The 123,406-nt window shown below is 37.2% G+C and overlaps 2 protein-coding genes across 12 annotated transcripts; one reads left to right on the top strand and one right to left on the bottom strand.

Moving 5' to 3' along the window:
• The first annotated feature begins 5,774 nt into the window (after positions 1-5,774).
• Positions 5,775-30,643, top strand: NCAPG (non-SMC condensin I complex subunit G). The gene is made up of 21 exons (XM_066317187.1): positions 5,775-5,907; positions 6,480-6,689; positions 7,556-7,784; positions 9,055-9,200; positions 10,129-10,213; positions 13,422-13,614; positions 15,120-15,269; positions 17,332-17,472; positions 18,450-18,573; positions 19,198-19,287; positions 19,439-19,618; positions 20,099-20,209; positions 20,748-20,867; positions 22,409-22,645; positions 22,972-23,153; positions 25,813-25,987; positions 26,421-26,582; positions 27,360-27,531; positions 28,620-28,706; positions 29,136-29,211; positions 30,047-30,643. The coding sequence occupies exons 1-21, from the start codon at positions 5,800-5,802 to the stop codon at positions 30,171-30,173; spliced, it is 3,105 nt and encodes a 1,034-aa protein (XP_066173284.1). The 5' UTR covers positions 5,775-5,799; the 3' UTR covers positions 30,174-30,643.
• A 3,222-nt stretch (positions 30,644-33,865) lies between these two features.
• LCORL (ligand dependent nuclear receptor corepressor like) lies at positions 33,866-112,815 on the bottom strand. 11 transcript variants are annotated; one of them, XM_066317177.1, is made up of 8 exons: positions 112,609-112,815; positions 87,844-87,909; positions 81,048-81,127; positions 80,688-80,817; positions 71,416-71,670; positions 64,085-64,175; positions 50,196-55,060; positions 33,866-34,398 (listed from the first exon to the last, which is right to left on the bottom strand). In XM_066317177.1, exons 1-8 carry the CDS (start codon positions 112,754-112,756, stop codon positions 34,358-34,360), a joined length of 5,676 nt encoding a protein of 1,891 aa, XP_066173274.1. In that variant the 5' UTR covers positions 112,757-112,815; the 3' UTR covers positions 33,866-34,357. The 11 variants fall into 11 exon arrangements, 8 of the variants coding, with proteins under 8 accessions (XP_066173274.1, XP_066173281.1, XP_066173276.1 ...); XM_066317184.1 differs by lacking the exon at positions 50,196-55,060 and adding an exon at positions 34,823-34,962; XM_066317179.1 differs by having other exon boundaries at positions 112,613-112,688.
• Positions 112,816-123,406: the final 10,591 nt, after the last annotated feature.

Genomic DNA, 123,406 nt, shown 5'->3' with positions numbered 1-123,406 from the left:
AATATTAATAAGAAAAGGCAAAAAACAGATCCTGCAGAAAGGAATGACAAAGCACAGTTTCTTTATTCACTGGCACTAGTGTCCAAGATGCTGCTGGAACTTTTTCTGTGACAAGGACATAGGGATATGCCACTGCTAATTGTCTGATACCTGCTAAGACACATACTCACACATAAGTTTACATCAGTTAATATTTTATAATACCTTCCCTATCTGGTCATCAATTTGAGAAAAAGCCTACGAATTTAATGATATGTAAGATTTTGATTAAATTGACAACCTTATGAGGACAATCAAGAGAAGAACAAGGGCTGGAGCAAAGTCCTAACACATTTGTTTCCTCAGAAAAAAACAGAACAAACTAAATTAAAATAGAAAACAAATAAAAGAAAAATGCAAAAGCTTTTACAAGTACTTACAGGAAGTTACCTGTATTATCACACAAGTGGACAGTAACATTTATGGTTGTTCTATTAAATACTGGATCTGGATGCAGGGGTGGATAGAGACTTGAGACACCTTTATGGGCAGAGCAGAGCAGCACAGATCTTCAGATACATTGGAAGAGGAATAAACTACTGAGATATCTTTAGGAAGGCTGTTGATGAACTTTGAGGCGTTAGAGGGAAAGAACTTGAGACTTTAGTACAAGATGATGTTTTAGCAGAATGAAATTTGTCACTGGTGAAGTGTTCTCAGTCCAGACAAGACTTTTCAGGCAATACTTCAAACCCTGGAAAAGTTTCAATCAGATCTCATGCAGCAGAAAATGCAACAACAGAACATAAAGTTACAGGTGACTCAAGTTCATTAGTTTCATTACTCAAAAAACCTCAACTTAGTTTCAATAACAGAATTTCAGCAGATAATGCCAGAAAGTTTCAATGAGCATTTAGCTGCCAATTTTTTTTTTTTTTTTTTTTTTGTAACTGATCTAGGAATCACCTATAAATATGACAAAACAAGGATGTCACAAAGCATAATCTAAATGTGTACTATAAAAATATAGGTTTTGTGAGAATCATGTGGAAGACAAGTAGTCTGTCTGAACTTGAGGCAGTAGATGGCAAAAGTTTAAAATAAAAATCTAATCAGAAAATGCCTACACTTCTGCTTCAATTATTATTGCCTGCATTAGTTCTTGGTAAATTGTGAGAGAAGGTGGTCATGGTACTACGATTTTTATAAGCTTTTGATTAACTGTACACAGGTTTGTAGCTTTCCTGTTCAGATATTAACTAATTTCCTTTCCAGTAAAAAAAAAACAAACAAACGAAAAAAAACCAAAAACAAAAACAAACAAACAAACAAAAACCAAAAACCACAAAACAAAAAAAAAAAAACCACAAAAACAAAACCAAAAAACCCACACAAGAAACAAACAAAAAAACCCTCAAAATTTTTGATACCTCCTGCTTGTTGAACATGCAGACTATATAACTTCTGCATTCTCCTGACTAGCTACTAGTAACTATTATAAGAGCCATACTCTCAAATTCCAAGACGTAAAAAAAATATTCCCATTGCAAATGTTTAATATGTAAATTTTCACCTTTGTTTAACATACTGCGAACAGTTTTCCTAAAACACAATTAATACAGCCAAATTCTTTCACTCTTTGTCTGAATACCAGTGCTGAGTTTTTTGTTTTTTTTTTTTTTTTAATATACAACAACAATGTTAAACTGATTCTCTGGATTACATTCTACTGCCATTTTTCAGTCCGACAAAGTTTGCCTTTAAAAATGGTAGAACAACACTTGGTCACTAACTGTCACATTATGTCAGAACTGATGGCATGGGGCCCTGGGCACCCTGAGCTTCTGGGTGGCATCCCTGCTCACATTGGCACTGGGGTGGCAGTAGGAATTAGATGATCTTCAAGGTCTCTGCCAACCCAGACCTTCCTGTGATTCTGTGTTTCAAATTAAAAAGCTGTGCTACTAAAACTGACTTAAAATTTCTCAAGTTAGTGTGTCAATAAAGAAAGATACACCTCTAAGTGCAATTCTAATTTAATTCCTAAATGACTACCCTCATTTTTGATCTCCACTTATATTCACTTTGGTTCTAGAGTAGCTTTTTGGCCCCAGAACAGAGAATCTGGGAACCATTTTCTCTTTTTGTGACAAGGAAAAAAGAAAAGGGAAATAAGAATAAAAATAACAGTCAGAAGACTCATAAAAATTATGCTGCTCACCTAATTCACAATTTCTAATAAAACTTGTTTTGGGATTGAGTGGAAGAAAAATGACAAATATAAAGTGTTGCCACTGATACACCTTGGGCAATTACCCACAATATACATAATTACATATAATAGTATTATATATAACTACTTTCTATTATTAATTTCTTCCTACCTCATAAAACAGATAGGACTCCAAAAAACAGTGGAAGGGCTAAAGATTCCCCCACTGACTGAAAACAGCAACTATTCAAAAATGTATATACAATTTTATAGCTGACTTACATATATAGAAGTTTTGGAGGAATGTGGTGAACATAAGCTCAGACTCTATTGCTTAATGATGGCTTGATTATGGATGAAACATTACTATGTTCATGTTTTAAATATGGAAATTGGAACCAACCAGACACATCAGATATAAAAGCCCTTGAACGCCCAACAGGATAGCATCAACTTCCATTATTTGCTACTTCCATTTTTTATCCAGTGACCTACATCTAATATTACCACAAAGTAACTGGCGTGCAGTAAGTTTGGCTCAGCCTGCGGCACTGTATTTGCTCACGTAACAGGACCAACAAAGGAAAGAGAAAGGATCTAGAACAGTATGTCTGAAGTAGATCATGGCAGATAAGGTCACTACTTCAAAGGACAAGGAAAAAAGCTGAAATTAATAGAGTGCATTACCCTCCAGGGCACAGAGCATCATCCAAAGTTCAGAGTTTCATCATTCTTTTCAAGATAGAACAGTGAAATCCCACTGGCTATAACCTCTGGGCCTTCATTACATCCTTGCCCTCCTAGTCAGTCATTATATCCATCCCGCAGGAAGCAGCTGGTCCTCACTGAGCTCCGAGTGCTAGCTCAGCAAGGAACTGAAGGGGCAGCGCAGACCTGGAATGGATTCCTGAGCCCACAGGCAAAGGCTGTGGCTCCAGGCCTGAGATGAATCAGGTCAGGGCTCATTAAAACTGATTAGTGCAGTCAAGGCCTGAAAAAGAAGCTGTAAAAACTATGATAGCAACACTTCTGTCAGTTGAACAAGGTGTGTGGTAACACAGAAACATGGACAGCATTTGCAATCCTCCTTCAGCATGTTATTTACCTACACATGAACTATCAGTTGTACTGAGAATTTTATATTTCTACCTGTAAACACAAAGCCTAGCAGAAATATTTAAAGCAGTCTGGGAGAAATAAATCTCACATCCTAGATTAAATCCACGGTAAGGGACTATAAGGTATTCTCCATGGAAAGCCTTCTTCTGTAGACCTGAGATGCAGGTAGGCACAACTGGGATGCTAAACATGTGAATCAAAAAGCATTCAGTTTGCATTATGATTTCACTTAAAATAAATGTCCTGTGTTTTTAATGCCACAAGAATCACATAGGTTTATCTGCTCATCTTCCTGTTTGCATCTTCTTGTCCACAGTTCTATTGCAGGAAAAAAATCTATATGAAGGCAATTATCCAGTAAAAATACTTTAAGTAGAAAGATTGTTACACATTGTATTTCCCCACAAAATTTAACCATTAAAAAAGTTCAACTCTTTGAGAATTTTTAGTTGATTATAGTGTTTTTGTAGAATGACTATTTCTCCAAGATAAAATGAAAGCTTTTAGAAAAATGTTAACATGTAGGATTCTATTTTACTATTGTAATTGTGTGTATAGAATCAATTTCCTACTCTCTCAGAGCAGAAGGTGATTAGGCCTGATCCATATATTTTAGAAGTTAATAAAAAACATAAAAGTCACCTTTAAAATGGAGTTATCTTTTTTAAATATACACAAATGCATGGTAGTATAATATGTCAGGGGGAAAAAAAAGCCCTCTGCCACATATTTAAATTATTTTAAAATTTATATTTATCTATGAAAGAAAATACTTTGTTTCCAGCTACTGCCCTCCATTCTTCACATACAGCTCATATATATCCCATAATCCTCTTGTAATGAGAAAATAATTCCAATTATTTGGTTGATTAAAATCTGTTTCTTAAATAAAAGACTAGGAAGAGTCAGATCTAGAACAAGACTGACCCCTAGTGGTTTTCTTTTTCTTCTTTTTTTTTTTTTTTTTTTTTTTTTTTCCCTTAGACAGAAATTGCCCTTCTTCAAGATAGGTCCTGCCTATTTGCCCTATTGTCATTTGATGGTTTGTCACCTGTCCTTACTAAATAGCTGTCAACCCTTGAGATCCATCAGGCACTTTTTTTCCTTAAAGGCCAAACACATATGGACATCAAAGACCTTAAATTCCTGCTATCTACGGCTCGTGTTTACATCTTTGAATGCTGTCTGTAACTCTGTAATTGGTATGTGCTCAGAATGCTTTCCCTCAGCTAATCCCCCTCCTTGTTTCTCCTCAACTGTGTCATTAAATATTCGCCGTACGTTCCATAACAGTAACGCAGCCCTGGGGCTTGAGCTTCATTATCTTTCCTGTTTTTAATGAGATAATGGGGTTTATTACTTTTCTCAAGTCAAATGATTTCTGGGAAAGCCTTAGGTTCACAACAAACGCTTGAAAACTTGGGGGAAATGTCCACTAATAAGGGATTGAGTCTGGAAGGAGCACAAATGGGCACAACATCCACACTGTCCCCCTCGCAGCAGATACAGAAGAGTGGGAGTTTCAATGAGCTTTTATTATTTAGACTGCGGCTGAGCTTTCTCAGGCTGCTGCCGCACTTCCTTCGGTTTACGAAACCTGTCCGTCCTTTCCCTGGTGCTCCTGCCCGGGGGGACTTTGGGAGAGCGGCTCCGGGCGGGTTTGTCAGGCGCATTTAACTCTTTTGGCAACACAATTGTGGAAAGCCTCGCCCGCGCCGCCCGCCCTCAGCCGCAGCCGGGCTGCCACCGGGCACGGAGTTCAGCCGCAGGGCAATGGCAGCCGCGACAGCCCCGGCCCATCCAGCCCCTTCCCGCCCAGCTGGCCCCAAGCGTCTGGAGCACAAATCCCATGAGGAGCAGCTGAGGGAGTTGGGGTTGTAAAGGCTGGCGGAGGTTCAGGGGGACCTTATCACCCAACTACCCGAAGGGAGAGGCCATAGCTAGATGGGAGTCGGTATCTGCTCACAGGCAGCCAAGTATAGGACCAGGGAACATAGTCTTAAAACGCGCCACCGTAAGGTTGGACATTAGGAAGAATTTCTTCACAGAAAGGATGATTAGACGGAGTGAGTCTTCACAGAAAGGGTGAGTGGCCTGTCCAGAGAGATGGTAAAGTCACCATCCCTGGAAGCGTTCAAGAAATGACTGGACGTGGCACTGAATACCCTGGTCTAGCTGACATGGCGGCATTCGGTCACAACTTGAATTTAAACATCCCACACCTCTTCTCCACCCCGATTCATTCTCTGATTGTGTAAAAATGGCGACGCTCCGCGCGCGTCCCCGGCCAACTGCCGCCATTGGCCGCCCGGCCCGGCCCCGGCCCCGCCTCCAGCGCGCGGGCACGAGCGCGCGCCCGCCCGGGTTTCTCGCGAGATCGGGAGCGGCTCCCGCGCTCGGTTTGAAGCTGCGCGCGCGTTGGACGCTGTGGCCGTTGCTGGCGCGCGCGCGGGGCCGAGAGGGGCCGATCCCGCAGGCGCCGCTCCGCCATGGGAGCCAAGAAGCTGTTGCAGGTCGAGGAAGCCTTTCGGCTGGCCCAGAAACCTCACCAGAACCACGCGAAGCTCGTGGTGGCTCTGAAGAGCACTTATGCTCAGGTACGGCTGCTCTCGGGCAGCCCGGCGCGGGGGGAGCTTAGGGCCTCAGCGGCTGCTCCGCTGGTCCCCCGGGGGGCAGGGGCCGCCTCCGCAGCATTCCCTAAAACGAACACCAGTGTGCCTAAGGAGAGCCCGCGAATTAAAAACAAACAAAGAACCCCCAACCCTCCCAAAAAACCCCCACTCAAATGCCGCAAAACCACGCCGCTGAAGTATTCTGCGCAGTTGTCTCCTGCGAACGCGGCTGTGAGCGCTGCCCGCAGGGCTCGGTGATGCCGCGGGAAGGTGTTACGTGCATACCCGAGATGTGGGTGTGACACAGGATGTAATGGACGGGGTGTTTGACTGTCGTCCTGAAATCTGTCAGCCCGGTGGTAATATGCCTGCTGTGGAGTTAGAGCAAAATACTCACTGAGGAGGGCACACAGCGGGTGTGCCCCGATTGCTGGCTGTAGCCCTTTAAAAATTTAACTTCAATTGGAAGCTGTCAATTGTACCAAAAGTGGTGCAGCTTTGACAGGTGAACCGGATAGTTATCTTTTGTTGTGGTTTGATTTTTTTTTTTTCCCCAGTGTGATGATAAAGAAGGCTTTAAGGAAAAATTCATTCACTTCCTCAAGTACGCTATGATAATCTACAGGCGGGAACCAGCAGTGGAACGAGTGATCGATTTTGCGGCTAGATTGGTTACTTCATTCTATCAGACTGAGCAAGAAGATGGTAGTGAGGAGGGAGAAGAAAATTATTTATTTATGAATTATGTGTTTAAATTTCTGCTTGAGGTACAGTTAACATTTATTTTTAAATATCTAACATAGAAAATGGAAACGTTTTGCAGTGGGGAAAACTTGCTGGTACTTGACAGTACTTACAATTTAGAACTTAAAAGTGAAAGCAAAACAGAGCTAGTGCTTGACAAGTAACAGCATCTGCATTCCCCCAACACAGGAAGATCCACTACATCCCACACAATAATCCAACAGCTGGATTTCAGAATTTGGGCCTTTGAGAAAAAGTGAATATTCTCCTATATGGCTGTCAGATGTGTCACTGTAGGATTTGATATAGGTATATTTCTAAGCGTGGAAGTGTGGTGGAAATTAATTTATACTCTTCCTTTCATAAGAAAATTATTAAAAGATCCTCTATACAACTGTGGTTGGCATATGCATTGTTCCTTTCTGCTTACTCCAGGTGTTGCATAGAAAGATAAACAGTTCCAATAGCATGAACACACAAATAAAATTACATTTTCCTAAACCACTGATTTGCCATGGAAAGATTATGGATCAGGCCTAGGATAAGTAATCATAATTGCTAATGTCTTTTTTTTCTTCTAATGTTTTATGGAGGCAGAGCAGTGAGTTGGCTGGTTCACTGCAGGCAGTGGTCAGCATGCTGCTTCCTTTGTGAAGGCACTGCTGATTTTCTAGAGTCTCTGATCCAGGCAATGGGCTGTAATTGCTTTTCAGTTCTGTGACTTTTTAATCTTAAAAATAAAATTAAATTGGAAAAGCTTTTGAAACGTAGGAGTGCGTATTTCATTTATTCTGTAGAACATTGACCACTTAGATGTGCATATTAATAGCCTTTTGCTGTAAATGAGAAAAGTGGGATGATAAAAATACCTGTTTTTTCTTTCCCTCAGTCTCACAATGCCAACAGCCATGCGGTTAGGTTTCGAAGCTGTCAGCTTATTAATAAGATTCTAGGAAATTTGCCAGAGAATGCTGAGATTGATGATGACTTATTTGATAAAATTAACGAAACTATGCTGAGTAGACTTAAAGATAAATTTCCAAGTGTGAGAATTCAGGCTGTCTTGGCCCTGACAAGACTTCAAGATCCTAAGGATGAAAACTGCCCTGTTGTTAATGGTAAGTAGTATTGGTCTTTCTCATTTGGCTAAGGACACTGATTAATTTACATTACATTAAAACATTTTAAAGTTTGGGGAGTTTTTTTTAGCATTGAGTAAATGGATGTTAGAGACTATTCCTGTAATAATTCGGAAACTGTGGAACTCTTTGCTAGAGGAGATGCAAGTGTTATGTGTGTTCAAGGGGAAAAGACAGAAGTGTTAGGAGGGATCTGCTAGACATACTGGGCTCAGGCTGCTCTGTGAACTGAATGTGGAAGTGGGCTTGTGAAAATGTGTTGTAAACTAGTGGAGGTATAATACATGTTTGTTCAGTTCTTGCCCTCTAAGGACCCTTTGGTACTATTAATTGAATTAGTACAAAACTCTTAGAAAAGTAGAGATGATAGAGAAAAACTACTGTCTCAAATTATGATCACTTTTCCAGAAGAGATCAGCATCTCTGCAACACAGGTATCTTGATGATGTTTGTGAGTTTCTTTGTGCATTGTATGATTCTTGAGTAAGCTTCTACTTCCTTTGCCTCAAGGTAGACAAAGTGTAGGTTTGTACCTGGTATGTAAATTGTGCCCTGATTAATCTTTATATATTGCCTTTTGTGAAGAATTAGTTGGGGTTTTCTGTTCTTGAGGTAGCTTCTTTGAAATTTTATTTCCTGAGTATTGTTTATAGGTTTATTGTATATTTAGGAGCACACAAAATTCATAGTAAGTAATTTTTTCACAGAGCAAGATGAATTAATGTATACTCTAATTAAACTAATTTTATAGTTGCTTTGAATTTTGGATAAGGTTCAAGAATATAATAAAAAAGCATGAGGGATTTACTGTAAGAGTTTTGGTAGGCTTAATGGAGATTGCAATTTTCCCTTTATAGGAAGATTTGAGGCTCTACTTCAAAGATAATGTAGGGGAGGTACAGCTAGTGAATAGAGGTCTTAAAAGAGCCAATATTTGGAAATGGGTTTTTTTCCACTAGTAAATGACAAAGTGGTTATTTATGGGTGGGATCTAGAGTAGCAATTTTTGCAGTTATTAACTAAAGATCTTACTTATGATTGTGAACATTATTTCTTTGGACATCATATCTCAGCCTGTAGTTACCATAAAATCTTGGGGTTGTCACCCTGAACTGTTTTCTAAATCATCAGCTCTGCAGGGGCAAGAGAGGGGTTTTGGTAACAGCTGCTGAATGTTTTTTAAAGTATTTTCTGTTTTTCTATGTTTCAAACTCCTATGAAAGCATTATTATGGCTATTTTATTTTCAGTTTACAGCAATTTGCTTGAAAATGATTCAAACTCAGATGTGAGACGTGTTGTGCTGTCAAGTATTGCTCCATCAGAAAGGACTTTGCCAATAATCGTAGGCCGCACTATGGATGTAAAGGAGGCTGTCAGAAAGCTGGCATATGAGGTAAATTGGACCACTTGCAATGAATTTCAAAGGCTGACTTAGGAAAATGGCTTTAAATCATTTATTGTATTACACTTAACATTAAGATCAGTTAAATAATTTATTTTCGTTTACCAAAATCTGGAGGGAGAGTGGTTTAATACAAGTTTTCTGGTTAAAACTGCTGAACTTGATTGTAGAACTTGCTTGATAGAAATTACTTGTGTGGTAAAATTTGTCTGTTGAAGATCAGGTAGTAACAGTATAAATTATCCATGCAGTCTGTTGTTTTTTATTTATGCATTTTGTGATGCTATTGAAGCAAATTTGCTTCTCTGTTATTACATAGTGGATGTTAAGAGCACCGCAGTAGTAAAAAATTGCATGGTTTTGGTATTGCAGTTTTCAGAAGTATCAACCATTAATCATGTTTGTATGCAGAGGTAAGTAAGTACGCTAACATGTCTGTTTCTTATGCAGTCATCTTAGGTGAGGTCTTGAAACAAAATGTTCAATTTTTTCACACAATACCATCTTCTGCTTTTTTAATCTTAGCTTAGAGTGGTTTTTTGAATGGAATCTCTGTATTAGTAAGCTTTTTAAGGAAAGTACTAACTTCTGTAACCTGTTGCAGATATTCATTACCCTGGGCACTTTAAAGAGAAAGGATAGTTTCCATGTCCAGGTGCTGCATACAAACAGAGCTGATGACCTTCTAAGCCATGTGTTAACTTTATTGTTTATTTTACTTTACATTTTCTTCTATGCACGAGGATCTGTCTGCTTGTTAATGTGTTGGTACAGTGCTGTTGGTATAGGTATTACAGGTTTCTACTGATTTAGGATTTCTGTGTGTAGTTAAAACTCATAGTTTAAAACCATAGGCAGGTAATGTGTTAATTTGTTATCACATGTGGAAATGTATTTTAATGTCTTGATTATTTTTAAGGTTTTGGCAGAAAAAGTTCACATGAGAGCTCTGACAATAGCACAGAGAGTTAAATTGTTGCAACAAGGACTTAATGACAGATCTGGTAAGAGATCATAGGTTTCTTAACATCTTAATACTGATGTTCAGGAGAGAATACTTTCTAATATGTTGGGGTGATGTATGCAGAAGCTGTAATGGCAATAATAAGGAGCTCGAAGGGAGTAATGAGGTACCAGGAAGTGTTTAGACACATGAAATCTGATTGCTGCTTTGTTTTTCCAGCCCCTTGTAGTGAACTAACCAGAAAAGAATTGCACTTTCAAAAAACCTGAAAACCAGTTAGCTTTAAAATATCTCTAAATGCTATTAAAATTAAAAAAACAATAATGTAGTTAAACACAGAAGCAGAAAATTGTAATTAATTTGGTGTATTTGGAAGTGTTTTATTACAGATGTTTTTATAACTAATAAATGTATTTAATAATTTAAATGTGAACATTAATACCATTTTGAAAATATTTCCTATGTGCTTTCAGAGAGAAGTCTTGTCAGCTGGTAATTTTTTTGTTTAGCTTGAATTGTATTTAATGAATCTTTGACCCTTCCGCGTTTCCCCACGGGGCAGCTTTATTCCTTTCCATGTCTTTTGTCCGGTGTCACTCTGTGGAAGAGCCATTCCAAACATGCCCACAGCTGTGGGGGGTGTGTTGCCGAAAGGTGGAAACATCACCAGCGTCTGAAACATCACCAGCGTTTGGCCTGCCTATGCAGGGCTCCCGATAGCAGCAGGAATGGGCAGGAATTTCACAGTAGAAGCTACCAGTTTTACTGAGTGCTGCTGTGTAATCCCCCTACTTTGTTTGGAAAGCCTGCAATAAGTTGAATTTTACTCTGAAAATTTCCCTTGCTGAATGATGTGCTGCCTGGGAATTGTGAGAATTATGATTAGTGTGGATATTCACTTAGAAAACAAGACTAAAGTACTGTGCTCATTGGGAACTAGAGCTCTTTAGGGTGTTAAGCATGCATGTGTTATTGATCTACTATTTTTGGCTAGCTGGAGATTGTATTCTCTTAACAGGAAAGGAGACAATCAGCTGAGTCCTTTTATGCTGTATAGAACTATACTTAGAAGACCACCTCTTTCTATATAAGAAGTTTTAGTCACTTTGCCTCAACTTTCATGAACTGGTCTGTAGTAGCCTACAGAAGTTTGCCCTGTTCTGTTTCTGAAGTACAGCACTGAAAAACCTGTGTTCTCAATTACTGTTTTGTATTGATACACTGGTTTGCTGTTTTATCTAGCTTTGCTGCTTGTCTACTGGCTGCCACCATCCCCCAGTAATGCTTGGGGATTATTGAGAGATAATAATGAGAGATATTTCTTGGGGTGAATGCGTTTCTCTTCATAATCTTTCCACACTGGGGAGGAAACCACTTTCCCTAATTTTTCATGTGATTCTTCCCTTGTCAGGAATAAGCTTTTGTTGTATTCCTTTAGAATACAGCCTTTCTACGTGGCCTGTTTTACAGTGACATTGATGTGTTCAACATAAAGAAGTGCATTCTTTTATGATCCAGGACAGATACTTTCTTAGTGTCTGTCTCTTCCTTAGGATGATTTTATACACCACTTGTTACAGTTTACATCTGCCCGGGTCTGTAGTTTGATTGATATCATATGTTCTTTACCAGGTATGATAGGTTTGTATTCCAAATTGGCTATTCTATATTGCAAATCATGTAACCCTGAATATATATATATATATATATATATATATATATATATATATATTTATTGAATTTGCTTATCTGGGTAACTTCTGAGCTAATAAGCAAGGAACCTGCTTATTTAAGGTATCTACATCGAAATTTTGGATGTTTTTCCATACTGGCTTCAGAACAAGGGCTTATAATTATATACAGTCTAGAATACATAATCCACGTTCTGCCTAGTTCTGCTTTTCAGGGTGAGTTCAGCTCTCATTCTACTATATTCTACTAGTTAATGCTTTTCACCTTCTTGGAGATGTTTTTATTCTTAGAACCGTAATTTAGTTTTTTCGAGGCCTTTTTACAGTACTTTTTTAGCTCTTACCCATGTTTAAGTGCTACATTTAGTATCATGAGTTGCGTGTAAGAGGAAAGATGAATGTTGTCAGTGTGTGTAAACATTGTTTCCCTTACTCTGGATGTTGTTTCTGAAAGAGCCTAAGAGCATAATCGTTTTGCTCCCTAGTTATTATGTTTTTACCTCCACCAGACTCCTAGCCTTTCAACTTCCCTGCTTAAGTCTGCGTGAATGCATTAAGGATGTATACATTCTAGATGTTCCCATAAATACTTTTTTCATTGATTAAATGGTATTCTGTTGATCCAGGAACTGTTTCTTGTGGCGGTGGTGAGTAGGGAGTTAGAGTATTATATGTAAACTTCATAATCCATTCACATAATAGAAACAGCATGAGAATTCTGTATGTCAATTCACATGTAGTATCCTGCCTCTGAAAGTGGCTGATTCCCAAACAGAGCAAGTATATCATAATGCTTACCCAGAATATTTGGGACTGGAGCATCTCTGTTACAAAGACAGGCTGAGAGAGCTGGGCCTGGAGAAGAGAAGACTGAGAGGGGAGCTCATCAATGTCTGTCAGTATCTGAAGGGAGGGTGACAGGAGGATGGAACCAGGCTTTGCTCAGTGCTGCCAGGCAATAGGAAAAGAGGCAATGGGCAGAGACTGATGCACAGAATGTTCTGCCTGAATATGAGGAAGAACTTCTGTACTGTGCAGTTAACCAAACACTGGAACACTTGCCCAGAGAGGTTGTGGAGTCTCCTTCACTGGAGAGATTCAAGAAGTGTCTGGATGCTATCCTGTGCCATGTGGTCTGGGATGGCTCTGCTTGTGTGAGGAAGTTGGACCAGATGACCCACTGTCCCACTGTTGTCCCACCCAGTCTTACCTATTCTGTGATTCTGATTTTGAATATTTCTTTGTTCTACAGGAGTTTGTGGTTTGTAGGTTTTTTGGGTTGAGCTGATGTCTTTAGACATATATTTTTTTTTTGGATAAAGGTTTTTGTTTTTTTTTATTCCCTGCAAGGGGAAAAATTACATTGCCTCAAAAAAAGGGTGTGCCCTAGATAGTTCTTGCGCAACTGGGTTTTTCTTTATTTAAAATAATGTTAAATTTAACTGCATAACTTTCTTTGCAAGAAGACTTATATGGAAAAATGTTTTATGAAAGTATGTTTAAAATTTGATATTTTTCAAACTTTGTTTTAAACTGTTTGAATTCCTGTTTTATTAGATGCTGTTAAGGAGGTAATGAAGAAGAAGCTACTTCAAGCCTGGTTACAATTAACTGAAGGGGATGTTTTAGAATTGCTTCATAGACTGGATGTAGAAAACTGCCCAGAAGTGGCCATCCCAGTATTAAATGCTATATTTTCATTATCTCCACTTCATGACATTGTTCAGAATTGTAAAAACCTTGATAGCAGGTATGCAGAGCATTCTTCATTTCCAAAGGATGAATATTTTGTATGAGAATATAAAATTCTTTGTATGAGAATATAAAATTCCTTTTAACTTCTTAAGATACTGGCACATTTCCAGAGGCTGTAAGAAAGTTATTTCACTATATTGATGCTTTTTAAAGCCAGACAGGCCCACATCTATGGCTTTGGAGTGCAATGCATGTAGCATCTACTGATTTCAAAACATCTGTCATGCTACTAACCAGAATGCAAGGCACTTGATATGATATTGTGCGTTTCCTCCCATAATACAGAGGAAGGTTTTGTTATTCCTTTTAAATCAGTGACAAATTGTCATTTAATTTTATCGTCTGAGATTAGATTCCTACCACAGTTCAAAATCATTCCATTCTGATTGGTCTGACTTTGATCCTGAGCAAAATGAAGCTTCCATTCTGAAACACTGGGCTATCTGACAATTTTTTATGTTGCAGGTCTGTTAGAGGGTTAATAACATTTTGAAACATAAGTTAAATTACTCAGTTTATAATGAAGCTTACATTAATTTAATTTATGGAAAACACTTGGGGTTGTTTTTGTATGAAGTTTTTGAGTACAGCTTGAATGAATGGAGTATCAGAATGATAAATGGCTAGATTTTTGAAGTCTGTGATTTCTGTTTGTTAAATTTACATTTAAATAAAGACTTGTCAGGGTAAGGAGAAGCTGTCAAATGATCAGTTTTCATCTACATGTTTTCTCAGGTGGTTTTGGTTGGGTTTTTTGTTTGTTTTGTATGTGAGCAATCTAAAGCAAAATAAAAATTGTTGATAATTTACAAGTAAAATGGGATTCAAGGGAGTAAAAGCTACCACCACAGTGATACTACTTTTTCTGTTTTGAGATAGAATTAATGAACAACTAAATGCTCTGCTTCTGAAAACAAAGATTAATTGCCACGGTTGGCATGAAAAAGACTATGAATCTAAAAAGAAGTGGGGGGGTCTCATGATGGATGATCTACCTATCATGGCAGATGGATGATGAGTCTACAGAGTTGCTAAGAAGTATTTTGTATTGACGTACTATGATTGCTACTCCACTGTTGTGTCAAGATCTTGTATTAAGAATGGAAGGAACAATCCACAGAAGCCGAAAAATATTTTCATGCAGTTTTGCATTTCTGTGGATTTATGGTGTTCATTTTCCAGACTCGTCAGTGGTAACAATGTTTCATAAAGTACCTGGGTGGTTGCTGTAGAAGGTGGGAAGGTTGGGCAGAATGTTTCTGCAAATTGGTGTGAACAGCATTGAGGTAAAATACTGAGAAGGGCAATGTCACAAATGGCCTGTGGAGCTCTGTGTCCTTGAGAGAGGAAGTTATTTTTCTCAATCTGTAACTATACCTTTGACGCGGTTTTATTTGCATTTTAGCAACTAATATTTTTTTCTTATTTTCTAATACTTCCGTGTATTTATTATTTTAGACTCTTTAATTAATCTCTTTATATTGCTTTATTTTTGTTTAGAAAGCTGATTCCAGTGGAGGATTTAACACCTGAGAATGTGTTATATTGGAGATGTCTTTGTGAATATCTAAAATCAAAAGCTGAAGAAGGTGAAGTTGTACTAGAACAGGTGTTGCCAGAACCAGCTATATATGCAGATTATTTATTGAGGTACGTTGCATTTAAAAATCTCCTACCACTAAAGTAAAAATTTTTTATTAGATTAGAGAATAGTTCTTTTATTCAAGTGCTCAAGTATCCTCCAAACCCCAAATTGTACCTGAACAGTGATTTTAGCTTTTACTGACTTTTTAAAAAAGATTTTTGAGAGATGTTTTTAGAACTTGCAGGAACCGACACTTCTTCTATTGTTGTCTTTTGTGAAAATAAATTAAAATTTTGCTGCTGTCTCTAAGAGAAGCAGTTTTGAATTGAAACTTCCCTTCTCTTTTGCCTGCTCAGGGAGGCATGCTTCCTAAAAACTTGTATACGAAGGCAGTGACAGAGATGCAAAATGAGCCAGTTACAGCACAGTTCTTTAACTGGAGGGCACAGGAGGTGGAAATGAATGTTTTGTTAAGGCAGTGTTTTCACCCAAGAGTGGTGATTTTTTTTTATTTTTTTTTTTTTTGGTGGATGTTTTGTTTTGGCCTCAAGGGATTCTTTAGTCTTAACATAAACTTTGAACAGAATTTGCTTCTTAGCATTGATAATTCTGGGAAATCTTAACTGAGGTGTTATACCTGTAAAACAATGACTTCCTGGAATGATAATAAATCAGATCTGCTGAAAAATGCATTGTATTGATGGATATTCCCAATTAAAAATATGCATATCCTTTTCTCACTTTACTGGATGTGGTATACTGGTAGTAATTACAGAAGTCATTGCTACTTTACAGTGTGGAATGTTTTAACATGTTTCATAAACATTTAATATATGGAGCATCTGTGCTTCCGTAGTTGTGAAATGTATATCTGGTCTGGTGGGTATACATTTATTCATTCATTATTCATTTAACAATTTATGAAACATTTCTTTTCCAAAAGATCTGTTTTTCAAAAGAACATTTGTTCTCTTTGCATCCAGTCTTACTCAAAGTACTTTTAGTTACATTGCCCTTCAGGGTGAGGCTAAAATTAATCAGATTTGCTAGTAATTGTTTGTGATATCAGCTGTTAAACTCTGCATTGTTGAGCTGTTGTTTCAGGTAAGATTTGCAGTTCTCAATTCTCTGGTGTACAGTTGTGCAATGCACTCACTGTGAGGGTGTTGGTTAAGAGGAGCAAGAACATACAAATCATTGGTACTTCAGAAAAAAGCGGGATTGTGAGCTGCATTTTCAGATGTTCTTAAATAGTAGCTACATGCAAAATTTTATTTTGTCCTAGATTAGAAGAAATTGTAAAAATTTGGCAGAAATAACAAGCTGTTACTGAAAAGTATCTATGAAGCTGGGGTAGAAAAAAGCATCTTTTTCACAGCTCATGTCAATATTTGAATTACATTTTGTGATATTGAATTTTGTACGTGATGTTTCACTTCAGATTTTGTGAACGTGCATAGCTTTCACTGATAGATGAAATTTTGATTAAAAAAAAATTGAGTCTAGAAGAATTAAGAAATGGAATGAAGTGATTGCACTTTTCCATGCTGTATGGCTGAATATATTTTATAACAGAGTATTATTCTGTCATGACATACTGAATCAGATTAAGAAGTTACCATATACTCTCATGATTTTCTTGTATTTTGACTTGTAGGCAGTATAACAATTCTGAACTTGTAAAAAATACATTGTACCTAAATATGCCGAAAATAGTAAGAAAAAGGATACATCTATACATCTATTCCTAAGATGTTACCTTTATGCATTTTTACAGAACTGAAATCACATGTAGCATTACTTTACATTTTATGTTTCTTATTGTATTGCATTCACAAAAGGGACTTTTTAAAATGAAGTGCATTATTTTAAAACGGTACATTATTTGGTAAAAATAACTTCCTGAAAAATAATCTATGAAAACAACAGAATCATTATTTTTAAGGTTTGTACCTAATGTAACCCCTTGTTTATACAGAACAAGAAAGTGGTGGAGTTTTTTTATTGGGGATGTGGCAGGAGTGGATATTTGGATTTGTTTGGAGTGTATTTATTTATTTACTTACTTATTTATTACTGTCCAACAGTGAATCTGAATGTAATTATATCTGTTCTGTTTGGATTCAGTTATCTTCAAAATATGCCAATTCTTAGTGAAGAACAAAAAGAAGACTTCAATTGTTTGGAAAAACTGATGACAAAAGAATTTATAGGCCAGCAACTGATACTAATCATAGGCTGCATGGATACCATGGAAGAGGGAGGAAGGTAAACTTAAATCAAATTTGTGTTACTAAGCATAAGAGAATAGAGGTTCTAGGGCATAGAACCTCTACTTGGAAAAGAGCCTGATAAAACAGACAAAATACAGTTCTAATGTTAGCTGGAATAGAACACAGTCTCCTTAATGGAATTGGTCCCAAAATTGTGCCAAATATTGTCTGCTTAGTTTTATGGAAAAGTAAGTTCTAATGCAGATTCCACATTGTTAGGGGAAACAAATTCAGTTGTTTTCGTAAAGTATTATTGAGATTATGAAATTACAAAACTGCTTATTTGGAGCACAGTATGTAAAAAATAAAGGGAGAAAAACTGATTGCTTCACAGCAGATGGCTTGTAGCAAGTAGCCTGTTTGTTTCTCGTGTTTTTAAGCTATAGTTTGCTAAGGCCTAAAAGGCTACAAAATATCTTAGATGCCAGGCTAAATTGGACTGTGTTAACTGAGTCATTCTTACAATTTGAATAGCCTTTTGGTGTGAAGTAAGAAGAGCTTAAGAATTTGGAAATTCATACCATCTCAGGCATTTTGTGAAAACTTGTAGTTATGGTAGTATAAACACAGCAGTAATTTCAAACTCTGTGGAATGTGTAAATGTGTGCCAGACTGGCAGGAGAGTTTAAGTTGCAATTTTTTAGTTTTCAGTCAGATAATTTCCATGAAAGCATTCTGCAATATTGATCCTGACTGTTTCTGCTGGTATGACTTTTCTTTGGACAGTAGGGAAATCTCATGAAAAAATTCATCATTTTCTAATCAAGAAAAAGCGATTAAAACCAGTAAAAGACAAACATTGCATAAATAAGAAGATACATTTGGCAGTTAATGTGGCTGTGGAGAAAAGTTTCTCTCATCCTGTGTTATAAATTTTTCACACTATCTCCATGTTGGTAGGATAGTAACTCTTATGTCTTCCATTTTCTTAAATAAGCAAAAATTGTTTGTTTGTTTTTCCCTCTAATCCAGAAAGCATCTGCTAGCTATTTTACAAAAGATTCTCATTTTACCTTCAACTTCAGCAGCACTTATACCTCTCCTTGTTGAAAGATTGCTCAGTATTGTTGAAGATGAGGACAGAAGGATTCAAATTGTAAGTATTTGTAAAAGCTTAGTCTCTGTCTTCCCTTTAAATCAAACAGCCTTTATGAAGCATTGTAAAAGAAATATCAGTATTTAAAAAAAATGTCTCCTTCTCCCTTTGGTTTTTTTTTTTTTTGGGGGGGGTGTGAAGATTTTGTTTATTATTTTGGTTTCTAGCATAGCTCCATTTTGTGGTTTTCTAGAGATCTTTATGTTTAGAGATGTGACTGGTGTTGTAAATGCAGTCCTCAAACTAGGAAAGTGTTACACTTCAGTAGCCTGTTTAGAATACTTATCTTGTTAGATGTAAAGTGTCTTGTTGAAAAGATTCAAAGTGAGGATGGTGCAAATTTTCAGGTTTTATATTTTTCTTCCCTCCTGTTAGCTCAGATAGGTGATTAAGGTATTTTTTTTCCTTGCTTATGCAGCTGAATGGGAAAAATGGGATTCAAATGTGCTCATGGTCACATTGTGTTGTTAAATTGAGGGTTATTCACAAGGAACGAGCTGCTAAGAGAAGCTGCACAGATATGCAGTACTTTTTCAGAACGATTATTTAATTTTGGAAAAGTTAAATGTTTAGTATATATCTGAACTGCAGTTAATGGCACTAATAGACTGTTTGCAACAACAGATTGCAGAAATTATGTCTGAAGTTCGTGAGCCAACTGTTGTAGTTGACCAGCCTGTTGATGCTGCTGAAATAAGGAAGCGGAAGCTAAAGGTGAGCAGATTTTAGTTAGTAAGAAAAATAATTTTCTAAGCTTAATCATCCAGAGTTTTATATGGTACGTTAATATTGGTGTCAAATAGTGTATCACTAGCAAAAGCCACAGAAGTTTATTTGTTAATTTTCTTTTTACTTTGTATTTCAGCTGGCTGAAGTAAAAGTGAAACTTTTTGAAGCAAAACAAGCTCTGGAAGAATGCATTACTCTTCAGGATTTTAATAAAGCATCAGTATTAAAAGAAGAAATAACTGAGTTGGAACACAAAAAGAATGATCTGATAAAAGCAGCAGAGCAAGCTGAAATTAAAGAAATACGTGTGGAGAAGGTCTCTTCCCTTCTTCTATTCCTAAGTGCTGGTTATGTTTTAAAATTTATTCTTTGTTTTAAAAGAAAGCATAGCTCTGATTTGTCTCAAATATATTTTTAAAATTGAAACCAAACATTTATGGTACTAGTATTCTTCTGCAAGTATAGAAGCTGATAGTATGCTCTAGCAAAACATAAATTGTATAGAAGCTGATCGTATGCTCTAGAAAAAATGAATCGCAATTTAACTGTTCTTTTTTCTTTGAATAACTTAAGAATTCTAAATGGGTCTTATTCTTACTCTTCTTACTCTTAACTAATTGAAAACATAAAAATTAATTTATTTTGACCATAGCTTATAGACTTGCACAGCAAATGTGTAGTGGACAGGGAATGTTTATTTGGGTAGGGACAAATTATGATTAATGGTCCCATTCTTCTTATCATAGCCACTGTTTGTATTGATAACGCTTTTCTCTTTTCCCTGACCAACTTGAAGAATGATCCTGAAACATTGTTGAAGTGTCTGACCATGTGCCATGAGGTTCTGAAGATCATGTCACTTTCTAAAGGAATCAGTCCAACCATTAATGAAATCATTCAATCTATGGTATGTAGGAATACAAAATAACTTAACCTCCTTAGTAAATGTAAAAATATTAAATTATGCCATTGCATTGTTCAAACTGTATCTGGTCTGTTTTTTCTTTTGTGTGGAATTTTATAATTGTCTTCTCAAAACTGTTTCAAGTACATCAAAGTGGCATCTGTATTTTGCAGCTTGGAATTGGATATTGTTTCTCTGCAAGAATGTTAATGTCTGTCATGAAGAAATGTGTAGGCTTGTTGTTGTGTGTTGGTTTTTTCATTTCCCAGAGTGATCAGCTCCATTTTATTTGAAAACAAATATTTATTAAAAACAAACACAACAAAGCACTCACGTGGCTTTTGCCATTTTTTTGTTGCTGATTTCAAACACCATATTCAATCTGCTTCTATTCATACCTAGATAAACAGAGTATTTGGGAGTTGCCATTTTCCAATCCTGTATCACAATAAGTTGTCTTTAATTTAGCATCTTTTAGTAGTCAGAATTTTATTTTCAATTTATATATTTAGTCTATAAAGGTCAATATTATTGTTTTCAGATACTTCCAGGTGTAACTAATGTCCACCCAGCTGTGAGAAATATGGCAGTTCTGTGTTTGGGTTGCTGTACGCTTCAGAACAAAGAATTTGCCCAACAACAGCTTCCACTGCTGTTACAGGTAAAATACGTGATGAGAAATGAAATTATGTTCTTTGTGACTTAGTAAATAAATCTAGCCTTGTCTCTATAACAAGCTATCGTATAGTAATGTTCTTTGAGAACCAGTAATTCCTGATTTTCTGAAGATCTGGAGAGTGTGGTTTCCTGTAGGTTTTTCAGATGTCTGATAAGATTCAGTTTATCTTATAGTAGCATGTTTTTCCTTTGTAAGGTCACCTGTTGTCTTAAAATTTTCAAGGAATTCCCTGTCTTTAAGGTCTCACTTTGTCTTCCAAATCCGTCATGTATTTGTTACTCAATACAGAAAAGAGAAGCTATTGGATTCTCTAAGTATATTCTAAGTATATTCTCTGTGTTGGATTCCCCTTCCTTGGGATACCAAATTAAAAATGTGTCTGATGGTTTTCACATTTCTTTTGCATACTTACCTGCAATATTGTGTGTCCAATTTAAATTCGGAACAATTGATATGTTTATGTTGAGCATTAAGGAAAAGTTGTTGACTAGAGGATAAAGCAATATTCAAACTAACAATCAATAGCATGGCCAAACATCTGTGAATATGGAGCATGTTGAATGCTGTAATATCCACAATTCCCATCCTTGTGGTGAATGTTCTGATACCAAACTAATGATACCAAATATGATATTTGTTAACCTTGGGTTTTGATACTGGCTTTGAGGGAAGTGTGGGTGACCATTGTGCTTAAAAAGTGTGTACAGGCAGACACTGGAGAAATGACAGCAGAAGTTTAGCTGATGTGCTTGGCTCAGACAAGATAGTAGAGTTGTCAGTCATAGTAGGAGACCTTTGGGTTCCTAAAAAAAAAGTAACATTTACTGTTGTTTTTAATTTGCCTTTGAGAATGTCACATTAAAAAAAAGTTTGTTTGGAGAGGATTTCAGTTACTTTAGTAACTCAAATTTTTGAGTTAAGTAATCTTTCTGCAGGTACTAAACCCCACAATGTCTGTGTAGGCTTTTATCAGAAGCAGAGTGTTGGGCTAAACAGATGTAGAATCTCTGGGCTAAGCCATGATGCATGGTTTTACTTGCATGTAATTTGAACTATATTACATATAGTGACCTTTATAAATTTGACTTTTATTGCTACCTTGGTCCCTGTTGTCTTTTTACATACTGTTGATTTTAATTAAGCTGTATTTTTATTTAGTTATATTTCTGTAATGCCTAACAGTCTGGGGCTACCACAGGCAAACAGACTTTGTTCAGGGTCTGTTTATGGGTTGAACAATAAAATTACATCTCACACATGGATGCTCACTCCATGAGTGAAATTAATTTGATTTTATGTAGTGCAAGTTGCATAGATGACTTGATAAATTACTTCCCAGATGGTTTTATAAACTCAGGTTTAAATTTGTATCACACCTTCCTAAAGTTTGAAAATTGGTTCAAGTATTATAAAAACTTTCCCAAAATAATCAATTTTACTGAAGAATAAATCTTACTCTGCTTAATTTCAAGATTGGAGGTCTGCCAAGAAGGTGATATATTTATTTTCCTTATTGCACCTAGATTTTACAAATAGATAACATAAAGATAAAGCTCAGTGCTTTAAACGCAATCTTCGATCAACTAATGCTGTTTGGAATTGGGCCTTTTAAAACCAGAAGAGGCAGTGACTCTCAAAGTGAAAGTGCAGACATTAGAACTGAAAATGGTGATGACAAAAGTGAAACAATGGAGGAGGAAGAGGAGACTGCCACAGTTCACAACCTTCTGAAGCTTCTTTCTGGTTTCTTAGACAGTGAGGTAAGGAATATTATAACATTTGCCTTAGTTTTGTTTTCAAATTATTTTTGTAGATGGCTCATCATCCCATCAGGTTGCCTGGGAATATTAGGTGATGTGAATTGGAATTGATGGTCTAATATTAAAATACCTGTCCTAGAAAATGACTACAAGTTTGTCACTGGTACAGGCTGACGTTCCTCTTGAGCTGCTTTGCATTCTGTGCAGGTGGACATATGTGAATGTAGAGAAGTGATAGGCTATCTTACCAATGTCCTATTACAGTAAAGTATTAGTGAAAAATATTATGGTTGATGTATTCTGTATATGATGAGATTTTTCTTCAGTATTCAGAACTCAGGACAAAAGCTGCAGAAGGCATTGCCAAACTGATGTTCTCTGGGAGGCTGATCAGTGCCAAGCTCCTTTCTCGTCTGGTCTTGCTGTGGTACAATCCCATGACTGAGGAGGACACTAGGCTCCGACACTGCCTGGGAGTTTTCTTCCCTTTATTTGCGTATCAAAATAGGTAATGCTCTTTGTAATTTGTTATGTGACAGTATACATTGATCTAGCAGCTTTAGAAACCTTTCTTTGGTCGTGCACCAATAGAAATTGCACAAATGCAAATTAGATTTAGATATCTAATTCAACCTCCTATTCCTATTGCTTTTTGAAATACATAATCTCGACCTATTCTGAAGAATTTCTATTAATTCCCTGTTACCCCTGTGGCTTTTCATGGTGGGTTTTTTTTTTTCCTAAGCCTACAATTGAAACTGTTTTCAAAGATATTGAATAAAATTAATTTTAAAAGATGTGCTTTACTTATTTATGCTGTTGAGCACTACAGGTAGGCTTTGAAGTGTCAGTAAAAAGTACCTAGCAGGAATGCTTCAAAAGAAAATAATCAGTGCCCACCAGTTATCAGAGCAGCAGGCTACTGGGTTGTGGTTTGGGATTTGTTTTTGTTTTGTTTTTGAACCAAGGAATACTCCAATTTAAATTCACAGCAAATTAAAATCTCCTGTTTATTTTGATGGTGGACAAAAGAGGTAGAGAACTTAAGTAAGGGAGTAAGAGCTTAAATAGCAATTCTTATCTCCTTTTACCTGGTGCTGAAAGCTTACTTTTCAGCAGCTGCTAGTGGTTTTATTGAGTTAGAACAAACAAAGTATATCTCTGCTTTTTTATAGTTAAGTTTTAATTTAAGTGTATTATGTTACCTTATCTATTTTTCAGGCCAAATTGAATTAATTTTTTGTGGCCTATATGATGCCACATTAAGAGGAGTTGTCTTGAAGAGGCAGAAAACCCCTAAGTAATGTTTTTTTACTGTTGTCAGAAAAAAGCCAAAGAAAATTACCCAGTTTCTTATAGAATGAAATTTACCTACTTAAATTCTTATGAAAGTAACAGAAAAATTGATTTCATATGTTTCCAGTATCTCTGATAATAAGTAACGAATTTAAGCTTTTAATATTGATAATATTTTACTTGTGCATTGCCATCTTCTGATACTGTGAATTTCATTCTCTTTTTTTATAAGTTCTAGTGATTGCCCACCTGAGTAATCCCATGTGTTTCCAAGTCATTTGAAAATGAGGCAATTTCTTGTGGCACCTCATAGAGGATCTTTTTCTTGAAAAAATAACATGGTGTACATGTTAAGCAAAAATCAGAAAAATCTTTGGAGAAAAAAATCCTATGTCTTAATCTGGCTTATTGATTGAGAATCTTTGTTTAGTTAGGAAATCTCATTTATTTTCTGTCTGAAAACACTATCTGCATCCTGGATCACAAATGGTCATTTTGTCATTATGGTCATTAAGTTGAGTAATTTACTTTCTTCAGTGATGGATACTCTATTATTAGAAGTGAATTATTAAATACTGTGTGTAATTCAGAACTTGGCTGCAAAGTTGCCATTCAGTAAAAGAGAATTGGGGAACAAATGAGATTTGGCAGAGGCTTATACCTAAATTGATACTGATCTCTCACTGAATTTTAAAATTCCATTTGTTTTCTGGGTGCTGCTTTGGTTAATCTTTCCATCTGGTCACAGTAAGCCAAGAGGCTTACTTCTTGAAATGAAATATTTGAACTCTGGGGAAAAAAATGCTGATCCTGACTTTTTAAATTGTTTGTCATGTCAGAAGGGTGGTATGAGATGCTAAAATAGGGACAAGGTCCTATGCAGTGAACAGTTATTATTCATGGAATGTCTTCTATAGTGTATTAAACTCTCAGACAGCGTAAGAGAAGCTTCTGCTTTTTTTTTTCATTTACAGAGAATAATCTGAATAACACTTCAGTAATGCTTGAGCTGATGTTAAACCTTAAAGCTGCTGAAAGAGAGTTCTTGCTTTGGTTCTTTTGTAGCCAGCTGTAGTGCTGCTCAAAAGGGTTTTTTGTCAGCTGGTTTGGCTCCGTAATCCAGCAGCAAATAACCTGCATTTTTAAAAAATTACTTGCTTTCTTAGTTTTCTCTTGTAGTTATTTGGGTTCAAATAGAAAGTTAATAGAAATATCAAGAGTAAAGGCTTCGCTTCAACTGTACCTTGTACTTTTTGACATCTTACTTGTTAACTTGTTTTGACAAGTCTTGTGGAAGCACACTTTTAGACAACTTGCTGCAGAACCAAGTGAAACATGATTTTTAGGCTTGCTTGGCAGGTGTTATGAGCTCTTCTGAGAAAAAAATCACAAGTATTTCTTCCAAAAATCTTGTTAACCACTGCATACTTTTTTTTGCCAGCTTTCCTTGCTTTTTTATGCAATGAGAAGTACCCCCAAAGAAAAATGCTAACAGAAGGGAGGAATGAGCAGAAAACAAGATTAATCTATAAAAAAGGAATTAGAGAAATGTATTTATGGAACTGTTTCTTCTTGTCCTTCAAAAGAGAACATGTTTGTATGTATCAGTTGGGTTTTCAGTAGTAAGGATGAATGTTCAAATTCTTCAGAGGAAGGAAGTATTACTTTAAACTTGCTTGAAATACCATGTGCTAAAATTTCAAATGGTGCTGTGAAACAGTTTTGGTATCTTGATCTTGCTGGCTGTTGCTACCAAGTTTGGCTGCTTCCACTTTGCTTTGATTGATGTACCACGTCAGTGAATTTCATCATGGAAAAGAAAACTTAATTTTGTCTTGTTATGCTACTAATATTCGACTTCACTCAAACAGGTCCAACCAGGAGTGCTTTGAAGAAGCTTATCTTCCAACTTTGCAAACACTGTTAAATGCTCCTGCCACATCACCTTTGGCTGAAGTAGATATCAGTAGTGTTTCTGAACTGTTAGTGGACCTTACCAGACCGAGTGGACTGAGAAGTCAGTCCAAGTCGTCTCAGGACTATCAGGTACAATATGTTAAAGTGTAGGATAATAGTGCTTGTCTCCAATTAAGAGCTACTTCACCTTTGTATACTGCTGCCTGTCTGGGCCTGTCTGGGATTCCCAGTGCCAGCAGTTGGGTTAAATGAGCGGCCTGTTCAGGTAGTGAAGTCTTCTGGCTTGACACTTTCCTCCCCTCTTTCTGCCCCCACCCCCACTCTATCCCAAATTTCCCCTCCCTCTTACAATTAAAAAATGCTGGTAGGAACTTGCACATGGCTTAATGTTTATATTGTGGAAGATATTTATAAAAATCAATGAATTGGTGAATGTACTGAAAAGAGTGCATTTTAGGAAAATGTTTGCTGTGTAAAATTAGCCAGCTGTTTAAATCAGATTGTTGTCTGTTGTAAATAGTTCCCAACAAAATTACTTATACCTAATTTCTTTCCTTTGCAGGAGTTAACAGTGCATGATACTTTATCCATGAAAATTTGCAATGAAATCCTGGTGGACCCAACTGCACCAGGTGTCCGTGTTTATGCAAAAGCTTTAAATTTACTAGAACTCAGTAGTTCTTCTACAGAGAATCTTCTGGTGTTGCTCAGGGAGATTCAAGAGGTAGTACATAAATAGCATGGTTCTTACTTTTTAAATCATTAGTAGTCTAATATTCTGATATGCTTAAAAATGAAGGGCCATTTGTTTACTATGACAATATGACTGGAATTTGTCTTACTGTTCTTACTGCATAAACCATAGACAGGATAACCAGCTTGAAGACAGTGTGCCCAACTTCATACATTGCAGTGCAGTAAGTTCGTTTGGTAACTGTGGTGTAGTTATTTGTTTTTTAAATCAAAATAAAATTCAGTGTGGAGTCTTGCAGTTTTGCAGCTTATTTTTAGCTAATTATTAACAGCTGAAATTTAACACCTAAACTTATGGTATAATGGGAAGATCATTAGGCAACATGAAAAGGATGCTTGATTTAAGATGAAGTGGGAAGGGATTACAAGAGTTTTACCTTGGTGCTTTTATTAATGTGGAAAAAAATTGAAATCTTGAAGTGCGGCACATGAACACAATGGTATATAGAAATGTTGGTAAGAATGCTGAATCCACTATGGACGTATCATCCAGAGGCAGCTGTACTCTGAGTCCAGTTGCTTTAATTTTTTTGAGGTTTTCTTTTAAAAAATTTGGAAAAAAATTGGGATTTTAGTGCCTAGTATGAAGGAGAAAGTGTTTCTCCCTTAAGATTGACTCCTCACTTTCATGTCACACATTGTATCCTTTGTGCAGTAATCTCAACAAATCCTAATCTAGGCCAATATAATAGATAAAGAAATAGTTGTAAATCTTGGTAACATTTAACATTATATGTCTGTTCTCCAGAAAGTGGAAGATAAACCATGTCAAAGAGCTATTGAGAAGATCCAAATGAAATTGAGCAAGCATCCTAATGTGGGCAAAAACCTCTCTGAAAGAACTGAGGAAACAGATCTGTCTGAAAGACCACAGGAAAGAGACACCACATTGTCTGAAAATACTGTTCACAATGAAGAAGGTAACTCAGAAGGGCTGTAGTACAGTACAGTACTGTACAGGCTGTGGCAGGTGTACAATTCAATAACTTGTTTAGATGTTGTGAAAATAAGAAGTAATAGGACTTGGGAGACAACCTCAGCTTCTTCAGCTACTCCCCATATCACTTGTGCTCCACACCCTTCCCCAGCTCCATTGCCCTTCTCCAGATCCACTCCAGCCCCTCAATGTCTCTTGCAGTGAGGGGCCCAAAACTGACCATGGGATTTAGGTGTGACCTCATCAATGCTCATACAGGGGAATAATGGTCACTGCCCTGCTCCTGCTGGCCATGAAGCCTCTGGTACAAGCCAAGATGCCACTGCTGGCTCATGCTCAACCTACAGACATTCAGCTGTTAGAGCTGGTCCCTTACAATCACTGTCCTCAAATGGAAAATCACTGTTCCCATGCTCCTGGTCATCTGACTCAGGGGACTGGACAGCCTGAGGTCCATCAAGAAAGAATCAAGCAAATAAAGCACTGAATGGCTCTGCTTTTTCTCTAGTCCTGTTAGTGAGGTGACTGACCATCTTCAGCAAGTGTTAGTCCAGTGTTTTGTTTGGACCTTTTTTTTTTTTTGCTTTCACTGTACTTTCAAAAGCCCTTCTTTACCTTCTCACAAAACACTGACCGGGTTCAACTGTGATTGAACTTTGGCCTTTGTACCTTCTCCCCACATGTATGAACCACAGCTCTGTCTTCTTCCTGCAAAGCCTGACCTTGACAGAGATCTTGCAGTTCCTTTTTCCTCTTAAGCTCCAGAAGGAGATCCCAGTTCGGACAAGCTGATCTTCTGTCCTGCTTGCTCAGCTTCCAACAGAGTGGAAGGGGCTAAACAGTTGTCAGGAATAGTTTATGTATGATTGACCTTTGCTGGGGTGGAGTTACAGCTCCAGTGGAGTGACATTTTAAACTTCCTGTTGGCCTTATTGGCTAGTTTCTGCTTTAAAGAAAAAGAGGTGTTCAACTGGGTGGCTTTTTAATGTAACAGCCAAAATTTAAAATCCTGATATTTAAGATAATCAGCTTTTAATTTATGACTCCTGCATGTGTTATTCTATTTAACAGAAAAGGATAAAGATACTCTTAATACTCCAGTTAATGAATTTAAGGAAACTGCAAAATTAAGATCTACAAGAAGCAAAACTGGCAAAGGTACAGTGGCTACAATATTAGTTGTTTTTAATAAAATAATTTGATACATTTTGTGAATGTATAGAGGGGAAAGCCCTTCACACTCTGTTGTAGTTTTTACAAATGTATTTGTTAAAAGATTAAAGTAGCTTTTTCTGTGGAAATTTTTATGCTGTTAGCCTGTCCCAGAACGCGGACTTCAAACAAGGAAACAGGACTGAGGCTTGCAGATAACCCAGCATGGCTGCTGAGAGTAACACACAGGTGTTTCTGAGAGAAGGCGAAAATTGTGGGGCTTTTGTTGGTTTTTTATGACCACATTCTGTCAATGCTGACTGCATATTTCTGTGTTTCAATGCAATATTAAACGCTGAAGAAAGATAGATACAAAACTAGTTTAAGAAAATAAATTATATCAAGATACGAAAAAAGACTTTTGTTTATACTTAGGACAGCGGAAAGCAGCAGAAGTGAGGTCTGTGAGCAGAAGAAAAACTGGTGCAAGTGTAAAACATGGTCTTGAAAGGTAAATCCTTGTCTCCCCACCATCGAAACCATCATGTCTGTTCTAGCAAGGCAATTTAATTCAAGTGTTTTCCTTCCCCAAATCTGTATGCTTTGATATCCTTTGTTTCTAAAACACTGATAAATATTTAAGGAAAAAAATTCTTTGAAATTTTGGTACTTTTGAAACAGTGACAGGTTCTGCCAAGGAGTCTGTAATATATAACATACCTGTTATGTGTTGAGTATATTCTGTATATTCTGGGTGAAAAAAGACAGATTTTTGGTTAATATTATTGGTGCTCTTCCAATTAGTTTTTTCTGCCTTTTATTATCTGTTTTGTGGAAGTATCAATTTTTTAAAATTTAAATTCTTTTTCCCCTTCACAATTTTGTTGCTTGTTGTCCAACATGTAGTTAACAAGAAATCTAGAAATGACTGAGAAGTGAATATAGACAATGGATTTCATCCCTTATGGTCTTGCAGGATATAAGCATTAAAACAACATTATAGTTGTAGTATTCAGCTGTGCTCAACTGTTTACTGAGCAATTAATCCATTTTTTGTAGACTTTATTGTGACTAGGGTCAGTCTCTGCCATTTGCCTATTTGGTGTGTATGCTTTGATTCCATCTAATTTGGGGGGAATTTTGCTTATTTTGCAACTGCTTATCAGTTGGTTATCTTTACTATCTATCACTTGGGAAACACCAGTTACTATTCTCAAAAAACCAAAAGATTATAGTCGTTAAGAAGTATTTTTGGTCTGTAAGACCAAGTTTCAAGTTTCTTCCTATAAAAGCTCTTCAGTTTTCTTAGTCTTTTTTACCTGATTTTTAAATAATCTGTGTTTCAGTTGTGATCAAATTCCAGAAATGGTCCCAGTATCAAGTTCAAGGCCTCAGAGAAGAGCAAAAACTTTGGCACTGGAGAAAACCCGAATGAATCTTTCAAGACTGTTGAGTGAGGAAACAGATGAGTGAAGACAAAAGGAGAAAGTGCCTTTGTCAACACTGATAGTTAACATCAGACTTGAAAATAAGATTTTTTTTCTTGCTGGTCATTTTTACTCCTTTTATATAAATAATTTATAATCCTGCATTTCTATATTTGTTTGTTTTGTTTTTTAAATAGATGCTTGTTTTTAGTGTATTTTCTGAAATACAGTCCCTTCTTCATGTAATAAAAATGGATTAAAATTTTGCCTGAAAAAAACTTGGATTTTTTTCTTTTACTTATATAGGGAAGGATGCCTCTGACCAGCAAATAAAAATGGCTGTTGGTAGTAAGTATTCCATAGTTAAAGCTGTTTTGATATTTAACAGGAGCAAAGAGTAGTTGCTTGCAATGGCAGCAATTTTGAATGTACCTACTTTTATGGCACTCGCTTTCTTCATTGTTATAAGGTTTTATAACAGTAAAACCTGGTCAGCAGATGTGTGTATTTACTGTTCCTGTTAATGTCAAATGGAGTCGCTCTTAATTGGGAGTTCTGCTTCCTGCAGGTGTGTGTTCACTTTATTGAACAATGTCAAAGGGGTAAAACTGAGTATCTCATTTTACAAACAATACTGGAAGTCTACTCATGCTGACCTTGTTATATAGAATCAGTTATGTGCTTCTAGAGAAGCATAAAAATATTTGTGGTACAAAATAAGATCTGCTAAGGAAAGGAGTGTTTAAGTACAGAAGGGGCAAGAAGTGAAATGCTCTAAGGTCAGTGTTGTGTCTTTCTATAGTATCCGATAGTTATGTCTCTGTAGCTCTGAAGTTCCAAACACAGAGGAATGGTCAGGAGTTTCAGAGACGGCAGACAAACCTGTGATCACACAGGAGTCGCTGGTGGCTGAGCAGGTTCACTCCAGTCAGAAACACCAGGGCAGTTGTGTCTGTCGCAGGGGGGGCATTTCGGAGCCGTTGGAACAAACTCACTCCATTCCTCCACATGCACATCTCAGCTGTGCATGCCAAAAGCACTTTTCTAAGGAATTTGCATTTTAAATCAGTAAATGTGCTATAAATGATCTTTGGTAATTCTCAGAAATGACTTAAGGATACAAGTGAAATTTAGTATTCCTAAAATGTAAAGCCCCAACTATTATTCTGTTTCCAAGCTTGCATATAGGAGATTGTGTTGCTCTTCATCCTTTGCAGGTTTTGTTGTAAACTTGTCAAACTGCAAAATGCCATGACGCACTTTTCCACTGGTGCTTGCTCTATTCAGAAGCCTCTTGTAACTGGTGATGAGTTTTGTAATTTTAAACACCATTTTCAGATCCTGACCTCCCTCTTTTTTCAAATCCCCAAACTGTTGTAGTATGAGTTTGTGTACATGCACCCACTTCAGATCAGAGATGCTCTCTGTCCCCTTGAACACTGCCTGAACATAGCTGAAATGGGCAAAGTATATAGTTGTTTTTCTCAGTTGTAAGAGCTGTGTTGGAACTTAGTGTTGGGGGTTTTCTTTAATTTCTTTCTCATCCTCCCTCTCTTGAGTGGTTTGTTCCTTAAGCACTACAGTCTGAACAACTGCTGCTAGTCGACTCTTATTTTTTCTTTAAATGAATTTTGAGGCAAAGCAGGAGCAATAAAAATCTATAAAAGCCTCTGGGCATGCCTTCCCGAGTAAGACTTTAGTTTTGCCTTGCTGTTCTGTTGTGCCTTGCCACATATACAGGTTCTGTCTCTGGCATCTCTTGGGAATGCTGGACTGCAAAGATGAGGTTTCCTTCAGGTCACCTCCCAGTGTGTGGATGCCTCTGCTGTGGATGTGGCTTCACTGGTGTGTGTTAATAGAAAATAGACTTTGTCTAACTGGAGGCCCTGGGGCTGGTGTGGGGCTCGAGTTCCTGCCCTGTGGGAAAGGCCAAGGAAGCTGGGCCTGTTGAGCCTGTGAATGTTGGGAGGACGCCCAGTTAAGAGCAAAGCGTCCAGTAAAAGGATAAAATGGAGCTCTTCGTTGTGTATGATGAGAGGACAAAACCCCCAATGGTTATAAACTGAAACTCAGACCAGATGAAAAAGGCAGTGGAACAGGTTCCCTGTGCACGTTCTGTCCTAGGAGTTTTTGAGACAGGACTAGGTGTGAACTACTCACAGCAGGCTGCCTTTGAGCAGGGACCTTCCTGACCCCTTTTATGCTGGACTTACCCTGTGATCCTTTCAGGCCACAAACCTGAGCAGCAACTGGCACTGAATTTCCAGCCCCTCTGGACACCTTGCCTGCTCGACTCCCTGTAAAGGGAAGGGTTTTCTGCGTAATACAGAATTTGATGTGTTCTTGTAAGATTACCTTTCCAGGAGGTGGCTGCGTAATTGCAGAGTGGGACAATCAGATGTGAGCTGTCTCTCAAAGTTCACTATTACTGGTAATCAAGGCTTCAATGGATACAGCTGACTTCCTGAGAAAGTCACACGGTAGCAAGAATACATCCAAAGGTGACAAGGAGCCAAGCCTGGATTTATCATGCCTGCAGTGAAAAAAATCTTTGCTTGATATGCATTAGTCTTTCTAGCTAAAATAATGCTGTTTTTTACTTTAATTCTTTGTGTTGAAAGTACCTAACATCCTGACTGCTTAAATAAGGAATAAAATTTTAATCCCTAAAATATGTTATTTGCAAACAGCCTCTTTGTTGCTCTGCACCAATTACTGTGTGTCCTTCCTTCCTCTTTTTACTGGCTAAACACCAGTGTCAAAGATGAACTAGACCTAGACTTGATTGCCTGTTAAATAATGGTAAAATAGCAGTGGTCACTCATCAAACTTAGAGAGCCCATGTTCATTTCCACACTAGTTTTTGTTTCTTAAAACCAATGTTGTGATTCTTGTTTGTGTATTCAGTCTCTTCAGCCTATGCACTGAAACAGCTTCTCTTGAGAACAGGCCTTTGGCCAGTTTCTCTCCAGGCTGAAGGACAGCAGGGGCTGGTGAACTTGGGTTATGCCTGAAAACTCTCAAGTCAGCAGCCAACTAAAACTACAAAGGAATAATAATAAATAAACAAATAAATAAATAAGTTAGTTGTTAACAAAAAGCAGGCTTCTGGTTGGTGCTAAGGGCGACATGTCTACACCAGCGAGGTTCTGGTATTTACTGGGAATTTGAAATCAGAATATCCATGTGGCATCTCCTCCCACAAACAATTCCAGCTGCATTGGTTCCAGTGCTCCTATGTCCTGCCTGACTTCTGGTGCTTTGGTGGGGCTTCACTGAAGTTAACTTCAGTTCCTCTCCCCTGGGAAGTTTAATTCTCCTCTTGGCTTTCTTTCCCCACAGAATCCACATGCAGTAACAGTTGAGATACATAAAGACCTTCTAAATAGCTCAAACCATGACGAATGTTTATTGTTTTAATCACATTCTGCACTTTTAATATTAAATGTCCAATGTGCCAGTGACTCAATACCCTCTTGGGATCTTGTGACACCAGAATTCATAACAATCTCTATTTCAGGTACTGGATTGCACCTGCAAACCAACAAACCCCTGTAAAGAGGAAGTGCATCTTCAGTTTTGTAAGGCGAATCCTTAAAACCTTTGTTTTATAAAATACAGTGTCTTCCAAGGAAAGTTCCTTCTGGAAAATTAATTCTTGTCAAGTAAAGGACAGACAACTCATCATGAATTAAGAAACCTCTACTCTAGCTACTGAATGACTCCAGAAAAGAGAAGTATATTATATGGTTTTATTCTAACACTTTTGTTATAGCTCTATTAATAATAAAGTTTTGATGAATGAAATACATGAACCTTGCTAAGATCATTAAAGCATGGAATGTCTACAATGTAGTCAGCTACAACCATTTACTACTTCTTTGAGTAGAGATAAAATTTTGATTTTACATTGAATTTCCAAAGTACACGGAAAAAAATGAGGAAGAGCATTTACATCCATTTTAATTGGTGGCAGGCATGAATTCATAAAACAAATGGGGAGGAAAGACCATTTAGCAGAAACCTCAAAAAAGTGCAGATACAGATTTGTTGAATGACAATCTTTCACGAGATTCTCCAGCAGGCTTGGTCTTTCTTTTAGACATTAAGGTCATTAAACACTGTCACACAGAAGTCCTCAAGGTAAGTGAAGATGAAAGCATAGTGCAGAAACAAATTCGTGCTTCCACACATTTCAATCCGTTGGTGACGGAGATCTCCTCAGATAATTTAACTTTGTACTGCTTTGCTTCGAGGTAGTCGGTCTCCACCTGTTACAGATTGGTTTGAATAATTACCATAAATCTTTACATGGTGACCTATGCCACAAATTACAGAATATATTAACTTTCGTGCACAAAAATAAAATTGGGAAACCATAGTTAAATTTAAAGAACATAGAAAAGTCACAATACTATTAAAGGGGAACATCTGATTCTGATATAAATTTGTACTGCAAGAATTTCATGATGGTCAGATGTGAAACTTCATATTTAGAAAAGAAAAAGTACATCAAACTGAATAATGCTAATAGTATATAAAGCCAAATCACACAAGATCATTTCAAGATCAATGTAATAAATGCTTATTATTTAGCAGAAAAAAAAATCAGGAACAATGTACAAAATAATAGTGCAAGAACAGCTGCAATCTATTTGTTCTCATCAGTTTTGAGATTTTGGTTAAAAACTTTACAGCTGGCGAGAGATGCTGCTGAAAAACTCAGATTCCACTCAGTGGGCTGATTAAGGCACATCTTTATGGACTTCAAATGTTCATTTTCTGTGTTCATGTCTATTGAATTCTGCGGCTCCGAGACTTTCACTTGTAGCGTGCTGTGAGAAAAGAAGTGGGGGGTAGGAGAGGGAAAGAAATGAGAAAAAGTTTAGTACACTTTCCTCCTGCCCTGCAAACAAGTTGATAAGAGGCAAGATGAGGTGGTGGCAGATCCTGTATTCTGTTGGGGATTTTTGTTGTTGTTTTAGTGCACTGTGTTCCAGAAACACTGAGATTAGAAGCTGACTGTGCTGTGCTGTGAAGTGGACTGGGCTTGTCTCTGGGGATGCCTGAGGCCTGTCCATGGGCAGCGCCCGCCCCAGGTCAGTCTCCTGCTCCTGCTGATCCTTTGCAGGAGGTGCAGTAGCAGCCTGGCCTTGCTTAAATCATCTCCAGCTGACTACTGTAAAGCCACAGGGCAGGAACTGGGCAAGAGCTGGGGGCTTTTTTTATTGCTGACAACATTCATTTAGTGCAGCCATGGAAGGACTTGCCTATAGACCATATTTTGTTTTATATCTAGGGAAAAAATTATACAAGAAGTCCTTTGGGGGAGTCACTAAACAGACTAGGACAGATGTGTGGATTGCATAATCAAATAGTTCAAGTTGGAAGACACCTTTAAAGGTTATCTACTCCAATCCCCTGCAATAAGCAGGGACACCTTCAACTAGATCAGGTTGCTCAGAGCCCCATCCATCCCTATCCTAAATGTTTCCAGGGATAGGACACCCAGCATCTGTCTGGACAACCTCCTTCTGTGTTTCACCATCCTCATCATCAAAAATATCCTTCTTAATATATAAAGCACTCAGAAGTGCTTTAAGATACAAAACACACTCAGAAGACAATTTCAATCCTCATTTCAAACGTCTTCATCCCTTTTATTTTACTGTCTACCTCCAGCAGTGATTTTCCCTGGGTGTGATACATCGTTTCTCACCATCCATTTCAGTTTTGAAGTGAGAATTTTAAGAATGATACAAAGTTGAAAATATTTCTGATGTACTAAAAATACTGTACTAAGTACTGTAATAGAGGGTAGGAGGTAATCACCACGATAGAACCAATCTAAACAGTTTCCTATCAAAGGGGTTTTTAAGCAGCAAAAATGGCTTTTACTTGCTGCATTTGAGAAGAACAGGTTCATCATCACAGAACTCAGGTGCACGCACATTCTGAAGGACTGGATGTGCTGTAGTGAAGTGCTCACATGGGTGAGTGGAGTAGCTGAGGACAGTCAGCCAGTGTAGGACTAGATCCTAAAACATTGGCTTGTGTTACTCAAATACGAATGACTGACTTTGATGAAAACATTTCCTATGTCACAGCAAAAGGGAAAGACCTGAGGCAACAGCTAAAATGACAATTCACTGTTGTCTGTCACAGATATCAGAAACAGTTTTAATTCTTTCACATTTTAATATAAGCTCCCCTTAAGGCTGTGTGCCTTTGTGCCATGGCAGTGAAAAGAAACTTCTCATTCACTATTTCCTAGCTCTCCAAACTGGTGCACTGCTCCCATGCCCTGCATTTCCTTGTGTCATTGTTCAGCCTCTATCTTTTGCCTTGTTTTGCCTTGTACCCTTTCTCTCTGGTTGCTCTGATCTTTTCCTTGCTGCAGGAAAAGCAGTGCAGGTGTAGATGATGGACAGGACTTCAGTCAGTAAGGTTACTTCCTTGAGTTTACAGCCTCTTTGCCCTCAGAAAGTCCAAAGCCTCATGACCATGGGATTAAGTGATGGTGTTAATGGTGACTTCTGCAGTTAGCAGCTTTCCTCATCCCTACCGATTTTGTGCTTTTCAGGCATGGCCAGGTAGCAAAACATAACTTGTAACAAATACCGAACAGCTAAATGAAGGATAGGGCAGGAATGTTTGGGTTTTTTTAAGGCTTTGTTTTTTGGTTTTCTTTGGTGGTGGTAGTTGCTGTCTGAAAGGAACATAAATGCCTTGGGAATCAAGAAACTGCAAACTATGAAGTAGTATATATCTGCAAAGTGCTTTAAAATAGTATATTTAAATATTTTTAAATCAGAGAATGTAATTAAAGGGATAAAGTTATACAGAAGCACTTGAATTTTGTCAGTCAAATCCATCAATAGATTCTGCTCTGAATTTTATTCTACTCTACTTGCACAAGTTCCACAGCATTTCTAGCTAAAGATGTTACACAGAGTTCTGATTACAGCTGGATGGGCCCAGAAGGCATGAAGCCTGTTTCAAGAGAGCCTGGAAGAGTATCCCCACTTTACAGACCCCTGGAGCTCTGAACTACCAACACACACCAGTAAGAAGATGGAGTTGCCTTCAATTTCCTAGACAACAGGCATATACTGACCTTACATAATGGTCCTAAAAGGTTAACATTTCCAATTCTGATGCCATGTGTCTGCCATTCCAGCAATTACCATCTGTTTTGTTTTTATTCACTTGAGACTGACTCACTTAATCAACTTCTGTGCATGTGATCTGTGGAAGTCAGCTACAGGTGCTTCTGTGACATGGAACATAAACTCGCCCTGGCATATCCAATACCTCTGTTTTCACTAGGGAATTTGAAGACAGGACAACAGTGCTAAAATTACAGAGAAAAAGATGAAAATCATCTTTTTTTTTCATAATCTGTATGACAAATTAGTGAGATTTCTTGAAAATTCATTATTTTTTCTTAATCTTTCATTGCCCTACCCTCTCCTAGCCCTTTTCTCTTGGTCTTGAAGTGCTGGTAATGTATTTACTGCTTAATTTTAAAAAAAATTCTATTTTGCCATGTATGTATTTCACCATTTCACTGACCCATATAATTGTTGTTTCTTCTCAGAAAGTAAAGACCAAAAAAAGGGATATGGAAACGTGACTGTACTTTTTGATCTGAAACAAGAGCAATATGAAAAAATGCCTCAGGGAGCCAAATTTAGCAGGCCCTGAGCAGGTGCTCTGCCACAGCTCTGTGCAAGGGGCCTGTCCAGTCTCACAGAGGTTAGACTCTTCCCCAGAGCCATGTGGAGCACAGAGGGGTGGCACTGAGGACATGGGCACAGCTCGCTGTGCACAGTGCCTGGACACACTGCTGGGTCAGTGCAAGCTGGGAATGCTGTCATGTGCTCTGAGCTTTCCTTGGAAGTTGCTGCACGCCAAACCAGCGGCTCTGGAACAGTCAGTGAGGACATCAGGATGGTTTTGTGTGTGTTGTAACTCCCAGTTCCCCTATCACCATCACTGAACCACTCTGAATTTACCATCTTTCAACAGCGCTGCAGAAAGGAGGGATTGCCTGTGGTTTTCTAACAAATCACCCCAGCGTTATTCAAACTCATCTTAGCAGTCAAATCAGAGTAACATCGATGGACTCTCAGGTCCTCTCTGGTCTCCTTGGCTAAGCAGAGAACCCTGTGTGTAGTTAAATTTTCAGACCTGCTGGGGCCTGAAAGGATCATCTCTCCCCCCAAAATCTTCCTCTTATCATTAAATAAAAATGAATAAAAAGAAAGGTTTGAATTCTTACTTCTACTAAAGTAAGCAATGAGTGGCCTCCCAATGCTCCTAAGTGCTAAAAGAACACCTTGTCCTTTTCCACACTTCCTATTAAAACTGCCTGAATATATAACTTTTTTTTTTTTTTTTTTTTTTTTTTTTTACATTCACATCTCTTTCTTTTATTTTACCCAAATCATCATTATACTATTTGAAATACTGATTTTTTAATAGCAGGATGGGAGAGCGACACCAGAAAAGCTGAGGCTGCCAAGCACAAAAGGAAAATATTCTTTGAGCTGCTTCTTTCTCTGCAGTTTGGAGCCACATTCTTCTGGAAAAACAGGATATTTGACACCTGTTGTTGTTGTATGAAAATAATATAGTTTAAAAAATCTGGCTAGCTCAAGTCCATATATTTGCTGAGTTAATCTGTCACAACATGTTGAAAAAAGTAGGAAAAAGAGAAAGTTGGAATGGGTAAAAATGTCTCTCAGCTGTTGGGTCAGTCTTCAGCATTTCCCATCAGAGACTGCCATCAGCACTGTGTGTTTGTGTGCTGTAAAACAGCTATGAATGTATCACTGCAGGGCTACGTTTCTCTAAGTCTTCTGCAACACCTACAGGTAAAAACATCTCCTTCCCCAGTATTTGGAAACTGGCTCTTACCCTCCTGACAGAAATTCTGCAAACTGCACTTGCTAAACACTGCCAGCACTGATTGCAGACTGGTAGCCTGGAAAGCATAAGATCATCTGTGACACACAGCACCGACTCAAGGCTTTTACATAAAGGTTTCAAAAACACTGAGTAGAAATGGTAAAACTTGAGCAGAATTAAAAAAAAATGTTCTCTGTACAAATTCTACTCCAACAATTTCTCAAAAAAGGAACTAGTAGAATACACTACGTTAAAATCTACAATTACAGTAGCCTCAGTATGATTTCCAACAGAGACTGATTTGTTAATGTAATATATATTGAAAAGACAGTAAACCAAGCATGCACAGTCTGACTGATTGTCTCTAAAATTTAAACTCATTTTTTCCACAATGACAAAACTCAGCAGCAAAGAAATCTACAAAGAAAAATTTTAATGTCTCATTTCCATTTACCAACTGGATTCTCATTGTAATATGAAATAACATATTTCAGCGGTGTGGATGGAATCTCATTTGGGAATCAGAGAGAGAAAGAAATGCCCTGGAAATCAATCAAAACAAGATGAGGAGATAAGTGATATTCAGGGTGTCTTAAAAATTAGATGTAAGAGTCAAGTTTAACACAGCTGGAGTGCTAAGACAAATAAAACAGTACAGAATACCAAGACAGGAGGTGAACTGAATGGAGACAAAAAGACAGGGTGAGAAGCCAGAACCAGCCATAATCTCAGACTGAAATTATGGTGAAAAGTTTATATTGCTCTTCAGACCAACTCAGAGCTGTTTTCTCAGTCTGAGAGGGAAAAAAAAAAATGAAATACACAAAAAAGGTATGAGAAAGATAACCAGAGGAGGCAACCAGGGATTTGTGAGTGCTCTTGGCCTGTCAGTGAAAGAGCATTACTTACTGGTAGCTTTTTTCTGAATCTACATATTGAGATACTCACATACTGTTCAAGCTTTAAGCTTAAGTTGCACAGAGACAAAATTATGTAGCAGTACTAATTATAAGTACTTCATCTTCAAAGGCCACAGCACAACAGCAACACCGAACAGCAGGTGGTTACATTTTCAGGTAAACATTTGGCAAGTGGAATGGATGGCAACAGATTCAGAGTGAGCTTAGAAAAATAATGTAACTTTCTCCCCAAAACCAGTCAGCCTCAGAAAATTGCACACAACAGATCACAGGCAATATAAAAGGTTTAAATTGCAGTTTCATTGAAGAATTCAGGAACTAAAACTCTTTTAAAATATAAATTAATCAGGCTTGCACAGCCATGGAAGTACAGAGCTCCATTCTAATGGCTCCTCAAAATACGGGGCAGACTTGAATATATGTCGACAAGTTTAAATAGCAACAACATTCCTTCCCCCTTTAAAGTTTTAATTATTTAAAGCAGCCTGACAGAAAGTTATGTAGAATAGTGATCTTTTTGACAAAAATCACCATGTTTTGTGGTATTACAGATTCTTTAGCAGTCCACAGAAGGGACAGGGTTTTACAAGAATGAAGAAGCAGAATATTAATATAAGATGTCACTGAAGTGGGCATGAAGCAGTCATAAAATTTTAGGGTGTAATTTACTAGTGATAACAGTACATAACCTGTTAAAGGAAAACAAAAAAAAATCCTATGATCTCAAATTCTTTATAGCATACTGTCTTAAAAGATCTTGGGAACAAAAAGCAGCTAAGACTGTAACAGTTGAAAGGCAGCATCATTAATGTGATGATGAACATAATGAATTCTTGGCTTCTAGGCACCACCAAGAAACAAGCCTTCCTCTGATCACCAGTTCCCTGAAAGAAAACTAATTTCTAGTTATTACTAGAAGTTAGCAGCATGCAAATAAATAAAACCCCTAAACGCCTGTTGTGCAGATGAGCACTGTTGTATTTGACTGACAAATATGCTATAATAGAAGGAAAGCTTTTGCTTTTTCTACCTTATCATAATTAAAAATGATTTTGAATGAGGCACAATAGGGTTGGAGGTTCAGAACAATGTGTGCTGCTGGTTCAGGCTGTTCTGAGGAAGCACAATGCCTCCATCTCAGTGCTGTGATGAATGCAGCTATGGAAGTCCTGTCATTTGAGCTCAAATCTTTAATCCATAATAGTTTTTTGACATTATAAATGCAATTATGTTACAGAGAGAGATCATCTCAAAAATATGATGAGACAGTCCCTGGGTGGTTTAAAACCCACCAGGCTTCTGAATTAAGGAAGGTCAAACAGCAATTTGCAAATAAGTAATTTCCTTTTCTGAGATTTCTACTACTTAAATGTAATTTAAAACCAGCTGTAAGTAGTAAACTGATAAATAGGAAATGTCAGCAACAAATATGATACAGAAGAGAATTTATTCAAACATACATCTCAAGAACTCTAAACTAGAAAGACAGGTAACAACAACAACCACCAAATTTTAGGAATTGATAATTTAAGTATAGCTCTTAAGTATTTACTTGCACTGTAAATAAGTTTCTTAAATTTCAAAAATAAACTATTGTTATTGAATGTTTTGAAAATAATGCTACGTGCCCCAATAAAAACACTGAAGCCTAAATTTAAGTAGTTTTTTCCCCCCCGTTAAAATATACCCTGCATTCAAAATTAAAGACTTTACACATAGGCAAGAGAGCACAGTTCAAGTGAGAATAAGAATTTATTTTTAAAGAAAAATATTTTAAATCATTCTTACACCTGCTAGACAAGATTTTTTCAGCTAGGTTTCCATTTCATGTACAGGGAAATAATCCATTGTTTGGAACAAGACTTCAATAGTTTGAAATAAGACAGTTTTGAGTGCAGTTTTGAGTGTACTACATCAAGTATAATATCTGAGTGTTTCTGAAATCCACACCTTAGGTAACAAGAACCTGTGACAAGATCCATCTGAAAAGACTGACTTCCCTGAACATCTTAATTTTCATGTATGCATATATTTTAACATGAAATGTGAAAGCCTCATAATTCAAATACCTAGCAGAATCGTAATTTAGAGATATTCTACCCTGAGATACAAAATGAAAACAAAGAGTAAGAATACCGAAGTAAGACCTGCTTGGAAAAACTTGATTGTAGTCACATTACTCACTGATGGCTTGACAACAGATATAAAACATCCCAAACCAAGCAGAAATTCAGACTGATGCTTCTGAAAGTATTTTAAGTCCTAAGTTAATTTTAAAGCCATTTCTACTAGTATGCATAAAGTAAGAAAAGTAGGTAGAAAGCTGATCTTAAGTGAAGAAAGAGCTGAAGTCAAGTTAAGATTCCTGCCCCACTTACAGATCAACCATGATAAAAGACAGAAGCAGATTCCTCTTATGGATGCCCAGAAGTGGAGACAGAAAGGAGGCTGTGGCAGTAAGTGGAGGATGGAGAGTAGGTGAGTGGCACAGCCACTGAAAGAAAGTGTGAAACTCCTGCCTAAATTTAATTTGTGGTAAGGAACCAATAAAGCTGAAAACAGACGTAAGTCAGGTGAGTTTCTGCTGCTGAAAAAAACAAATCAAATAGTAAAATCCAGTCAGATTGATGAAATCAAAGAAAAGAATACAGAAAAGGGCACATTGCCTCCACAGATCATGAAATTTCTCACTAAAGGTTTACATTCTCTTGACACAGCAAGAGGTACCATTATTTGTACTTCAAAGAAATTGAAGAATAATCTTTACTGATGTCTTTACTGATGTCTGAAACATGAGAAGAATCAGCATCAGAAAATGGTTCCCTTCCAATTATGAAAAAATGCATTGAAATGAAACTTGTTTAACCTGTCCCACAAGAACAGAATGTGCAATTTGCCATGAATATGGCAGTAGAAACTGTAACTTGTCCAGAGTTATAAAGCATCCAGAGCTGTTGGCCCAAAACCATGGAGATAGGAAGATGAAATCTGTTTAAATATCTTGACCTTGCAAAAGACATACCTTTACATTGTAGGAAAAAAAATAATCTGGTCTTCAAAACAAAACAAACAAAAAAAAAGAATTAAAAATCTAAAAATGGCTTTTTAAAAAAGACTTTCCATACCTGGGTTTGAAGAAATCTGTGACTAAAGCTGATTGACATTTTGTTCATGGTATTAAAAATCTCTTGGCAGGTGTATGGACCAGATAGAATGCACCAGTCAAAGTACATAATGAGAAACATGCAGTAAAAAAATCAAAACGGGAATAAAACTGGGCTGCACTCGTCTTCTGCAGAATATCCTTTGGCAGTCACAAACATATAGATTGGGATAAAAGGAAAGCTGGTGCATGATCTGAGAATCAGTTAGAGTTTGGTATATCACAGGAGAGCAAAGCATGAAGGCAGGATGCAGAGAAATGTGGAATAACCTGAGTGTAATGGCTTGGCTGGTCTGAACTGTGGCTCAGACATGGGTCTGAATAAACAAAATGAGTAACAGCAATGTTGTGGAACGAACAACAGCTCAGCAGGACCCCAGTGCTGCACCAGTGCAGGACAGGCACCTCTGGGACAAAGGCACAGGCAGCTATTGTGGAGCACAGATGAAGCACAAGTTGATGCTGCACTGGTGCAACACTACAAATAAGTGTCATGAGACACAAAAAGCAGCAGGACAGCCAAGAGAGAAAGAGATGGCAAAGGTGAAATTGTCACTACAGGAGCAGAGCTGATGTGCAATGACTTGACATCCCAATTGGGCTCATCACCCTACTTGAAAAAGTGTAACACACCCTTCTACAGTAAGGTGTAACACTGCAGGGCAAACATAGATCTTCTGATTAAATGTCTCATTAACAAACAAAAAAAAATCATGAAAAATTACAAACTGAGAATGAAATATAAAGTGAACATTTAGATGAGAAAACAAGTCAGTCTGCTGAAAGCTGGCAATACAACAATGGGAAAAAAGAAATACTGATGGAGGAGATATTAAAACTGTGATTTTCATAGATGGTTTTCAAGATGATACCTCATGCATTGAAAGGAGACGATGGACAGAGTTGTGTCTCTAGAACAGCATTATTTTATCAAGTTACACTGCAACCAATCAAAGCATTGAGTCCTAAACTGGTCAGGACTGTGGAGTACATATTAATTATTACTCAGTTACAATAATTTCAATCTTTTGACTAGCAGTGAAACAAGATTAACTTTTCTAGCTTTTTATAAATCGCTATTAAAAAAACCTTTATGAGCAACAAAGTAAAAAATTCCAAATAACTTCCCAATTGGCATCTCAATCGAGGTTCTACTTGCAGTTGTTCAGAGAAGTGATTTTCACTTACAATCATACCTTAGAAAGGTTCACAGGTGGCACATGTCCTTATATAAATATATTCCGGTACAGGTCTACAGATCACATATTTCTATATAATTATATTTGGTAAAACTTGTAGTTCTGATTTCCAAACATTTTAATCTGATTTCTTTCAAAATAACTTTCTTTAAATAACTATGAAGTAAACATGGGTAATGAGGACTCCATAAACTTTCTTTATTCAGATCACACACCCAAACCCACCAACATGTTTGACATGAGATTGAACAAAGGAAGCACAACACTGCTCTGACTGCCACCAAGGGCAAACCCACCAAGCTGTGAAGCTGCAGTGGGGTGTGCATGGGAATATTAGCAAAACTCTGCTCTGAAAATATCAGGCTTCTCATATTCAGCAATTTCCTTTCAGATACATCCACCTAATTAGTTGTTGATCACTGTAAAAATATCTGTCTTAATTAGAACCTGAAGGTTGTCAACAGCTTTCAGAAACACAGCATTCTCAGTGACAACCAAGACTCAAGGACATTTTAGAGAGCCTTTCTTTTCCATGTTGACCACAGGAAACATTGGAGAGAAAAAGGCTTTTGATAAGGAAATACTGTCCTTAAAAAATAGCTAAAATACTGTTTATATTAAATTAATATCCAGTTACCAAATTAGAAAAATATTTCTATTTGTCTCAAAGGTTGTTTAAACAATATCTTCAAGGCACAAAAGTGCAAATACAACAAAATTAAAGCAAAAGAATGAACTTAACTGCAAGCAAAAGAATGAACACTGAATAAATGTGGCATTACACTTGGCTTAAAAATCTGAAAAAGGTTTCAAGCCATGAAGGGTCAGACTAAAATTATCCTTTGATGAGTGAAAGATGAATTAGGAAAGGAAAATCTAGCCAACAATATATGCAAACAACAAGCCAGTTGTCTCACACCATTTTAAATTTTGCCCCTCAATTCTGGAACCAGAACCTGCATTTTCTGAATGTAATTAAATGAAGATTCCAGTGTAAGACACTTTACAAAGATGTGGTGAAAGTAAAAAAGCAGCACTAGCTTTAGCATATAAACAATAGAGAAATGCAAAGTAAGACACAGTACATGGGACTCTTATGAATTAAAGCATCTCTCTTGAACTGTTTTCAACATCAAAATGTGGAATTGTCTCAGCAAAATTAATCTGCTCTGGTCATAGTCGGACTGCATAAATACTTTACTTACAGGTTACATCTTCACATGTTCTGCTGATTGACTTTCCTCCTTCTCTATCTAACAGCAACAGAAGCTCTGCTTTAAGGCCATAAACTCTCAACAGAAGAGGGAATTTATAAAAGGATGTGTATTTGTCAGATTTTCAAAAGCACTGTGCAGGCCTTGGAAAACTGCTATTTTCTTTTCTAGAAAAAGGCTTACAAAGAAAGACAGAAGATTGTCTATATTTATTTAGTATTACCAGTTCACTAAAGAAAGCTGAATAATCTAGCCATTTCCTCAGGACTGAGGACAAATAGGAAAACATGACAATGAGTGTCTCAGCTTTTGCAGAGGTACAATCAAAAACAGACAGCAAAACAATACTGAATAAAATGATGAAAAATACCCCCCAGTTTAGGTATAAAACTGGGTATATAAATCCTACAGAAAGGCTTAATGATTGTGGCACTAAACTACAGAAAACTACATATCTTAGCAGGTAAAGAAATTTGAAGACCTCAGAGACAATTCTTTTAAAAAGTCCATCATTTAAAGAAGCAAGAGTAAAAACCCTTAGTTCAGAATCCTCAAAAGACGACGAGTAACAGCATACTCTAACTGCAAATAACTGCAGTTTAAAACTAAACAGCACCCAAAAGCTGCACACTCCACACTAGATCACATGATGTGAGAAAAACAAAAAGGAAAGAAGAGTATGTAATTTGGCAAGGAGAATTCCAGAGTGTAAAACAAAATGGAGCATTAGACTGTGGCATGGGAGCTGCTGTTGTTGCATCATGGGGAATGAGGCAGAGACCACTAAATTCATTTAATGAGTAAGGATTTATTACACATGTATAGCCAACTATATATAAAGTGTGTCTTTCTGCTTTTACACTTCTGCATTAAAAATGGCCCACTTACTGAGAACAGTCATTCATTTCACATTCTTCTTATATTTCTATTAATGCTTTTACTTCAGTTTATGTCTGCCTGTGAAAAGGTAACTTCTTGTCTGGAAACTACACATACAAAAATTTCTACTTACTCTGCATCAGAGGTGAAACTTATTTTAGAGCCAAGTAATCCTCTAATAAAAAGTCTTTGTGAAAAGAACCTTCTTAAAATTAACAGATTTAATGACTGTCACACTATGTCTCCTCTGCACTTTTCCTAACCTAGTATTTTAAATTTGTCGCTCATTAAAAATGTAGAACGACCTGCTAAAATCAATCTTGTTTGTCAGTAGGTCATTCACAGTAGTAGGGAAGTGATTCCCATTTGTAGCTTTATCATTACTGGATTGCACTACCATGGGACAAATAAGCAAAAATATTGGAATACTAAAGCCATGCTAACACAGATGTGTAAAAAAGAATTCACAAAATTTTCCCTTCCAATTTTTAGCTAACTTGTAATACTGGAAGCTTAAGAAAATGTTTGTAATATTAATGCAGATATTATTTTATGTTCACTATGAACAGACCAATTAGACTCACAACACCAAAGTTTTCATAGTTACAATACTCCACTCTTGCAGCCAACTTTGAAATGACCACAAAAATCTCAGAATACCAAATCCTCTTTTCAAGTACTGCACTAACTTGTTTTCATTAAGGTAAAATTTAAAAACCACACTCAAACATAATAAAACATTAGAATTGAAAAGTCATATTCTCTGCTGACAAATCCAATAGATCTGTTCTAAAACTCCAGACTACTTGAAGAAAAGCCAAAATATAAGGGTGAAAATTAAGAAGTTCATGTTAAGTGAAAACATCCTAACTTTAAGTGATAGAAGTTGATTTTTAAAAGCTTGTGTACACCAACTCCCACGCTGATATGAAGGGCAAATGCACAGGTCTGTGATTTCAGCTCTGCCTACTACTGTAGAAGGTTCACAGTCTCTTTTCCATCTGTATGAAGTCCACACCCTCTGAAGCAGATTTTTCAAATATTCAATACATTGTAAAATTGTAAAATGGAGTATTTTCATGTCCCAGTTTTATCGTTGGATTACCAGTTTTTTGTATTTTAACTTGGCTTTCTTGAAACCTTTTGCCCAAGTCCAAAGCATGTGAATGCGACCTTCAGTGTTACAAGAGAACTACTCTCGTGAAAAGAAAACAAATGCTTTCCTAAAAAATATGCTCATGTAATTTTCTTTGCACGACAGAGAATGATAGTGCTTCAGTGTTGCTAAAGAAATTAAAGTTGCCAGAAGATTGATTTAGAGTAAAAGGGAACTGGTCCTCAACACATCAAATGCATTATAGAAGCAACAGTTCAGAAGAAGCAACAAACATCCAATGGACCCATGTATCTACCAGCCACCTTATCTTGAATAGAACAGGCAATGAGAAAAATCAATTAACTCTTTTCTGTTGCTGCAGTGAGTGCATGGCTAGTTCTGGTTGCTGGACTCTACCTTGTGCTGTAAGAGTTCAATTGTTTATTCCTGCTTGCACATGCAAGTGTACATAAAAATTTGGTAAGAAAACCAAGCATACATAAAAATTTGGGAAGAACATTCTGCCCACCTGCCACAATAGTTCACAATAAAACAGCATCACAACATCTCCCTCTTTGAGGAACATTTGCTAAGACCCCCACATTCATAAAAGTTGAAGAAAACCTTCAAATACTGACCATAAATGTGTTTATAGCAACATTTCAAGCATGACAAGAACAATGATATAGTTTATGATACCACATAAACAAAAATACAATCCAAAGAACATATGAACGAAACATGATGTTTTCATGTGCATTAAACTTCCAGATGCAGGAATTATGTTTGAAGTCACATGCATGCACAGCTAGAAATCATGTTGCCTCTTTTTAGGGAGTAGCATATTAGAGTAAACATGTTTGTATGATTTCCTTGGCTGGTGCAGAGAGTACACAATGTTGAATCAACACAGCAAAACAAGACATTCTTCCAATATCAGACAATGCTCTGATAGTGCAATAGTATCCCTAAGAAAGACCTGGGGTTACAAGTGTGGAGACAATTCCAGAATCATCATTCTTTATCTTTTAACATTTCCTGTATCAATTAACTTCCTATCATAGCCTTTCCAAAGACAATGACTGATATGAGAAACCATGAGTAAAAGGGAAAATAACAAAAACTGTAAATGAAGTAATGTAAAATATCAAAATAGTTATCAGATTTCCTGAAGATCTGAAACTAAAGAATGAAAGTTATCAGGTAGATAAAATTGAGTCCCAATTAAAACTAACATGTGACTGTATCACAGTAATAGGTCTTGCATTACCATAGAAACAAAACATTTACAGATAAATATAATTGGAATGTAACATTTTTTTCAATGAGTTACGAGAGAGCTCTTTCTTCATTTGCAATATAGAAATGGATATGTGATATCCTTTTCTAGTTTATTTTTTTTACAGCAATTTTGTGTCAAAGTTTGAACTTCTTAGAAACAAGTTATGTACGTTGAGCTTGGCTCCAGATCAATGAATTAAAATACAAAAGAGTAGTAGTCTATAGATAAAAAAATGCTGTACTTTGGAAAAAGTAGGGTTATACTGAATGAGCTTAATATGAAGAATTCTATATATCACATGAAGTACAAAAGAAATACAGCATACAAGAGTCATTATACTGTTTATATTACAACTTAAATTAACCTTTCCATTTATTATCAGAGACCCTTTTCTACAAGAAAGAATAAATACAAAGGAGGACCTAAGATTTTGTTCTGATATTTTGAATATATATTTTTTTTTATTTGAGCAATATATCAGATTAGCTAATACAATATTGTTTCTACAAAGGCAGTAATTTAAATCACATTGCAGGAGTTTCGTTTTACTTGGTGAGGATTTCACACCTTAGGAATTTTGTCGAAATGAGTTGAGACTTTTGTTTAAGGAGATCTCTTTGCCCAACAGAAGAAATAATTACACAAATGTGCCATCCTTCTAAGCAGTATAATGGCCTTCTGAGATCACAGTTGTATTACAATGTATCTATAAATGCCTATCTTTAAAAAATGATTTCACACTAGCCTGAAAAGATTTTGAGCCAAAGTATTTAGCATAGTAACTGTATATTGTACTTGTAAAAAATAGTTTTGCATTTTAAACTGTTGTGTAAGGATTCAATGTGCAAACCCCTTAGAGTCAGCAAATTTCATCTGGCATGGAAAGGATACTAAAATGGGTCTCTAACTGAATAGTTTTCAGAAGTACAAAATACTATCTTTTACTGTAAAATTACAAAACTATTGCAGATTTGTAACAGAAATCGTTCAATAAGAATTTTTAAAAACCAGCTGTATGTTAATACACTCAATTTATGCTTCCTTTTATAGCCTACCCCTTCTCAAACTAGGAGAAACTACACAACAGAATCAAATTCTGTTCCTTTTGAAGTCAATAGCCAGTCAATAGTCAATAGTGACTAACTTCAGAATGTCAGAACTTGACTTCTTGTCTGCCTGAACTATATTGGCTAGCTTATCAGAGCTGAAAGAATGGTGCAAAACATTATACACATTTTAAAATTGCACTTTCTGAATTGTTCTGATGTTATGCAATGTTTAATTAATGACTTTTTTGAAATTAAAATGAGTAACATGCAATAAAAAAAAAGTGCTTAGTTGTTTGACTTCTCCAACTCTTTAGGATTTCAATTTTAAGATGAAGCGGGGAACAGGAACTTACCTACTTGGTACTTTGGGTAATAAGGTGCCATTTGTCCACTACTGCATGATTGTCTCTTATGTCTTTTTCTTAAATTTGTATCAGTGGTCTCCCATTGTGGACTTTTTCTTTTGTTTATTCTAGTAAGACCTTCAGAACTACCAGCAGGATTATCGTCCTGGTTTACACCACTACTTAACTTTCTACCATGAAACTCGCCATCCAGCTTTTCAGTCACTTTAGAAGAATCAGATCCTTTAGATGTTTCCACTTCATTTTCTTGTTTCTTTAATGTATTTCGTTTAGTAGAATGGGACCTTAAAAGAGGATGTCTTTTTTCTTCCATATAGGCCTGAGTGCTTCTACTGTCAACAGCTTCAGGAGAATAAATGACATTATTTACCTTAAATGAATTGTGCTGCTCAACATGGTTGATTTTTCTCAGAAATATCCTACAGTCTTTAAAGGTTTTGGCTTTCCAAGTATTTTGAAACAGTTTATCTTGGCTTTGTTCTTTTCTAACATTTTGCTGGCAATGAATTGTTCCATTTGCCTCTGAATGTGCCTTAAGTATATTTGCTAAACCAGGATGTGGGTTAAAGTCAGAAGATCCCATCATCTGTTGAACAAATGCATCTCTGGCTTCATTTTCAGTTGGCAAGAGGCTATTCTGAGACTCTACCAAAGTCTGAGTGGGCTGGATTTCTACTTTATTTTTCTCCTGGAGCTTGGGTGTTTCATCACTGGTTTCCCCACTTGTACTTTTAAACAACTGGCTTTGACAAAATAACTGCAGATTTTTCTTTTTTGATTTCCAGCCTCCAGGAGCCTGATTATACAGCTTTTTTGTTTGTCCCCACCTATCATGCTGCAACTTCTTAAATTCATTTCTTCTTAATCTGGCTAAAGTGAAATTACTTTTCATGCTCAAGACTGGAGGAGATCTCACCATGTTATGCAATATTTGCAATTTCCCTGATGGTTTTGAAGGGGAGGATAGTGCAAACTTTTTAAAGTGCTTTCTGAAAGGGCAAGTACTAGGATCAGATTGTTTAGTTTCCATCTTTATCTCTCTAGTACTAACTACTTCTAAGGGATTGCGAGCATTTGCCTTTCTCACAAGAGAGAGAGACTGTGTTTCTGTAGTTTGCATAAACCAGGTGCAGAGTTCATTCATATTACACTTTTTCTGGAAAAGCATTTTTATAGGTGATGTTTCAAGTGCTACAAGGCAGGAGTCTAAAGGGTCTGACATTGCAGTATTGCAGTCTTGCTCAATGGGATCCCTTTTTTCATATACACATTTGTCAAACTCACTTCCCCCCACTCTCAACCAGGTATTAGTCATCTGTTCAAATCTATTGTTCAGTTCTTCCAACAAGGTGTCACTTGAAGTGGAAGTAGGCCACCACTTGAGAGAGGGATTTGATGAAAAAATGGGATCCAATGATACTTCATTAATGGGCCCGAATTCACCATCCTTAAGATACTTTTTAGCATTTCCTGAATTTCTCAGTTCTGAGGTATCTTTGGATGCTGTGCTCTGATTTAATTGTGTAAGTTTTTCCTTTCGCTCTTTAGCTTTTTTCAAATGGAGTTTGTAAGATTTATGTAGTAAGGCACTTCTACAAGTAAATGCACTAGAAGATGCTAATGAATGCAAAAAATGCAGTGAAGGTTTTCTGTCTCTAGCAGAGTGTCTCGATGGAATTTCACGTTTTCTTGACGCTGTTGTAGTAACATTGTGTGATCCATCCTCCCTAGAATCTTTCTGCATGTTCTTTACTTGACCCATATTATTGCACAGTTGATATTTTCTTTCCTGTGGCATGTTTTTCTCTAGCACATTCTGCTGTTGTAAAGGAGGCAAACCGTTGCTGATGCTCACTTTTCTTTCCTGAGGTGAAAGTCTACTGACAGTCACTGATATGCCAGAAATTTTTACTTTTGCTGGCCTGCCAGGTTTTCGAACGGTGGTTAATGGTTTCTTAATCTGCCGTATAACATTGCTGCAAGGATGTGGTGATGCCAGATTACTCTTGATAGGCCTGACATAGTCATAACCAGAGATCTCCTTTTCAGTAGAAGGATTCTGGAAGGCTTTTACCATTTCAGCCAAAGCATTTCCAGTTTCTGCATTGTGCCTTGCTCTGCTGGCATCATTGGCAAAATTAGAATCAATATGTTGTGTGGGCAGAATGCTGATTCGATTTAGATTATCTTCAGAAACATGTCTCTTAGTTCTTCTTGACCTTCCAAAAACAACTGTCACGGTAATATTTTTGTTGCTGTTAGCTTCTTCCATTGCTGCTGCATCAGACTTGACACTTTTAGCACCAAAGCTAAGTTCAGGTCTAGGTTTTGTGCTTCCACTCATGTCTACTTTTGGTTTCGGAGGCCGTCCAATAGGCCTCTTAACCTGCTTAACTACCTGAGGACCGATTTTCTTTGGTCTACCAGGTTTCCTTTTGAAAACTGATTCACTGCTACTGCTTGATTTCTCCACAACTTCATCATTTTTTTTTGAGTCATTTATGTTAATTTGACCAACTGGACAAGAGCCTGTAACAGCTTCTGCACAAACATAGCTTGACCCCTCCTTAGTATCATTTTCACTGCAATCACAGACTGCATGAGAAAGGTCACCTGTGGCCTCTTTGTCTAACAAAGTGTTTGCCTGCCCCTGAAACAAACAAAGATCTGTGCTTCCCTTAGAAGATGTAGCTGCAGATGTCAAAGTGTATTTGATGCCTTCATGACTGTTAACTTCTGAGACAAACATAAGCTTAATAGGACTAGAGTAGTTTAAGGGAGATGAGATCTCCCCAGTTTCAGATGATACATGGAAGTCCCCATTACTGGAAGTTGAACTGCTTGAATTAAAGGTCAGAGAATTCAAAAGGCCATCATTAATTTCTTGATCTATAACAGTTTCTTCTGTGTTTGACGCAACACAAATTGCTTTGATTTTGCTGCTGCTTGGCACATGTGAATGTGGAAGGAAGCTTTGTCCTGTGCATCCCATCTCACTCAGAGTGAAAGGTAAGCTCCTTCTAGGAGCTGGGTTCATAACCTGTTCATAAGCATTATCTTTTAGTTTTTGGCTTATTTTGTAACTATCCAAAAATGAGCTGCTAGTCTTTCTGGCTAAGTTTATCGTATCTTCTAAACGCTCCACAACAACTTGCAGATTTGTGTCTCTCACGATTTTGCTTATATTTATGTCACTGCATCTTTCAGCATGAACATTTTTATTTATTTTCATTTTTTCCAAACTTTTCAAAGATCTTTTTGTACTGGATGACTTTCTAAACATGATATTGTTTGTTACATACACAGAGTACCACCCAGGAGGCACAATGTTACGTTTGGTTCTACCCAAGATCTCATTACTCTCATCATTCAGAGGAATCTGACCAGTCTCTTTTAAGGTTGCATAATCTCCTTGTGTATTTGGGAGTTTTGCCTGGCTGGCTGCAATAGCACTGTTTTCTGAAAGAACTAAAAAGCTGGAGCTGGTCTGAAAATTAGTAAGAGGTAGTTTGAAAGACTCTGTTTGGTGTACTGGAAAGCACATTGGTTTGGTTTGGCAATTCACACATGGATTACGTTCAAGATGTTGCAAAGTCTCATCTTCTATCACGGTAAAACTATGCCTTTTATTTGGATGCATTTTTTCAATTTTTTTTGTAGATTTCTTTGCATTTCTCTCAGAAATTGACTTTTTTCTTAGAATAGTTTCATCAAGGCTTGCAAGCTCCCTCTTGATTTGCAAAGACTGTCGTCGAATGACTGGTGAATCAGGAGAATTATACGTTGCAAACAGAGTTTCCTGACGCTTGCGAAATCTTGTCTGGATAATTTTATTTTCCACTTGTTTATCATGTTGGCGAAGTAATTCCATGAAGCTGTAATCACTTGCCTTGGCATTATGCAAAAGAGAAGTTATGAAGTCTCCTAATTTGACATCATTTTCTGGTGCCCTGTCACTGCTAGAAAGTTTTACAAGATTTGTTGCCAGATCTGTAGTGTCTATTGACTTCAACTTCTCATTAATGCGGTCCATTAAATCTTGAAAAATGGCAGAATGTTCACCTTTCTCAGAGTTCATAAAACCATCATTGCTTTCTTGGTCTGCTGATACCAGTGTTCCATCTGAATAATCAATCTCTTTTCCTTTGCATGTTTTACCCTCATAGTCAAATTCTCCCTTGCTTCCTTCAGCTGGCAAGAGAGATGGAGGCTGGTTGATGGATATTTCGAGCTTGTTGTCTAAAGTTGGAAAATCCATAACCATTCCTTCTGACAATTCAAATTCTTTACTGTGTATAGGTGATAGTGGAGGTGGCGATGGGCTGCGAGATCTGTTTGAATTTTTAATGCTGCTTAAGAGGTCACAGTCCTTAGCTGAATATGTACATGCTGCTGCTTTCACAGAATGCCTGTTACAATTTTGCAATTGGTCAGCACAATACTTAGGAGAACTACATGCTTTGTTCACCATTGTCTTAATACATCCAATTGCTACAGCTTGGCATGACAAAGAATGGAAATCTTTAATACAAACAGACAGAGGTGGTAAACAAGTGTTTGGCCTTTGATTTTGTAAACAGCACCTTTTTGTCAGCATGTGTCCATTGCAACTGCAAAATGGAACGTGAACATCCTCTTCAGTAAGGGAACTGGGAGTTTCAGAGTGGACCAAATGTGTTTGCTTGCAACTGCAAACTATAGGAATATTTTCATCCTGTATTAGGAATTTTAACATAGCCAAAGTCTGTTGCCAGTGATATGAACAAAAAGACTCCAAAACTTTGTTTAATGTTGATTTTCCTTTTTCCAAATTAGCTGTTTCCTCTGAATTTGCATCAGTTGTTGAGCTTGAACTGAAAATGAAAACAAATCAAAACAAAATATAAATTACAGCAAAACACCACATCTAAAGTTTGTTATAACGGTTAAAGTCAAGCCTAAAACTTGACATTTACAAAATAGTTCTGTTGTATTTGCAGTATTTAATCATACTTGCAAGTGTCGCTAGCAATGATGTGCATTGTGTTGCTAGCAGTGATAGCACTAATCTACCACTAAGAAAAATAACCATGAAGAAATTAGTGGCAAAAAGAGTAATTTGAAATATAGCTTCTTCAACCTAACAGTAATTATAACAATGTGAATCTTCTGGTATTTCAAACTAACTTAATTACTAATTAAAGAAAACCTCACCAAGAACCCAGCAAGCTTGGTATTAACCCCAATTTCACTAACTGGGGCACAGAGAAGAAAAATGACTGAGGTTCAAGGTTGTAGCAGAGGAAAGAATGGATCCATCTCTCATGAATCCCACTCTTAGATATTTAAATACTCAAGTGTATTGAGTGCTCTTCAGGATACACTTAAAGGTACTTCTAAAGACATTTTTATTTCTATATTTATTTTTAAAGAACACTTAAAAAGCTAACAGGAAATGGAAAAAACAGCCTAGCCTTGCAGGTAAGATTTTTCCTTTCAGTTTTAAAGAAAATTGCAGTGGTGCATCACAAGTTCTTCATTGCAATATATTAAACACATGTGTGCACACACAGATTCCTTAAACAGAGAGAATCACTACTGGAATAAGTAATTTCCAAGATAAAAGTTAATATCCTGTAAACAGGGTAGGCCTATATCTAAAGATTGCTGAGCAGTTGTTCTCAAATGTATTAACTAAAAAAAAAAACAAAAAACCACCTTATAAAATACTACTTTAACTATTTGATCAATTTCTTAGAAATTATTAAAACTAATGTCACTACTTACCTAATCAATCACTTAAACTGAAAAGCTGAAAATTTTCCATGGTAGAAATTAATACAGGTATTTCTTCAATTAAATGCAAAATCCTTATGCTGAATAGCAACTATCAACAGATAGTTAACACCTAGTTCAAATGTTTATTGAAACCAATTGCATGAGGAAAAATGTTGGAAGAATTCTGTTTTAGAAAAGTATGTATAGTTTAAACATATCACCAAACTCTGAACATGACACTAACTTTTTTCCCTACTATTATCCCCTGTAAGTTTTTTGTACTTAAGCCTATACTTCGAAAAATTTTCATTTTGATTTGTTTACAACTGAATGAACATATTTAAACATATTTAAAATTTATTGTGCTGTATTTAAATATAGTTAGCTATAGCTACCTATAATTTTCCTTCTCCTGTAACATTCAGCATGAAATGGTATACATTCAAAATCAGGCATCTAGATGAGACTAACTCATAAAGCCATAAGATAATTGTGATGGTATTAGTTGAAGCTGCGATTCTATTTAATCTGAAATAATTAAGTCTTAAAAAGAAAAAAACCCTCTCTTTGGCACTTTGTACTTGCAATCTAAAGTAAACCCCACATTATTCAAAGGAATGTCAGTGTCAGGATTTGACTCTCTGAAATACCACTACACTGAGAAAAGCCTGACTGTTCCTCTAACAAATTCAGAAGTCACAAGGTATCAAAATCACTACACTTGTAAAAGGAAAAGTTATTCTAATAACACAATTAAGGATAAAAGGCAATTGCCCTCCCCACCACGATTTTAATTAATATTTTGAAAGGATTAAAAAGAAAATCAACATCCCACTAGGCCTTCATCTTCCATATTCTGTTTGTAAACTAGCATAAATTTGTTAAGTACTAATTTGCTAAAAAGACAACTATAGCAGAGTCTTTTGTCAGACTAAATTTTTAAACAGATACCTTTCTATCTGTCTGGACTTGCAAGGTGTGTCTCTAGTTTCACTGGAGAGCTTTAACTATAGAGGACCTGTATCCATAACCGCTATTTAAAACCTGTTCACTGGTGGAAGAAACTTCTGGAGCCTTACAACCTTCTCAAAGTGAGCAACCAAATCATCCGCAGGCCTCAAAACTGTTTTGAATTTGCTATGTGGACATTAATTTGTTGTATTCTGATATTCACAGTATTCTGATTATCACAGACATAAGGCACATTCTTCTAAAACATTTTATTTCCTGATTATTCACCCTTGTGTGACATCCATAATCTGCTTCCCCTTAACATGAGTTAGTTTCTAAAGCTGACAGACAACTTTCATCTATTCTACTGAAATAGTCCCACAGTCCAAATGATCTTCTGAGTTTGTAAAAATACATTGAGCTCTTACTCAGTTTCATCTGGGAGCAGAGCTTACTACACAAACAAATTCAAACATTAAAGCAACGTATTTTCCTTGAATTGTCTCCCTGTAGAGATGTCAATATATTTAAACATACTAATTTTTAGTAGCTTTTCAATACAACTATGGAATTACATTTCAGTTTCCTGTAATTCCTTCCTTTATCTCTTCAAATTTGTATTGTCTCACTGTAGTTTAGACTATCCTCAGGATAAAAGGCTTAAGCAATAATTTCATAGAAGGAAGACCTATCACTTTGACAAACTGCACACTTCCTCCAAACCACACACACACAAAAAAAAATGGCTGGAGAGAGTGTGCAGGAAACTGAGGAGTTAAGAGGTGAGAGGATCAATATGCACTGCTACCCTGATACCTTTTGTATCGTTCAAGACAAAGGTTAAGCATGGAATGATATTTCCCTTCTGGCAGATAGGGGCAGTTAATAACATGGAGCGGGGATTGACTAGAGTCCAAAAATGGCACAAAGGCAGCAATGTGATAAGGTTAATTACCAGACTTTCAGAGTATTAATTTACATATAAAGAAGTTAAACTTTGCCTCCTCCACAAAAACTACCAGCTCTATCAGAGGACTCCCAAAAGAGGTCCTTCCCCTGTCGTCTCAGCCAGAGAGAAGATAGATCACTCCAGCAAGATCTTTACAGACCAGGAACAGGAACAAAACTGAACAGAACATAGTTTCGAGTACTCATACAAACAGCATGGAACTACTATAGAAGTATAAATCTATCTTATGGAAATGTTTGTTTTCTGACTTTATTAAGTAAATATGTACCTCAAAAAAGCTATATACTATCTATAATTTTTAGCTGCTAAATAAAGGGAGTGTTAGAAATTAATTTTCTGATTTTCTTCTCATTAGTAATTAATCAATTCTGAGAAAAGAAACCATCCTTCCTTAAAGCTACTATTTCTGATAAAACTCTCATAGCAAATTAGTCATTATGAGCTTAATTTGTACAGTTCTTGGTCTTATGTCACTGTTAAACAACTTGTGCCTCAGGAATAAGTCAAATAAGTCAAATAAGGTTTTTGTTTCTTTCTTTTTTTTTTACTGAATGAGCAAATCAATCACACATCAGTGTTGTAAATTTATGTGCAAAAGCATTGAAGTGCTTTACTACAAATTACAACGTAGAAACACGTTAACTAAACAATTAAATTCATACAATCAGATTTAGGAATATAACAACACAAAGAAGAAACAGAATTACAGTACATTTACAACACAAGACAAATACATGGAATTCATTAGAAAATATTGTAATAAATAATTCATGAATTATAGTGCAATTGATTTATGCATAAATATAACTAATTGCCTAAAAATCAGTTGTTAACAAAAATCTGTCAAAAATCAAGGCAGCCACAGAGTTTTACTAAATTACTGCGACAATGGAAATACTGCAATTAAAAAACAAATACAAGTATTTGTACTGTAAACAACTAAAAAAATCAGTTTCACTAAAGTTAATATACAATTTAATATAAAATTGTCATTAGCTACCAGAAATGGTTTAAACAACTTTACTGAGCAGTAGTTCTAAAAACAGAGGCACTGTTTTTTAATATAAAATACTTGAGAAACATTCAAATAAGTAGAAAGCATGTAGGGCTTGCTTTCGCCTTCATTTAAAATTCTGCTGAAACAGGAAATTTCAGAAATTGTCAATTACTAAGTAGTGACTTGTAACTGAATTTATAAAACAGTTCAAAATGTAGAATTTAAATGACATTAATGAAATACATAGGGGTTGGGGAGGAGAATTTACACATTTCCCTGCCTTTCCTTAGTTGTGTAATTAAATGTTAGCCTAATAATTAAAAACAAATAATTCTGTTCTTAAACACTTACAGGTTGAGTATCATCTATAAACTATCAAAAAATATTTTAATTACTATTTCTGACCAAAAAATAAATACAAATACTAAAATGTTGAAAATTAATTATAATATTACATACAAAATTACTGAGTAGTGTTAAGTCAATAGTAAAATGATCCCTGATTTTATGTATCCTGTTAAATTTTTGGTCAGGTCATCCTTTAAATGATATAAAAAGAGTACTGTCACTTGCCTTCAATATAAAGTTCTGACTCAAATTTCTAACAAGGTCTGAGGAGTAGAAAACATCGGTATGGTACAAATATTAGGCATTGTATTGAAGCCCCAGATTTTTGCAAGTAAAACTGTATAAAGACAGATGTTTAAACTTTTAAGGTTTTTTCAGCTGCATTTTTCAGTGGGGATATATTCACAAATTAATCCTTCTGGTCCTCACAAAATATGGCTTAATTCTTTTAAAATGAAAGATGACCCTGACATCTGCTGTTCTGCGAACTCTTTATCAGGTACATTTCTGCTTAAAATCATAGAATCACAGATTAAGCTGAGTTGGAAGGGATCCACCAGGATCACCGAGTCCAACTCCTGACCCTGCACAAGACACCCCAAGAATCATCATGTGCCTGAGAGATTCATTCTGTAATATGCAAGTAAACCTTAATGACTGAAGAAGATTCAGTATAGATCTGAGAGACCAAAGAACTGAGATACTGGCTGTGCAGTTTCAAAGGATTATTCTGTTTTAAAGTGAAGTTGTAATTTTTTAGTAGTGTTAATAGATATGGGCTAGATTTTGCCACCAGTAGTACGAGGTATGCTATCCACTGAATTTAATGGCAAGTTTATCTATAAATGAAATTACCTGATGTGGCCCATATGTATCTAATGTCCCATTTAATTTCTGTAATTAACCCATACACATGCAAATTTTAATGGGGAAAAAAGTGTGTGCATGTGTACTGTGCATATAAAAGTTGGAGAAACTATTTTTTAATGCCAAATTAGATACATACAGAAAAAATTACATGTTGAGAGGAAAAGGGCATTGATGTTCAGTAGTGAATGTATGAAGCAAGCCCCCATTCATATGTAGACATATACTTTTGATATTACATAAAAAATTAAGTGTGATAAAAAGTCCAATGTGAATACTTTGAAATTCATGTAAAAACTGCAATAAGAAGGTAATTGGTCTCCCTTAAATTCTATTAAAAGTTACATATTTAAAATGAACTGCCTAACTTCTAACTACCAAATTTATAAAGAATTTATATTATTGAAAGTTCAAAACAGCTTCACTGTTTCATATTTGTATTTCTATCAAGACCCTGAACTGCAAATTTGGTTATTAGCAAGATGATAATGTAACTTGGTATTCATTTTGATAAACTGAAAATGTTTTGAAATGTCACAGCAGCAAATACATTACAGTTACAGTGAGGTTTTTTCAATAGGAGTGTGACACAATCCTTAAATAAATTTTAAGTAGTCATAACATCAACTAACCAGCACGTTTAAACAAAAAACCAAACAAATCCAAACCATTCTCAAGCTCATTCTGTGCACATTATGAACATGCTCTAAGTTGCATTCCAACTTTCTTTTTAAAACTTACAAGTTACCTTAATTGTCAAACTAAAAAGGAAAATTATGTTAAAGTTTAAATTATTTTATGTTCTTAGTATTCCATCTTATTTCATATTTAATAATTCTATAACTACAGTAATTTCTCAGATTTCATAAGTGTACACTTTGTAAACACCAATTTCTTTCTAAACCAACAACAGAATTTTCTTAAAATGATAAAAAATGCAGTTTATGCCTGCTAAACACACATTTTTGTAATGAAAGGTTTTTTCTTACTTGTATTGGATATTTAAATAACGAACTTTCTTTTTTTCACAGAATGTACTATATCCTACTAATACTTCACAAATCCACTTCCTTGTGAGGAACTATCTTCTTTTTAAAATCCCTTGCTGTGTATAATCTGAGTTACTTACAATTTATTGCAAGTATTCTGTGAACTATAGAAGTCTGCTAACCCTTGGTTGTGTATTTCCATAATAAGATGGATAATTGAATGGGTAAAGTGGTTCTTCACCAATTAAAAATTATGCTTCACATGACAAATACTTGTTTTCCCGAAACATCTTTATGCTAGTGACTACTAAATAAAACCTGAATCTTTTCACCTATTTATACAAGGATTATATTAAATACACACTATCAGAATTAAGTGAGCAACTCTATAATTCTGTCCACAGTGAAAACCCTGAATAAAACTATTTTTCAAAAGGCATGTATGTGGTTTTTGAACTGTATAATTTCATGTCTTCTGTCAGAGTGAGCATATGTATTTCTCACATAGTGTGTGTATACAGACATACATACACACACACAAAACAATTTGCTAACAATTATTCTACACAGGCTTGCTACTATTTTTGCAGCTGCCAGTCCCTGAATCTGTCATATTAAATAAGCCAGTATCTGGTAATCGGAGTTTCTTCTTCGGTGGAGTCTTCAATGTTCCAGATCTTTCTTTTACTTTATATTCTAAAGTGCTGTGAGGTACCCCATAAATTCCTTGTGCTTTGGAAACACTCATTTTCCCACTCATTACCATTGCAATTGCTTCTTCCATTATTTCATGGTCATACTGCCGATAGCGGCCACGTTTTTTCCTTGGTTGCTTATTATCTTTACGATCCAAACTATCTTCTGTATTTTCTGAGGTTCCATCTACTGTCCCATTCTTAGCATTAAGACACAAAGGAGAGAGGTCCCCATGCAGAAAGTAGGAGTCAACACTTGAGTGAGTTACAGGTCCAGAACATTCAATTTTGTTCTGTTTAGGGAGGATATTTTTCAATTTTTGAAGAGCTGATCCTTCTAAGACTGAGGAGGTTTTAGAAACGTGGTACATAACATCCAGAAGACCAGCTGTATCAGATTGTGGTTTAGACACAGAACTTATTCTTAGCTGAGGAATTTTTAATTGTACAGTAGGACTTGAAGTTTCATATTGTAGATTTTCACTTTTTTCTTTAAACTGAGTGACCATTCTCTGTAGAGTTAACTGGTGGAGGTAACTGGAAGCTGTTGGGAATTTTAATTCTGAGGTTTCAAGTAGACTGAGTTTACTTTTTTCTGTGCGCTCTGCTTGAGCTCTTGCCCACAAGGCTACTTTTTGTAGGACTGCACAAGTTTCTTTACTGTCTTTAAATGAATAACTATCATTGAAATCTCGAGTTTTATTTTTAAAAGGTGCAGGCTTTCCTGCTGGTAAGGCTTCTAAGTGGAGAAGTAAAGTTTTTTGAGGTATGCCATAAAGTATGCCTGCTTTATTTATGTCCAGTGCTCCAGACTGAATGTCTTTCAAAGCTTTTGAGAGCAAACCATCTGCAAACTCAGCACTTCTTTCCACATAGTCCTCTCTGTTTCTGTGTAGTCTCCTGGATGGATGGAATGAAACGATGGTAAACTGATGTATGAGAGACTCTCACACAGCTATGGAAGGGAAGGGTCCACTCCTTTATTATACTCCTTGCTTCGGTAACATCACTGCTTCTGATACTTTTTAGCCTTTGAGATGTGGTAGTTAAATGATTATCCTAGCAAAATGTTACAGTTCTGGTAGGACAGTGTGTCAAAAATCATACTGTGGCTTCTACAGCAGCCCTTCCAAGAACTTTATATCCTAGCTCAGTATTTGGTAATAGTCTCATGTGCTTGCTATATTCCCTTGTTCACATGCTTGCAGAGCAACACTGTTATAATTTTAATTATACAATTAACGTTCCGTTAAATACCCAAATCCTGAAGGAGTTTTTGTTAGTAGAAACGTGACGTTACCGCTAAACAAGTAATAAAAGAGTCAACCCCCTCATAGAAAATTTGCAGCAGTAAGTACATAACTACACACAAGCATCCCAGACTTACACAAAACTAGGCTTTCTACAATAAGAAGATAAAGTGATGTAGTTAACAATCAAGTCCATTTTTCGCAAAATAAGACACACTTTAAAAACTCTACTCACTATTTACAGCTCACTAATTACAAAGCCATTCATTTTCAAACTTTGTCATATCAGTAAATTATTAAAATGCACTTTTACATAATTCAACAAATGCTGCTACTGTAGTCCTATTTGTAGTAAGTTATTTGTAAGACGTACAGGTGACAAAAAGGGTCCTGCTATGGCTAGTGGATGGGAGGATGCCAAGATCGTAAAATCCAACAAAACAATGCAATTCACTAATTTTGTGGTAGCTTTCAGCAGATGCAATAAAGTTTTCCTTGCTGAATAAAGAAATTTAACCATTTGCCACCACACACCATAGTCAGAACCATGATGCAAGTATAAGTATGATGATTAAGAGCTCTCTCTCACACGCTTGCTCTCTCTATTAAGGAATATTATAGATAATAGTCATTTAACTTGTTCATGTTAGTTGAAGATTTTACATCTAATTATTAAAATGGTGATTTTTTTGAAAATTGAAGCTCCCTAAATAAATTCTAAAAGAATTATTTGCATTTTCTTCTACTAGTCTCTTCCTTTTAATGTGTTATGTAATCAATTTTCATGTAATTTTTAGTAACATGAACTAAAGTTTGGTGATTGTTCTGATAACTTTTCTTTAAACAGAAAAAAAAAAGGAAAAAGACAAATGAAACATATGATATATACATAGACACACACTTATGAGTGACAAAAATTCTTTTGAAAGCAAAATAGGAACCACATGTGTGTGCCAGTATATACAGGTATGTTATGAACATAAACCCTGGCCAGAGAAAAGAGACCTGGATTGTCTTTTTGATAAGCCAAAGAGAGTCCTAAACATTGCTTACCCAGACACTGAGTTTTCAGAACACAGTGGATCATATTTTGGTTCTTCCAACTTTGCGCTTTTCTTTGTAGAGAGATCTAGCACTCCATCCCCTGCAAAGAATGAGTAGTGATGATAACAGTGGTTTTAAGGAAGATCTCAGAGATTTTGTCAGCAAATGTATTTTCACCTATGGCACAAGTTTCAAGCAGATACTTTATCTTGTAAAATTTCTGATGCCTTATTTCATTGACAGTATCAGCCATCAGCAAATGATTTTGTATATTTGATTTGTAACCAAACTTTTTTAAAATTGAGAAAAAAAATAAAAAGTAAGCATTCAGAAATAATTAAATTTAAAAGAACCTGTATTAACCAAATATGACTTCTTTCCTAAAAATCACATGTCTATGTTGCACTTTTTACTTTCAAGGCAACCAAAACTTGATACTACAGTTATTATTCATATTTACATATTGTAAACAAACTCATGATTCTGATGCTGAAGTTAAACTTGGCATAAATAAATCCTAGGCTTATAGGAAAATTCAAGCTAATAAGGATGTCAGGAGGCCTCCAGATTAACCTCCTGCTCAGAGCAGGGTCAGCAATGATACGAGACCTGGTTACTGGATAAGCAGGTACTGGTAACTGGGTAACTTCCCAGTAACCAGTAACTTCCCCATAATTGGGAGCTTGAGCTCAATACAGCGTTCTAACACTTTAACTATACATACCCCTCTCCTGCTGACTCCACATACATGCAGGAATATTAGAAATTAAAAAAATGAAAGACCTAAAGTGGGGTGGGAGTCTCTTCTGTCAAGTCACTGGTAAATGATAAATTCAAGATTTATACTCAGCTGTTAATGTCTAAGTAGTATTGAAATAGAAAAACATACTTTTAAAAAATCAGTATTTAAAAACATTAACTGTTGAAATACTAATTTTAATTTTTTTCTTTAAAAAAATCAATTACATTTAAATTATAATTAAATCCCCTAAATATATTTAATTTCATACCTTTCTTCCTTGGTTCTCTGTTTCAAACTTGGGCTGTTTTGTGTGCCTGAGCTCTGCGAATTCAATTTTGAGTTTCAACATGTAGCTTGACATTCAATTCTATAATCACCCTTATACTACCCCTTACTGCATTTACAATGTCGTTTTTATGTTACTGCCTATTATTTCCAAAACATCAATCAATTGCACATATTTTCCCACAGCCTTAGATGCAGACAATGAAGCATTGGTTGAAGGATCCAAATGTCACCAGTCAAATAAGAAGTCAAGAAAATTGTTTTGGTAGTTCTCTTTTATACCAATAATGCAAAGAAATAGAGTTCTGTATAATAATCAAATCCTTATTTTTGCTTTTGGACTGCTTTTTGACTGTTCTTCCACAACTGTTTTGTACTATTTGAAGGAGGTCAAAGAGAGAAGTAACACAGTGACTCAGCATTATGGGATGAATATATATAAATATGCCTACTTAGCAAAGGTGCTCCTTTTCACCTGAATACATTCCTTTCAAAATCTTTCTTAAGAAAGTCAGAGGAAGGACTCAGGCTAATCAACCTTCCGGATGCATTGATATTACAGAAGAAAAAGCCAATTAAGAACACTACAGAGAAATTCTATATGGACCTTTTGTCCTACTCAGGAATACCCAAGCTCAACCCCAAGACCCCGAGTCCTGTGCAACAGACAGATTTAACCTGTTGTGCTCTGTCAGCTGCAAAAAGCGTATCTCCTTTTCTTAAGTGCTTGTGTGCTCCCTTTCACAACACTTTCTCCATCTTCAGTTGATACTCATAGATATCACAAAAAAGTTTAGAAGATACCACTGGAGAAAAAACTACTTCAAAGCTGAAAACTTATCAAGCAATAAAATGCGAATTGTCTCTCCACCAATTTAGAAAAAAACCCAAAACCAAATGAAAAGCAAGACAGATTTTTACTAAAAGAAAAAGCCTCAACCAATACACAAAATCCAAAGGTTCTTGTAAGATTCTATAATGAAAATAATTTTCATTCCCAACCTTTCAGAATTGGCTTTGACAACACCAGGCTAGCAATCAGTAAAAAAATAACTAAAGAAGGCAGTAGTGAAAATTCAGCCTCCTGAAACAAAAAACTAGATACATTTTCAGCCTCTAAAGGATATGCAGAACTGAAGTAATTTGAGGTTCAAGACATTTGGTTCTTCCAACACAGCAAATACAAATTCATTAAGTACATGACACCTCCCTGAAGAGAATGCTTTATGGGAAGATGATATTCAGAGTAAAAAGAATCATATAAATTTGATATATATGGAAAATATCACATGGAGTCAATGGACTACAGATTTTTTTTTAGCCATTTCATTTGAATTTAAAAAAAAAACCAAAGCCAAAAAAGAACAAAAAAAAAAAAAACCACCCCACAAACAAACAAACCCAAAAAAACCCAACAAAAACAAAACCAAAACCAAACTCCCCCCCCACCCCCCACCCCAAAAAAAAAACCCCACGAAAAAAACCCCCAACTAATCACAAAACCCCAACAACACACCTCACCAAAACCAACAAGAAACAACAGTCACAAAACCCCACCTCAACCTGGTAGGAAAATGAGAGTATTTGCTTTAAAGCTCTAAGACAGTGAAATACTACCTAATGAAATGAGTTTATGTATATATACACAGTCAAGATGTTCACTTCAGTACATTACATACAGGACCAAAAAGTCTACAGAGAGGTAGCCTACAGGTGGACTATGAATCTTGGAAGTTTGTTACTTGCAAGGTAGGAATAGTCTTCTCTAAACTGAGCCAGAACTTTCTATTACAAATCAATTAGAACAAGTGTTACAGCAAGAATTCTAGACTAGAAAAACCACTCTGTTGGGTGGTTTTAATAAAGGATATGGAATTACTTCCACTCTTTAGGTGAAGCCATGATTATTAAGAAGTGAATCTTCATTTAAAGAAGTATGTAACACTGGATAATACAGAAAAATATATCAGATGTTTTTCAGGTTTGCTATTCATGGTCTTCTAATGCAGCTATTTCTATGCAAACTAAATTATTCTTATCTTCAAAGAAATGGCTCAACCTCTGGCCTTTGATTCTCAGAACAAGATCATCAGGTGCACCAATATCAAGATGAAACTAAGTGTGATCAAAGTTCATTTTCAAAATAACACAATCACTTGAAACTCCTCCAGACCAGTGATTTTAAGGAAGCAGTGAGGAGAAGGGGAAGCAACAGAAACAAGGTCAGACTTGAGTTCCTACAACTGGTATTCCTACATTGACTTCTGAACTGAGTTTTCTTCTGGGTTTTAGGAACTCTCTCATTAGCTATTATAAACTGCCTTATTAGATCACATAACCTACTCTTCTTAGTCCTCAGCCTCCAGGCAGAGAGAGCACTCTCCACTCCTAGTGTGGAAGAGCACATCAGCCTGGCTATGACCTGCAGCTTTTTGCTCTCCTGCTCTCCTAGAAGTTACTATCATTTACTTAGGGATCTAAGTGAAGAGATTTATCTCTGTCTATTCTAGCTGTTGTTTCTGGCCTTGATTCTGTTAGCTGCGAAGTCTAACAGAACTCAGTGACCCATGACCTCTTGTCACAGCAGTTCCAACGTTTAAGAACTGTTGAGCAAAATCTGCCCATTACTTGTTTCTTCCTCTAAGAATCTTCAGAGATCCCTACCTAGTTTTAATATAGTGAGATTTAATAACTCTTTCTTTACCTTACCCACCCAGAAGTTAAGGGGTTTTGTAGTAAAAAACCACAACAGGCTTGTCTTCAGTACTTTTCCTGATGCTGCCTTGCCTTTTTCTGGCTATTTTTTGTGCTTCTGAACAAGAAAGAGTTTTCAGGAAACTGTCAGTAGGAACACCAAAGCCTTTTATTAATTCTTAACTACCACTTTCAGTAGCCCATTTTGACTTGAAGTGCTATTTTGTAACATGAAAAACGCCAGATGAAAAGTATATGGCCATATATTGGATGATGATGGCACAGTCCTGCCAGTATCTGTGAGGACAGGCCAGGTGGCTGGTTCCGGGACCTACTGACGGGCACAGCTGAGTCCTGCAGCCACTTGGGCAAAAACTCCGGAAAACTATTTAAGACAGGGGGTAAAGTGCCAGATAGACACAAAAAATTTGGAACAAAAAGAATGAGAAAATGGCAGAGGTAAGTCCAGCAGCAGAGAGAAACCATTAGGTACAAACTGTGGACACCCCACACCTAATCCCCATGCACTTCAGGGGTGGTGGTGATCAGTGCAAGGGAACCCGGAGTGAACCTGGGAAAGGAGGGAGGAGAGGCAGTGTTTTAATGACTCTTTTTGTTTCTACTGCCTGAATTATAGTTAAATATTTATATTAATAAGCAATAATTAGAATTGTGTGGCTAGTATGTGCTCCGCAAGCTGCAGTGGAACATGTTCCACCATGGTCCTCTCCATGTGCTCCATGGAAATATCCACTCTGGTGCCTGGAGCACCTCCCTTCCGCTTCACCTCACCTCATTGTTCCCAGTGCTGTTTCTCACCCCTCTGCCTGTCCAGCATTTTTGCACTTTTTTAAACATGTTTTCACAGCAGCACCACGAGCCTGACTCCTGTGCTCCATTTCAGCCTGGTCTGTGGGTCTGTGGCAGACCTGGCTGAGCCTCACACAGAGAAGCCACAACTGCCTCACAGATGCCACTCTACAGCCCTCCCTAACTACTAAAACATTGCCATGCAAGCCCAAAAATCAGGGCTATCAGGCCAGCAAGTATCACACTCGAGGATTTTTTGGCTTCAGAGATGGCCTCCAGATACTGGAAGACAGTAAGAAGCTTTCTTTAATGGAGAATTCCAGTGGAAGAATCTCTTTTCAGTGCTGAGCTAGCACTTAGTTTGGATCTGCTCACGGTTTCTAGCAACCTGGCAAATAAAGTTTACTCCTGTTTATCAAGCTCAAGAACCGCTCTCACAATAAACGCGCAAAATCGTCTATTTAACTAGTTAGATCATTAATTTCAAAGATAACTGTTGTAAATACAAAACAGCTGCCTAATCAGAAAGTGAACCTAAAGAATTTATACTTAGATCATTATGTGCTTGACAGGATTTGAATGAAAGATTTCAACTTCAAGGATCCATTAAAGCAATGTACAAATTTGAACTTATCTTCTGTTACTGCCACTTCATTTAGAAATCGTAGCAGGAAATGCAAATAGCAAATACCAAAGAGAGTTGCGTGACAGTCAAAAAACATTACTAAGAACATATTCATGGTACAGATTTTATAAGTCTCCAGATCAAAGAAGTATACTATGTTAGAGAATTATACATTTAAAAAATAATCCAATTAAAAACCCTTCATAATTCCCTACCATAAGCATATGACACTTTATTATAACCAAACTGTCTTCAGGAAAAATACAGAACTACACAGTCCCTGACAAAAGCTAATCGAAATAACTTTTTCATTAATCTTTACACTTAGAACACCATGGAAATAAAAAGAGTAGGCTGACATTTTTTGTCTTGAACTTACTTGCTTGTGCTGCCATCACTACTGTGAAAAGCGAAAATAACTCAATATTAACACATCCATGGAAAACAGAAAGCACAGTACAATTTCCCTGGTAAGTAAGATGCTCAAACCAACTTTTACCAACTACAGTCTTATTCCATTATTATTTTTCATTTTAGCATCTCCAAATTTCACAGCAAGATGTTACCTTTAACACTTAAAAAGCACTCCAGCAAATACGGCAGTCTAAGTCCTGAGACACTGCAGTGTCTTACACAGTTTCATGTGTAACTTGTACAGTGTCTGTGCTGGGTAACTATTTTAGATTTAGGTGTTTCACTGAAGGTCCACAATTCTAAACTTGTTTCTTAGCCTTATTGTAAGAAAAAAATCCGATAACATAAAAAGATTATATAAATAACTCAATTTCTCTATATTTTAGTTTTTTCTTAGACAAAAGATCAATGGATTTTCAGAAAAGGATGGCCGCATAACTTTCTTCCTGTCCCTGCCCTGCCCACGTTCTGCCTTCCCTTTTATTCTACGAAGATTTATTTGGGCTCAGCAATGACCAGAACCTTCCTTTAGGGACTTTGCTCCTTCATGAACATTTAAGACTAGTTATTTACAATCAGCTGTTGAAGAAAGCAATATGCTATGGTGCTGATATCAGGAAAATATTTTTATTGATATTGCGAAACAAATGTGCTTAAACCTGGCCAATTGTAACCCTCTAAAACCTGTACTTCATCCACAGAAAAACTACATCCAAGCACAAGAGGTATTTCCTCAGAATTTAAACCACTAAGTATTTACTAAACCCTGGCATGAACTGGTCTGACCATACAGACTAAAAGCAAGAATTCCAGTATTCCTGAATGTTCTTTCTGACAAAGAGACAGGATGCTTGAAATTTAACCTAAAACAGGTCTATTTATCATGAGGAATCCATCAGAGCTCCTTGTCCCCAAGGATCTCCAATTAAAGACTGCATTATTAGGTACAGATATACCAAATCCACAGACAAACAAAAGCCCCAAAAAACTTAGTTCTTCTTTCGACTTTTTTAGTATGGTACATGACATATGGGTCAGGTCAACTTTCCCCTTGGGTATGCAGTATTAGAGGATTAACACAGACCCTGGTGTCAGTATAAGACAAAAGCTGCTTTTGCCACTGCTTTCAGTTGCACATGACAGTCACAACCCTTCCTGAAAACTGCTGCTAATCCAAATCTAGTTCAAAGTCCAAAACACTCTTGTGATTACACTGTTATCAGTTTTGGATAGCAATATTCCTTGAGGCAAAGAAATTATTTCCTTTTTGTAAATGATAGTGAGACAGACTTTATTTTTCCAGCCTTACTCTCAGTTACAAAAGCTGCACTGATCTGTAACGATTAAGGTATGAAGTATGGAAATTTTCTCCCAGATTAATCTTCTTTTACCATCATTCTAAGCAGTCTGTATTTAAAGAACCAAAGTGTTCAAGAGCTGACAGAGACTGAGTGACATTTGCTCTCTGAAAACCCAGCATCTTTTTTCTCAGGCTTTTTGACAGCCATTTCTTCAACAAAATTTTGAACTACTGTTACCTGTGACAGCACAGGTGAGAGGACTTAGATTCAGCATTCCAAAGCTGAAAAAGTCCAATGCCACTTATTTAACACAGGCACTCAGAAATCAGAATACTTAGATAAGTAATCTGCTAACACACAATATAAAAAGTGTTTGTACTTGACATGGACGTTTATTTTTTAAGGGAGTTAGACAGCATAAAATAAGTAAATGACAGCAAAACACAGAGTAACAGATATAGAAATTTACCTTGCTGAGTATTCTGTTCTTGAGTTCGATTCACAGTGAGGTCTAGAGGGCTATCCTGTTCTTCCTGAAGGGAGCTTTCCGTTTGGTTCATTTGGATACTTTTACACATCAGACTTGGTTCAAATGATGAACCATTTCTGTTCTCTTGAATTTTGCTACTTTTTGAAATGTACTCAATCGCAAACTGACGGATCATTTTTTTCATTAATTCCTGAGCAACTAGGGGAATGTTAGGATCACAGTTCTGAGGAAGATCTAGAAATAAAAAACACAGGCAACAGGTATATTAAGAACCAAGCTTAATCACTTTTCTTATAATAAATACTTCCTATAAGCACACAAATGTGTTAAATAAGTACATGTGTAAAGAATATACAAATTTGGATGTCTATCAAGTTTGCTTAATGAGCATTCCTAACTGGAAGTCACTTGGAAGAACATTTAGCACAGATCATTAATTTTTTACCTTATTCCTTTATCATAGCTTGCAAGTAGGAGTATGTGGGGTTGCATTACTTAGGGGTTTCAGAATCTGTGTTGTTGGCAAATAAGTTGAATTTTCATTTGCAGACTTTCATTTTCAGTTTTGAAAACAGACTTTTGAAACAAACCATGAAAGTAAAGTAAGATATGGATTAATACAGAGAGAAGTCACTTCCAAAAAACAACCATAACAAAAATAACTTTAAAGTGTAGCTCTAAAGATTAGTCCTCTTCATAACATGGAACAGTTAGAACTTTGAGGAACTGATCTTAAAAAGAAAAAAAGCAAAAACACATGTTCCACCCTGAGATTACAATCCCCATAGTAGGTTGAGGATTGAAATGTCAAAATTGATATGATGCTACTAAAAATGTCCCATACAATTTGTAGTAATATAAGCAATTCAATCCAAACAAAGTTTTAAACATTTACTGTAAAATCTTACAGGCTTTTCAGAACATTTTCAAAGTGCTAGGAATAAAAACACTTGGAAGAAAAGCTTTATTTCCTATTCTAAACTGAGTATATCCTTTTTTGTTTGTTTGTATATGTAACATTTCAATTGAAAAAAGGATCTCATTTTAGAAACAAATGTGATACATATGACTCCATTTTAATGTTATCTATCAGAAAAAAGCTAAACCTCTTATTAAAAAAAAGTGTAACTGAAACTGCAAATGTGAATCATCAAAAAGAATCCTAACAGAAGCAACAGAAAAAACAAAATGTAAGTGTAACTTAGCATAAGTGATGTAATTAAGAAACTCAAAGTAAGCCGTGCTACTGCACTGATGACTGCAACACACCATTTCACAAGGCAAGTACCATTGACCACACGCAGAAATCTGTGTTTTCCCTTAAACTAGCAGTAGTAGTACTTATTTCACTATCCCAATCTTCCTTCAACTCTACACCCCGCCCCACATAAATATCCTTTTCAATATTTTAACCACTGCCCATGCTTGAGTTCACAGGCCATGAGTGAAACAGTTTTCAGCCCTGATTGCCTGGAGGAAATGTCAAAGGAACATGGCTCTGTAGTTACTGGGATAATAAATTTAATCTGAGACAGATAAAGCAGATGATAAACTCAGGGTTTTTTTCCTAGAAGTGAAAAAACTGAAAGGGCTGGGTTGGGTAGATGATCGCATGGAAACATTTCCTAATAGGAAATTTAGAAGATCACATTTGCTCCAGCATTTTATGCCAGTGAAGTTTTATCCATCTGCTATCAAGAGACTGACTGCCAGTACTGATCAATCAATGCTGCTCAAGTTTAGGATGAATGCACTGAAGATCTTTTGCTTGTTTGGTTCAGGTTTATTTCAAACATATTCCATTTTGAGAATTCGTTTTCATCAATAGAGCATTGCAAGAAATTACAAACGTGTACCTATGAGATCTGCTATAGCACATGAGAGGGCAGCTGACTCACTGCTTAGATGCTTCCTGTCAGCACCCTTTGGTCAGCCTCATTGTAGTGCCTGATGAGGTACAGTGAAGCTCCAGCATTTCTAAAACATCTTGGCTTCAAGAGAACTTACCCAAGGCATGATAAAACAAATATACTCATGGTTAAAGCTCTATCTTCCAACAATCTTTAACCAGATCTCTACCAAAATACCTAAAATAGTTAAATGTTTCTTAAAGAGAGGTATCAGATAGAATTCTAAATGATGGAGGATACCTACAAAGAGAAGGATTGCTCCCCACCATGAAACCCCCAGGCACAGCAATATAAACAGAGCATACCTATTTCCTGATTCCTAAATAATAAACTCAATAAATGTTCAACTGGGATTTACCATCCTAGAGACACACTTAGAAGTAAAGAAAAAAAATTCAACAGATATTGCAGCAGTAAGGCAACATGTGTAAAGTACTGCATATGCAAATATACAAGAAAAGAACATGGAAAGTTAAGACATTAAATTAATTAACTGAATTATCTAGGAACTAGTGTTTGCATGACAGGGAAATAGTTACAGACAACAGTAGTTACTGAGCAAGAGCTTACCTTGAAAACTCAAAAATTTGACTGCCTTTAATCAGAAACTCACACAAAATGAATTATACAAAACATTATCAAGATTGAGTAGGGTCTGGAATGACCCTACTTACACAGAGCAATTAGTTTGCTGCATGAACACAAGAAAAACCTCCTTGACAACTTCTGGATAATAGGTGATCATCAGTGCAAAAGGGAGACTCATTTTACTTCCTGGTGTGATCTGTACCTTTAAGAGTACAGGGGACCTACCATTAGCAGGAAAATGCAACAGCTTGGAACAGATTTCTCCTTATTAATCACCATTCCCTGCATCAATTATTATAAAACTGCAAGATAAAACTAATTCAGAACTGTCAAGCTTTTACTGCCTTTCTATTCCACTTTAGACTCTTGCCACCGGTAATAGCCAAGCTTTTAAACACTTGCAGGAGAAAGTCAGCTTTTTCTTAGGAGCAGAGTCATCTTTTACCTAGTTAGAATAATAAAGTATTAATTTTTTGTTCTTATAATAATTTCTTTAGCATTAGTTTACTTTTTGTAATGATTTCCAAATACTTCCTTATGAAGAATAAATGCAGCAAAATTTCTTATATATTCAACTGCTACAGTTGGCAGTTTACAGATTTTAAGTTAATTTACTCTAAAAAGGTAATATGATGAGGAGGTGGTGTGTTTGTATCTAAGAGCATATACTCTGAAAGACGTGCTCCCAGCTGGCATCTGAAGTGCTCTTGCTGCTAAATGCATATTCAAACAGGGTTAGACTTGGGTAGTCTAAACTTATCTGCCATAAATGCAAATAGTGTTGCTATCACATTGACTGTTCTGTAAAGTAAATCATTAACTGGTAAATCATGGTGGAAGTACCACGGGAGGTCTCTAGTAAAACTGCTTATTCAAAGTAGTAATTTTTGAGGTCAAAGTGAGTTCCTCTGGATTTTACCTAGTTAGGTAAGGAATACTTCCATGAACGGGAGACTCTACAATTTCTGGGTGGCATGTTCTACTGCTTGCCTGTCCTCATTTTTCCTTACATTAAAAAGAACCTCTCGTTTCAACTTGTTTACAAGCTGTCATTATCCTGATATGCACCATTGCAAAGATGTTGACCCCATCTTAAAATAGAATATACTGAGTTGAAAGGGACTTACAAGGATCATCAAAGTCTGGCTCCCAGCCCTGCACAGGACAGCTCCAAGAGTTACACCATGTGCCTGAGATTATTGTCCAAATTCTTGAACTCTGTCAGGCTTGGTGCTGTGACCACTTCCCTGGGGAGCCTGTTCCAGTGGCCAGCCACCCTCTGGGTTGAAGAATGTTTTCCTAATATCCAACCTAAAATTCCCCGGGCACAGCTTTGGGACTGAGGTTGACCTCAGGTCTTTCACTGAGGTCACTAGGTCTGTTCACTGGGGAGAAGAGATCAGTGCCTGTTCTTCCACTTTCCCTCAAGAGAAAGTTGTAACTGCAATGAGGTCTCCCCTCAGTCTCCTCTAGGCTGAAAAAGGCAAGTGACTCTTTGCATGGCTTCCCCTTAAAACCCTTCACCTCCTTTTTGTTGCCGTCCTTTGGACATTCTCTAATGTTTAATGTCTTTCTTATACCGTGGCACCCAAAACTGCCCCCAGGACTTGGGGTGAAGCTGCGCCAGCTCAGAGCAGAGCAGGACAATCCCCTCCCTTGCCTGGCTGGTAATGCTGGGCCTGATGCACCCCAGGACAGGGCTGGCCCTCCTGGCTGCAAGGGCACTGCTGGCTCATGTTCAACTTTCCATCGACCAGGATCCCCAGGTTCCTTTCTGCAGTGCTGCTCTCCAGTATCTCATTGCCCACTCTGTTCCACCCAACATGGGGAAGAACTTCACCCACCTTGTGATTCACAGTGGTAATTTTCCACTACACATGAGAAATTTGTAATTAGTCATATAAAATTTTTAAACACAATGAAACATATTTTGGGCAAGAAAGGTACTAGAACTCTGAACTTAGTATCACTACCAAATATTTCTTAATTGTTATCAGCAGATGGCACCAGATATCTGGTGAAAATTCATATCAGGTATGATCTGAATAGGTTTCTTTTTCTAAGATGTTTTATTAGGGGTTGTGACTATAGCTAAAACTTGCAAAGTTTTAAATTTACATGCCTGCATCTGTTTAAACTCATGTTTTTCCACAGTTGTTATAAAATACAAGGCAGTTGTATTTAGTCCATGGATCATGTATTTACATGCATCCTACTTCAGACCCAACAGAACAGTCTAAAGGTTTAGAATAAAAGTTAGCCCCCTAATGTTCCTCTAGTTTCTCTCAGATCACTGAAGACCTGATGCTATTAGGATTAAAGACTGAATTTGTATGATGTAATCTGATACTTTCTGCTTGTGATTGTCAAGGTAACAGTCTGAATGCAAGAGAAGAGAGTAATAAACATCATGTAATTATGACTAATTGCAATGATTTATTCCAATTCAAAGCTTACGTTTAGGATTAATAGTTCCTCAGTTTATGTGCTGCACGAGCTTGTAACTATTCAAATCTTTATTATTAACTATTCTGCACATTAACGTTATGTGTGATCATGACTGCAATGTCTCCGGTGTCATATTTGACTGGCAGGACAATGAACCATGACCTAAAAGCTCCCAAAATAGTGTTCCACAAGAATATTCCATTTATCAAAACCCAGTACTTCTTTTTTAATAAAGTCAACCTAATGACTTAATTTGTCTTCCAACACAATCACTGCCAAAAGGCAGTGAAAATCAGAAGGGAATCACAATCCCCGTTGTCCCTGCAATCCAGTTGTGTGAGAAGCAGGACTAAGAACACGATTGCTTCTCACTGTGATTCATAAATTCACTCCATCTCTCCCCTTTTCACAAAAAAGCTACATTTTCTTTTAACAACCCCACCTCAATAGCTACCCAACGGTCCCAGTGATGTTCTTAGTTCTACGTGTAAAATCCTTCAGGTCACTGTCAGGTCATCAGCATGTTAAAACAGGAATATAATTATTTATTCTGAGCCATGAATCATGATTAGTTCAGTTAACTGGACCAATCAACAAACAAAAGGAGTAAGTTCACTCTTCCATTCTCATAAACATTCCACCTTTTTTCTTCCTCTACTCAGGTTGCAATTTTCACTACTCTATATTCAGTCATATTTCTATGAATCCTTGTAAATGTAGTTGAAATGATCAAGACATGAAGGGTCAGTGGCAGGTAGATGTCAAGACAAAAAGTATGCTTTATCTCCTTAAGAAAGCAGTGAAGCCCCACTAAACATTCTTTCCTGATGGAGTTTAAGAGGGACAGCAAAGCTGTTACAGAAGTTTATTGCACAAATTTTGTCAGAGTTCTCAGTGATTACAGAAAACCTTCCAGATTTTTAAAGGACAAATTAAATTTTTTAAGATTATTTATCAAAAGAAACTATGTTTTGGATGAAGTAGTGTGTGCAACTCAAAACTACACCTCAGAAAGTAACATTTTTTTTTAGTCTGAGATAATGTGTGCATGATCACATTGTCATAGGTTTGCTAAATTAAATATACATTGTCCAAGAAGCAAAGCTTGTGACAGCTACACAACTCAAAGAAAACCACAAAAAGAACAGGAGAACTCAAATTCAGGTTCATGCTATGGTGTAAGAAAGACATATTTATGAATGGAAATATTTTAAAACATAATAGCGATATCTAGAAATAATAAAGAGCTTTAAAAAGCTTACAGGAAAATTACTTTGGGATGGGAAACATGGCATTGAAGACTCTTGACAGAGCAGCCCAGAGAATCTAGAAAGATTCAAGTAATCTCAAACATTCTCTCTATAATTTTGTGCCTAAATTCTTTAACTTCTACAAGAGCTTCTTGTGTCTCAGTCGTCTCTTGTTGGATCATCTATCGTGAAGACAGAACCTGATTCACAACTGTTTTTGGGTTTTTTTTTTGCAAAGGTCACATTAATATTGCATGGAATAATGTGCTTCTAAGAACTCACAATGTGTATTACTAGAAACACAGAAAATTAATAGTCCATGAACGAAATGTCTGATCACGCTCTTAAACAACTGTGATCCTGCAATATAACTATGATCACATGTCACATTCAATAATACTCACAGCAAAAAAAGACTTAATATGTATTTTTTAAAGCACACTGTGTTTTTCCCGTAACAGAACAGTTGAACTTCAGCATTATGTAAATGGAAAAGCACCACAGTCTGCTTAGACCACCAAAAGGGTAAAGAGATGTCATACTTAGGAAGAAAGCATCTGGGTTTCAGACACGTTGTTTAATGGCAACCATCAGTGTTTGATGACAAGAAGGATTTTGGATTTGTTGGCATGTCTGCTGAGCACAGGACTTTCCCACAAACAACTGACTACAAAACTGGTCTTTCACTAATATATAGTGAAGCTGGGTTCTTAATGGGAAGACTTTAGTTGTTTACAGCATTTCAAGAGTTTACCCATTTTGGTAGGAGTTCTATCATCTTTTGTCCCAGATTCTACAGACAAATTGTCATACATTAATGTCTGATGGCTGTCTGCTCCAGACAACAACATGGCTGCATGTCATGAGATCTTCTGAACAAGTTTCCTGACACAAAAAAACCCCACCCCAAACCCACAACCAAATCCTCCCAAACTAGTCTGCAAAATTAAAAAAAAACATATATTAACTTATTCAAAATAAGAGATTAATGGGACCAACAAATGAACTCTCTAATTTGCTCATTAGTCTAATGAGGCCTAAATTTGCTGTAATAGCAAGAGAGGAGATCATCTTGAGAAGTTTACAATCCAAACAAGTGTTACTCCATTTTAAAGACAGACAGCCAAGAATTCTACAATTTTCTAACAATGAAAGAACATCTTGTTTGGGACCAGGTATAAGAACTATTCCTTAGCTAAACAATTACTAGAAATTTATTTGATTGCTTTTTTCCTAAGTTGATACTTGAACTCAAAAACCTACAAAAATTCAGAAATCAGATTTGTGATTTTCTTAGTAAAACTCTTCACCTTCCTCCTAAAATCCATACCAATTACTTGAATAACTCATAAATTAGTTACACATGCCCTTTACTATTTTTTTTTTCTTCTTCACTTCTCATAATTTGAATAACTTCAAAGACTTTGCTACAACCTGAACTGAAGCAATATTCTTAGTAAATTCTTACCCAAGAATACAGAAGTACTTTAGAGAATCACAAAAACAACTGGTTGCTTTTCAATAGATAAAACCTCTTTAACCTAGCATTACTGATCTGGCAGATCAAACCTAAAGAAGGTGCTAGAAGCCTAATGTTCTTTGTGAAAAACTTCACTTAGAAGTCATACTCTCCACTAAGGTTAGGTCACGTCAAGTTTCACTTCTCGCATGACAGAAGTTCCTCTCAAGGAGTACCAAAAGAGATCATCTGCAGCAGGAGCATAAAGCAGGCAAATACTGAAAAATACTAGATCAAGACCTAGAAGAGATCTGACAAAGTAGTAATTTGGAGGAATTAAAACATCTGCCTAGGGAGATGCCACACAATTGGGCCTGTGATGAGAATATAATATGACTTTAAGAAGTAATGAGGTGCCAACATCATTGGACATTTTATTTCAAATGGAAAATAGGTGGTTTGAAAGAAAGCCCAGAGTCCAAAGGATGGACTCAAAATGCTGTTGTACTCCATTTCTTTAAAATGCAAAAAAGTAAAATGTAGTCTAAGTGGGCACAAAGACAGAAAAAGATTCTACACACTCCAGGTTCAAGGGCATAATAATCTCTCCTGCTACAGCAATCTAAAAGGGAGAAAATTAACCTTGCTTTTTTCTCCTACTTATGTGAAGAAGAGGAGACAGTGTCTAACTCTGTTAAAAGCAAGAGAGAGCTGTCACCCCAGGAAAAAAAAAAAAAAAAAAAAAAAAAAAAAAAAAAAAAAAAAAAAAAAAAAAAAAAAAAAAAAAAAAAAAGAAAAAAAAAAGGCAAGAGTATCTGTCACTCAGCTGTTCTAACATCCATATCCTAAACCCAAGAAAAATCAATGAAAATTGTAGTTACTGTATTCACAGTAACTTCATTCACATTTCTTCATTCACATGAATTTAAGCAGGAAAATTAGTATTTCTGCTTTTGTAGGTAGTGAGTAACCAAGTAACTTTCATGAACTAAGCTGACTTGTCATTCACTGAATGTATTGCTCTATCTTGTTAAGTGTCAAAAACCAAGAACAGTCAAAGAATTAATGACCTACTCAAATACTGTATTTTGACAAGAAGTTTTAACTCCAACTTGGATGTACTTGAAGAAGTAGCTTGCATGCAAGAAGATCCTGAATTCTATTTTGCAATCTGCAAAGCATGTTCTCTCATCTAAATGTTTTTCCCATTGAAAACCAGAAGTAAGAATTTAGGAACAGAAAACGTTTAAATGCTTAAAATCCTCGAGAATAATACCTGAGGTTGGCACGAAAACAAAGTAGCAGCTCGTGGTAAAAAGAAAAATCCAATACAATTTATGAACAGGGATTCGAAAAAATAATACACATAATGCAAGGGGATGAAGAGGAATGGCAAGTAGGAAGGGTGGTACTTTTTTGGTGATTCAAGTAAGAAAGATGAAGAAAAACCAAAGGAACAAAAAAGAGAAACAGCAGAAACATTTATTTCAGTACATAAATTAAAAAAATACCTAGGAAACAAAATTAACTTTGAATAATTTGATTCTTCTAGATTTTTTGTCATATTTCATGAAACGAAAGACATGCTTTTATTACCTTTCTTTCGAAAGAGTGCATTTAGATAATTTTCTGCTTGGCATTCAATCTTATCAGTGTTGGACTGGCCCTGAGATGACAGTTCCTCTGTAGGCGTTGACTGCGAAGAACCGAAAACTGATGCACGATCCTAGAAAACATATAAAGATCATAGCATCTTCCAGAAGTTAGTCTGTTGGTGGTGAAATATACAATTAAATTACTAAGCTATTGAATAGAATAGAACCACTAAAATCAAACTACCTTGAGTCATAATGCAGAATTAACTTATTTACAAAATTCATTTCTCTGACTCTTACTTTCATACCAAGAAATGAGTGTTGGGGAGTCATGCTTAATGCTTATAATGCTCATACTTACACTGGCTGTTTCTTTGTGTAAATTACAAAAGGAACATTTCTCATCCATAGACCAGTCAGTTAGCTCTTCTGGTTCACAGTCTTAAAGGAAGAAAAGAAAGGGAGATGTTTTAAACAAGCAAACAATGATTTAAAGAACAAAATACACTTCCTAAAATTCTCTTCAATAAATTCCATCACTAATACGACATGTATTATTGGTACAATGAATTCAGTCATATTCAATTCTTCAAATTGAATATTTTCAAATTATTGTCTGGCTTGTACAGCTCAACTTGAAAACAGCAGAGAGTGCCTTCCTTAAAAGAAAAAGTAAACTCGTGCAATTCAATTGATTATACATCATCATCACAGAAGCATCTGAATACTGCAAAGAAAGCTCTCAACTGCAGACATCATTCTTTTTAACTGAAGTGTGCAAACTTGTAGTAAACTAAGCTAAGAATTAGGATATGGATTCCTCACCATGTGAGCAACAGATTATCAAACTGATCATAGGTAAATGATTTAACTGATCAAACTGATCATAGGTAAATCCAAGCCTTATACTCACTTGCAGCACTTGATTTATCTAGAAAAGTACCTTTATATGTTTTATCAGAAAATGTGATTTGGTCTAGAGGGAATACAGGACTTGAACTTACATTGCCTATATCAAGTCCAGTCTTCCACTGAATGGAGACACAATCTACTCTCTTTAAACAAGTTACTAAGCTCCATTTCAAAAATTAGAGTTTTCAGCCAGTACCCTTCTCTTCACAAACACCACTTACTTTGAAACTTCCCTCAAATCAACTGTGCAAATAGTTAAAACTAAGCTTCTAATTTCTTGTTTAAAATTGCACATGGCAACTAATTCCAGTTTGCTTTTGTGGCAATTTTATTCTTGTACCCATGAACAATAGCTAGGTATTTAGGAGCTTGATGCATTCAGAGAAGACTTTCATTATACCCTTTACAGTTCATTTTGTGGCTAATCAAGTCCACCTCGTTTTCCTCACAAGATTCAACTCCATCTCTTCTGCTCAAGTCTCAGTTGAACACCTGTTTCCTGAACATGGGGACCAAGATCTCCAGATGATGTCTTTTACCTTTACATCAGACTTCCTTACACTGCAGGCAGTAGCTTTCCTACAGTATCCTAGTTATGCAACAGCCTTTATTACAGCTGCAGTGTTTTGGCGGGTGAATCCAAACATGATTAACAGGGTCTTCTCATTCATGTTCATTTCCACTTCATGTTCTTTACAACCTAAACAACTTTTTCACTCTCATTATTAATTACCAGGTACGTTTCCTCCTTTTCTCCATACTATAAATTACAGTCAAGTTCTGCTTAGGGAGGTTCTTGAGATTATCTACTTCCAAAAGCACATGATGGTAGCCTGATCTTGGCTGGCTGCCAACCCAACAATTCACTGATGTTCTCACTGCCCCTCTTCAATAGGGCAGAGGTGAGGAAGTAAGATGGTAGGGAGCAAAATCATGGGGAGAGTCTTGTGGGTCAAGAGAAAGACAGGGAGATCACTTACCCATTACTGTCACAGGTAAGTCAGACTCAGCTCAGGGAGAATCAATTTCATTTATAGCCAGTAAGAACAGATTTGCATAATAAGAAAGGGAAAACACTAAATCACCTTACCATCCCTTCTTCCCATGCTTCAGCTTCATTCCTGACACTTCTACCTCCACCCCCTAACCCAAAGTGTGTAAGAAGGATGGGAAAAGGCTGCTCTCAGTTTATAACATTCCTTGTCTTTTTTCCCCGGATCCAGCTTGGGGTCTTTTCCCATGGGCTACAGGCCTTCACAAACTGCTCCAGTGTTCTTCCCACCACCACAGCTCTGCATGAACTGCTCAAGCACGTGCCTTTTCCACAGGGCACTTCAGGAAGAGATAACTCCACAGACCCACAGCTCCTGTCAGAAAACCTGCTCCTGCATGGGCTCCTCCCTACAGGCTGCATTTTCTGACAGAAGCCTGCTTCAGCATGGGATCTCCATAGGCTGTAGCTTCCTTCAGGGCACCTCCACCTGCTGCAGTGGATCCTCCATGGGCTGCAGTGTGGGTATCTGTTCCAACATGGTCCTCCATGGGCTGTAGGTTCTACGTGCTCCACCATGGTCTTCTCCAAGGGCTGCATGGGAATCTCAGCTCCAGTGACTGGAGCACCTCTCTCCTCTTCCTTTTCTGACCTGGCTGTCTGCAGGGTTATTTACCACTGCCCACTGTCCTCCACCCTCTTCCCACAACTGCTAAACTTTTATTTCTTCTCAAAGATATTATTAAAAAGGCAAAATCAGAATAAAATCACTCTGAAAATCACTCTGAAAAAAAAGGTTCTTCAGTTGAGCACAAACATAATGTAACTCCATATTAATACTTAAATCTAGTTTGCTCAGATCTAAAATACTAATTTAGAACAGAATTCTGTATTATTGTATTATATGCTTTCAGGGATGCAAACCAGCAATTTTTATAGGTTGGACAGCTGATGATTAAAAAGAGACAAAAAATTATATTTTTCTTCACGGTAAAGTAAAAAGAGATAACGAGTCATTTTTGCTGAATTAATCTACCTGTCCCAGTCCATTAGAGCTATTCCTTTTGGATGTCCACAGCATAAACAACACTATTTTTCATAAGAAGTTCGTTGTTTTCCTTGCAACCATGAAAACTGTATTTATTAACCTTGGGATTCTACACCTAACTCCAGGACAGGTGCTGTTATACTTTCAGAGAAGTTCTTCTGCCTTGGAATCCTGAATTTCCACTGGGAAAAGTGAAACTAGATAGCAACCTTTGTGTATTTCCAAAAAAGCAAACCTTGAGAAACATCAGCTCCACATAACACTAAACCCTTTATTCAAAATTGTATAAATCATGTACACAACATATTAAGTCTGCCAGTGAGCTAAGCAAAAGTGACATCAGATATATACAAGATATATCAAATGCCAGACAGCTAACTGTCTCAGGTCACCACCACCAGAAGCATCCTGAGATCAGTACAAAGTTTTTAACCACAGATTACAGGCAGCCATACTCTCAGAAAAATCAGAGGCACTTTAAGCCAAACAAACTTTACTCAGCTGCATTGAATTTTGCATGAGGATCATCTTCCCTCCCCGTTTTATCTCGCTTGGGGTCAGATGATGAAAAATTTGCAGACAACCTATAATGCTTGCCAGCCCATGAGAAAGAGTTGCTAAGACTGTGCAAACAGGATTTTAATACTAAACACAGTACAGATTATTACTTGAAACCAAAACCCTTTAGCACAAAGCTGTTAAACTTACTTCCATTCATTAAGAATAAAATGGTGAACTTTGACAAAAAGGATTTTTTTTTTTCATTTCTTAAGAGGCTCACATCTTTGTTTCTCGAAATGACTTTTCCAAAGAAGTAATGCCAAATTAAGTAAATTAATCCAGGCATCTAAACAGATTTCATGTTTATATCTTAAAATGCAAAATAATTGTCTAGTAAATCTAAATAGCTTAAAAAATTCAACTCTTACTTACCAATACTTTTTCATTATAATAGCACTCCAAAAGGTTTTCCAGCTATTTGTGACAGTTTTGAACATATCACCCCCTTTCTTTTTATACTGCATTACTGCTTCCTAATAAGTACATTAAAACAGCTGAAATATTTATCAAGTCCTTCATATTTTTAATTTTATAAAAACTCCAATTCTGTTAGATTTGTGTTTCTAATATAATTTTTCACTACTATAAATACTCCAAAACAATATAAGGAAAAATATAAACTTTCATCCTGTATAAAGATGATTTTTTCCTGGCAGAAAAAGAGCATTGAGAGCTGCTTCTCTCCAACAAGAGACAGCTTTTCCTCAGTGCTTCAGAGAATAGAACCCCAGCACATAATCCCCCCCAAAAGGAAGTACACACATACCACCTGATTAGAGGAAAAGCTTTTTAACAGTTTATATTCTACTTATGGATAGTTAGCTAAAGAATAACAATTTATATGTGAATCTACTTAGCTGAAAATGGGTATAAGGAAAGGATTAGAAAGCCCTAAAGATTCAATGACATAAGAAGCCTCAGTTCAGAGCTTGAACCAAGGTCAGATGCCAAGATACAGAATTTGACCCCTTTGCAACCAGAAGCTGCAGAATCCAGGCAGTCAGGAAAACAAACTGGTGCTAAATAATGGTGACAAGAACCACTTTAGCAAGTCCAAAGTAAATCCTACATATAAAAGAACTACAAGACACACAAAAAAAAAGCTTCAAAAGTATTTTCTTGGGAAAGTGTCATAATCTAATAAAACTGTAGTGTACCTTTTACCATTTAAATTTGTCATCACAATTTATTATTCATTCAAGTAACTTTAAAATATTATATTATATTATCTTAACCTACAGATCAAATACTATTTCAAGAACTAAGAAGGAAATACATCAATCATATTACATTTTATGCACATCATTGATTTTTTACATGTCACAATAGATAAAGCCAACAACATAAAGAGAAAAAAATGCTATTGTATCTAAGCAGCATATATTTCAGCCAGTTCTCACATATGTCTGCACAAGAAAGCCACATAATCTCTTGAGGCATGTTTGAGGAAACGCACTAGCTGCTAATGAGCCATAATATGACACACTGACTATCAACTGTCCCCTAGTTTAGTGGTTATGATGAGGAAAATGAACAGCCTAAAAGATGCAGTAATTCAGGCACATTGCTTAGAGTCTAAAAACATGAGTTCTAATTCCGCCAGCCTTTTCTTATAACTAAGGCAAATTATTTGCTTTGTATCTTAGTTTCATTATCTGTAAAGTGAAAAGTGGCACTTAGGACAGTAGAAAGTTACAGATACTGTATATATAAAAATGAAGCAAAACCAGAGTAAAGTAAGGTGGGCATCCCAACCTACCATGCCACCTCTCTTCTGCTGTTGGCTCCAGAACTAAAATCAATTTTATAAATGCATCAGACATGGAAATAGGCTTTAATTGTTGAAGAACTCTCATACATTACTGACAAAAATTTTCAGAATTTGAAAAAAAAAATAGCTCTGAAACATTTTATTTTAGATAAACACGAATTTAATTTGCAAGACAAAGTCAGAAGGGCATCAAATAGCAAAGATATGCAAGCAATGGAAATATCAGATTTTAAATAGGTAAGAAATCTTCAACAGTGTGAGGCAATTAAGTTAAAACTTAAGGTTAAAACTTTACTCCTAAGGCAGCCCAAATACCTGCACACATGAACTCTAAAGGAGCAATATACTGTACAGTGTATTATGCCCCTTTAACTGTAGCTTAGTAGCTTAGACTTTGGCCACTATGTCATTAATTCTTAATTCCGCACTTTTCTGCCTTCTTATCCAACAAAACAAAACAAAACAAAACAAAACAAAAAAACAACAACAAACAAACAAAAAACCAAACCCAAAAACAACAAACAAACAAACAAAAAAAACCCCCAAAAACCCAAAACAAAACAATAAGAAAGAAAATGTAAACCCTTTGATACAAAAAAAAAAAAAAAAAAAGAAAAAAAGCTTTAACTACTAATCAGTGTAGAGTCCAATACATACAATATACTGGAATTACAACCAGGAAAAAAAAAATAAAGAGATACAGCACACTTATAAAAATATCCTGTTTCCTTTTCAAATGTTTCCTTGCTTATCACAGCTGATGAGAATACTAGTCACAAAAACAAGCTTAAATCCAACTGTACATATTTCTTAAATGTTTTTATTTTTAGTGGCAGGCTAGTTTTAGACAGAAAAAAATATTCTGAAAGCATCAGCAAAGTAGTATTCCAAGTTCCTCCCCTTCCCCATGAAAACACTGTGTTATGCATATGATACAGGCCAAGGAACTTGCATATTATGAAGGGGACCCAACCACAACCAAGTTAAAGCAATTGTTCCAAAAGTATTCTAAAACAAAGATGTACAGTAAATGCCACTCTGCCTCATGTACTGGCATTAAATAAGTAATATGCTTTACAAACTACACTATCAGACAATGAATCGTAAAGAAAAGAGATGGAACATTTTTAAGGTTTGATAATAGAAAGAATATTTTTAAAATCATAAAATGCACTTGGCAAAACAATTCTTTCAATGCTCCAAAGCCATTTTTTGCCGTATAGTCCCCATGTTGTGAAAGACAGATAAAGCATTCCATACTTAACTAAGGACTTATGTGTTATTGACACAGGTATTCCAGCAAAACCAAACCCAACTGGATTAATGTTAGGTCTTATATGGGTAATGGAAAAGGTGTGTATATATAGATATACATACACACCTAAACATATTATAACTTTATATATATACATATAAAGTATTATAAAAATTAAAAGCTTGGTGTGTGTATATAGTAAAGATGTAAAAAAGTATGAATATATAAAAAGCGCAAACTTTCTTGACCACCACAATACTTATCTAGCATCCAGTACCTTCCTTTTACCAATGTCAATAGGAAGCTGAGCAGCTTGTCTGCCCTTTCTAAAAAGTGTTCAAAAACAAATTATTTCCAAAACAGTAAGTCTTTCTTATGAGAGCTTCACAGAAAAGCTTAGCTAATCCAAATTCCCATGTATGGGAACAAAATCTAGGTATCATTCTACCTCATGTTTTGCTTATGCACAGTATTGACAAGAAAATGAATAAATGCACATTGGAAAGAAAAGTATTGGAAGACCTCCCTTTTCAAATTCAAGATATATACTTGAAACTATCTTTAGCTAAAAGAAAAAACAGTAAGTTAAGGTCATTGCACTAAAAGCTGGCTCATTTACCTTCAAATAAACTGAGGTCTCTTCGTAGCCTTGGTCCATAAAGCCCTTCTAAAATACTTTCAAAACCTGGAGACAAAAGAAACATTTAAAACAGTAAATCAAAAGTTTCTTGAAGGAAATCAAATTCCAGAGAACTGGTAACAAGTATCCTCAAATTCTAGGAGCAATTCCAAAAATTGTCACATTTATCAAACAAATATTTACTCCTTCCACTATAGTACTACTCAACAGCATTAGAAGATAAAAATAAGACAAGGCAACTGCCATCTGCCCACAATCACCCTATTAAGCCATGCCCCAACAACCTCATTAGACTTAAAATAACTACCACAGAATCCTAAAGGTGGGAGGATTAGCCTCTAAGCAAGCGAAGGAGTTTCCCTCTTAGCCTGAGAATCAAAGTCATGTACAGAGAGAAGAAAAAAATGGAAAAAAAAAAAAACAACCACAAAAAAACCCCAAAAAACAACCAAAAACTTTAAGATTAGGAACGTCTCATGACCTCTGACATAATCTCGGCAGGCTAATATTATGACAAATAGAAAGAAAGAAAGCTTCTTTTGGTTCTGATATCATGACAGTGCTCTAGTCCTCTCTATCTGTACAAAAATGTTTTAAAATTGAGGATTAGAGAAATCCAATTATTTTACAGATCTACCAGCTAGTATGTTTAGTATCTAGTAAAAATTAAGTACATCAATAAGGGTGATGAGACACAGAGCAAATCAAATGATTAATAAAAAAAAATTAAAAACCTCAAACCCACAAAAAAAGCATGACAATGGATGAAATATGGTGACAACTTACAGTATCAATATAACAGTTTTGTTCAATATAGAAACAGTTTCCAAGTGCCCCCCTTTATACATCCAAATAATAAGCTTATTTGAAAATAAGAGGATAATTCAAAGCAGCATTTGAAGGTTCTCATTCTTTATACTAAAGGCCTGTCCGTAGCTATTTTGCTAGACCAGAACTTTGCAAGACTATTTTATCATCAGACCACACAAAAATACCAAAATATCCAGGAAACAACTGCCATCAACAAAGAACATTCAGAATCACAAAATTTGCTCATCACAGGATGTCTTTAAAGACAATACAACATCCTGTTCTCTCACCAGAAATTGTATTTACTTTTTGGTTTAGATTGTATGTACACATAGTATAAGGAAGAATAAATATGTACCATATTTGAAGCAGACAAGGGATCCTATCTTAAGACATAGGAGCCATTCAGTTTGACAAGTCAGGTTTTGTTAAAACTTGCATTGCAAAGTAATTTTAATATATGGACTATACTATGAATCAATTATAATCTCTACAAATCTGCTATGTGAGCTATAAATGGATTTATACCTTTATATCTTGAACTACATGGATTTAATTTTCAACTTTTCTTCATAATAAATATAGGCCCATGAGACAACACAAATTAAATGACAAAACCATGGTCCTCTAACTAATATATATATACACACATCTTTCAAACAGCCTGCAGGAACTAGAAAGCAAAAAATCTAAATCCCAGGCACACACTAATTTACCTTAAAGCTCCATCCAGCCATTCTTAGATTCAATGTATATACATCATATATGAATTCACATCATATTAACATTGCACAAATTCCCTGTTCTTCTGGCTTCAAAGGGTTACAGACAAAAAAAGGCAAGAGAGATGAAGCCTGACGTTTAGATAGCAATCCTCCAAACACAACGGAGTGGAAATAGAAAACACATCATGTGTACTGCCATTAATGTTAGAGACTCCAAGCCATTTTAGGTCAGAAGCTAGTTATGCTCTGCCAAGTTATTGTCCCTGGGTAAAAAAATGAATGAAGCAGCTCTTGGAGACAACTCTCCTTCTTTCAAAAGAGTAAACAGCAACTCCTGATTTTCAGGACTTCGTCAATCAAACAACAGGAAGCTTGTTTACCATCCAAGTCAGCACCCAAAACCTCCCTGGTCTTTAGACACACACCACCCTTCCCACCCTGTGGAGGGTGGTACTTATTTCTGCCTTACTTTTGTCCTTTTCTGTCTGCTCTACTACCTGCTCCTGCCTATGCAACACCACAGTGCAGAAACCCTAGCTCTGTAAACAGCAGTTTGTCAAGGAAGAATGCAACCTCAGAGAGACTTCCATACAGCTTGTATTAAAGACGGCAATTAGCACACTGCGGGAATTGTTAGGGTTTTTTTTGTTGGTGGTGGGGATTTTCCCCCTTTTTTTCCCTGAGGAAAGGATATACCAGCCTGCTTCTTCACTAACTCACCAAACTTAATTCCATCCTATCCATCCAAAGGGCTGCTCCTCTTCCTGAAGTATTACAGAACATCCACAAGGAACCACAACAGACTTAGCCTGCCCAGTCATTTGCTCCCTCACCTTTGGGTACTGGATGCCTTCTTTTAGAAGAACACTTACTTATACAACATAAAAATATCAAGAGAATCTTTTTTCAGACCTTAGGCTAAAATTTTCCCAGAAAGCACCTGTGATACTTCCATTTGCTCCATAAACTGCTACTGCCATTCAGCAGAATTGATACAATTTTTATTTTAACCTAAATATGAAGATATATCTTAGTTTCTAGTACGATGAATGAATGCTGGCACTGTTTCCTAAAACGTAACCTGGACACAAGCAGTTCAATAAATCTTTGTTTTCTTCTTGAGTCAGTATGCTTAAGCAAACAGCAGTAGCAGCTGTGGAACTCTCGAGAACCTGAAGAGCCTACAGAAACCAGTCAGAAATACAAATTGCTTATATTTTTTGTGATTCATTAATGGAAAGAAAATTGCTTCAAAACAGTTTTACAGAATTTGCTGTCTCACGGTGGTTGATCACCTCTGACTCCAAACTGCCTTTCAAAACTGTTACTCAAGATCTGACAGTTCAGCTCCAAACTGAAAAGCAACACTTGGCTCTAGTAACTTTAAATACCCTGATTTTTCAAACTCCTTTTTTCTCTAATAAATTAATTTTGTCTTCACACAGAAAGGATCAGCTTGTTTTATTATCTGACACCTCTTAAAATCCAAGACAGGATCCTCCAACAGTTGAAATTTGTGATAGAGCTAGTCTCTTAACCCAGTTATAAGTTTCCACAGTTTGTATTTCTGAATAAAGCTATGAACGGTTGGGTTTTTTTTCCCTGTATTAACTCTCCCACCAGCCTTTCTCTCACCAGCAATACCACTTTGCTCACTCGGGGCTGGAATGGGACAGGAACTCCCAGAGGAGGGAGGCTGAAGCTGTGACCTCCAGCAACAGGAAGGGGGCTCTCGTTTTCCATCAGTAGCTATTTGGCGACCAAAAAGGCAAACAGCCCAGGAGCAAGTTCTATCAGGTTTGGCATATAAGCCATGGGTCACAGCAAAGGCCACCAAAAGGAAGCAATAGGTGACAGTAACTGCAGACTGCCATGGGGCTTCTGCCCAGTAGCTAGAGTGGCTGTCTTTGAAGTTCAGCTGTTGCCTCTGGTCCAAACCCACAATGTTACAGAGAAACTCTTATGGCTCATCTGGCTGTTTAAAATATGTTACCCATCTACTGGGCCACAAATGATCTTCAGCAGACCAGAGCTAACTACGGGAACACAGGTGTCAATGTAATAAATAACAGAGCCCAGGTGTTGATCCAGGGTGAAGACTTTCCTAGGGCAAACAAACATCCTGTGCTATCAACATCTGACTACATGGCTGCAGGCAGGACTTCAGCTCTTATGATATTAGGATCCTTTGAGAAACAAAGCGCTTGAGAAAGGATCTATTTGATAATGCAAAACATCATTGCCAATGGGCTTGCCTCATAATGAGTTCTTAAAACTAGGTCTGTCAGGAAAGTGGAGCCTGAAGCCTAGAAAGGAACAGAATGGCAGAAAGGGAAAAGGCACACAAGGAAGTCCTTACAGTCCCTCTGAACAAGTGGCATAAGCAGCGACACACCTTAAGTAGCTGTATATGAACACATTCAGCACAGGAAGCAAGCACCAGGGATTATAAACCAGAGCACGTAATGATCTTACTGGTGAGGCAGTTCACACAACTGCACAACCGCAGTGGATGGATACTGGCTCTTATGAAAGGGAAGCGAGAAAGTCAACACTGTGCTTAGATTTTAACTCAAACAAATGGAGCCTTAGTGGCTCCAGGATGGGCTACAGGACAGTTAAAAAATCTACAAGTCAGGATTCAACCTGGTGAACATCATAGTGAACATCTGTTACAGACTGTACAGACTGCCAATCAAGATGAAGTCTTAAAAAACAAAAATACCCCTCAAAACCCACCACCATTAGAACATCACCACCACCACCAAAAAGGCTGCACAATCACGAAGACATGCTAGAAATGCAACATGCCAGTGCTCAAGAAACCCAGGAGATGCTGTGGTGCCCAGATGACAAACCTGAGGTAGTGAACAAGCTCAAGAGTGGAGGGCACTATCTAGCTGCTTCTTATCATTAAATAAGAGATAATCAGTGATGTGACAATTAACAATGGTCTTGGCCACAGCAGCCATGGGATGGAATACAGGATCCCAAGGGAAGTGAGGAACTTGAATAGCTGAGTAATTTTCTGTGGGCTTAGTAGTCACTGATTTACATCCCTCCCCCAAGACAGGGGGAGCGCAGCAGAAGTAGAAGTAGGATGCTGTACTGTAGGATGATGTAGGATGTCTCCTCTAAACCCAAGAAGTCTCATAGGGGCCAAGAGTCTATGGCAAGGTTTTTGAGTTATCCTACTAACTATTTCATAAAGTTAGAGTGGTTGCAAGGTGAAGAGCAATTACCAATATTGAGCAATTCACAATATTTTGTGAATTCCATTATGTTAAGTATCTCTACAAGTTTACTCAGATTTAAAACAGGATTATTAAGCCCAAAGGAAGTCGTTAGACTGTCTTCACAACTTTTTACTTAAAATCTTAAAGAGAAGTTACCTTTCAGCTCCTCAAAAAGCTTAAATCATAAAGTTTTCCATAATATTTTATCACTGTAAACTACTTAGTGTTTGAAACATCTTAAAGCCTATCTGTACATTAGAGAGTGCCACACAATGAACAGTGCAGGCTGTAAAATTCTTTGTCATGAATAAAGCAGAGTAATAATGAAATGGATATATCCCACGGAAGTATCTATCACTGTGCAGCTTTTACACACTTAGAGGTATTCAAGTAATAGACAGGGACTCTTCCTCATGGCCAGATAGAGCCTTACTCCGCCCTACTCCTCAGCAGCACCTGCCTGGATGTGAATTATAAAAGCCTTCTCCATTCAGAAACTCAGAAGTAGCCACACAGTCCCTGTCACCGTGGAAGCCATGGACAGTCTATGCTGCACTAAGCCCAGAGAAAATCACGAGGTGAAGATTTACAGAAATTTTAATGCAAAGCTGGTCTATGTTAATTTTGGACAGACATAGTAATTGAACAGTCATACAATACAAATTAAGGTCAGACAGGTTTAGCTGTACATTGGCTATTGTTTTTCCAAAAGCTCTATCTCCACAGTGTTTCTGAGAGGAAACAGTTACTCTAGCTTCACAGTTAAATTCGACACCATCTCCTCCTTCACTGCCCAGATCCTCTAAGTGAATGAAGACTGCAAGTATGTTTTCAAAAATTTGAATGACTCAGGTTGTTCTTCTAACACATAATCTAAGAAAGAATAAATATCATGTAATAAGTGGAAGCTGACATTTGACTACCACTTTCAAATGAACCACTTGGTGGGTCTGAAGATAGGAGTACTTACTCTGTAGTTGGGAAAGAGAACAGCAATAGATGCCCAGGTTGTATTAAAAAGTTTTTGATAGGTTTAATGCACTCTACATCACATTAATTTCTTGATTCCCCTAATCTTGTAATATGGCTATATTAACTCCTGAATTTGTATGTTCTTTTCAAATGATAGTTCATTTCATAAAAGCAGATATATCTCCTTTCTTCTTTGACATTTCATTTCTTTACTAGTCTTTTGTCTCTTTCCACATTTCTGTTTCAGAAGTAACCCAATTCTAGGGCTTTAGCTACAAGGTTTGGTTTTGCTTTTTATTTTTTTAGCCTATATTTAGGACATTTTACTAAAATATAACCCTTTTTAGTTAAAAAATTTTAATAAAGCACTTTTTATTTGTTCTTTTACTCAGTGCTAGAACACAACGCTAAATCTCAAGAGAGGCCTCACAAAACTTGTACAAACTATAGTAACAACATCAATGACCTCACAGTAAGCCACCTAAGAAAACCTTTTGCTTATACTTGCTCTCCTCTCTTCTGACCTGCTGCAGCTTTTTTCCAGTTCAGCAAAGTATAAACCTTTTATCAGTTCATCTGCTCAAAGATAAAAGTGAAAATACTTCTAAATAAATTCACTTCTGGTTTGATATTTTTCTAAGCCATAAAAACTGTTTTATTCGTACCTCTGGAAGAATACCAGAAACAGTAGATGAATGATCCTCAGAGGGATAGAAAAAATTTAAATGAAAGAGATGCTTATCAAGATTGCTCATCTGATTCATAGGTACTGCTCCACTTCTCATCTACTGTGAAAGGTTACCCTTTAGATGAGATCCTATTGTCCTCTTTATATTGCCCTATGTGTTAAGGAATTTGGAAGATTCTGACTGCATGCAAATTAAGTTTTGCTTCCTCCCTTCTTTTCCAGCATATCATCAGCTAGGCACAGGGTAAGACTGCTGCACACTGCTTTGAATGACAGGGTATGCACGTGGATTTTTACTAGAATGAAGTGAGACTTTAAGCTTTAAGCACTACGGCCTCCGGAGGCATTGTAGGGAAAAAAAGAACCTTGAGGCTCTGTAAAACGCAATTTTGTTAACACATCAAAAAACGCTGGCAGCAGTGTATGTTGAAATCTTCATAACTTCTGTGTGCCTAAAAGTTTATTTCCATCACCCTTCACTTTGTAGCTTACTACACCAAGAATCACGTCCGAATTATTATGGGAGTTCAAGTTGTTTTACTGAAGTCCAAAACACTTGTTATTTAGCTTCTAACATAAAATCAGGCCTCACCCCTACTCCTATTTAAGACCTTATTGAGTCTTCAGCCAGGAATATTCATGTATCCTCCTTATTTTTTGAATTTAATATTCTTGGCAGAGAAAACAATTAAAAGTTGAAGAAAATTGCACATTTTAAGCAGTGTGGAGCTTAGCCCATTAATGTTGCTTTTAAAATCAAAACTAATGTGAAAGTAGGTGCAGAACTGCTGATTTCAATTCTTAAAGGCTTGCAAATTTTAATAAATGGTCTTTTAAATGTAATTAGGAAAATCCAAAGAATAAGATTACATTTAATGAGATTGAACACTGTACTGCCAGACACATCATTAAAATTAAACTGCCTTCTTTTACTTTTTGGTGTGGTAACAGCTACTATTACTTTACCTGTTGTTAAATAGACTTGGTAACAACTGAAGAGTTCAATTTCTATTTCTGCATTTGCCTCTAAACACTTATCTAGTTGACATATGAATTCCATTCCCACTCTGAAGTCATAAAACCTGTATTTTGAGTTGGTATTTTTTGATCTATGAGGACTATTACATAATTTGTATGAGGAGTCTCAGAATCTAAAATCACATTGGAAAGAAATTCTGGACAAGGACTGAAAGACAGATTTGGCACACTGGTTTATGCCCCAACCCACAAGCCAATCTCCTCCATTACCTGCCCCCTTCTCTCCATGCACACTTTAAGTAGCAGTAACTTCATGTATGACACACAAACATGAAGTTCTGATCTAAAACTCACTGACATAACCATAAGAAAAATAAATTCGATTTCTCCCCACTATCCTTGTAACTTTGCCCTGTTTCACACACCTGAAAAGTGATTCCTTTTGAAAACAGCATGTAATTCAAAATAGTACTATATCTAAATAGAAAACTTAAATTCTCCCCATTGTGCACATTCTCATGTAACTGCATTATTTAGCTTGGCCCAGGATAGGAGTATATCTAGAGGAAGTTTTGTGGTTGGCCTTACAAAGACAGCTATCTTGGATTAAAACAATCATACCGCAGACAGAATACAGTTTCATTGGTTTTGTCAAGTATTAGAACCGCCTTTAATTTTTTTTAAATGTACCCCAGGCAGACAAAACACCAGTGGCTGTTTCCCTGAAAGAAAAACATTTCACTTTTCTTCAAATTCTCTCTAAATAGTGCTTTGATATTTACTGATAAATATTATTTATCATTAATACAGGTGCAAGAGTAGGAAGCAGTATTTTGTTTTGGTTTCCTTAAAAAAAGTCTTTTGTCTTTCTCACAAGTTATCCCTTTCTTAGGAAAGGGACTTGGAGCTCATGTTCAGTCACCTTTTAGCTTCTAATCATGTTAACTTACAGCCTTCTGAAGTACACACCTATATTTTCTAGTTGCATCATCTGGAAAATCAACCATCTGTTGCCCATCATTTCTGCTGCCACTACAGAAAGAAATTGGTTTACTTGAAAAATGGTTATCTGCTCCAAACTTTTGCATCTTTTTTGTCTCTAACTGACAGGAAAATAAAATTATATCAGAAACGCAAAGCCCTTAAGAGTATGTGTTTTTTACTCAGCCATCACCAAGTTCCTTTGATATATCAGACCACTCAATTATTTTGAAAATATTTTATGAGCTTTCTGTAGCGCTAATTCAAAATTTTTAAACAACATTGGATGTAATTATTCAATCTCTTTTATTATACCTAGCTACCTTTATCCCACTATTAGGATATAAGCAGAAATTCCCTTGCAACTTATTAAAGGAGGATACCCGGTAGAGAAGAGAGTTATTTTAATATTTTATGGGAGTGGGGCAGTGTGTTTTACAGGGAAACTTCAATTAAGCATTAACATCTGTGTCCGTTTCTTTTGCCTCTCCCTTCCTTCCATAGGTCAGCAGCTGTCTGCCCACTGCCTCTCCTAACCCTAGAAGGATTAATAATTTTAGTCTTGCTTATACATTGACATAAATCTCAAAGTCACAGGGTTTTTGTTGTTGATGGTGGCCTGTTTTAATTTGGGTCTACTTATATTTTGTTTTTAAATCTACTACTACAACAATCTGGAAAGGATTGACTATAGCATGAAACAACTGAAGCATTGAGATTAAAAAAAATAAAAAATGCAACCCTCCCTCACAAATACAAACACAAACACCAGTAATAAAACACTCAATCACTTTTTTTGTCATTTATACAAATGGCAAGAAAAAAAAACCAAGGAAATAACTTGCTAGACAGAATTCTCAAGACAAAACGTGAAAACAGAAACAAAAAATATTTTATCTTTATTCAAACATTTTATTTTTTCTGTTTGTAACATCACTACAGAATATCCATTCTTAAAATACATTATTTGATAGAGTGTTGGCCAGATTATCAGGTAAAAGGCAATCCATTTTTCTTGCAGAAAAATGCTTGAGACTTAATTTAGGACAGATCTTGCATAGGAATGGAGCAGGGAGGGGGCTTCTGTTGAGTATGTTGTCTAGCTTGAATCCATTTCTTGCTTACAACACTAAAAAAGTTCTCTTGTAATAGAAAGTTCTAAACATTTAACTTAAAACATTCATTTTCTTTACCATATTGATTCAGCTCCCTGAGCAAACAGGAACCAACATACCAGAGATTCCAAAATGAAAGGGAGGAAATCCTCTATTTAGACTCCAATACAAATTCCAAACCATAGCTAAAATGATGCTTTTCCTTCTCTACAAATCATGATTCCAAAAACTAATGCAGCTGAGGACACTGCTGCTGCCAGGAAGACAGGGTGATCAAAACTTGAAATGAACCTACAGAACCTTGTCAGTTCAAACTGCTTACTTTTCACTTAGGATAAAAATTCTTGGTTTCAACTCTCTGCACTGTGCTTTACTGTGGGGATGAAGACAGTGATGAAATACATTTTCAGAAAAATACTATGTACATCAAAAATGCTAGCTGTAACATGAAGCAGTTACAAGCAGTAAGCTGAATACAAAGAGGGAGACTGCCATTGGCCATACCTCAGAGGCAGAACAAAAAGAGGAAATGTCGTGCCTCCCCCCCCCCCCCAATTGTTCACAATTTTAAAGAAAAAGGTGGCAGCCAACAGGGGTGGGAGGGGGAAGTTTTTTCTAGGTTAAATAAAGACTGCAATTAGCATCAACTCTGAGTTCAGGTATTTATAAATCACAGCAAGAAAAATGAGGTTCAAAAAAAAAGGGAAGCTGCTCCATTCTCTGCAGTAATCTCCTACGCCAATATGTCCTTCCAGACCTGTAAACAGGAGAGCCCAACATGATAGATACCTTTTACTGTACCTTCACACATTGCCAAAATTAAAAGTAGATTTAATTTCTAATGTAGCAGCCAGATATTCTGAGAGACTTATGTTATTTATAATTTAAAAGGCATAAGGAAGACACTTCAGAAGTGACTGTGCTGCTCTGCGGACAGGGAGACAGAAAAATGCTTCCAAGTGACAGTTACTAAAACTTCAATTCTGTTCACTCTAAAAAGTCTCTGAACAGTAATCTAATCCCAGTGCTAATCTAATCTAATCTAATCCCAGTGCTGCACTGGGACACTGAAATATGCAATTGGTGTGAATATCGGTGTTCTTAGATTAAAGCTTATCCCGCCTTTCTTTTTCCAAGATTCTACATCTACAGCTAGATACCAAATGTTACTCAGAACAGCTCTGGCAATAATTTGATCAGTTCATAGCTGGTATCCTTAGAGAAGGAAGTTCAGAGGGAGGAAGACACTGTAAAAAATTATTACATTCAGCTTGGAAAAATGCTCACAACTTCCTCACTTGGTATAAATTTAAGTGTTTTACAACACAAGGAGAATAATGCCCAAGAATAAGACATTGAAACAACTGTCACTTTCAGAAAACCATAAAGCATGTGACTCTTAACTATCATTTTAAGATTTCCAAGAGAACTAAAAAGTTTGGCTATTTTATCTAAAAAGTTTAGAATTGTTAGACAAATTATTTTCTTCTACATGGAGGCCTAGTCAGATGTTCACTAAACCACAGAGAAGTCAAATCCACAGAGAGTCTGTAACAATGAGTAGGTCACAACATTGTTTTACTACTATGCAGTATCATACATCCAACCAGCATCTCGGAGAGATTCTAGGAGTCAACTAACAAATACTACCAAATAAACAGGTCTTGGATTATCGGAATCAAACAACATTTGGCTTTCCACTAAGAAAAACAGTCAGAAAAAAAAAAAACCAGTTATCAGAAAACACCAGTTCATTGAGGGGGAAAAGAAAAAAAAAAATCAAAACATTCCTAGCCTGATGGGTTTGTGAGAAACTAAAGCTTAGGAGTCTGTATTACACCATGTGCCTACTGCAAGCTAATGAAGTTCCAACCCTTCAGAGCATTCCATGAAATTGATGCCTGACACTAAGTTTTACAAGTGTAAAGACAATCAGTTTCAAGGGAATTTTTAGGTTTCTTTTCAATTATAATTTCTGTGTCACTCAAACAACCTGTCTATTTTCCACAAATAGCTTTGAAATTATGAACTGGAGAAAAGTCATTCCTCTCTCCCAGCAGATTCATCTTCCTCCTATTCAGAAACTATTTGTTTTCGAGAAACTATTTATTGGTTTCTACTATTTAGAAAGTTTGAAATTGACTGAAATCCGGCAATCAGACTGCACTGAAATCAATTGACACTTTTCTTACCTTCTGAAGCTCCAGAAAGGACTGCTTCCTGTATCAAGCTACCAAACTATAACACAGTGAGTGAACTATCAGTTCTATGAATCTCTGTCGAATTCTTCAAAATATTTATTTTCAAACCTATCATTAACACAAATCTGAAACCAGATCATCAAAAAACACTTTAGTAATCCCAAAAGCACTGCAATGTTATCATTAAATTAGTGGAACATACCTTTTTAATAGAGTTGATTTCTTACATTTGTCTTCAGTTCACTTTTCTGCATTTTATAATACCTATGCCATGTATTTTTTACCTTTAATTTACAGCTGATTTTTATGTATACCTAGTTTAAAAAAATAAACCAGCAACACCCCCCCTCCCTCAGCCCCTCTAACAGCCATTATTTTTTAATGCTATTAAAAAAATCAGGCAGAATCTGGCTTTGCAAATTAGACAAAACTTAGAGCCAGCAACATGTTAATAAGAAACCAACATATCTATTTTAAAAATTCACTTCAAATAAAAATTTTTAACTATGCCTACTTTATCTAAAAACTATTTTCTGGTGCGCAAGGCTAAAATTGCAAGTACCTCAACCTCCTGTTGCTTGCAAGAACTCAGCTAAACTGTGATTTCAAACCAGTTCTTAAACATGCTCAGTGAAGAAAAGATGACATTGCTCCAGGCACATAGGCAGAGTATCCCAGCTTACAGGTCATGGATACAACCAACCTGGAATCTGCATCATTTAAGTCAACATCTGCTGAACTTGCAGAATACACTGAAATGAATAGACAAAAGTTTTCAACTGTTTAACTTTTGATTAAGAAGGCTGAATCCTTTCATTTCCCCCTGGAGATCAGAAAAGTAGAAATACAGAAAGAAAGACTTAAACCACAAATTTTAGCTTTACACTGGGCATCTTCATCAGATAAAACGTGTCACACATAAGAAGAGAACAGGAAAAAGACTCTGGGATTTGCTTTTAGTATTTGACACAAATCAAAAGATTAAGCAGGTGTGATTGAGGTTTTTTTTTTTTTTTTTTTTGCTTTTTTGTTTTTTTTTTTTTATATTTAAGCAATTAGCATACGTCAGTGAAAACTTTTGATAAACTTCCAATCATTAAACAGCACAACATAAAGCAGAAAATGGCAAGCTTCTAAGTGTGGGACTTCATCAGCAGTAGAACAGAATTCATATAGCACCCAAATTCAACCATGTTGTAGATATGAGAATTTACTGGGAGATTTTTGTAACATTTTGTATTGAATTTCTGATTAGACTCTATAAAATTTACATTACTAACAACTTTCCAACCTGAGCTGGGGAACAGGGAGAACAACACAAAGGAAAACCAGACACATTTTTTAAGAACCTAGTGGCAAGACTCTGAATACTTGAATCATGTTGGGAACAGACAAGAGCTCTTATACAAGGCAGATGGATTTAAACAGTAGCTATCCTGTCTCAGAAATACTCTGTTCCTTCTGTATTCCAGCACTGTCTCTTCCTTAGCAAAAGCAAACATTCATCATTTCCACAGACAGTAATTCCCACTTCGAAATTTGTTAGTCTGCTTTAAAAATAGAGATACCTCTTCACTTTATGCTATGCAAAAAAGGGAAAAAGTGCACGTCCCTATTTTATTCCTAAAAACAACTCAGCACAGATTCTGCATTAAGATCAAGCAGCTGATAAAAAAGGTTTTGAATCAGTTGTTTTGAGGTTTATTTCTTTCTCTCCATAAGAACCATAAATTATAAGATAAATAGAAAAGGCAGAATCTTTAGCAGAGTTCATTATTCCACTCACAGTTTAGTGAGTTTCTTTGACCCAAGACAGCCATAACCCAGCTTCCCAAAAGTCTAAAGCAAGACAAAACAAGAAACTTCAGTACTTTGAGCTGATCTGTAAGTAGAGTACTTCTCCCTCTTAACAATTTGTAGAGACAACTGCAACCACTTAGGGAAGCTAAGTGAACTGCAAGGTCAAGAATACACGAATAGGATTTCTTAAATGAAAGGTGCGATTACAGTCCGCATTTCCAGCAAGAGGGAAACCTCTGCAGGAATCAGATCAATCTCAGTACCAGCATTCTGGAAAATTTAGTATAAAGTAACTTATCTGGTATCAAATGTCTTAAATCAGTCTCATAGGTCAAGATCACTCATATCTCTCACACAAAGAGCAAATAAACATTTATTACTTATTAGAAAGGTTGAGAATGAAAGAGGGGAAAATGCCTGACTGTCACTTGAGATGCTGAATGCATGAAGCTGTCAAGTATCCAGTTTGTAACTACCCTGAAAGCCACTTAATCGGGTCAGTTAAGGGCAGGTGGAGAAGGGCAGCAGCACACAGAGGAGAGGAGAGTTAACAGCTCTTCAAATACACCGCCCAAATCACTACCGAGGAACTACTCTCAGCACACAACACTACAAGAGGCTGTTTTGGCTCTTTGTAGTTTATGATGTTGGTGCCTGAATGAGGCAGACAAGGCGAATGATTTAATTCCTCAGTCCAAAAAGATGTCAGGATCTCCTCAGACAATATAAAAGATCGGGAAATTACTTCAAGTTACATCAAGTAGCAGCTGTCAAGCTACTACTGTATGTGAAACCTGGTGTAAAGGTCTTATAAAGCCAGGTGTGGGCACCAAAACCCTCTCCTGAGCCACTGGACAAGTATTCTTGAAGTCACCAATTAAAAGACACATACAGCAAGTAATATCACAGACTTCAATAACCTTAATTCATCATGCAAGTTTCCTCAGGTCACACGACAGTGTGTTTCTCTCATAGCTTTTTGTTCTGCAGCGTAACTGCAGAAAGCATTGACTACCTAAATAAGAAATCCATGATACATTAAATTTTCATTTCACTCTTTCAAGGTTTGTAGGACAAGGAGCACTCGCCAGAGATGACAACAGCAATTTAGAAATGACTGATTTACAGACAAACACTTGCTCAAAAACTCTGGTGTTTTAACATTTACTAAGCAGTTTATTTCTAATATGAATTCTCCAGCGAAACTCTGATGTTTTGCACAGAAGCTATAGCTTTAAGAAAAAGCTCTGTTCTGTGCAAGAAACACAATGAGGTACTAAGGACCCAGGGCTCATCTACCATTGCTTCTGAGGGCTGTGCACAAAGTTGATCTAGGATCAGTTCTGAAGTGCAGTTTTTCACATCAGCACTAAGCTCAGAGCCCTTTGGACACTTCCTGTGTTTCAATATAAGAACAGACACCACAATTTCCAAATGGACCATTTCTTATTAAATCCTATTTCACTAAGGTAGAAGCCATTTGTTAGGAGTCAGTAGAATTCCACCAGGATGCAGATGGAAAACAAAGGTACTTTCAATATATCCTAACCAGCCTGGTGGTCTTGCTGAGGAAATTTCTTTCTGAGAAGGTATAACGTCTGGCATTTCAAAAGGTAGGCCAATATGAGTTTAAAGGAGGGTTTGCTGATGCTGTTTCAAAAGCAGTGAGGTATTAAAACAAACCGCAATAAAGCACCTACAAAAAATGAGGAAGGCCAAAAATCAAAAGCCATGACAAATCTCTGAGGTCTTTAGATAGCTGTGAGAGCTTGGTGACACGGAACAAGAGTGCGTGTTTTTGGACACCATTAGAGGAGACAGGTATGAAGTGCTTAGGCATATGCATCAGTTAGAGTGAGGACAGATGTGTTTGTCATAGTTTAACCAATTTGAACGTCAATTGGCATCTCAAGACAAAACTTCATAGAGTGTGTGGGGAATTGTGCATGTAAAACAGGCATAGAACTGACAAAAGATGAGGAAGACAAGAACAAGTAATGCTGAAGGAGATGGTCTAGCCTCAAGAAGACAATCTCTTTAAGAGTAAGTTTTACCTTGCTCAATACATTTAACCAACAATTAAAAGAAGCAATAAAGTACACTGGAAGTTCTCACTCATAGCATCAGCAGAGAGTATGATGTAGACGTCAAAGATAAACAAATGACATTTCATTTCACATCTAATTAAACAACATGCAGGAACACACCTGTAATGAAATAATAAGAGATGCACAGTTGAAATTACTTCGACCAAAGGATCTCATTTCCTAACAGATCACAGGACAACTATAACTGAACAAGATTTAGGCATCAATAGAAAGAGGTGTGGCAGGACTTCAATTAGGAGAGCTTTGAAACTCTAAATATCACAGGAAGATCTCTGACTTCAAAAGCCACAACAGACTGGAACACACAACAGGTGGCAAAATTCCCAACTAAAAAGGGATCATAGAAGAGACTGGCTTGGAAGGATTTTATCTTCCTTTCTTTGCGTTAGAGCCAGGATTAATACACAAGAGTCACAGTTTCATGTTTGTACTCAGTGGTCATTAATTCTTATTTATATTACAGTCTCACGAGATGTGAACTCTACCAAGGTAGAAAACGGAGATGTCTCTAACTCTTTCCAAGGTTATTTAAGGACAAACTATCCAATAACAAGAAGACACCTATATTATTTATACTTTTAACCCAATTATTGACCACACAAGGTCTGCAATGCAGGCCTTTTTCACCCAATTAGAAAAAAACATCCAAAACCAAGAAGGTGGTGAAGAGGGACTGAGACAACACCTTAAATCCTCCATATTGCCCCATACACATTACTATATATTAAAACCCCAAATTCTAAGTTTTTCACCCTGTGAGATCACACAATACATACACTAGCTTTTAATTAAGACCATTTGAAGAAGCTGGAAACTGTGGAAGGAGGATGATAAATACTTAAAATCTGAAATTTTAGCATTTTAAAAATAAACTAGCAACATTTTACAAGAAAACACACTGAAAACCAGTAGTTTTTTTCCCACTGAACAGCACTTTGAACATGAGTAATCAACCCCCAGGCGCCACAAAAGCTAGGATGTCAAACTGGGTATCAGAACTCCACCAGCTTATAGAGAAATTGAAAGCAAGGAACATAGTTAAAGAGGTCACAAATTCAGTGAGCCTTCATTTACCAACAAACTTTAAAAAAAAAATTAAAAACAGCGGAAAAAATCACATCTAGTGATGTTTACCCAACTCACACTCTTGCAGTACAACACATAGTGCTATGGCGATATAAGCCTGAATGGATGTTGATAACCAAACACAAGACCAGTAATTGAGATGCTAGAAAAATTTTGCCAAGAATAGGATGTTTATCTAAGAAAGGGTTAATCCAGTTTCTCAGGATACTACACAGGAACCTGGACTGTGCCAGAAGTGAAAACAAGAAAAACAAACCCTGACACGCGGCTCTTTGATCTGCAGAGTGACATGCTCCTGAACACACCCCACAAAAAGGAATTCAGCTTCCACAGCTCAATGCATTTCTGGATATTCAGTTCTCTGCTCTTTGCATTACATCTTCTGTGCCCTTACAGGCTCAAACAGATGAGCCACTATCATCCATCTTCCCTATTCTCCCCTCACTTCCTCCTGACTTCTTTATGCCTCTAATGAGCGGAAGGATAAAGTGGTAGATTAGCAGTGGAAAAAGAAGAGAGACATCACATAGCAAGTTCATATCCCCAAACAAGGCTGTTTTTTATTTCAGTTTTGTTTGGTTTCATATTATGTGGTTTTTTTCCCTAAAGTATGGTGGCCAAATTTAGAATGTCATCTAACTTTTCAGAAGTTTGATACTATACATGTGAACCACACCAATTCACTTCTGTTCCAACCTCTATTAATGTTCCAACTTACCAAAGTTCCCACCAAGCACATTAAAGAGAGCAAAGTTCAAGAATAACACAAAAGACAGTAGTTCTAATTGGGATGAAGAATTTTAAGTTACTGAAGTCTATAAAGATTTGCCTGACCTCTACACTTTACATAAACACACTGAAGTCTAAAGGTTAGAACAACACTTTGTTTGAAGCCCTGATACTTGAGTCATATTCAAGAAAAAGGGATCCATTGTAACTGTCTACTCAAAACAACCATATAATGTAGCTGAAAAATAAAAGGCAAAGGTGGAAAAGGGAAACAGGCACTAATTTTTCCCATTTTAGCTGTAGGCAGTACAAGTCCTAGCTATTTGATAGTAGCTAGAATAGAGCTCCTCAACAGAATACACTGATCTGATAAATTGATCAGCACAGCACATACCTATTATTTCCCTTACACAGCAAGGCAGTTCAGGAGACTCAACTAACAGAAAACCAATTCAGTGCAACAACAACAAAATTTACAGTAAGTCTCCCAGACTAACTTAAAACAGAAGGGCAGTTCACTGTTCCACCAGACAAGTTCTACTACAAAGGGAGAACAAGTGGAAAGATCTTATTGTTAGTGGTACTGTATTCCCTCTTATCAAGAGTCTTGTTGGTTAGGACACTCTCCAGACAACTTACACTCTTCAAACACCCAAAAATGTCATTAAAATAAGCAGTTGCTAAAAATCAGAAACCTTGTTCTGCCCAGTAAAGCTACTTACACTTGACTCAGGGGAAAAAACAGGTACATTGTAAACCCGATTGGAAAACTGATCCAAGTTAAACTAGATCTGACCTTTCTTTCCTCTTCTTCCTCCTGCCACGTTTCCCTTCCCGTTTTCTAGGTTAGTGTTAAGGTAGATTAGTTTTACATTCTAGTTTATTGAATTGTTTAATAAATGAATGCTCATACCAGTCAACATAAATCTTGAAGGTAGGTACAGTGAGTTCTGAAAGAAAACAACAATACTGTGTCATGCATTACAAAAAAAAAAAAAAAAAAAAAAAAAAGTCTCCTGAAAGTTGCCAACCTCAAGCATTAGAGTACACAGTTACTAAACGCCAAATCAAGGGAATAACTGAGAGAGAAATACAGCGACTTTATTTGCACTCCATGGTTTTGGTTTACACAAGTTCCAGCTTAGGAAATTCTCAGTGCCTATAATGTAGAAAGACTATCAGAGTTTAAATTTCTCAGCTCTCTATCAGCACATACAAAGTAAACAGCTACCATAAAAGAACATACAATAAGAAAGTTCAAGCTATGCCTAGAAACACTGACAAAGATAATAGTAGTTCCTGGAACACTTAAAAATTGAACTGCTTCCACATACCAGTATCTGGACACAGGGAGCACCAAAAATAATCACAGGTTTTATCAACAATTCTGAAGATATGTGTATCTGCTTGCATGCCCAGTAACACACTCTATTCCATGTGCAAAAAATTCAAACCAAGCACTGCATACATGCCACACAATCCATGGATTAGTCTATGTAGCAGGTATAATTTCATCTTTCATAAAAATTATGCTCCACAGATCCTTACAATTGCAGGTCCTCAATGGATCAGTGAACTAGCACTGCATCTACAGCTAAATACACAGAACTTCCTCCCTCTGCCTTTTCAACTAAATCTCTGGGTGTCATTAATCTAACTTCTCTTATACTATTTTCACCACGTAGAGATTTCCCTCAAGCGTTAATCATAAGATAACCCTTCAAAAACATGAGAGCAGTGGGCAATTACTTCTTTCTGAGAGAAAAGGTGATGAGTTGAAGTGGACTGTGAGAGGGTGTGGAAAAGAAGCTGATTTAACACTACACATGTGAAACAAAGGTAGTCCAACACAAAACAAACCCCATGAAGTAAGTTTTCTCTTACTTCAGTCTAAAGACAGTTAATGCAATACAATACACCACAGCAACTTCCAATGACCTATATACACACACTGACCACTTTTCCTGCTTTTGTTAACCTGTTTTGTTCAGGGGCAATTGGGATGGTACATTTAGGACTGTGCCATTCCTGTCAGCTAAACCAATCCACCAGTTCCTTCCTGCTACTACCCATGCTGCTTCTGCTGCAAATACCTGTTCCTATCCTTGTTCTAGCAGCATGAGGCATCAGATTATTATTTTTTCTGCAAACCCCTAACTCTGCAACAGCCAGTTGACCGGACAGTGAGTTAAAGCAGCTCAGACAGGCGTCCAAGCATCCTAGAGGCACGAACATGTAGTCAGAATTGCAATTACTCCATTGTAGTAACAGTTTCATGGGACTTCGCAATGCAAAACAGCACTTTATTGCATTCTTAAACCGTGGTTCACAGTAAGTGTTCAATGCTAATGCCCACTTGCACACTTGACTCTGTAATACAACTTTGAGATACTCCCTGACATGATACCATCTTCCCTCACTGCATCAAAAACTGCCTGTGAACCTGTGCTGTGATTCCTGTTCTTCTTCCAACATTTGCAGTAACACTGAGATTACTTCCTTGATCTGCTTGTTGCTGGAATCACACCAAGGGTTTCACAGCACAGCTGAAAGCACAACAGATCCACAGGAACACCTTACACCAAGTGTTACTGCCCATCATATTGGATGATGGCACTGTGGCCACAGTAGGGTTGTTGGTGTTTAAAGGTGCTGGAGTGCTAAGGAAGCACAAGAGTTCAAAGCAGGTATCATACTGAAAGTCACTATTGCACGGTCTCTTAGTGGCCTGACATGTGACAGAGCACTGAGCCACCATAACAATCATTAGTAGATACAAGAACATTACAGATGTGTAGGAAAACAATTGGTTCTCCCACTACTACAATGGCAACCATAGAAAATCACCTAAAAAAAAGCCATGGTGACATTACAAGAAGAAAGTGACACTAACCACCTGCACAGTACTTGCAGCCACATGGAAAGAGAGAACACTGCTGCATATTGTGAGAATAAAGATATGAGGTATTTAATGCAGGAGTGTTGAAAGTGTGGAGACACAACCAAATGAAGCAGTTATAAATCTTTTGTTTGGGGGGAATCCCTTTTCTTGGAAAGTGCACTTTTGAGACAGCTTGTTCAAAAATAGTAAAAAAAAATGAAAAATTTGAAGTCTAGATCTATCAAAACAGAATTAGTGCACTAATGTATCCTAGTTTTGAAGGAAAAAAAGTCTAAAATATTTAACAAGAGCAAAGGAGTATTTGTATTCCAGATTTCACAAGCATACAAAAATGGATTTTCACTTTGATCCAATTTCAGTTTTCATAAGAAAGTAATACCAAGGCTATTTCCTGTCAAACGTGTGCTCTTAAGCTGCAGCAGAGGAACAGTAGAACTTATGCCCTTCCCCCAAATAGCAACGTAATTTTTTAGAAAAAGCAGCACTAATATTTTAGTGTTCCACTGAAAATGAAAAAAAAATTTACTCAGACACTGTTATATTTTCACCACACTGCACGGTCCTAGCAAGATTCCAACACCCATGGAATTACCTGGCACTTTCCATTAAAAAGCCTCATATTACTGCCCCAAACCTCACCCACAGGCTACTGTGGTAACATAGCAAAAAGCCCAACCCTGTGCTTGAAGCTTTCTTGCATCCCAGCCATGTGATGGTCTCTTATCATGGAGACCAAGTCCCCATGACTTAGTCTCTCCTCTGTGCCTATTCATGAAAGTAAAGGGAACTCAACGTACTTGTCAACACTCTGCTATGAGGTTCAAATGAAACTGGGCAGTGGGATCAATTACTGCTTGAAAAAAAACTGCATAAATCCTGTTTTTAAGGTTGATCACAAAGCTAGACTTACAGCTCCATAGCCTCTCAATTCAATGGAATAGAATTTATCAGTTCACATTACATAGTTCTAATAAAAAGCACCAGAGAGCACTTTTAAATCCTTCTGATATTCATGATATTCACCTACATAAAATACCTTGCAACTTAAAGCACCACGGAACTCAGTTACTGGCCAACTCAGGTACTTCAATTCTCAGCTTTCTGGCACTCTTCTATAAAGATACAATTTAGAATTAGGGTATTTTGTATTAGTTATGTCACAAAGCCTGTACCTAGGACAAAGCACACCAGTGGGCACTGCTGGTAAGTATAAGCAGTACTTGTTAGCACATACTATACAGCTGTAAGGACACCAACAGAATTGAGATCTCCAGGTGCTTTTTAAGAGCATCTAGTTTTGAACTCTGATCGAGTCATGCAAGAGTTAGGAACAGCCAATAAGCACAAGTCTAAGCATCTTAGGAATGTCAGTGCTCAACATAACACACACAAGGATTTCCAGCTTAACAGACATTTTGTACAGAACACCTATTTCAAATTTCTGTTAATATATTCCATTCATTTACCATGTGGAGTCTTTTGTACCTTCAAGTATGTTTAGATAACAAATAAACAGATTTTCAGTAATGTCAGTGAAATTTTATCACTGTTTTTCTTTTCAAATTCTTTAAGTGTTTGAACATTTTGACATGAGACTTTAAGTAATATTCTGCAGGTCTTAAATTAACATAGTAGGCTGGCAAACCCCAAGCTTTTAGAAATATTCATGGGCTTTAGAGTTAAGCCTGCAACCAAGCCTTGGTCAACCAAGAATTCAGCAACTGATCCCTTCAAGCAGAAGTCCCTAACCATCACTAGTCCTCCACTGAATATTATCTCAGTCTCACTGTTGTAAATACAAGCAGTGTTCACTGTGACCCTCAACCATTGTCTTGGAGGTGTTATCTCTGGCTCAATTTACCACTTCCATAAAGAAAGTAGATGAGGAATCTTTAACAGACCAATGATTTCAAAGTGTTCAATTAATTATACTACAGAAGTGCCAATACTGAATTTAGCATCAATACAGTAAATGACACAAGATATCAAAATAAAATCCTTCATCCAAAATGTTCAAGAATTGAGGGACTACTGCCTTACCACATTGTTATTTCTCACCTTTCTCAAGAATCATAGGTTTGTAGTAGAGTGCCAAATCCATCATACTCACCACTCCTTGCTCCACCATGTTGCCATTTCAGCCATCAACCCAGCCATTCAGACCTACCAGTTAACACTAACTTTGTTACTCTTCAAATCCTTAGGAATACTTTAGCAAGCAAGAACAACAACCCATTCTTACTTTAGAAGTTATTTTTAGCTATTGCAGGAGGATACTTTACAGAATTTAATGCAACAGAATTTCAAAGGAGTAAGGGGAAAAAAACCCACAAACAAAAATCCCCAGCCCAAACCTGTTAAGCGTACTCTACCTCCATTATCCTGACTGCTCACTTTCTTGCCACTTTGTTTACACTCTCTCTCTGATAAGAGCAGCTCAACAGGCCTGCCAGGTAACAGTTCTTAACTGAGATAGCTCTTGACTAACTATTAAACCATAACCTATGTCCTTTCTCCTTAGCAGTTGCTAATAATTTCAGGGCTCCTTTCTATCAACTGAAGTTAATGTCACAAATATACAAAGAAATCATACCCATAACTTCTACTACAAATAAGACAAAGCTGAATGCGAAGCACCACCAAAGTGCAATCAGTGTAAAATGTAAGTAATTACATGACAGTTTTGCACTCTGCAATTCTCAGTGAAAGGCCAACCAAAAAACAAGTCTGAAGAAGTTCCTTAAACCCAGGAGTTCTGCCCAGCAGAGGACTCAGCTTACTGTATGTCTTTACACTCCTTCTCAGTGTGGGTTGTGCTGTGCAAGTGTTTCTCAAACACATCTGACAGTATACAACTAAGGTTCCTTCAGTCACCTACTGACAAGCAGACTTCTGAGACTTCCGTTTAAACTTTTAAGTGAAATGCCATGAAACAACAGGCAACCACAGAAAGTGCCACTTGTGAGAGATACCCATCCTCAGATTTAACACCTTACCACAGCAACTATGCCAATAAACTGGCTTTCCTATATATTCTAATTAAACTGTGTTTTTTCTGTTAGAAGCGTTATAGAGTGTAGCAGTGCTTGGAAAACACTATTTTCTGAACAATACTATAACTTGGAGGAATAAAAACACACTGGAAGCATACACAGGCGTGTTAACGTATAGACAGGTGTTATAACAGGTGTCTACAAGTGATATTGGGGCAACACAGCAAGATCAAGAAGCCTGTTCCTTTGAAACAGTTCTCAGGTTAGTGAAAAATGTAAAAAATCCGCGAACTCGGAGAGCGCTAATTGCCTGTAAATACAGGTATACCAGCTTCTTAGGTATTCACTTCTTTCTTTGCTCTTCCTCAAGCGCCCGCAGAAGCACTGAATGAAGTGCCGCTCACCCTCCCAGCCACACCAGACGTGTTTCCCCGCTCAGCCATCGGGGAGGATCGGCACTGACTCGTAACACTCTACTTGAAGAGCAAGGATTCTATTTCCCCAAGGATTCTATTTCCCCAAGAAAGAAAACGTCAGTTGAAACAATAGAGATAAGCAGTTCCTGGCCTCAGTGTACACACCCCACCTTCCCCAAACAAACAAACAAACAAAAAACCGAAGCGCCCGCCGCCCCGAGGCGGCACACGTGCCGAATGCCAGCGCTTACAGGGACAGGGGGCGAGAGGGGAGGCTGCATTTGGCCGGGCGGAGCGCAGCGGGAGCAGCTCCGGTCCCGGGGCTCCTGCAGGCGGGAACGCCGCCGGTGCCTGCGCGCCCCCGCCGCCGGACACGCGCGGGGAGTCACGTGACCCGGGAAACCTCCCGGCACGCGAGCCACCGGGGCAGCCCCGGGAGCGGGTGGGGGGAGCGCTGCCGTCGCCATGACAACTTCCAGGGGGAGGGAAAACTTCAAATCCCAACCGTCAGTGCAGGAGCGGCTCCCTCTTAAAGGCGCACGCACACACAGACACATACACAGAGGCGGGCTCCCTTCCCCCCTCCGCCCCCCAGGCAGTGGCGATGGAGGAGAGGAGGGGGGCAGCCACCGGCGCTCACCGCGCGAACGACGAGGAGCCGAGACAAAAGGACCCGAGCCGAGAAAGGGTCTCGGTCGGCGGTAACGGGAGGGACCCAGCGGCCTCAGGCAAAGCCCTAACACCCACCCTCCGCTGCCCGGAGGCGGCTTAGGACCTTCGCTCTCCCCCTACAGACCCCGTCTCCGCTCCCGCCCCCCAAGAAAGCCGCTGGAGCCGCTCCTCCATCCCCGTTCCCCCCCTCCGCCCACCCGACAGACCTGGGCTCGGAGAGCCTCGCTCGCCCCGCTGCCCATTCCCCTCTCAGACCCCACTCGCCGCCCCGTCCCTCGCCCCTCGGTTCCCCCCCGCTGCAAGCCGGGACATGCCGCCGCCCCCTCTCTTACCCACACAGTGCATGAGCCGGTGCCGCCAGGAGTCGAGTTCTCGGCGGACTCCCCTGCGCTCCGCCGTGCAGCGGGGGCTCCGGCACTGGGAGGCGGCGGCAGGAGGAGCGGGAGCCGCGGCGGCCATTCCTTCTGTTCCCTTTTCCATCTGCCTCTGACCTCACGCCCGCTCATTTACATACGAGCGCGCGCTCCCCCGGCTCCTCTCCCTCCCCCCCACCCCCCTTTGCCTCGTCGAGCGCGCGCCCGAGGCCCCCTTCCCCCCCCTCAGCATCCGGCGCGGGGAGCGCGCGCGCCGCCTGGCGGGGTGACTGAGGCGCGTCCCCGCTCCCCGCGGTTCCCCCGCCCCTCCGTGCCCGAGCCCCGGTTCTCCCTCACAGACCGCAGGCCGGGCCGAGAACCGGGCCGAGAACCGACAACCCTTCCCTGCCCGCCACTGCCCCGCTGCCCATCGATTTCCCCTGGCCTACAGCTCCCGAAGGGCAGCGCGCCATCTGCTCCGGCCCAGCCAGGGCAGGCGGCAGCAAGGCACGCCGGGAGCTGTAGTTCCTGACGGAGGGGAGCGGCACCGCCCCCGAGGTTTCTCCTCGGGTGGGCAGCCCAGCGGGCCCTATCAGCGGCCCCAGTGCCCCGCGCTTCGCAGTGCCGGGCTCAGAGCACCTCAAAAATCGCTGCGGGTCTCGCCTGCATCCCACAGTCTGTCCTGGGCGCTGGTTGCAGCGGGGCTCCTGGCTCAGGTGCCCCGGCGCCTCTTCCAGCCCCTCGCCCACACCTGCCCCGGGGCGGCCGTCAGTTCGCTCCCCCTCGCCCGCTGCCCCCGCCGCACGGACGCGGCTGTCACACAGCGCTGTGCCTTCCGAGCCAGCTCGCCAGCTTCACTCCGTAGGGACATTTTCAAAGTTTTCTGAACTAATGCCCGGTTCACCAGCAGCAGTTTTCAACGGCTTTGCTTTCAGTCGAGTTTTTATGGGGCTGTTGGTCATGGATAGCCGGACAGGGAGGTTTGCTGGGGACTGGCGTCACACAGCGTTATCTCCCACCACCGCTTTGGAAAAGGCTAGCGTGAAAACTAAGAGCTAAATCACTTCAGTTCAGAATCTGGAAGCACGCCTGAGAAGGCTTACTATCAACCTACAAACTGAAGTCAGATTAAGGTAACTGGAAGAAAGTTAACACACAAACGTCAGGTTGGATTACTCGGAGCATTTGACAGCCTTGGACGGGCGGTTGTGCTGCTCTGCACAGTCGCCCTCGTGTTGTGCCTCCAGCACAAGACACATACCCCTCCGCACCAGTCTGATGTGACAGTCGCTATCCATGTCTTGCAAGAGAGCAATTAGCAGTCTTTAATTCCCTAGACAGAAGAATCAAGATCTGCAGTTTTCTCAGATCCTGGTGTGTCTTGGACTGCCTTCTCCTCTCCCATGCTCTCCTTCTCATCTTTGTAAGAAGTGTCACTTCAGCAAGAAATCACATTTTTTGTGCTTGTTTGGAGGTTGTAATAGGAAACAGGATTTAATAAGGCCACAGAAAAGAGAAGGCACCACTGCTTCTCCCCTTACTCCCCTATATGGGTTGAAGATGCAAGGCTGGAAAGAACCAAATCGCTCTATACCAAATTTTCTTCTAGTTCTAGAGTATGAGCAGAGTAACAGCAGCAATACTGTGTCAAAACTGCAGAAGATCTTCAAGCCTGAACAATGAAAGGAAAGTTACTCCCCACTCATTCATCCCTCTGTATATCTGTATAGACTGTCAGAAGCAAGGCTATGGAGGAGTTGAGCCCTTATCACCTTTTTAGTGGAGCCTTTCAGGAAAGTGGTAAGACTGGAAGTGCAGGTGTAAAGGCAGCCTGTTGCTTCTCCTAGCTTTTCATCATGGCAGCCAGCAATAAATAAGCAGCAGCTTATCAGTCTCCTTCTTCACCTCATGTCTGTTCCAAGTACCTTGGGTCTCATACTGGCCTTCCAAACAGCAACAGAAATTTTCAGTCTTACCTCACAGAAATGGCAAAACCCAAGGTAACTCAGACAAGACAAACCCCACACAAATTAAAATGTAAGCTTATTTGGATAATGCATCGGTTTCAAACCGGTAGTACCTTTCCTGTATTTTTTTCCCCATAAGACTGGTTAAAAACAAATCTGTAATGAATTGGCTTCTACTGCAAACCTTTCCTGATTGATATTTCCTTCTGAACTTCATCGAGATATTCTTTTTTTATGGGTGAAGGACACATTCAGGGATTGCTTGTAGAGGTCCACGAAGTTCAGTTCTGCTTCCACTGGAACAAACAAAACTTTGGAAATAGATAGCAGATCACATAATTTTTTGTAAAGAAATTTCATAAAAATAAACTTTGTCACTTCTGTTAAACAGCTAATTGAGCTTAATTAATTCAACACAGAAGAATTTTAAATGAATGGTGTTTAACTGAATCTCTGAGCTTATGTAACATGAATCAGTTTCATAAGGACAAATGTCCCACATCTAAAGAGTTTTATTTTCTGGTTTCTATAATTAAATAAAGAGTAGGGAAGGAACTACACCTCCCCTCTCATTTTGTGAAATTAACATAATTTTTGTTGCAGTTTCAAGGTTTCTCCAGTTTGAGAAACTTCTCCAGGCACGAAAGGAAAAAGTAACAAAATAAAAAACATGGGTGGACAGATTTCAGAGAGAAGGAAGAGAAAAAGAGAAAGAAAGCATTTCCAACTGAGTTTTTAGAGTTGCCTAGGTTTTGAACTCTTAGTTCTTCTGAAAATACTTCAGATATACTGTAGAGACTAGTTTTGCACCATCCCCTCCCTTGGAGATGTTTTATTTTTCCAAACAAAACTGAACCAGGTAAGCCAAGGATCTTCCTTCATCAAACCTTCAGGGGTGGTATTTTTACAGTAACGGTAAAGGTTTTTCTTCTCTATGAGAATTACTTTCCAGCCAAGAGATTACTTCTTTTGTGGATTTGTACTTTATTTTATAGAAACATTTCCAGTTTTCTGAACAAGAGTTGGATCAAGACTCCAAGGCTGATTGAGGGCAGAAGCTGAAGCAGTGAGGGATAGTTTCAGTTTGGTTAATTTTAAGTGCCTGTCCTAGCTAATTTTTATGGGATCAGAGTGCAAGTTACTTAGAAATGGCTCTGGAGACAAAGTCCAGTACAATATTTTTGAAGTTACAAGAATTATTACTGCTGTTCTTCCTGTATGTTTCATCTCATATTAATTTGGGGGTAAAGAGAAATTAGAACAGATATGCTTACTTACAGTTTGATACCAAAACCCTATCAAAATCTGACATTTTGAATTAATTTTTGAATTTTTTTTTAACACATTGGGGAGATTTAACTATCTTCCTGAAACATTGCAAAAATGTTCATCAGCAGAACCTCTTTATAATCAGTCCCCAAAGGTGAAATTCACTCCTGTACAGACAGCTTTGCATGGGTTCTTGTCATATAAGTACTGATTTACAGAAACTGGGGGCAATGATGAAATGTAATTAAAACAGTCTAACTTGAACAGTCAAAACCTTGTAGCAAGCTTTCTGCAGATGCAATCAGTGGTGAGCTGCTCTCTCACATGAATGCAGCTTGTAAACCTTGGAATTGTCAGTGTCTTGGTAAAACAGAAAGGGTTAAATGCTGAATTGTGTGATAGCTTTATGAATGATTATTGCACGTGATCATTGATACTTGAAAGATATACTGCAACAGAGCATGGAAAGGTGTGGAAGGGTGGAAATAATGACACTAGAGGATATTTCACCATAAACATTAACATGATCATTTTTTTTTTCTTCAGCAGAGGCAGCTGGACCAGCAGCTCTAGAGCAGTACAGCAAGGATGGTGTGAGAGAGGGGCCAGGCCATTTTCTATCCCTTCCATACCTGTGGTGACAAATAGCACAGCCCAGGTAAAAAGATTATCACTAATCTAGTAGTTTAGATGTTGAATTTGACTTCAACCTCAATCAGTGTGAAGATACAGAAAAAAATAAATTCATAATCCAGATGTTGCTGATATTTGGGTTAGGGGCCCTGTGAGTCTTGAAAGTTAAACTCCAAACATTTCTTTGCATTATCATCAGTTCTAAATGAAAAAGAAGAGAAATGAAGGGAAAACGAAAGAGCAAACTAATAGGAGCAATTGGAAAAGTTTCCATTTCACACACAAGTGGAAGAATGAGCTTTTTAACAAAGCAGAAAAGTCAGGAAGCTTCAGGTCTCCTCATTGACTTTTGGATCACCAGGAAGAAGTATGATTTGTAAAGATTCCAGGTTTACATCTTTTATATCTCTGTGCTCGTATAAAATTCAAAATACTTTACAAATTATGATGGGTGGAGAGACTATAATTCAATATCAAGTATCTTACAGATGAAGAAAGAAATTATCTGTTTATGCTTGAAATTTCAGGGTATGTAGAATAACGTGTGTTGGAAGGGTTAAATATGGATCATTGTGTCCAACTGTTGGCCCTTCACAGGAAAACCCCCAAAATCACATCACACATATCAGTTATATCTCAGGATATATATGTAGTGTTCAATGACACTGTATTTCAGTAGGATATACAATTAAAAATACTGCTGTCTCCTAATTATAAGGTCTGCTTTTGAGATTCTCATTGGCATTAGCTGATTCCACCGCCTGTATTTCTGTTCTTCTTATTGACCTAATTCTAAGTACATGAAACATGATTATTTCAGGCAGATGATCATTTTTTACAAACATCTTTGTGCTTTGTATAGGAAGGTAAAAAATGGGAATATGATTTTTGTGTTCTAGCAGCAGTGCTCTTCAATCTATGAGCATCTAACTAGGTGAAACAAAGTTTGTATCTGAGCAGATGTGCTCTTATCACATCATCTAATTAGTTTAGGGAAAAGCACTAAGCTTTTCAAGAACACAAATATTCTTCATGTCTTGTCTACTTATATCAGCTAGTTTCATTAAATAGAGATGTCACTTCCATATATCAAACTAGCCTTGTTTGTAGCATGCAGGGATTATAATGAAACTCTACAGTAAATGTTTATAAAATAGATGCACTTGGTTTTATGTGGGTAACTAAAACATGAGTAGAGCTCTCCATTAGAAAATACGGTGAAATTTTCATAGGTTACTTTCAGGTCTTTGTTTATTATTACTGTTGGTCTTATTATAAGCATGTTCTGCTACACAAGAGAGTACATGTATGGAGGCTGCATTGTATTTAGGCAAACTCTTAGAGCTAGAAAAACAATCACACAACTTTTGTGGTTAGCTGAGAGCATTTGATCATAGTAAAATCATGTTACTTTAGAGAATCCTTCCTCATGGCAGAGCTATGTTTCAGTAAGGTTGAAAAAAAAAGGGACTTTAAACAACACAGGCTTGTAAGGTGAAATAAAATATTAATATGCAACTGTATGAAAGACTCCATGGTGTTCTATTATAAAAAACAAGTAAAATAGAAACTTTTGGTGCTAATTTAAAACATCTATTATTCTCAAAGTGTTCTTATGAGGATGATATACCTTGTTTCAGCACTAGTCTGGCAGAAAAAGGTGTGTTAGTGAAAGCAGTCAGCTTGAAATGCCAGAAAATAACAAATTACTCTACTGTAGATTAGACTGCTGTTTTAACATGTCATTATTTGATTATTAAAATCAAATTTGGGGGGAAGGTAAAATCCAATATATACTCCTAAGTGATGTCTCTACAGCACTATCTATCAAATATGGCTGTTTTTCCTTCCATTTAAACCGTTATCCTATGTTCCACACAGCCATGTAATGTCACTCACTCTCGCTAAAGTTTCCCACGTGGCCAAGTAATTTAAGTGTGCCATCACCAGAGCAACTCTGCAGCTGAGAATATACTGCTATTAAATCCAGAGAGAATAGATCACTAATTGCAGCTTACTATTAGAGATGGACATGAAATACTGAGCCAGCCATCAGAGAATGCACTGGTAATCCAAACTTGTGTTATAATTGAAAAGACAAAGAACTGTTTCTGTCTTCATGAATGACTTTTACAATTACAGTAGCTAAGAACTTGCTAAAGCTAAGTAAGACAAGGATTGCTACTTCTGTTGCAGACTACAGCTTAATTATTATTTAAGCTGAGAAATAAGTTTTTTTCCCCAAAACCTACTCTTCCTTGTATGGAATGTCACACTGGGTAGGTTTCCCTGTATGAAAGCTGAACCAACAGAGCATGTGACAATCTATGGCATATGTGTAGCATCACAGAGGGTCGCTCCTTCTTCCTGAAGGATTGCAATATAATTGAAGGATTGCATAAGCAACACCCAGTTCTTGAGCTGACTGCTCCACGAGAGCCATTGCCCAGGAAGCAGAGCATAGAGTATCACCTCCTAGGTCTCTTCCATCTCCCCAGGAGTGTGAGTCAGCGACAAGGAAGGTGTATGCATATAGCAGGTTTTTGGGCTTACTGCAGAAATTCGTGTTTTGGAGTCCTTTGCACCTCTTTCCAGCTGCAGTTTCCAGAATAGGCTGCAATTTTATAACCAACCTAACCAACATCTACCATGAGTGGTAGTCATTTGGGTAAGGCAGTTTATTTCCTGTAACATCACTTGCAGACTTATTGTCTCTTGAAGTAGAACTATTTATGGATTGACTTAGAACAACTATTTCTATTACATCTTTAGGCTTAATCTTATCAGTTTTATGTGAAATCTTCCTTTTAGCTGAATTGCATGAGGTTTAGGTTATGTTCTGAATCCCCTGATCTCCCCTTTCCCTCTTTTCCTACCAATTCCATAGCTTCATTTTCAAGCTGAACTTCTTGAATTGAAAAAAAGTTTAAAAAATGAAACGAAGGAATATTGTGTATGAAATTCACTAACCTTTTAGTAAAACAGGGAGAGTAGAATGAATTCTCAAACTCAAAAGAAGTTAAAAAGAAGGACCTGGTTATTACCGAAATGCAGCTCTTTCAGTAGTTAGATCAATCTTGTGGTGTTTAGTTTGCTGTAACTTTTGATTTCTTCACATAACTGCATTCTTAAAATATTTGGATTTTTGTCTGCTGGTTCTCAATAAGTATCTTTTCATGTTGTTATAATCAATCTTGGTAGTGCTGCAAATGTACTGAAAATAACATTTCTATTTTGTAAATGCAGTTAATTCAACATAACCAAGATGTTCTCTTATTTTCCCGTTTTTTATACTGGGATTTTAAAATCAAACATGGAATTTTTTTTGTTCATGTTACTTCTCGAAGAGCTTGGGTTTTTTTAAATTTATTATTTTCTTATATTTACCATTCTAACATTAATTTTAAAGACTGTTTTTGTATTAGGCTAATTCAAAGAAAGTAACAGAACAAGTATACATTCATATTAAGTATTCCTTTTTAAGACTACATTAAGTAATCCCCTCAGCTAATAAGAGAATGAAGTCACAGTAGGCTGAATATGACAAACTGAACAGCTCCTCATTGGATTCCTGCTGAGAAAAGTAGATAGCAGAGATGACCTACCGCAGATCATCATAAGAAAAAGTGTGATATTTCTGTTGTCCTTTCCCATAATTTGATCATCCTTGAAAAAGCTTTTTTCATTTCAAGTATTCATGGATTGAGATGCAAAGTAACCCTTTCCTTCTCTATCTTAGGCAAGGCAACTTCCCCATAAAACCCAAACATTTTGAGGGTTTCTTCCTTTTCCTCCTCCTGTTTAAAATTTAAGTGTTTAATTTCCCACCATTTGCTGTCAAGCATGTTTTCAAAGCTAGATATCTATATTCCCTGGCAATACCTCTCCACAGTGCAGAACAAGCTGGCTGCAAAGCTGGTGTGCAGCCCTTCAAGGCAATGCTGGGATCCCTCTCCTTCAAGTTTGGGCCCAGTGCCACAGTGATTCAGATCTGTTCCTTCTCCATCCATTCTCTGTAGTATATTACATTCCATTTTGCATTTTCTTCTTGCCTTTCTGCTTAGGGTTGAATCAAGGTATGTTTTCAGCATTTTCTGCACTTTAATGTTTACAGTTTCTTCCAAAAGAAAGCCAAGAGGCCCCTGTTTTCTGGTTCTAGAGTCTTGGGCTTGAAGAAACAACAGAATTTGTAATGCTAGTGTTAGAGCTGAAAATGGTTTGTTCTTTAAGGTAGAAACTCTATCCTAACTGTAGTGCTTTACTGTTAAAAATTAACCACTTAAATATTACACAAATATTTTTACAAGGCTGTACAATCACTTCATCAGATTCAGCTGACAAGGTTTCATAGTGAGTATTTTTCATACTCTTGTAATAAGCCTTTTTAGATTACTTCTCATATTCTTAGCCTTTTATGCATTCTCACAATCAGCTTCTTCTCAGCATTTATCAGTCAGGTGTTGCTGCCTTAATACAGCTTCCGGTGAGATACTCCATCAGACTGGAGAGTCAAAGTAAGTGCTCAGAATGTCTTAAGGCAACAGCATTTGTTGCTGATAATTTAAGTGGGCTCTGGTCTTTCATTATTGCATCTACAGGTATTTGAAACTGGAAGAGATTTAACAAAGCTCATTGTAGAAATTGCACAAGCTTTTAAAATCCAAAGCAATTTTGCTCTCAAATTCTGTGCCCAGTGAAAGGATAACAGTAACAAGTTTTCTACCTCTGCACAGTTACAAAATACTTCTTAAATTTAACTGAACAGGCCAGTTCTCATCTTTCTGTTTCTTATCTCTGCAGAACTAAATACAATCACAGTATTCTGAGGTTTGGTGTTTTTTCACTAGGGCAACACTCTCCGGTTATTTTCAGCTTCACAAAGCATTTGATTAGAACAGCCATACTTTCTCTTGTTAAAGATATCTAAGAGGACTGTGATTAATGTTTAAAGAGCTCCATGTGTACCCAATTATGAAACCAATTAATTTAGCCAAAGACTAGATTAACTGCCATCTGTGGCCTGATTGTTTCTTAAATTTGAGTACTTCTGATCAAAGTTGTCATAAACAGTCTTACACAGCATGTGACAGATCAATGTCTTCCAAGGATGTCCTGATATGAAGAGAGCTCATCATTAAGTGTTCAATATTATTACACAAATTCTATCACCATTCTTTACAACATATATTCTTTGGGATACATTTTATTTTTTTCACTAGAAGTGAAACCTCGGAGCTTACTAATAAAATAATGCTGCTGTTACTTATGTAATAGGTAGTACAAGAACAATGTTGAGGATGACAAGATAAACATACACACAATAGAAGACAAAAGCCAAGGGGAAGACATAAAAAAAGCAATCTGGAGAAAAAATGAAGCAGAAACTTGAACACAGATTGGCCCTCATGATAAGACCTTGCATGAATATACAGCTGGTCACCAAACAGGCCATGCACCTATACAGCTATTTGATTTTGCTTTTCTCTTTTATACTTCACAGTGACCCTTCATACAGTATATGATGTTCAGTTGTTCTATCCAACATGGGAATTTGCTATACCATGCACAGCTAGAATTTACTCTGGGAAGCACATCTGTGCTCTGACTAGAGCTGAGAAAATGAGGTAGTAGGTTTATCTAATGATAAAAACAAACAGTGGTAGAGATTGTAGACATGGGAGAATGGTCACCCTTTTGAGCATCTGGAAAGATATTTCCTCTTAGTTACAGAAGTTTTCAGCCAAGCAATAACATGCCATGGAGCAGAGAAATGCATGTAAAATAAATCCTTCTGAATGAGCATGCTTCCTCAAAATGCCAGTTTATAACATTGAAAACAATTAAAATATCTTAAAGGTGAGGAAACAGTACAACTCCATGCAGAATCCAGTTCACCTGCAACAGATTTTTCTCTCTCAGAAACAAAGCCACATATATGTGTATATGCACAACACAGAGAACTATCACTATGTACACATACAAAACGCAGTAGCAATTCTGTGTTGTGGAGGCCAATCTCAGGACGAAAATTAAAGTAAAAAGAAAGGAATGTTGAAACCTATTCTTACATATATTTCTTCCTTCAAATTCCTTCTTATAAATATGACAAAAATTAGACAAGAATGAGTGGGTTTTACCAGTGCAGCAAAAGCCTGCAAAGACAGGGTCATTATGACAATTTTCCCTACTGCCTATTGAGAAGAAATACAACTTCTTTGTATACGTCATAGGCAAGAGTAGCTAGAGAAAAAGGTTGTAAGGAAATCCTCTTGGTACAAGGTATACAAACCTCTAAGCTCCATAAGCTTCTTGAAGTTTCATTTTGGAGAGTGTTCTTTTAATTTTGGTATAGCTTGCTTAAGAAATCTTGACTTAGAAATCTTCTTTACTCAAGATATTAAGTGATCTGGTAGTCCCCCTGCATCTTTTGCTGAGGAGGAGTGGGGATCCTGGAGTTTATGGAAAGGTTGTTTGAAGATCTGCTCACTTGCCTCTAACATAACTAATGCTCCCATCTCCAGCTCATACTGGCTTTCAGACAGTATCAGCAGATTTATTATTAAAAGAACCTCCAACAAACAAAACAATGGAGCAAACCCAAAACAGAATAGAAAACCTGCCCTGTAATATGCCATCCTTAAAAGAATTAGAGCAAAGGAAAATATATTCCAAAACTGCCCAGTTTGAGAGATGAGAAATGCAAAACACAAGCTCATCACCCCCTAAATTAGGGCTGTGGTGGTATCACACCAGCCAGCAACCAGTGACAAAAACATCTCTACATTATCCACCCTGTGTTCAGAAAAAATCCAAAACCTAGTCCCATACCCCCAATGAAACCAACACAGCTATAATCAAAATCTCTTTCCTCTTCTTTCCTTTCTTCTAAAAGACATGCATTTCAGATT

The sequence above is a fragment of the Sylvia atricapilla genome, chromosome 4, assembly GCF_009819655.1.
Source record: "Sylvia atricapilla isolate bSylAtr1 chromosome 4, bSylAtr1.pri, whole genome shotgun sequence".
NCBI classification, from domain to species: Eukaryota; Metazoa; Chordata; class Aves; order Passeriformes; family Sylviidae; genus Sylvia; species Sylvia atricapilla.
This window is presented reverse-complemented; position numbering and strand designations above follow the sequence as displayed.

What these genes read in the sequence shown, in the direction of transcription:
- NCAPG (XM_066317187.1), top strand. Translation starts at nt 5,800, where the DNA reads ATGGGAGCCAAGAAGCTGTTGCAGGTCGAGGAAGCCTTTCGGCTGGCC. An exon ending in TGTAAAAACCTTGATAGCAG is followed by an intron (nt 13,615 to 15,119) that starts GTATGCAGAGCA and finishes ATTTTTGTTTAG; the next exon opens with AAAGCTGATTCCAGTGGAGG. An exon ending in AAGAAATACGTGTGGAGAAG is followed by an intron (nt 19,619 to 20,098) that starts GTCTCTTCCCTT and finishes ACCAACTTGAAG; the next exon opens with AATGATCCTGAAACATTGTT.
- LCORL (XM_066317177.1), bottom strand. Translation starts at nt 112,756, where the DNA reads ATGGAAAAGGGAACAGAAGGAATGGCCGCCGCGGCTCCCGCTCCTCCT. An exon ending in TACACAAAGAAACAGCCAGT is followed by an intron (nt 80,818 to 81,047) that starts GTAAGTATGAGC and finishes TATGTTTTCTAG; the next exon opens with GATCGTGCATCAGTTTTCGG. An exon ending in TCTGAAAACTCAGTGTCTGG is followed by an intron (nt 55,061 to 64,084) that starts GTAAGCAATGTT and finishes TTTCATTTTCAG; the next exon opens with TTCAAGCTCAACAACTGATG.